Here is a 144179-nt window from a genome sequence, read left to right on the forward strand (position 1 = left end):
TCTGAAAATAAAAAGAAAACACACTTTTTTTGTATTTTTAGGATTGAAACAATACTTCAGCAAAGCATCAAATTTACTTTGATGAATTTATACTCATGTGTTCAAAAAAACAACAACAAAAAAACAAAGACAAGACTTGAGGATATGTTTTACAAAGACTTGGAATTACATGTTTCTCTGTTTTTGGGGTGACTTCAAATAAAAAATGATCCTAAAAATGCTCATCATTGGACACATGATTGCATGCATGAAAAATAAAATAATCAAATAGATAAAAACAAAACAAAGTAGGATGAAATGTTCAAACACATATCCCGGTTGGATACATTTTATGAATGGATGAAAAAGGAAACAAAATAGCAAATGACAGTTACCCTTAACTTTCCCCTTAACTCACAAATCAGAGTCTGACTTCAGTGCGTAGAGAAACGTCAAGATAAGGCAGCATGGCTGCATGTTTGACCCAGTGACAGCAGACACTGGAGACGGCTGACTTTAGAGACATGAGCAGGAAGTTACTGGCTCAGAGTTGGACTTTATTGAGGTGCACGCAGTGGGAAATCGTCCCTGTGATGCTGTGAGGGACTTTGGAACGGTCTCTGCTGACGACAGAGGACAGGAATGTCAGCCTTATCTCGGTCCTGTTGGACCGGGGGGCGGTGCGTGAGGACCATGAAGCAGGACCTGTGGTGGTACAGGTCTGGACAGCAGGACCATCGGGGGTACAGCTCAGGACAGCAGGACCCTCGGGGTCAGAGGTCGGGACAGCAGCAGGCCGGGTCTCGGAGGAGGGTTGTGATCACAGGGATCGGCCTGGTGTGTCCTCTGGGGACGGGGACCGCTCTGCCCTGGGAGCGCCTGGTCCAGGGCCAGAGCGGGATTGTGGCTCTGGACTCGGAGGAGTACCGGGGCGTCCCCTGCAGGGTGGCGGCTCTGGTGCCCCGGGGCCCCGAGGAGGGGCAGTTCGAGGAGGGCCGCTTCGCCTCCAGGGGGGAGATCAACAGCATGTCGGCCGCCACCGTGATGGCGCTGGCGGCGGCCGAGCTGGCCCTGCGGGACTCGGGATGGACGCCCCGGAGCCGGGAGGAGCAGCTGGGCACCGGGGTGGCGGTGGGCATGGGCATGGTGCCGCTGGACGAGATTGCGCGCACGTCCGGCGCCTTCAGGGAGGGCGGCTACAGGAAGGTCAGCCCCTTCTTCGTGCCCCGCATCCTGGTCAACATGGCCGCCGGGCACATCAGCATCAAGCACGGCCTCAGGGGCCCCAACCACGCCGTGTCCACCGCCTGCACCACGGGCGCGCACGCCATCGGGGACGCGGCCAGGTTCATCGCGCACGGGGACGCGGTCGCCATGGTGACGGGGGGGACGGAGTCCTGCGTGGGGCCGCTGTCCATCGCCGGCTTCGCCAGGGCGCGCGCGCTGGCCACGCGGTGGAACGACCGCCCGGCGCTGGCGTCCAGGCCCTTCCACCCCGACAGGGAGGGCTTCGTGATGGGGGAGGGCGCCGCCGTGCTGCTGCTGGAGGAGCGGGAGCACGCGCTGCGCCGGGGGGCGCGGCCCTACGCCGAGGTGCTGGGCTACGGCCTCTCCGGGGACGCCAGCCACATCACGGCGCCCGCCGAGGACGGCGACGGGGCGTTCAGGTGACGCCGCCGGCAGAAAACTGAAAACTCAAAACATTTGTTTTGTTTTTGTGTAACTTCTTTCAAAAGTAGAGAGATTAGCAGCTACTTAAAACAAAAAGTAACTAGTTACTTACAGAAGTTGACTTCAATAATGTTTCAAAATGTATCTGATTAGTTCTTCTTTAATTACTTAGTCACTTTTTTTCAATTTCCCATTGTCCTGATTGGTAAAGATGAGTTTTTATTGCATCCCACAGTGAAATTTAAAAAAACAAAAAAAGGTCTAATCTCAGGTTAAAAATGGCTAAAGAAGGTAAAAGAGCTCAGTCAGCTGGAGCCATGAGGAGATTACAAAAAAATACAAAAAAGGAAAAGTAAAAGGGAAACATTTTAAAAGTGGGAAAAGAAATATAAAGTAAATAAAAATAGAAAAAGAGAACACAGAGGAAAAACGACAAAAAGAATACAAAAGGGGGGAAAATGCAATATCACTAAAGGAAACGTCCTGCAGCAAAAAACCTGCTAAAGAGGCGACAGTAGCAGAGATGCAGAAAATAGAGCGGGAAAATCCATGAGGAAAAAAACTGTTTAAAAATATAATCAAAAGCATATGATTAAAACTGTACTTGTAACAATTAATGCAACCTGTTTGTTCGGTATATCAAGCATTGTTGTTCTTTTCTCTTAGATGTGTTTTCTTCATTTTTTCCTTTTCCATCAGGAAGTTTGGTTTTAACCGCTTGAATAATTATTCAGAATATTATAAGATTCAAAATGTAAACTCATTATACTTATCATGTTATTAAAGAGATTATTAAAACAGTCTGCCGTCACTCTGTTTAAAAAAAAAAAAAGTTAAAAAAAGAACTGACGGCTTCAGAATAAACTTCCGATGAGCAGATTTCAGCCTGGAGCTGCAGAGTCGGGCGATAATCACCTTTCACACTGCGCTGATAGAAAGGTGTTGACTTGTTGGTGCAGCTTTAAAAATAGTGACGCTGGGAGAGAAACTCTCATCGCAGGTAGCAGATTCACAATTTCACATATTTCACCTCTCAGTCCCGCCAGCGTCGATCTGAATGACGCTGTTTAGTAGAACCCCTGCTGACGGAGCCCCAGAACCCCACCTTCACGTGGCGTCAGCGCTCCACAGACTGGCTGGTTCTGTGTTCGTGACGCTGATATCGAGTCAGAGGACTCATCAAACCAACCGGTTCCACTACATGTTAGTGCTGGGACTCCATACGAGGAATTAAACTAAAATGGAAAAAAAAAATTCAAATCTAACCTGAGAAAAATTCCTTCATTTCAAACTGATCAAACTGTGGTTTAACCAAGAAACGCCTTTTGGATCAAAGGATCTAATGAACTTTCTGGTTTTTGATGGAGACCAAACATTACAATACTTACTGTACATCTAAATGATTATCTGCTGATCACGTTGAGCCAATTTTAACAGTTGATACTACGTCCACTGGTAGAAAAGCAATTCAATGATTTGTAATTAATTCAAATGCTCAAGAAAGATGTTTATGTCTATTTGTTCTTCCAAGTAACAGTGTTCTTTCTCTTGCCACGTGAGCTGATCAGTGTTTTGCATTAGTTTCATTTTCCTGACTATAAGCTGTTTTTTAATGTTTGGCTGGTCGTGTGACTAATATATCAAAATATACTGGTACATTACATCTGTGACCACTGGGTGTCACTGTATGACCACAGAAAGCTGCTACAGCATTGTGGGAAAACCTGTATGCCTGCTGGATTTGGCTGAGAGAAGGAGAAGCAGTTTGAAGTCAGATGTGCTGGAGGCGGGGTCATGACTCAGAATGAGAAACCAGGGAATCGAACTACAGCCTGAAGCTGCTTGTTTCACTCTGTCTCCGCAGGTGCATGTCTGCGGCCCTCAGAGACGCTGGCGTCTCCCCGGCGGACGTCTCGTACGTCAACGCTCACGCCACCTCCACGCCCCTGGGCGACGCGGCGGAGAACGCCGCCATCAAGAGGCTGTTCGGGCAGAGCGCCGACGGCCTGGCCGTCTCCTCCACCAAGGGAGCCACGGGGCATCTGCTGGGCGCCGCCGGCGCCCTGGAGGCAGCCTTCACCGCCCTGGCCTGCCACCACGGCATCCTGCCCCCGACCCTCAACCTGGACCGCACGGAGCCGGACTTCAACCTCAACTACGTCCCGTGCGCCGCCCAGCCGTGGAGGACGGAGGGCCGGCGGGTCGCCCTCACCAACTCCTTCGGCTTCGGGGGCACCAACGCTTCGCTGTGTCTCGGCAGCGTGTGAAAACCCTCAGACCTCTGGAACCGCCTCTGTGCAGGTCTAGAAAATCCTGTAAATAAATCTTCTGGTGTTAAAATGAATGAAGTGTCGACTGGATGCCTGTGTTTGTTTTCAGCAGTAGCATCAGTCAGTACTAGTAAATAATTGTGCAATGCTGACATAAAGGCAGTGTAGGAAAGTTGGTTTTAATGAGACTTTTTTGGGGGGGAAGAATTTCGAAAATGCATGTCTTTGGGAGTACCTGGAGAAAACCCAAGGAAGAACATCATGACCTTATTCAAATAATGGCCTAAGTCATATTTTCAAGTTTTTGGGAAAACACAAAAAACTTAACCAAATGCAGATAATATGATACTTATTAATCATTTCAAACATAAAGGCCTTGACAGTGGATGACTGTTGACATACGAAGTGTCAATTATGAAACATTAATGAGTAAAAAGTGACTTCGGCCATTTTTCGAATGTTCTCGCCTGACTTAGGGAACTTCAAACCTGGCCTTTCATTCAGTAGTACAAACTCCAAACTGAGCCAAATTAAACAGCTGTCAGATAACAGGGCCAGCTCTAGGCATAGGTGAACTAGGCGGCCGCCTAGGGCGCCACGTACGGTGCTCCCACAGGACGCTCGTGTCAGGCATGCGACCGGGCCAGCCCTAGGGTGCCTGAGAAGCCCGGGCCGGCCCTGTCAGATAAATTCAGCGCTGAGGAGACATGTCCCTCTCCTCACTTGTCCAGCTCTTCTTTGCTGGGGTTTTGTTCTTATCCCAGTTCTGTTCAGTTTATCTCTTGAATCTTCATTCTCGGTCATCTTCACTGGCCTAACTGTGTGGTAAATCGTCACTCGATGGGACCTTCTTTCAATTGTTCATTGAATGAAGGTCCTGGAACCCCCTGTCTTTGATTGGCAGAGCATGCTGGAACACTCTGATCCATGCCATTGGCTCTCGTGGCACCTGTACCCCCTGTGGCAGTGCATCCCACTCAGCTCTCAGAGGAGGATAGTCTATCCTGGACCTTGATATCAGGGCTAAATTGAAGAGCCTGCAAATCGTGTCCAGTTGGGTCTCCTGCTTTTTTTACCTGGTCTGATACTTGAGAGGTAAGATCCATTGAGTTCCATGATTTCGTCATGTTCGACCACCTTCACTTGGTGGGGTTTGAGTCTTGCAGTCTGAGGATGACTTACAAGAATCAAAAAAGACTTAGGCAAGAAGTGAAATGGTTGAAGTCACCCTCTTGACATAGACCATTGTCCTATAAGGCATAAAGTGCAATTAAGGCTTTAGGCGGTTTTACGAGACAGAGATGTCCGACATTATCAAGATGATAAAGGCCATAAACTTATTTTCATCAAAAAATGACTTAGTCCATTATTCTAACAGGGTAACGACATGCAGACCTAAAGTGACTTCAACCCACATGTTGCTGTGAGTTTACTGTGTTGCTCAGCTCAAAATCCGATAGAAAAACCAGGCCAACATGGATCTGTCCAGCTTTCTGTCTGCGTAGGAGTTTCTTGGCACACTTGGGACTCCTTTAGAGGGGCATTGTTTGAATCCCAAAACGTCTTGATGCCCGCCGTCTTCCACATCCCTGGATTCTGCCAGCAGGATGTCTCAGCATTCCATGAAGCTCCTATCGTCTCCAGTGAGGCATCTGTGGGATTTTTCTAGTCTTTGGTGCCGAAAGCCTTTCTTCCATGTTCTATAAATGTCTGACGTGGACTTTCCCTTGATGGATTGCGATGCCATCCCTTCTGAATCCAAAAGCACGATGAGGACCGAAGCCTGGATGATGAACGTCTTTCCAGATCCATTTTTAGAGATTAGATTACGTTTTATTCACTCTTCTGCATGTCACATCCAGCTAATGAATAAATCAATAATTCATCCGATCTGACTCTGATGTATTGGTTCTAACACTGTGGAGGGGGTGGGGGTAGGACAGGAAATCCCGGCGTTCTCTGAGTCTCTCTGATGCTCATCACCATCAGCTAAACTCAGACCTCTGCACTCATGTGGCGGATGGCTCCAATCTCCTGCTCAGACCAGCGTCAAGCTCGTCCTCAACCACTTCTTTTTTGGAGTGAGAACTGTTGAAGTGAGAACAGAGAGTACATAGAGCGATAAATCTGCTCTAATCAATTGTTTAAATCATATTTAGCAGACAGGCTCCACTTCATTAATGCTAATGATGCCTCTTCAGCTCAGACTACAGTTAAACATGGCGGCTCACGCCAGCCACCGTGCGCCTGTGGTCCGGTTCCGGCGCCGTTGCGGTGCCCATGTGGCGCTATAGAAGATTATGCAACGATCCTATTTTTTCAGCAGCCCTACTGGATCAAGTTAAACAGAAGAAAGTCGGGTGCCGGAAGGGTCAAAATAAGACGCATTTCAAAATAATATCTGTCATGTTTTTGATTTCACATTCTTTTTTAAAGGAGTCATATTATGCTATTTTTCACTCATGTCATATAGGTCACGGACGCCCAAAAACATAGTATATAAGTTTGTTTGCCCCAAATTCGTCCTATTTTCAGAGTTTGAGCGTTCTAAAAAGTGGCTCTGAGGAGCCTTCTTCAGAACAGCCTGTTTTTGACAGCCTATTTTCCGTGATGAACTTGAACGCATCTGGCCACGCCCACCTAGTAAATTCACTGTAGTTAAGAAAGCACCTTACAGGAAGTTACACCGGAAGTTTCAAAATAAAACACAATGCACGACCTCACGGACGTAAACTTTTTCCTATATGTTGTTATTCCGCCGCCTCGGGAGGAGAGAATCGGCTGAACAGGGTCCAGACAGCAGCAAACGCGGAAATTACTGTTTTTATATAGAATGAACCAAACAAAAGGAACTATTGGATAAAGAAAAGCTCTCATTTGAGATCAAAACATAAACCATGAACTCATCCTTGTTGGAAGTCTATAAATTACAGATTAATGTGTCTGGACGAGCAGAGTGACCTTGCAGAAGCGAAATGAGGTGTGTTTTTTATTTTCTGTTTATATCATGTGTTGTTGGTGTGATATCGAGAGCAGAGAGCCTCTCCGAGGAGCAGCCCTCTTCATCCGGACGGCGCTGCCGGTGTGTGTTGACTTTGCGCCCCCCGCGCAGTGCGCCTCCGCTGGGCTCCAGAGCTTCGCAGTGTCCCGGCGAGGAGAGGAGCAGCCTAGCGGGCGCGCGAGCCGTGCGTCTCCGCCGGCTTCGGGACCAGCTTCCGTGGAGCAGCTCCGGGCCGTTTACCCAATCCGCCCCAACTCGGCTCCTGGAAGTCAGACGCCCGGGCGCCGTCACAGCCGCGGCCGACTCAAAGAGCCTCTCTGCTGGGGAGAGGAGCTCCGCTACGTTCCCATCAAGCTAATTGTGGCTAAGTTCGCAAAAACTGTCAGCTCGTCAGCTGACCCACCTGAAGACGGTGGAGGAGCTGACTTTATGAAAACACTGGCGATGGATGAGAAAATACAGCCGAAATGAGCGACCTGTCCGGGGGCCGGCCAAAGGCTGGATTCTCTTCCGGGGGGGAGTGGCGTTCCTCTTCATGACGTCAGAAAGAGGAAGATTTCAGAACCGCGTGTTTGAGTGTATATTTTCTGAAAAGTGGAGTGCACAGTTGAAGGAGGTGACTGAATTTTTCACTTCTGGGGGATCATACAGAGGCTCTGGGAGGCAATATGACTGTAAAGACACCTTTTTAAAGTGAATTTTGCATAATATGACTCCTTTAAAATTCTTCTAGTAGAATACATAAAAAACATGACCCTCGGTGAGGCTACACACACAAGCCGGCCTGGGCGCACCGCGCCGGCCGCTGCTGGGTCTCTCCCCTTGCCAGGAGGACCCGGAGGTCTCCAAACCGGCCTGGGCGCACCGGACCGGCTTGGAGACCTCCGGAGACCCGCGGTGAGGAGAGACATCCAGGCAGAACACGGCGGGTTCCTGCGCGCACCGCTGCCCGTGCACGGTGCGGCCAGGCCGGCCTGGAGACCTCCGGAGACTCCGTGGAGCAAGGTCCAGGCCGTTTATCCACCTCGGCCCCGACTCGGACCAACTCGGCCCTGGAAGTCAGATGCCTGCGCGACGTGACAGCTGAGGCCCAGCTGGCGCGGGGCGGACGTAGACGCGGAGACGGCTCGGGCGCTGGAGCAGCGTGTTCAGGCGTCCCTTTCTCACCAGCATGGTTTGCGTGAGCAGGTTGTCCGCGGCAATGGCCTACCAGTGTAATATGTTTGAAGTAATTCCAGAGGCGTTTCGGGAGCGAAAGGATGTTTATTCCCAAGAGCAGGCATCCAGAAACGTGCATCAGCATCGGCAGCATAGATTATAAATAAAGGATCGGTAGTCAAAAACAGACAACACAATGCAGCTTCCGTAGCTCCGGCTTACTGCATAGACCTATAGATATAGATCTCTAGATATATGTATCTAGACAGGCGTGTTCCTCTCAACTACGCCAAGTAGTAAATTCAAACGGAACATACAGGACTGTCTCAGAAAATTAGAATATTGTGATAAAGTTCTTTATTTTCTGAAATTCAATTAAAAAAACAAAAATGTCATACATTCTGGATTCATTACAAACCAAATGAGATATTTCAAGCCTTTTATTATTTTAATATTGCTGATTATGGCTTACAGCTTAAGAAAACTCAAAAATCCTATCTCAAAATATTAGCTCAAATTATCAGCTCAATGCATGCATAGAAAGCCTCGCTGACACGAGATGTGTGTTTATGCCATTGGTTTCAACGGGACGCGGCGCACAGCCCGCTCAAGTCCGCGCAGAAAAATAGACTTGATTTCTATTTACAAATCGCTGTGCGGATTTGAACAGGCGACGCGCGTGCAGTGTGAAAGGACTGATCTGTTTGCATGCAGTTCTGACTTTTCCGCGCAGACACCATGCAAACCCTGACAGATCTGTGCCCGCACAGCCGCGTATGTGTGAGTGAGGCCTTAGTTATTGAGGCTTGCCTTCCATGAGCAGATGAAGAAAAGAGGACTCAAATCTCCTGGTTCAACAAAATTCACCACTTTACCATCCTCATTCAGGTATTGTTGATCAATTAATCTCTTGTCTGTACATAAAATAAATAGAAATAAGCCCATTTTGTTCTGGAAAGCCCAGCTGGGGCCTTTCTTTCCCTCCACACCGTCCTCTCTCCACTGTCATGTGACACGGAGTGCCAGGACGGGTGGAGATGCTGTGGCTGCACCCGGACGTTCCGTGCTTCCTAAAGAGCACAGTTCCTCGCATCATTCCACGCTCGCACCGCAGGGGTGTGCCGAGCGCGACTGTGGCCTCTTCCCCTCCAACATGGTCGCTCCACCTGCGGTCACCTGCCAACGCCAGACGTGGAGCATCTGGGCTGCCGGGAGTGCTGTGACTGCGGTCACACATCCCACAACTTCTAAAGAGCACGCTTCCTGACATCACGCTGCGCTCGCATGGCAGGGGCATGTCGAGCCTGGTGTTAGCCCCCCCCCCACTCCATGACGGACGGTCCACCTGAAATGGCCCCTCACAGTCACAAGTCCAGGGGCATCGAGGCTGTCGGGGCCACTGTGGTCGCGGCCACAGCGGCCCAGAGTTTCTAAAGAGCACAGTCCTTTGCACCACACCACGCTTGCATCGCTGGGGCGAGCTGAGTGCAGCTGTGGCCACTCCCTGTCCGTGGCGGCCCTCCCGGATGGGGGGTCATTATATCCTCACGCATCGCGCTCACGCCACGGAGGCATATCGTGCTGGATGCAGGTCCTCTCACCCCTGCTCCGGCGGCGTAGGTGAGCCTGGCCGCCAACGCTCGTGGGATACAGAAGAGGGGCACCGCTGGTGACGCGGCCTCTGTCCCTAAGCATCCCAGATTGGCCCCCACAGCAATGTATAATGCCCTCCTGCTCGTGCTGCCTGTCCGCCTCCTGGCGAGGAGTGCTGAGCGTCCCTCCCCTGCGCCTTTCTCCCGCCCTCCTCCGACAGGCTCGCAATAGAGTGGAGGAGGATTTGACAACGCCTGGACCATGATTGGCGGCATCCCTGCAGTGGAACAGCCTGGTGCTGTTTTCCCGGCACCCAAGGTTATCAGTGAAGTCGAGGGCCCGATGCGACTCGGGACCACGCCCCTTCCACCTGCTTCGACTGCCGCGAGACACCGGGGACCGGCCAGTTTCATGCATGGCACGAGATGCTGGATCCGCTCTAACCCTGGCTGTCCAGGACGTTGAGGTGCGGTTACGCCCAGCAATTTGCATGTCGCCCTCTTCCTTTCACTGGAATCCTCCGCACGTGGCTCACTTGCCCCTCGGAGGCGGCCACACTTATGGAGGAGGTGTCCTCACTCCTACACCGCGCAATGACGGAATTGAGCACGGAGGAGGCGCACTCGGGCTTCTACTCCCCTTATTTCCTGGTTCCCAAGAAAAAGGGAGGAGTAAGACCTATCCTGGACTTGCAGGTCCTCAACACTCACGCGACCACTAGGAGGTTCCGCATGCTGACGGTCAAACGCCTTCTGGAGAATGTCCACCCCGGGGGTTGGATGACGTCAATCAACCTCAGGGATGCCTATTTCCATATCCCCATCTTGATGAGGCACAGGAAGTTCCTCAGGTTTGCCATTGGAGACTGTTGTTTTCAGTACGACCACCTCCCTTTCGGCTACTCCCTCACGCTGCGCACCTTCTCCAAATTTGTCGAAGCTGCACTGGAGCCCCTCCATCATCGTGGTCTAAGGACTCTCACCTACATCGATGACTGGTTGGTGCTGGCGTCCTCTCGTCAGGAGGCCATGGAGCACACGGCCCAGGTTCTCCACTATGTCAAACGCCTTGGGTTTGTGGTAAATGAGGACAAGAGCGCGCTTCTTCCAGCTCAGCAGACGATGTACGAGGGGGTACCGGAAAGAAACCGGACTGTGTTTATAAAATTAAAATAAGAATGATTTCAGAGTTTTGGTTGTCCAATCTCGCTACAGCATGTTCTTGTGCAGATCTCTGCAAATTATCGTCTCACAAAGTTACACAGGGAAAGCACACACAGCGTAGGGCTGGGCGGTATGGCAAACATTTCATATCAAGGTTTTTTTAAATTCATACCGGTTTCACGGTATTTGACAGTATTTTTTTTCATGCAAGAGTGTTGTTACACACATTTTCTTCTAATAAGAAAATAATTACTGCAGTTGATAGGCTTTAAATAGCCCATTTGCCTGTCAGAAGGACTGTATCATGCTTTATTTTTCATGTCCAGATTGCGTGATTGTGACCGTTATCTCAACCCACCCCTTGCTTTTTTTCTCATATGCAGTCCCTTTAGAACACATCTTGAATTGATGTCTGACTGCTGCTGCAGATTGAGCTGTGGATGTGGAGAGTGTGGATCTTAGTTTATGACATTCCTGGTGCTCTAAAACGTGTTTTCGGCTAAGGTGGTGAAGCTAATTGCTAGTGTTAGCACTGCCGGCTACCACTTCTGCTCGACAGCATTTGCAAAAGATAGTTGTTTGATCCACGTCCGACCTTTTGAAGTCAAAAAACTTCCAAACCACAGATGTGGCTCCTCTCTTTGGTATTTGTTCCTCTGAGTAAACAGCATGTGCTTCACTTTGAAACACTTTACCACCGCCCACGTTCCGGACGTTGTTTGGGCTGTTCACCGGTATTGCGGTATATGAAAAATTCATATCATAACGAAAATAAAAACCGGTTAACCGTATCTGGGCCTGGAACTGGACACTGTGACCATGACGGCTCGTCTCTCCGAGGAGAGGCGGAGCTTGCTCCTGTCCCTCCTACGGACCCTGGTCACGTCACCCGTGATCCGGGTCCACCAGGCGAGGACCGTTCTGGGAATGATGGCTGCGGCCCACCCAATGGTACGTCTGGGTCTGCTTCATATGCACAGGCTCCAGTGATGGTTCAGTCGCCTCCGCCCATCTTCAGTGCTGGACAGGCACAGGAAGGTCTTGATTCTGCCACAGGCGCGCGAGGACCTCCTGTTCTGGCTGGACCCAGTTCTTCTCTGGCAAGGAGTCCCCATGGGCTGCGTCTTGCATCATGTTGAGGTGTCCACAGATGTGTCGCTCGCAGGTTGGGGAGGCACTCTAGGCCACTCCGCAGTGGGCGGTGTCTGGGAGTCCACGCCCACTCACATCAATGTGTTGGAAATAACTTCGGTGTAGCAGGTGTTACTTCATTTCCAGCCCAGGCTGCGGGGCAAACATGTGTTGGTCAGGTCAGACAACACCACGGTGGTGGCCTACCTGAACAGGCATGGGGGGGACGAGATCCCCTCCCCTGCACTGCAAGGCGGTGGAGATTCTGCTTGTCCTCTCTGAGAGCGCGACACCTGCCATGCGCACTCAATGTCGGTGTGGACAGAATGTCTCGGGGAGGCCCACTCCACTGCGAGTGGTGCCTGTGGCCCCGAGTGTAGCCTGGATCTGGTGTAGGTTTGGCCACCCCGTGGCCGACCTTTTCGCCAGTGCAGAGAACGCACAGTGCCCACTCTGGTTCTCGCTCAGGTCGTCAGAGGAACCCCCTCTAGGGGTAGACACCTTGGCTCATGGGTTCTGGCCTTTGGGCCTCCTGTTTGCCTTCCCTCCGACCTGCCTCTTAATCCCTTTGCTGCCCAGGGTGAGGTTGCAGGGCCTTGGTTCCCGGACCTGGTACAGCTGGCGGTCGGGGATCCCTGTCCGACCCCCCGACGAGCCCGATGCCCTACTTCAAGTGGGAGTCGCCCTGCGGTCCCGCCTCGTCTTGGACAGGAGACTCCTGGTGTGGATGCTGAGAGGGTGAGACTAGCCGGGCGAGATCTCCCCCTGGCCATGGTGTCCACTATTGTCGTGGATTTTTATTTAAAAAAAAAGTACCCTAGACCTGTTGCGATGAAAAAAAAACCCCACAAACATATTTTCTGGAAAAATCTTAAAATCTTCAGTTATATCCACTCTTGGTTCTTGAAGTCTTCAACAGTGGGTTTTCTTGGAAAAATCAGAGAGTCGGAGTCAGAATGCAAAATAGAGAGCTTTATTACTAAAACCCACGGCAACCAGCGTGACCGTCTGAAATCTGGCGCACGGACCGATTTCAGCGCCATCCTTTTATACTACTTTTGTTTGGGAGCCCACCGTATCTTCTTTTTTTTTTTTTTTTAATGTTTTTTTTATTGAGTTTTGCAGGGAAATACAATTTTACATGAACATTAGCAAAAAGGTTTACATGAGAAAAATCCTTGACAATAGAAAGGAGAAAAAAAAAATAATAATAAATAAATAAATAAATTATAATAATGATAAAAACAGTGATAAACAACATATTGAACTAATACACATTTATTGAAAATTAAATTAAATTAAATTAAATTAAAAAAAAAAGGAAAAGAAAGAAATGACAAAAAACACACATCAGTCTGTTTAAAGTTAAAGGTCTAATGCTACGTTCACACCGGACGCGTCGCAAGCGTCGTGAGCGTCGCTTTTCTATGCAAAGTCGATGGTGGACGAGCGTCGTGGAGCGGCGGGCGGCGGGGCGGCGCATCAGGAGCGTCATGAGCGTCGCTTTTCGAGCGTTTCGAGCGTCGACGCCCACGACGCTCGTCTCCGGCGTCAGGAGCGTCGTGAGCGTCGCTTTTTGAGAGTTGGGAAAACTGAACTTTCGACGCGCTGCCGCTGAGCGTCAACCAATCAGAGACGATCCCTCCGCTGCTACGTCACTACGTTTCACGTCGTTTACGTCAGGACCAGGAGTCCGGAAAAGAAAGACAACGATGGAGGACAAGTTGATTGTGGCTGTGTGCGCTCGTCCGGAGCTGTACGACACGTCGTCTTTCCACTACCGAGACAAGAATAGAAAGGATCTTGCTTGGGGGAGGATCAGCGAGGAGATCGGGGTCCCAAGTAAGTTATCTAAACTTTTCATCGCGCTGTATTGTGTGCTACATTCAGTCAGAACATTGTACAGCCGCTGCTATCTTTCCCGCTAAAACCAATGTTTATACAGAGGAACTGTGCAAAAATCGGTGGAAGAGCCTGAGGGACAAGTACACCAAGGAGTTCAGGAAGGAGCAAGAGAGGAGGAAGAAGAGTGGTTCAGAGGCAGGGTCAGCCAAGGAGTGGAAATACCGAGCTGTTTTATCCTTCCTCGACCCCCACATCGCCCCACGTGAGACGTCAGGCAACATGCTGTTGCCAAGGGTCGAGGAAGAGGAGGAAGCAGGGTATGACCACCCAGAAGAGCCACAGGAAGAAAGCAGGAGCAGGGATGTCAGGTGCTTTATGTCTGATTTTGTTGAAAAAAACACTCACACAAACATTTTATGATAGCTAAACAAAATACATTGATTTCTGTCTGATCAGTGTGCTACCTTGATATTTAGTAGCAGGAGTACAAGCAGTGGAAATAATATAAATAATATTTATTTTTTTGGAAAAATAGAACCAAAAACAGAAACGGTGCATTTATTTAATCATTTATTTTTTCATACAGAACTTGCTGACATAGGACCTGGGACAGAACCATCCTCTTCTAACCCAGAGTCACCTGTGCCTGCTGCTGCTTTTTCTTCTGCCTCTTCTGCGCAGGCTGGCCCTTCATCTGCTCCTACACCTTCAGGTGTGCAGGAATTTTTCGAAGGTTGAGAATGTAGGAATATTTTAAAAGCTTTGAAAAAGATCCACACAATCAAGTAGATTCCAAAAAATACTATAGATGTATATTTTTGGAGAGCTACGTGCTTGTGTCAAGAAAATATTTCTTTTGAAACTTTTATCATACTTTTGGGTCCAATAGTCATTCATTTGTGTGTGTCTTTGAATGATGAACTGTGAATCTAGGAATTTTACTGAATTTGTTCAGATGTGAAATAATCATGGTCAGTTTAAATAACAATTGTACTATGAATGCTCATTTACTTTGACATAATTTAACATAAAAGTTGTTTAGATATTGTTAAATTACACATATTCTTCTTTTAACACAGAATTTAGTTGTTGCTTATGTTATTTTCTTTGTAATAATTGGTTGAATTGTGGGTGAAACATATTTCAGCTGTCAGGATTCTCATTGTCCTGTGTTTCTTTAAAGGGCCACCTCGTAAGAGGCAAAGAAGAAGGCTCCAGGACCGCTCAGAGCCATCAGCGTTTGAGCGGGAGATGCTGGCAGAACTGAGGAAACCCTCCTCAGAAGATGAGCACTTCCTCCTCTCTCTGCTTCCTCTCCTGCAAAAAGTGCCGCCTCAATCAAAAGATTTTGTCAAATTTCAAATACACAAACTATTATATGAAAGCAGCACTTTTATGCTAAATTTGGAACAATTGGAGCCAACTCAGTAATTTGACCTGAATGAGGCGACACTTTTTGCAGGAGAGGAACCAGACTCCGGTGTGTCCCTCCTCTTCCACTGCACCTCCTCCAATTAAGATCCTTTCTATTCTTGTCTCTATATTTTATGTATATAGTTTTATGTTTTGTTAAATAAAAAAAAAATTATGCTCTCTGCAACTCCTGTTTTTGACTGTGACTTTAAGCACACCTTTATCATTTTATAATCCTGATTGATTGAAAATGTTGATTTCCCCAATTGTAGATATTTAGTTTCATATAATCTTAGAAGGAAAAAAACAGTTTTCTGTTGGAAATTTGTTTTATTTATTTCACCTTGTGTTGTTTAGACTGGTCTGAACGTGCACGTTGTGATGATACAGAAGTCTGGGGAAGGAGTAGAGTCTGGCAGCCATTACCTGCAAACAGGATGGAAAAAAAGCTCCAAAGAGTATTGAATATAGAAACATGTACACAAGAAAAACATTAATATACACATTTTATTAGTACATTGTTAAATGTAGCTGCTTAAATGTTATAATAGAAGGAGTGCTCTTTAGGTATTTGTGGGTGGCTCTGAAAAGAGCCGTTGTGGGTCAGTCCTGTGAGGACATGACTATTCTGCTGGCTGCCACGGTACTGCTCCCTCCTCACAGAAGTGGGCCATGAACACATCTCGAGTGTTGAGTGCGTCTCGGGTCGCATTGTTGGCCCCCATCCGCCGCACACCTGGAAGTGGCTCCTCTTGCTCCACCGCTCCTCTGAATGCAGGCGCTCGCCCATCTGCAGACATCCTCATGAAGTTGTGGAGAACACACGTCGCCTTCACACACTTCTCAACAACTTCAGGGTGGATTTCCAGCAGAGTGCGGAACATTCTCCACTGGGACGACCAAATCCCGAACGCATCCTCCACCACCAGCCGGGCCCGGGAGAGGCGGTAGTTAAAGATGCGCTGCTCCAGGGTTAGGCCACCACGTCCAGGAAAGGGGCGCATCAGGTAGGGGCGAAGAGGAAACACCTCGTCTGCCACAAATACATGAGGCTGGGATCCTCGGTGGTCAGCTCCGGGTAAGTGCTGGTTTGGAGGCAGATCCAGTGTACCTGCACGCAGAGCCTGGCCAAAGGCGGAGTTGGCAAAGATCCCTCCATCGCTGGTTCTGCCATAACCTCCAACATCTATCACCCTGAACCTGTATCTCGCATCTACAACTGCAAGCAGGACCAGGGAATGGTGCAACTTGTAGTTGAAATACAGGGAGCCAGAGTTGGGGGGTGCCTTCATTTGAATGTGCTTCCCATCCACAGCACCACAGCACAGAGGAAAGTTCCATCGCTCCTCAAACTCCTCCGCAATGGACCTCCACTCCTCTGCTCCAGGAACAGGCATAAACTCCTCCACCAGGCTCTCCCAGATGACTGTCACCACCTGTGGGATTATCTGGGAGACAGTTGAAATGCCCACCCTGAAGCTGCTGGCGATGGTCCTGTAGGAGTCCCCAGTGGCCAGAAACCTGCAAGCAATAATAAATTGCATATTTTTGACCACATAATCATATTACTTTACTCATAAAATGGAAAATATTTTTTTCTTGTCTATGGAATAAAATAAAACCTATTGCAAATGACATTTAACTAGCAGACATTGTGTTTTTTTACTGTAAATTTAGTAACATGCATAGCACGTGGGGAGCATAAAACATAAATAACTCCATCTGTAGATATTGTCACAAATAATTTAGTCCATACTGCGTGTCTGTCACCTGTCACTAGGTGTCATAGTTGTCACATTAGCTCTCTGTAATGACGCCTGTTCAGAACACGTTTAGTGCTGCTAATAAGTTTTGCATACATTACAGCAGGCTACATATGAACAAATCTACACCAGCTTAGCATATTTGCACTTTATATAAATAACGTTAAGTAAAAGAAAACGTAGGGATAGGCTGACCCTGTTGTCTCCCAAGTCTGTATGCTAATTTATCCAGCACTATATGTGCTTATAGTGATAAAAAGTGCATTTTGTAAGATAACATCATAATACAATGTCACTGACTAACCGGAGACAGATGGACAGGCGCTCTTCAGGAGGAATTGAGCGTCTGTAGTTGGTGTCCTGGAGAGTGATCCGAGCACCGATGCGGGCCAGCAGGTCGTCAAACTGGGCCCGGGAGAGACGAAAGTAGCCCTGGAAGCGACCCTCATCCTCCCGCAGCTCCTGGAGCAAATGGTGAAACTCCCCAAATTCAGAACGCCTCTGAATAATGGGATGAACCCAGAGACGACGCCCATGTGCCCGACGACGACGCTGTCTGGCTTTATTTAACAAATAAAGCCAAGCCACTCTCCTGATGCGATCCGCCATTGCTGGAAACAGAAATCACAGCCTCCCGCGCGCCAACAAACTGACTCGCGTCAAGAGCGTCGCAAGCGTCGTGAGCTTTGTGACCACCTGGTGTCAGCGTCGTGCTTGAACCGTCACAAGCGTCAGCTTCGAGGCGTCCCAAGCGTCGACGACGCCCGCGACGCGTCCGGTGTGAATGCAGCATTATACACGATTTTCTTGAAAAGACGAAGCCCCACGTCTGTTACTCACTTTTTGAACAACGCGCATGCTCCAGACCATCCGCCCGGCTCTCCTGCTTCTCCCAGGAAACGCGGAAGTGTACGAGCGCGATCTCCTCTTCTCCGGCGTGCACGGCTCTGTACAGTTTCTGCGATCCGCCTCGCTCATAAATAAAGCTTTTTTTCCGAAACAGTAACAGTTTCATTATGTCAGACTCGCCATCGGTAAGTACTAGCTCAGAAGCTCACCGGCTACATAAACACTCTGAATGCGCAAAAAGGAGAAGCTGATTGGGTGCAAGCACGTAGAACCGCCTTGCGAAAGCAGCTCGTCAGAATGATTGACAAACAGACCCACCAATTATTTAGGTGATCCACCCGGAAATCAAAATGTTGTATTACACCTTTAATTGTCATAAATGTAGCGACAGACATCCCAAATGAAAATAGCAATATATGACCTCATCACACAAATAGCGCATCTGCCTCTCTAAGCTGTTTGAGTCATATCAGTCAGGGGTGAGTGGAAGATCCTTCTTTACAAATTAAAAAAAAGGGCCCCATAATTTCCCAAATTTACTGGGGCACCCAGCTAAATAAAGTCTGATTTTCTCCAGTTTAAGAAAATATAGAGTATCCCTAATCCAGTGGGTGTAGGAGGGTGGTGCAGTAGATTTCCAATTAATTACAATCAATCTTCTGGCTAGCAGAGTCGCAAAAGCAAGTACATCTCTTTTAGATCTGAGGAGGGAGGCAGAGGCGACCCCAAATAGAGCAGTCAAAGCATTTGGCTTTATACTTTCCCCAATCACCTCTGACAGGGTGTTAAAAATTTTAGTCCAATAATCATGAAGAGAAGGACAATCCCAGAACATGTGTATTAAATTTGCAGGTGACTGCTGACACCGATCACAATCTGGAGTGACACCATCATAAATCTTAGCTAGACGAGCTTTGGTATAGTAGGTACGGTGTATGACTTTACATTGAACTAGACAGTCTTGCACAGATAGAAGATTTGTGTACTCGATTCAGGATCTCTGCCCAAACCTCCTCAGACAACACCATCCCCAGGTCCTCCTCCCAAAGTGATTTTATCAAACCTAGGGGCTCTGGAAGACCCTAGGTTTGATAGGGTCTTCCAGGTCAAATAAAAAGACTTATTTGATAATAGATACATGAAATAGAGCCTTTAATAGTAGAGATGGGTGTAAGAAAATTGTCCAAAGCTGAGTCAGGGGGTAAATTAGGAAAACAAGGAAATGTGTTATGAGCAAAGCTGCAGACTTGTAAGTATCTAAAAAAATGTTGATTTAGAAGTGAGAATTTATCTGAAAGTTGCTGAAAAGAGGCAAAAATATTGTTGATATATAGATCCTTAAAGCTGTGAATGCCAAAATGTGTCCACCTTAAAAAAACACTGTCTATGAGGGAGGGAGGAAAGGCATGATTAGCTGCTAGTGGTGCATAAATGGAAAGCCTCTGTAAACCAAAAAAGCGCCTAAATTGAACCCAGATCTTAAGTGTTGTCTTAACAATCACATTTTTGGTGTAAGGCAGAGTAGAGGAATTAATAGGAGAATGCACTAAGGCTTTTAGGGAGACTGGGTTTGCTGATCCTGCTTCCATGACCAGCCAGGTTGGGGGAGGATCAAAAGCCTCATATTGAAGCCAATATTTCAGAATTCTAATGTTGGCGGCCCAGTAATAGAACTTAAAATTAGGCAGGGCCAGTCCTCCCAGCGACTTCGGTCTTTGCAAATATTGTCTGCGAAGCCTAGGAACAGGGCCGGCGCAGGCTTCTCAGGCACCCTGGGCAAGCCCGACACGAGCGCCCCGTGGTAGTGTCGCGGAGAGTCGCGCCGCGAGAGTTGTTGAGCAGGGGGGGGCGGGCCACAGTCGGCAATAGTTGTCGAGGGGCGCAAGGCGGGGGGGGGGGGGGGGGGGGGGGCGCACAGTCGGCAATAGTTGTCAAGGGGCGCAAGCGAGCGAACCAAGCAGTGCGCTGCTCAAACGGCCGTCACAGCGGCGCATCCTGGGCGGTGCGCCTCACGGCCTCATCAAGCGCCCCCCTATGGCTCGGCGCCCTGGGCAAGTGCCCCGGATGCCCAGCCTAATCACCGGCCCTGCCTAGGAACTTTCTTGTTCCAGATGAATTCGGAAATCACACTATCGAGTTTACGGAAAAAAGACTGAGGGAGAAACAGTGGTATGCACTGAAACAAATATGAGAGTCTTGGAAGTGTATTCATTTTTACGGAGTTGACGTGAGCGATCAAAGATAGATTAAGGAGAGACCATCGTTCAAAATCTTTCTGGATTTGGGTCCAAAGAGGAGCAAAGTTAGCCTTATAGAGGTCTTCAAATTTGAGTGTAACATGGACACCAAGATAAACAAAACTATAGGAGGCAACTTTAAAGGGAAAATTTGTCAAGGGATACATTTGGGTAGCGGGATTAATGGGAAATAACTCACTCTTGTTTAAATTTAGTTTATATCCAGATATTTGACCAAATGAATGAAGTGTGGCCAGATCAGCAGGAACCGAAACAGGCAAATTAGAGACATATAAAAGAAGATCATCAGCATTCAGAGAAATTTTGTTCTGAGAGCCATTTCTAAAAATACCTGTAATGAGGGGGTTAGAACGAAGTGCTATCGAGAGAGGTTCAATGGCAATAGCAAATAGTAAAGGGCTCAGAGGGCAACCCTCTCTAGTAGAGCGATACAGACGGAAATATTCAGATTGAATATTATTTGTCCTGACTGAGGCTTGTGGGGCTGAATAAAGCAACTTAATCCAAGAAATAAAATTATTCTTAAACCCAAATTTATCTAACGCATAGAAGAGGTAATCCCATTCAATTCTATCAAATGCCTTTTCGGCGTCTAAAGAGATTATAGCTTCATGGGTGTTGGAAGAGGATGTATTATAAAGTATATTAAACAAACGTCTAATATTAGAGAATGCGTGTCTATTCCGAATGAATCCTGTTTGGTCTGCAGAGATGATAGAGGGGAGATAAGATTCTAGGCGTAGTGCTAATAATTTCGATAGTAGTTTAAAATCAACATTCAATAGACTTATTGGGCAATAAGAGGTGCAGGCTAATGGGTCTTTGCCTTTTTTTAGAAGGAGGGAAATGGAAGCTTGATTAAGAGTTTGAGGGAGGAGACCCAAATCAAGGGATTCATTGTACATTTCCAATAATAATGGGGCAAGCTTGTCCCAGAACTTTTTGAAAAATTCGGGAGGAAAGCCATCTGGCCCGGGACTTTTCCCATTTTGCAAAGATTTTACAGACCTATTAAGTACAGCAATAGAGATTGGCCTCTCCAAATCTTCCATAGCAGATTGAGCGAGCAAAGGGATATCCAAATTTTTAAAGAAATGATCAAAATCAGGAGTGGTGTCTTGATCAGAGGAATAAAGAGACATGTAAAAGTCTTTAAACACATTATTGATTTCCCTGGGTTCAGTGGTATTGTGGGTGTTCGTATGAATTTGTGGGATAAGGTGAGATGTTGATGCCTGACGTAATTTATGTGCCAGTAATTTGCTGGCTTTATCTCCATGTTCATAGAACTGAGACCTTGTTTGTAGAAGGAGTTCAGTAGTACGTTGTGTCATCAAAGCATCAAATTCATCCTGTAAACAGAGGCGCTCTTTATAGAGTTCGGGGATTTTGTACGTAGCATACAATCTGTGGGGTTCAGATATACGTTGTGTCAGTTTAGTTAATTTTTCTTTTCTAAGTTTCTTCTCATAACAAGTGTATGAGATTATCTCCCCTCTGATGTAGGCCTTCAGGGCCTCCCATAATACTGAGGCAGACACATCCGGTGTTTTATTAAGGCTCACAAAAAAATCAATTTGTTATGAAATAAAGCTAACAAAATCATCATTTAAAAGTAAGCGTGTATTAAGATGCCATAGCGGTAGTGCGGGATTAATGTTCTTGAAGCATATATTCATAGAGGTAGGGGCGTGGTCAGAAATAACAATAGCATCATAATTACAAAAAGACACTGATGGGAGCAGTCTGTTATCAACTAAAAAATAGTCAATACGGGTGAAGGTGTGATGAACATGGGAGAAAAATGAATACACTTTCATAGACGGATTAAAAAAGCGCCAAACATCAATGAGGGCAAGTTCCTCCATGAAAGACTGTATTACCTTAGCTGACTTAGATGGTGCACAAGGTCTGGGGGAGGAACGGTCCAATTGTGGGTCTAGCCAGCAATTAAAATCTCCACCTAATATTAAATGATGTGATGAAAAACCAGAGAGAGTTAGAAAAAGGCATTTAAAGAAAGCATCATCGTCATAATTGGGGGCATAAATATTAGCCAAGACTACCTGAGTGTTATTAATCTGACCCGCAACTATAACAAATCTGCCATATAGGCATATATAAGAGATAGTACTTGAATGCAGAAATATAACTGATTTATGGATCAAAATGGCTGCACCCCGAGATTTGCCTTGAAATGAAGAATGATAAATCTGACTGATCCATCCCCTCTTCAATTTAGAGTGGTCCGAAACCTTAAGGTGGGTTTCTTGCAAAAAAATGACATGGGCACTAAGATGATGTAAGTGGTGCATTATTTTACTTCATTTTATAGGATTATTTAGGCCTTTACAGTTAAAACTGGTGAATCTGATGGCACACCCACTGGATGATGTCACACTGGACGAGGTCATAGTTAGGCAACAAGAGGGTTATATAAAAGTGATGACCTGACGCAAAATTGAAAATAGAAGGTTGACTGATGTGAATAAAACAAGGCAAAAAGGAAAAGAAACAATAACAGAAGTATGAACACACATGCCCACATTTCCCCACCCACCCTACCCTCCCACCAAATAAACATAAGCCGAAGCATCCCCCCCAAACGGGATGCGCGCAAAATACCCCCTTAATGAACCAACAATCACACCTTCTAATGCTCAGAAGAGAGCTTGTACTAAACAGCTAAAAAAGTACAACTACCTAGGTGTTAAAATTGTGACTAACCATTGAAAATCTATGGGATTACACATTAACAAATGTATATAAAGCTAAACCAGATAGAAGCCAACTAATAAAACAGTAACTTGTACAGTATTATTGAACCTTAAAGAAAAAAGGAAAAGAGAGGAGAGGAAGAAAAAGAAACATTGTAGCATTTCACAGTCATTAGTGTCATATTAGGGAGACACAGAGGCTACAATTATGCCTGAGAGAATCTTGCAGTCATATATTCACCTTGACCCGTCAAGAGTGACAGGTGCTGCAAAGTACAGCCACAGTCACAACAGAACTATGGAGCTGATTGCATTAAAAAACAAACAAGACAGGGCAACCAGCAGGATTAAAGGCAAATGGTGTCCTCAAGGTTGGTAACCATAGTGGCTAAATGACAGGTAGGCAGATCTTCTAAGTGAGATCAGGGGAAACGCCCTTTTTAATGTTCTTCTCAATGAAATTCAAAGCCAGTGTTGGATCCTCAAACTTGTGTGTCTGCCCGCTGGGCAGAGTGATGCGTAAAGTTACATTCCCAGACAAAATGAAAATAGCTAAAGTAATACCACTGTTTAAAACCGGAGATCGAAATCAGTTCACAAACTACAGGCCTGTTTCATTACTCCCCCAATTCTCCAAAATACTGGAAAAACTATTTACAGACAGAATGGATAAATTCATTGAAAAGCACAACCTTATAACGGACAGTCAGTATGGTTTCAGAACGGGCCGATCAACATCTCTGGCACTAATGAAATTAATAGAGGATGTCACAGACTGTATGGACAATAAAAAAGTAGCAATAGGACTATTTGTGGATTTAAAGAAAGCATTTGATACTATAGATCATGATATATTAATAAATAAATTAGATAACTACGGTATTAGGGGAGTTGGGTTGAGTTGGCTTTCAAGTTACTTAAGAAACAGGCAACAGTTTGTACAGATGGGGAATCATAAATCAAAACCGATGAATATTACATGTGGGGTACCGCAGGGGTCAGTATTAGGACCAAAGTTATTTATATTGTATATTAATGACATATGTAGTGTATCTAAATTATTGAAATTTATTCTGTTTGCGGACGACACAAATATCTTTTGTTCCGGTGAGAATTTGCAGCAGATTTTGGAGACCATCACAACAGAAATGAATAAATTAAAACTATGGTTTGATAAAAACAAATTATCATTAAATCTATGTAAAACAAAGATCATGCTGTTTGGGAGACATAGAATGGATTGTAATGTAGAACTTATAATAGATGATAACAAAATAGAGAGAGTAAGTGAAATTAAATTTCTTGGCGTGATTCTGGACAACAAAATCTGCTGGAAACCTCATGTGAGCTACATACGAGCAAAACTGGCAAAATGCACATCAATACTGTGGAAAACTAAGCATATTCTGGACATTAAGTCACTGCACACCTTATATTGCGCACTTTTTTTTACCTTATCTGTCTTATTGTGTTGAGGTCTGGGGAAACAGCTACAGAACCACTCTACAGCCGATATGCACGATACAGAAAAGAGCAATAAGGATAATAAACAATGCAGGATACACAGACCACACAAACCCACTATTCATAAAATCACACTTGTTGAAATTCATGGATTTGGTCAAATTCAAAACAGCACAAGTAATGTATAAAGCAAGAAACAATCTACTGCCAAATAATATACAGAGTATGTTTGGAGAAAGGGAGGGTGGTTATAATCTAAGAGGAGACCTGAACTATAAAAAACCTAAGGTTCGAACTACTCTGAAAAGTATGTGCATGTCAAGCTGTGGGGTGGCTCTGTGGAACAATTTGGAGACAGAAACAAAACAAAGTAGCAACATAAATTTGTTTAAAAAAAGGTACAAAGAAATATTTCATAATAAGTATATGGAAGAGGAAGCCAGTAACTGTGGATGATTGGGGAAAAAAAAAAAAAAAAAAAAATTGTGTTTTGTGTTATGCATGTGGTGTAAAGTGATATATTGTTGTTATACTGTAGTTATGTTATTGTATAGTATATATTATGGGGATGACTCTGTGGTATGTGGGGGCATATTTTGTGTATTTATAGGGATATCTGCACGGTTTATGCATATTATATTTGGTCATATTATGTCATTATATTACAGGATGTTCTTTGAAGTATGACTTTAAAACTTAAAAAGGGGTAGGAATCTTTATAAAAAAGTCTTTACTTCCTCCTACTCCTTTTTTCGAACTATGTTGATGTTTTCTTTTGTTTTCTTTGATTTGGCTTGTTGTCTAGTCCGAGCATGTCTTGTAGGAGCTGGGCCGTGAATTCGGTGGGACGAGGACCCTCTGTTCCCTCAGGCAGGCCCACCAGGCGAACATTATTCCAACATGAACGACCTTCCAGGTCCTCGCATTTCTTTTCCAAAGAGTCAACAGTGGCGGATAACTTACTAACATCAGCACAGAGCTGGGTTAGCTCCGTGCTGTGAGCATTAGCCGAGCGCTCGAGGTCCGCGATGGATTCACCATATGAAGAAAGTCTGTTCTCAAAAGGCTCCAGAGCGGCCACGATCTCCCTTTTAACTGCAACTGAGATGGTGGATTCAAACTTACTGAGCATATCCGTGCGCAGTTCATCCATCATCTCCTTCATATTGCGCAACAGAGTGGCGTTGGAATCGGCGTCGGCGTCCGGCTGTTTGGGGGATTGCGGCTCAGGTGACAGCCGAGGCTTGCTGCGGCCTGCTTTAGTAGTTTCACCTTTGCCTCGGTTTGCCATCATCGACCGAAAAAAAGAGTTGAAAAGTACAGGTTGCAACGTTGGGGCTTCACACCGGCAAAAGGTACAAAAGTGTAATAAAAAAAAGTGTTAAAAAAGCCACATTCCAGCGGAGCTCGTGTGTAACGCGCCCTACATCCTCCTCGTTCCGCCCCGCCCCCCGCCCACCGTATCTTCTGTGTGACCACATGATACTTGCCAAACCTATGCACATGCTATATAACACTCCATGGTGACTGTGCACATCTAGGAGCACAGCTATGAACCTGTCAGTTCCCTGACTCCCTCCCCTACAAAGGTGCCTGTCTGTGACCCCTTCTCAGTCCTTATCAGGACCCTCCAATCCTCAACACACCATACAAACACTCAGTGGCTGTGACTGTATACATGAACACTCCATCCAGCTCTCACGAGCACCTAGCATTCTCCAACAATACATACATACACATTGCTTGGCGAGTGGGCCCCATGTGTGTAAGAGAGAAACAGAGAGGCGAAGTTACATGTAGCTTTTTTTTGCCTTTAGAAAAAACAGACAGTCCAGTTGCCAGGAGGCTGCCGTAAAAATGAAAAATGGCAGGCAGGAAAACATAAAAAGAATACCTTGTTTTTTCCACACCTATTTACACAAGCACACTATTTCTAACAGAGACACGCATAATATGAATAATACTAAATAACATAATATAATGAATACTAGATAAACAGACATGAATATAATTACATAACATGAATATAATTATACAACATTATCCAGAGTGCCAGGGCCCCCTCTACTGTCAAGGCCTACAGGTCTCGGTGGCGCCTCTTCACATCGCGGTGCTCAGCGAAGGGTTTGGACCCCAGCTCCTGCACCGTCGGTGGGGTTCTAGAGTTTCTGCAGGGTTTGCTGGATAGCGGTCGCTCTGCTTTCACCCTCGCGGTGTTTGCATCAGCCATCACGACAGGCCACGAAGGCTTCAGACGCTTCTCGGCACACAGCCAACCGCTGGTGAAGCTGTTTCTGCAAGGTGCATGTAGGTTGAGGCCTCCCCCTAGACATGTAGTTCCCCCGTGGGACCTCCACACCGTGTTGGATGCCCTGGCTGGGCCCCCCTTCGAACCTTTGGAGCAGGTGGACTTCCGTTTTCTCTCCTTCAAGGCTGCCCTCCTTTTGGCTCTGCCTTCTGCCAAAAGGGTCGGGGATCTCTGTGCCCTGTCGGTCCACTCCTCCTGTATGTCCTTCAGCCAGGATGGTGGACTGGTTCATCTCTGGCCTAACCTGGCCTTTCATCCCAAGGTTATCACTTCGGATTTTCAATTGAAAGTGATCCGGATCAGGGCACTTGGCACCTCGCCAGGTTTGTCGGTGGATGATCCGCGGCTGTGGCTGCTGTGTCCAGTCAGGGCTGGGCGGAATTCAGGTCACAGTGTGGGTCCTGCCTCCCTGCCGATGTGACTGTAGGGGTCCTGACCATTGTGTGCGTGCTCCGTTGATGGTGTGTCATGGTTTTTAATGGACACTTGTGCCGTCATGCGGCTCGGTGCAAGGATGCTTGACGTCAGTGTCTTGGAGGTTTTGGTGTGGTGGTACTGGGCTTACGGCCTGCCTGCTTCCTCTTCTGTGCCAATCTCATCAGAAGGTCCAGCTGGAGGTACATTTATCCCTACAGCCTCCGCCTTGGTAGGTTACCAATAGCGAAGCCCGTAGGTGGGCTAAGCACAACACGAAGTAGGAATTATAGTTACTCGACGTAACTACAGTTTGACAAGTGTGTGCATGCCCACCGACCTGCAAGGCCAGCTGGACTGCTTCCGTTTTTCTCCTGGGTTGATCCAAAGAAGGGAGCTTTACGGGCCGCTTGGATTATATCCTCTTGGAGCGGGGCGGGGCGTGTGCCAGCACCCGGGCATGATTGGCACGCCAACTTTTTTGATCTGTCTCAGTGTCTGGCTGGCGCCAATGGAAGGTACCAATAGTGAAGCCCATAGGTGGGCACGCACACACTCGTAGAACTGTAATTATGTCTAGTAGCTATAACTTTCATTTGGTGTCACACAAACAACATTTTAAAAAGAAACAAATCGCACAGTCAGTAAAGCAGCATTTCACTTTAGGACAGGTTTAATGTCTTTAAAAGAAACCTGTGTGTGTGTGCGTGTTGTCAGTACAGTTTCCTTGATTATGGGAAGTTCCTGTTACTTGAAATGTATAAATAAATGTTCTTAAAAGCTGTGTGTGTAAATTGTCGACTGTTGTTGTTGACTGGAGTCATTTCCAGCAAAAAGAATCAAACTTCCTGCGACTTGGTGACAGATGAAGATCCAAAAGACCAAAATAATCAGTTGACTGTTCAGGAAAATCCACAAATCTTAAGGATCAAATGTCAGAAAAGAATCATGAAAAAAGAAAGACTGATCAATCCAAAACATGTGAAAGCTCAGAATTTCCACTTCAAATCCCCCAAAAGTGTGAAAAGCTGCAGCTTTCTGTGGTCCATGAAGAAGAAAATCCAGTATGAGAAGCTTGAAAAATGAGTCCAACTATTAGAAAAGCATCAGTTGAGGAATCAGTGAGGGGACTGATGGCTGCAGCGGTCATGTTTTTCTCCACTAGCTCAGCTCCTTTCTGTCTCTCCGCACTCGTCTCACATCCTTTTGTCCATGTAGAAAGTCTCTGAGAAGACGGCCGACCATCTGTTGGTTTCAGTCTTCTTCCTGTAAGAAATCTCATCAACGTCTCAGCTCAGAAAATGTGGAGGCTCCTTTAGAAAACCACACAAGGAGATCTGATGGAGTCCTCTACTCAGGTTTCAACAACTCTACTGAGGTTCCACCACCATAAAGCCAAACTCCAGCATGTAGCGGCTGAGTGAAGGTGGTCTGGACTCTGTGGAGGAGAGCCATGGTTTTAGAGACACTGTAGAAAGACAGAATACCTGCTCTATGATCCAAGTACACTCCCACTCTGGAGGACTGAGGACCTGAGAGGGGAGTTCTGATGTTGCTGTGCCAAAAATTAAAACTCTTTGAGTCACAATACAAAGCCCAAGATTTGTAATTATGTCCAAAAACACATTCATTGTAGCTTCCCGCTCTGCTGATGTTCTTGTATGTGACTGCAACATAAACTCCTCCTCCTCTCCTCTCCACCTCCCAGTAACTACGTCCAGTCAGACTCTCTCTGCTCAGAACCTGAAAACATCCAGTGAATCTGTCTGGATGATCAGAATGAGGCTGAACTGCATTTGTATAGGTTACTTTTCGGTCTCCATCAGATAATTTCAGCATTCTGTATGCAGAGTTTGAATCCAGTGTGATCTGCTGTGAATATTCTAAGAAGTCTGCTCTGCTCTCTGGATGTAATTGTAGCAGTTGAAGTACTTCAAGCAGTTGTAGCTCCTCTTCAGTCTCTCCCAGGATGTCCTGTAGTTTGTCTCTGCTCTCTGACACAGCTGCTGCCACATCCTCAAAGTATCTGAGAGGAGCAGTCTGGATGCTGGAGGAGTGTGTGGGCTCACTGAGTGCTGACACTGAGGTGTAGCTGTGGAGAAACTGGGTGTGGTCCTCTGTGTGTGCCAGCTGCTCCAGCTGGACGTCTTTCCTCTTCAGCTCAGCGATCTCCTGCTGCAGCTTCTCCTCAAGCTCTTTGAGTCCACCCACTGCAGTTTGCTGCTGGGATCTGAGCTGCTCCTTCACCTCAAGGCTTCTTTTCTGGAGGAGACGGATCATCTGGGTGAAGCTCTCCTCGCTGTGCTCCACTGCTTCATCAGCAGAAACACTGATGGCCTCCATCTGATGCTGAAGCAGCTTCATGTCTTTCTCTCGCTCCTGGATTCTCAACTGGATGTTTAGTCGACTCCCCTCCAGCTCCTTCTGCTTCTGCCTCCTTTCTGCTGCAGCTGGGACTGTTTCATGGCCTCTGTGTTGCTCCATGGTGCAGAGGTAACAGATACACTGCTGATCAGTGCGACAGAAAATCTTCTTCACCTCATCATGAAGAGAGCAAACCGTCTCCTGGAGTTTCTTGGAGGGCTTCACCAGCTGGTGTTTCTTCAATGGAGCTGCTTCGTAGTGACCTTGGAGGTGTTCCTCACAGTAAGAGGCCACACAGACCAGACAGGACTTGACGGCTTTCCGCTTCCTCCCAGAGCAAACATCACAGGCCACATCTTCAGGTCCAGCAGAGCAGAGATCAGCTGCAGCAGCTTGGAGTCCAGTCTTCTTCAGATCCTCCACTAACTCTGCTAACACAACACTTTTCTTCAGGTCAGGCCTCCTCCTGGACTTGTCCCCACACAGAGGACAGCTGTAGATTCCCTTGTTTTGCTCTTCATCCCAGTGTCTTTTAATACAGTTGCTGCAGTAGCTGTGTCCACAGGGAACCGTCACCGGATCCTTCAGGGGATCCAGACAGATGGAACAAGAGAACTTTAGTGGATCCAGCTGAGCTCCTCCCTGAGCCATTTTCTCCTCTCATCAACAGCCAGTGTTTGAAGAGTTTCTCTTACTGCTCATCAGGTTTGAAGCCCAACCCTCCTCTGGTTTCCCGCTCCTGTGAACGCTGGTCTGCCCTGGTTCTGCTGGTGAGCTGCTGCCCCCTGCAGCTCAGAGACGTCAGTGATCCCTCAGCTGTGAGATCTGTGAAAGAGGAGGAGACAGTGACTCAGTGTGGGAGAGAAGAGAGAGGATGTCACAGCTTGATTTCATTCAGGAAATCCAGCAGCTTCACTTCACCTTCCAGCTGTCGTTCAGCTGGAATGTCAAGCAAAGGAAAGCAAGGAAAAAGTCACTTTTAACATTAAGAAACCTTTGCAGAACCAGGCTCAGAGGTGGTGGCTTTCTGCCGGTTGGGGTGAGGGGACAGAAAGCCAGTTCTTAAGGCCTCTACATACTTCACAAGAACAAGAACAAAGTTCGGCAGGATGACGTCATCAAGCTGCCGAAGAAAGTCCGGCTGCCTACTGACATTTCATCCTCCAGCTGAAGTGAGAACTCAAAGTCGCCGGTTTGGTTATGTGTGTGCAAAGGACCAATTGAAGTATTTTGAACCTCCTGTTCTCATAACGCAGTGCGTCTGTCATGTCCTCCACCTCAGCCGCCACATAGGGGCAGTATTGCCCTGTCTCTCCTACTCTCCCCCTCCCTTTCTGTTTTCCTCAGGTGGGCGTGTCTCGGTTTGTGTGAGCTGAAGCAGCTGGTTCAGTTCAATCAGCTGATGAGCTTCACCTGTGGCAGAGTGGCCTGCTCACCTACACCTGTTCTCCTCCCTATTTAACCTGGCTGGTGATGTCACTCGACGCCGGACGGACTGTGTGTTCTCCACAGTTAGTCGCTGTCCCTGGAACTCGTCCAGTGCCTGCTTGCTGTGTTTGCTTGCTTCTGATTCCTCTCTCCCTGTTTCCAGTCTGAAGCTGTCCCTGTGCTGCCTGCTGCAGTCAGCCTGCATCCACCTGGAGAAACTACACGGGAGCTCAGCTCAAAGCCTGCCTCAACCAGTTCTCCAGCCTGCTTCCGTGATCCGCCTTGACCGCCCCCACTCTGCTTGTCACCTTCTGGAAACCTCCCTCTTGATCGCTGCTCTGCTTGGAACTCTGGGAAGGTCTTCTTCTTTTTGGACTACTGGTGGAGTGAAACACCAGCCTTCAAGAACTTGTGTGAATAAATGCCATCCTAACCCGCAATCTGCCTGTGCTTGCTTTTCCTCGCTTTTACAATGCATTCTTGTAGTATGACTCCTTCAAAAGTACGATACCGTTCCGTGGAAGAGCATGGATGGATGCTTGTAAACAAATAAAAGATGCATGTCATGGCCCACTAAATATTAGATGTCTTATGGCTGTGCAGACCATGTCTATATTGCGTCTGTCGGTCAAAGATAAATTCTGGACTAATAAGTGATGTGCAAATTATGTTCTCTTTTTGGGCGTCTAATTATGACCCCATTTGGGCATCAATATGCAGTTAAAAATTTGAACCGTGGACTGTGTGACTTTTATAGACGTCATGGGCACGTCTAACGTTATATATAAATGTCAAATTTCGGTATATAATTTTAATTCATGACAAATATCAGCATATTATAATCCAGCGTTTCCAGAAGGGCAACAAAGTTCCATTTGGCACAGATCCCACTGGCAACCCCTCCACGGATTTGCTCTTCCGGCAGGTGAATGCAGGTTTGAGTGTGACGTCACTCCTCTCTCCCTAGTGCGTATGCTGCTCCCCCTTATATAATATCACTGCACCGGATGCAAATGTCCAGAGATTCGCTTCCCATATTTTCCCCAGTCCCAATTCGTGACCACAGACCATCTCACCACTCAAACATTTATTCACCCCTGCTGGGTGAAACACGTAGAGACCTACCCTCAGGCTCAGGCAACTGGCTGCCATCCCAGAGTCAGATCCCAGCAACCACCCAGGCAGACGTTCACACACTGGTACAGAAGGGGGCAGAGGAAGACTCCAGGCCGGGACCCCCAGTGGCCACGAGACCCAGGCCCCAGGGGACCAAGACCCCGCTGGGCACCAGAACCCCAGAGCAGGCAAAGCAGAGTACCCAAGAGCCCAAGAGCTGCTCCCACCGACTCAGGCAGAGGGCTATGACCATACTTTCTGCTTTCTGCGCTGGCTCTTGGAGGAGGCGGACGCTTTTCCTATCGCTCCTGCTTCTTTTCTCTCCTTCCTTATTGTCTCTGCTCACAGCACTCTGTCTCGTCTTTTTTGACTAGAGCAGGGGTGGGGAATCCTGGTCCTGGAGGGCCGCAGACCTGCATGTTTTCCATGTCTCCCTGCTTCAACACACCTGAATCTAATCAAGATTCATGGCCAAGTCCAGCAGAAAGCCTGATAACGAGCCTCATTGCAATCAGCTGTGTTGAAGCAGGGAGACATGGAAAACATGCAGGTCTGCGGCCATCCAGGACCAGGATTCCCCACCCCTGGACTAGAGCAACCACTTGACCTTATTTTCTTCGAAGAATCAAACATCTCAACCATGGAATTGATCAGCTGGTCTCTCAACGCAATTGATACAATTTTCTCTCAAAGAAGTGCAGAAGCAGGGGAACCTGTCTGCCCTGATGGAACTCGGCATGCTGGGTATGTGATGGAGTCCCGTGGTCAATGGAGATCCGTCCTATGTCTAGCTCCCCTGTCTGTAGAGGATGCAGAAGATGTTTAAATTTTCGGATTTATGATGATCGGTCTGCTGCTGATTGGCCTGGGCTGTGGTCTCATCCTCTGGAAGACTAAGAAGACCGCCACCACAAAAGACGTCCAAGGGTGGACGGTCTTTTCAAATCAACGGGCAAAAGCTGAGGCTGACTGACTTTGCGAACTCTTTCGAAAGATGGACAATGTTGCTGGGATTTTGGACGAACTGAGACGCAAGATGGATTTCATCTCGAGAGGGTTAAACTCAGCTGCTGTCTGAGACGGTTGAGAACCAGCGATAAACGGGAAGGTCACAACGGCTCCTTCCGACCCAAACAAGATACCAAGAAACCTTCGGACTGAATCTGGCGCCCCTTGGAATTCAAACAATCTCCCAGAAGAGGATAAAGACACGAGGTCGCTCCCTATCTCCCACAACCGATCCCCTGAAATCACCCTCCCCTCTGTGGACTGCTTCCTTGGAGGACATCCCCATGACAATGGAGGTCACCAGCTGGAGCGCAGAAAGGACGGGCCAACCACACACACATACATGGACTGACGAACTGATAGAGCACACACTCGCACACACCCCCCTCCCTTACTCTCAACGTCTCCTCCCCCCTCTCTTCTGCTGACGACTTGTGGTGATGGCGTGTAGCGCCAGTGAAAGCAGCAACCACTGATCCGTAAGTCTGATAGCAATTTGTCTCATGTGTTTTTGCTATGTTTTTTGCAGGCTGGCTTTTTTTTGGTTTCTCACTTGTTATCACAGCTCCCTTTTGGAACCGCGATCTTAATTGATGTATCTTTTTTTTTACCACCACCCCTCCCCTCCCTCCCCCAATTTCTGCCTGAGTTCCTTCACCTCTGTTTCTTTTTCAAGACGGAGCGCTGTTACTGGCTGCCTGGGCGTCTTTAAAACCCTTGTAATTTCGTTGTAACTTGTAACTTCGGTAACTTGTTGCAATGACAATAAAGATAATTCTGATACCCAGGAGAACCGGCCCCCCACAGGCCGCTACTTGCCCCAGGCCAGCATCCTTCCCTGTGTTCCAGCCACATTGTCACAACCCTCCGAAACCCTCACAACAAAAACAACAACCACAGCCTGATCGTAAACTGTTATTACCCAGGATATCAGGTTATTGATCTAAAGTTGTCAGCTGCCTCGGAGTAAAAAATTAAGCTTACATTTTCTCCTTTGGGTCCAGAAACTCCTTCGTCATCAGGAGGCCCGATGTCTCCCTGTGGAGGAGGAACGATTTTTTATTTTTTTGGAAACTGAAAATGAAAAGTCTGCAGGTTCTTTTTTCTTTACACTAAATATATAAAGATATGGGGTGAAGCCATCTTGGATACAAATGTTATCAGAAAGTTCACAAATGATTTCATGGGATGTTTTGATCCAATGAGCAGACATGCAGTCATGACGAATATCTTTTATGTGGTTACAAACATCATATAGTATATTATCTGTACCTCAACTGCCAGAATGGTTTCTATCATGGCATCTGTAGTGGCTTTTATCCACATAAGAGACTTGGCTATAGCTCCAGGTCCGTGGAGAGACTCTGGCCCAAGTGGAGGAGTTTAAGTATCTTAGGGTTTTGTTCATGAGTGGGGGACGGATGGAGGTGAGATTGACAGGCGGATCGGTGCAGCGTCTGCAGTAATGCGGTCATTGTATCAGTCTGTCATGATGAAGAAGGAGCTGAGCCGAAAGGCAAAGCTCTTGATTTACCGGACAATCTATGTTTTAAACATTTTTAACCAAAAAAAAAAAACAAAAAACTTAACCCCATTTCTTCAACCTATTTAAGGAGTCAATAAACCAGAACATCACTGATACCAACCAACTGATCTACACCATGGAATCAGTAATCCTGGAGATGCTTGCCTACAAGATGAACAGCATGAGTAGCCAGAAGTCAGAGCCTCCATGGAAAAAAAGGCTTGAGGCAAAGATCAAGGCAACACGGAAAGAAGTTAGCCTCCTGACTAGAGTTGAATGATTTTGGAAAATAATCTAATTATGATTTTTTTTCTTCAATACTGTGATTGCGATTCAATTTATGATTATTTTTCCTAGGTCCTCTTCTCATGTAAATTTTAATAAACACAACCAATAAATCATTCTGTTTCATCATAAACAGTATCAGATTTATTTAATGTGCAAACTGCAACAAAAAAGAATACAAAACTTTGGCTTGACCCATTCAACATGGCAAAATTCTTTACCTGTAATGAAACGTGGTATGTAAACGTGGACTGCACTTCTTCAACAATGTCTTAACATAACAGTGTATAAAAAAATGAGATGTATGGAAGATATGGAACAATTAAAATCGCTGATCCAGTCAGTAACATCACCCATACACCATACGTTCTGTCCCCCATGATGTTCTGCCAACGCCTGAACCCCCCTTAGCCAGATCATCACCAAGAGTGGATACAGGTACCGATTCCGCAGTGGAGCAATCGTCAGCCACCTCTTCTACATGGACGACATCAAGCTGTATGCCAAGAGTGAGCAGGACATGGACTCCCTGATTGACCTCAGCAGCACTGACATGGGGATGTCACTTTGACTAGATAAGTGTGGGCAGATGGCAGAGGTGTGAACTCCAGTCACATGACTTGGACTCGAGTCTGACTCGAATCACGAATTTGATGACTTTCTACTCTACTTGAACATTTTTTAAAAGATTTGAAACTTGACTTGGACTTGATCACCAAAGACTCGAGACTTCAACTGGACTTGAGTCCTTTGACTCGAAATGAACTGCTGCTTTCACCCAAACACAGATTTAAAAAAAGTATGTTAACGACCACTCTGCAACTCTCTCTCTCTCTCTCTCTCTCTCTCTCTCTCGCTCTCTCTCTCTGTATATGTGATGTGCACGTGCACAGACAATATGATTGAATGTACTGCAAGTCTGCAATAATGTGGTTTACTTTTTTTTTTTTCCCTTGTCCTGTTCAGCAGCTGAGGTGTGCAATATTGTATGATTGTAGCCTTTTACTGTCCGAAGAGATTGTAATGTTAGCAGCAGGACGAGACTGAATCTCCTCCTGCTGCTGCCTTTATTTAAAGCTGGCGTCCGGACAGGACCGGAACGGAAAGCGAGAGAAAGAAAGAGAGAAAGATAATGAGAGGAAGAACGGGGGGGGGGGGGGGGGGGGGGGGGGGGGGGGTTACAACCTATGTACAAATTCACAACAAATGCAAAACAGTGTTGTCGATGCACCACACGCAGCCAAGAACAATCCCAAACCAAAATCTAGACAACACCAAAACAGAGCCAACAACCAACACAAAAACTGACACAACCATACATATATATAATTCTTTTTTCTTTTTTTCCCCCCAGACGAACCATAGTAGTGAACAGACTAGTAACTAGTACTACAGATCACCATTAGTCTCACCACCACAAGAAGACAAGGTAACCGAGTATGTGAAGAGTGATTAAAGATCAGCGTGATCATGCAAATATGATGGGAATAGTGATGGTGATAGTGATCATGCATATATGACCTCTGACCCCTGAGAAGGCCAGAAGCAGGCCAGAGAGGCCCTCAGAGCCCAGACAGCCGGCGGTCATCCCAGAGCCCGGATCCAAGCCGCCCCCCCAGGCAGACGCCCACGCTCCATCCCAGAGCCCGGATCCAAGCCACCCCCCCAGGCAGACGCCCACGCTCCGGTTCAGAAACGGGGCAGAGGAAAGCCCCGGCCGGGGACCCCGGCGGTCCCGGGGCCCGGGCCCCGCGGAGCCACGACCGGCAGGAGCCGATCCATCCCGGGCGCCGGACGCCTGGGGCGGGCAGAGCCGAGAGCCCAAGGCCCAAGAGCCCAGGAGCCGACCCCCCCCACACAGGCAGAGGGCCATGACCTTCCCGGGAGAACCGGCCCACACGGGCGGCTACCCACCCCAAGCCAGTACACCCCCCAGCGCTCCGGCCACGTCCCCCGAGATCCAGGGCATCAGCCCCCCCGTCCACCCCCCGACCCACCCCTCCCACCCTGTCCTCTCCCACCTCACTCCCCCCCACCCCAACCCAACACTTACACCCACTCACTCACACTGACACACACACACGCATGCACACACACACACACACACACACACACACACACACACACACACACACACACACACACACACACACACACACACACACACACACAAAGTCAACCCTACCCCAAACACACTCACATTCCCACGTCATCCAACCGTCATGTCCTGTGGGAGACACCCCCGGAAGGCAATGGAACACCAAACCCCACATCCAGGACCCCCCGCCTCCCACATAATGTGGTTTACGAAGTACAGCACGTACTTTACATTGAGCGACCCGGGCTACTCCGTGGCTGTATACCTGGTGGGCACGAGGAGTGATGGCAGGACGAGACGCGGCACCTCTACGCCGATAAGTCCGGTTCCGAGCTCACATTTCGGGGTCAGGCCGAGCCGAGGAACCCCGCGCTGTGCCACCCTGCTGCCCTGGATACAGTCGTGTCCTCGGAGAGAGTCGCCAGCAGACGAGGTGAGACAGAGGAAACAGAGGCTGCTGCTGGAGATGTTGCACGGGAGAGTTCTATGAGCATTAATTCTGGGGAAAAAAGAAGTTAATTACGTTGTAGAATGACCATAAAAGCACCAGCAATCTTTATTTAGAATTAACTTGCTGGTTTATTCTCATTCAAGAGCGATTTTAATATGTCTAATATGTAAATTATTTATGACTTTATTCTGCTCAATCTCAGTCTCTCACCACAATGCAATATTCCGAGATGACGGCCCGCGGCAAGCATTTGACTCTTTAGAAGACAATTTATTTAACAGGGGCCTCAGAAGAAAGATATCATGAAAAGACTGGATGGATTGAAGCATTGCAGATGGATTGCAACAGTGCAGAATTTTTAAAAGCTGTAGCATCAAAGTTAATTAAGAAAGAGAAAAAGTCTTTGGATCTGTTTACTTCCAGTACTTTCATCCCTTGTCCAGTCAGAACACTTCAGCCTCCAGCATGAAAGCGGATTTGTCTTTCCCAAGTAAACACCAAGCTATAAAAATTTAATTTGGATTTATTTAATTTGCAATGAAGTAATTCCAAATTAAAAACGTCCATGTAATTGTGGCCACCAACACACATCGTGCTCTATTCTGCAGTACAGTTCGTTGTTTTTCCCTCCCCTTGTGGGCACTGGATACCATAGGACAACATATAGTGAACTTGCCTGTACAGCCGGTGCCCTCCCGACTCCCATCGTGCACCCTATTCATTGAATGCTCTGGGTGGTTCTCCACACGCCCCACAGCAGAGATCCCCCATGGTTGAGAAGTATCATTAAAGGTGCATTAAGGAGTTTTTCAATTTTAAAAATACTTATTTTCCACCATAAATATGTTACACATTTTTAATGATGTGTACAATGTGCCCTGACATATTCATTACAAGTACCTCTAACAGCGCTAAATTGTCACTTGAAAGTTGCAGTGCCGGTCCGGCACCAGAATTTTTTTGGGGAGAATTTGAAAGGAATGACGTAATGCACGCTCCGGCTGGTTAGGTTTCGTTTTGTCCGCCATTACTCCATCAGATACTTAGTGAGCAACACCTGAGCAGGATCTTCCAGAAAGTAAGCATAGACTTGCTTCTAGCACTGCCACAGCTCCAGCACAGACTCCACCAGGTAAAAGAAACTTAAATTTTATTCGAGCACTACTAAAAGAGCGAGGAAGGAGTTCCCCTGTTCCGTGCTCTGAAGCCACAGGCACAAGTTTTTCACTAAGCTGCATTATGTCCAAGGCCTGCAGGGGGCGCTGTTTCGCATAAAACGTGCAAACTCCTTAAGGCACCTTTAAGTTTGACATTTACCTTAAAGCTCGTGTTCGGAGTTTCCGTTCGTTTCCAACGTATGTATCATTTTTCAACAGAGCTTAAATGTGTTAGTCTGGTTCGATACTACAATATAATATTAGCATGAAGCAATATAAAAATTTATTTATGAGCCCCGCCTTCGTCTCATAGACCCCCGTGTTATCCGAAAAAGTGCCGGTCAGCGTCAGCCAATAGATTTCGAGCTTCCGCATTCTCGTGCTGTCAATCAACCTGTGCACGCAGCGTCGCAGCCAGAGAGCACTCACACTCGCCCAGGCAGAGGTAAGTCAGCTACGCAGCAGCCGCCGTGCTCACCTCAGATATATCCATGGTCTGCTGAACATCCACCGTAAACAGCTAAACATGTAGGATGCTGTAGGACTCGGAGGCTCTCATTTTCACCCGACAGATAATTCGCGTGCACAATCAAAGGGGCGTGGCTTAGTCGCTCATGAAAGCAGAGGGAGGGCGGAACCTGAGACGTTGGATTAAAAAAAACCTCTCTCTTTCAAAACTCCAGACAGAAGCTTTAAAGGAATACTCTGAAGATTTTGGACCCACGCCCTATCCCTATCATTGACAAAGTTAGACAAGCTCATAAATACTTTTTTGTGTGTCTCTGCGTCCAGTGGCTGGTTCCTGGCTGTTAGCATCATAGTTAGCTTAGCTCAATTGCTGGAAGTCAATAGGAGACAGAGCCAGACTGATGAAAGTGGACAAAATACTCCTTCCAGTGGTCCAGGGGATGGCGTATTAGCATGTGAAGTAAATCCGAATGATTATAAAACATTTTAAAGGACGTGTTTTCTCTTCAACCCTTTAAAATAACGTTTTAATACACACAGACCTGCGCATGCGCAGTGCTCCACAGAAGGATATACCGGCGCACAGCAGTAGCAGCCGGAAGGAGCAGAAGTATATAAAAGTGTGCTCGGTGAGTTTTGAAAACCAGTTCTGGCTAATACTAGGGAAAAGGCATGGGTCTAAAATATTCGGAGTATTCCATTAAATAACAGAAAACACACAACCGTGTTCATGTACTTGTTTTGTTTCACTCTCTTAAACACACACAGACACACAATGAATTTGTTTTAGTGAATAAATATTTTAAAAGCATAGCTAAACTGTGTAAATTCAATGTAACATTACTTTGTTGTTAAAATGACTCGAAAAGACTCGAAACTGAAAGTGTGGAACTTGCGATTTGACTTGAGACTTGTCAGTCTCCACTTGGGACTTGATTCGGGACTTGAGGGTGAAGACTTGAGACTTAGGGTGCTTTCACATCTACTAGTCCGCTAGAGTGGTTCGGTTCGGACATAAATGTCGCAGCTGTCAACTAGTTCAGTTCGCATTCACACCACTTGTCTTTGCAGACGAACTATCCTCTATGACCCTCCAGCCCCTTGGTGGCGCTGTTCACACAATAGTGTGTTTTGGGTGACGGAAGTGAAGTGATTGGCCAGCATGTGTTGCTATGGAAGCTTCTGCCAACCATAAAGCCTTCTCCACAACAGAGTGTGCAGGATTGAGGCCGGTCAACGTTCACACCAGCAGCGAACCGCACTAGAGTCCGCTTGGAAACGCACCGAGACCGCCTTCTGGAGGAGGTCTCGGTACGGTTCTTTGTCCTGGACCAAAACTTACTGGTCCGCTTTCACACCAGCGCAAACGAACCGAACCTGCAGGTGTTGCGGACTCTAGACTGCTTCAAGCGGACCAAATGCTGTAGGTGTGAAAGCACCTTTACTTGTGACTTGCAAATCAGTGACTTGGTCCCACCTCTGGTGTATGCTATCAAGGAGAGGGAAGATGATCACTACTGAAGGGGTTGAACTACCTGAAGGCACCACTGGTGCGTGAATGTGAGTGTGAATGGGTAGATGTGTTAAAGCAGTGTAAAGCGCTTTGGAGTCTGCTAATGCAAAGGAAGAGCACTATATAAGTGCAGACCAGTTACCATTTACCAACATAGGAGATGTGGAGGACAGCAACAAATACCTGGGGATACCACCGGCAAATGGCAACCACAATGAAGAAGCCTGTAGGTCAGCCACAGCTAAATCCCTTCAGAGGGTGAGACAGGTCCTGAACAGTCAGCTGAATGGCAAAAATAAAATCCAGGCTATTAACATGTCTGCCCTACGAGTAATCAGGCACCCAGATGGTATCATATCCTGAACACTGGAAGAGATAAAAGTTACCTATATCAAGACAAGGAAGCTCCTCACAATGCACGGAGGGTTCCACCTAAGTCCAGAGTCCTGAGGCTGGACACGAAGTGCAGTGAGGGAGGCCGAGGACCGGTGAGTGTCAAAACCACCATCCAGGAATGAACAATGTTGTCCTGAGGTGTGTGGACTGCCCATTTCCTTATAGTTGCACTTGTTGCAATGACAAAAAGCTTATCAAGCTGTCAATCAATCAGTTGGAGTGGTAACTTTAGTTTTCTACTCACATTAGTTGAAATCCTGAGCAGACGTCCAATCTCTCTTTCCCGTCTGCCTCACCTCTGTAGAAGTGAAACTAGTTTGTCTGCTTTTCACCTGAGTCACCATGAGGCTCCACCCACTGTTGATCTGAAGGGAGGGGTGGAGGAAATGTAAAGAGAGAGTGTTCAGGGCGTGAACACACACTTTGTTGAACTGCTATAGTCCAGGACTGCAGCAGGCTTTGCAGCACAATGAGAAAAACAGAAGAATTTCGCACCCAAGTTCTCCTGTATGAGCATCAGGTATAAAGTGAAAGGAGCAAGGTCTTCCCTTATAGATGGCAGAGTGTGTTTGTTGTAAAACCTGTAAAGATTCCTCCTTTTCCTGTAAAGTTCCTTCACTCCTGGATGTTCTGCTCACACAAAAACTCAGGCTAAAATGCTATCATGTCAGCACGACTCTCTATGAGGAGTGAAATTAATCTGCACACATTTATTCAGTGACAGAGTTTCTGTAACTCTCTGTAAATAAATGGTTTACTTCTCAGTCAGTCAATCCAGTGATGGAGGGAATTCTGTGGAGATGGAGCACCATGCCTGTCGAGTTCAAAGACACTTCAAACGTTAAACAATCCAAATAGTGAACACTCAGAGACGAGATTTGGGTTTTGGCTGCATCTGCAGATGGGAGAGTACAATGTTCGCTCACAGCGTGAGCGACTCACAGACTGTCTCCGTCCCCCTTCTGATTGTCTTCAGCTTTTATTGAGTTGGGAGAGCAAGCATAGCGTGGGCGTATCTGCCCACAGACATTTCCTAATATGGTAACAGTAGAAACAAACATTCAGCAACACCTGAGAGTCTGAGCTGTCGGGCTCATATCCTCTTGAACTTAGGCTCACATCTGTTCGCACCTCAAGGGTGGGTTCCGCTTCTTCTGATAAGGCAGACTTACTTCTGCGAATAGATGTCTAGACAACATTTTCCGAGAACTGAGTATGGCGAGACTTTCCACGCGCTGTGCAAACTTTCTGCACAGTTACAAAACATTAACTCACACAAGCACTTTGCACAAGCATTGAAGCAATTATCTTACAATGCCGTAGTCAAACAGTGACATCTCGTGGCCACAGGGGGTGTGTACAAAGCAACACCTGAATAAAGTTACGTATCCACAAAAGTGTATTTGTTCTATGCAGTGGCGGGCCGTCAGGGCCTGCAAAGCCTTCTCTGCTGGCCTAAAAAGTATCTGAATTACAGACTGATGTAAATTATATTTTGTCCATAAATAATTAATAAATGATTCCAAACGGTATGTTCCAGTTCCTTTCATAGTTTTCCCGTGGTCGCGCTGCTTCCAGACATGTTTTTTTCATATTAAATCATTTAACCAATCAGATTTCAGGCATCATCTGTTGCTAGGGTCAAAGAAATCTGCCCGAGGCCTTCGCTATCCGTTCCTGATGGCGCAGTGAAGTAAAGTGAAGCGTCAAACAGACAGTTGTTTCAACCAATCAGACAGCTGCTTCAACCAATCAGACAGTTGCTTCAACCAATCAGATTTCGAGTTGGCGACTCAGCGCCTTCTAGCTTCTAACAACAGCAGATCCAGGCCCTCTGATTTACATTCACCAAGAGATACAGTAGGGGGCGCTATGCACCTAAGTTGTTGGTCGCCTACCTCAATTATTCCAAAGAAGAAGAAGAAGAAGACCTGAAGAGAAATAAAACTTAAGCCAGAAATCCCACAGGGCAGCTGGACTTTCAGCCCTGGCTTTATGGAACTGAAACGCACGGATAATCTATATGACAGAGCAGTTGAACTCTTTTTGAGGAAGGAAAGGAGGATGGATTTTGTTTTCAAATAATCGGGATTTTGGTGAGTAAAATGTTCCTCTTTTCCTAAATAATATTGCTGTTTTATTAAGTTGTTGATGCTCATTGTATGTGCACAGATGTAGTAGGAGACTTGTGCACTTCAGCGAAGGCATTTATTCTGGCTGCACAAGTATCTATCTGCTGTGCAACAACTCTTTATGTGCATATCTGCATAATAAGATTTTTTTTTGTAGACAAAATAGTTATTGAGAGGTGGATTGGTTCAGGCGGATCTGTTCTGAAGGCCTTAATGTGAAATGCACGGTCCGCCACTGGTTCTATGTATGTTTGTGTTCATTGGGATTAATGTCTGCTATGGATACGACACAGATCCGATTTTTTCAAATGCGACCCAGGCCACTTGGATATGTGGTCCTAAATCCGATACATATCTGATCTTTTGCCATGCGACTTCAGTCTGAACGGCCAGGTCGCATTTATCCGACCTACACGTCACGATACGGGGTGCCGAAGACGTGTGTCTTACCGTGAGTGTTAAAAAAAGTTCCACTTAGTTAATGTTAATGATGATTCTTCAGCTCGGATCAAAGTTAAATATGGAGTTCCACAGGGTTCTGTTTTAGGACCAATACTCTTCACATTCTCCATGCTTCCTGTAGGAACATCATCAGGGAACACTCCATTAACTTCCACTGTTATGCAGATGATACACAGATCTACTTATCCATGACACTGTTCAGTTTGTCAAATTAGAAGTTTGTCTTAATGACATAAAAACCTGGATGAGTCAAGAGGAAGCTGCCGGTATTTCAGAGCGGTGCTTGCTTAAATCAGTTCTAATCATCCTGAAACTAAACACCATGAATGTTGAACTGTAGGAGCTGACTACCAGAGCCGTTGGCCATCTGCAGCTGAGCTGTGCAGAGATCAAACTGCTGAAATTGGTCAGGTGATGGCGAGCCAGAAGGCGCGAGAGCCTGAAGACTAGTAGGGCAATTTTCAGTGCAGCTGCCCTTTGTTCTGCCCCACAACTCATTCGCAGGCCAGTGAGGCCACTTCTTAAAGAATACATCCCCTTCCCAAACTTGGACTTCCCTCTGGATACTTACGAGTGGGACCTGAAAACTTGTTGCTTCTTCCACCCGACACACGGATTTCTATTCATGTGATTACTGGCAGACAACGATGCGCTTCATTGTCTGAACTAGACATGGACATATAGGTTTTTATCCATTTGAACATTCATTTGTTTTCTAAAACTATCAATTTATTGGTTGTGTAGCAGCATAGAGGTGTCTGCTGTATGTGCTGTATGCAGGCCAGTGCTGATTGGCTGCTGATGAGGTGGCCCAGTATAAAAGCAGCTCCTCCCTCCAATCTTCCTTTGTAGTAGATGGGGGGGCTTTATTAAGGTTTTCACAGACGGGTCAAGGGACCCAGAAAGTGGGAAAGTAGGTTGTGGAATATACATTCCCCATATCCACATCTGTCAAAGCAAGAGATTGTCTGATGGAGTCTCTATTTTGTCAGCAGAGCTGATAGCGCTACTGTGGGCCCTGTGGTGGGTTGAGGAGGGGGGATTTCGCAAGGTGGTCCTGTGTTCAGATTCTCTTTCATCTCTGATGGCACTAAGGGGGGCTGAGGGAGGACATGCCAGAATGGAGATAGTTGGGGAAATTCTAATGGTGGTGTCCAACCTGGAGAGAAGGGGATGTAGTGTTGGGTTTATGTGGGTGCCATCACATGTAGGGATTGAAGGAAACGAGGTGGCAGACAGGGCAGCAAAATACAGCTTAGGGAAGAAGGAGGTGGATATTAGAGTCCCTTTAGGGAAAATGGAGTGCCGAAGCTTTATTAATAAGAGAATCCATCGCCAGTGGCAGCAGGAGTGGGAGGGAGACAGCAGAGGAAGGAAGCTTTTTCAGATTCAGCCATTAGTGCATCCTACAAAGAGAGTGTATATGAAGAGGGCAGAGGACGTCAAATTAACAAGGCTTAGGCTCGGGCACTGTGGGTTAGCCAGTGGGTTGATGCTAATAGGGAAACATCCGGATGGGAAATGTACTCTCTGTGAGTGCTTAGAGACTGTGAGCCATGTCTTAATGGTATGTCCAGCATACACAGACCAGAGGAGAATATTATTTATAAATCTGGAAAAATTGGGTCTGAAAGCATTTTCTCTTTTTACAATACTGGGTGAGGGATTGAGGGACAGGGAAATTGCACGGGCAGTAGTTCTTTTTCTTATGTTAACGGGTCTGTATAATAGGATATAGATCCCAGAAGGTGAAGATGTAATTTGCGGGATTCACTGGGGGTGGCAGCAATGCACCAATGTTGTGCACAGTCTGCCGGAAAGGAAGAAGAAGAAGAAGAAGAAGAAGAATCTTCCTTTGTGCCCCTGCTGACTGGGTCAGAGGTCGCTGACTGACAGGTATGGCAGAACACTGCTTCAGTTGACGTCTCTCTCATCATGCTAAGGCACGGGCGTTTGCTTGCAGGGTGCTGCTTGTGTGCTGCTCTGTGCTGCTTCAGGTGTGGTTTCAGGCACTCCTGCATTGTTTGGCTGAGGTGTTTTCTCTCTCTCTCTCTCTCTCTCTCTCTCTCTCTCTCTCTCTCTCTCTCTCTCTGCAGTGGCTAATGCTAGCGTGGTCGCAGGTGAGGTGCTGGTGGCTGGAGCCCTCGCTCCCTCCCTTAGTGTTTGTGTGTGTTCTCACTGCTGTGAAAGGTATGCTCCCCTCACATGTAGCACCATATTCGCTTGCCACATCATTAGCAATTACAGCAATAATCATCCCTCCTTTGATCCAGGTGCTCCTGTAATCTGTTCCTGAGGTCATTGCTGCCTTGTCTCCAGTGTGCTTTGTCTCTAAGCCTGCTAGTCTGGAGCCACTCATCCCAAGCTCCTCTGTATCACGGCAGCAGCCGTGTGACTACAGTGGGCCAGCGGCTCCTCTGTCTACTGGGTGGAACTAACCTCCAGGTTTGAGAGTGTGGCTGGCACGTTCTTAGTTTGGGGGGTTGTTCCCCCCCTCCCCAAGTATGAATTAATGAGTGAACGTGTGAGTGTGTGTGTGCGTGTGAAGGTGCTTTTTTTATTGTATCATTAGTGTGTTTTTCTATTTCTTTGTTAATTTGGTTTATTGTTTCACTTGTCAACTCGTAAGTGTTTTATTTTCCTTCCCCCTTCAGCGGCTGGAGGTCAGTGGTGGCGTGCTGGTGCCCGGAAGGTGGCATTTTTCGTTGTTTGCCGTGTGCGGTGGTGGTTTGCTTCACTGGGTGTGGTTTGATTTGCTTTACTTTTGTTTAATGAATCGCTCCCCTCCGCATTAGCTTAGGCCCATCCACTAGGCCTCAGCCGAGAGTAAATTCACCCCATTGTTGAACATTGTTTTAATACAGGTATCACGCTGGGCTGCTAGTTGGGGAATGATGTTTAACTCTTCTAAAACAATAACTGTGTTCATCTCAAAGTGTTGCCCACAGCTAAGGCCAAAGGGCATTTCCTTCATGAATGCCTTTATACCTTTCTCTAAATCCTGCACATACCTAGGAGTGGTCCTGTCTGATGATCTGAAGTTTAGGGAGCATATACGTCATATTTGTGTAAGAGTTAATAAGGAACTTTTTGTCTTGAAAGCCCTAAGTCAATATATTCCTCGCGAAGTCCACCTTCTAACAAGGTTATACAAGGCCATTATTCTGCCTCATCTTGAGTATGGTTCTATTGTGTTTGCTGGAATTGGCCAGGTTCTATCTGAAACTTTAGAGCACCTTCAGCGCAGAACTATTAGACTTATTCTTCACATTCCTGTTCGGGAATCTGTCTCAGAAGAAGCCTGTAACGTTCTTTCACTGGACAAGTTGAGATTTAGACGGAACTTTGGTGGCTTGTCTTGCCTACAAACTGTTAACTAAGAATGCTCCACGGGCCATGTTGAACTTTGCTCCTGTTCTGCGACAGAATACTTATGATCTCAGGAGACATTATAATGAACTTGATTGTCAATTCTGTCATACTGGTGTCAGTTCTGAGCTTTACCGAAGGTCTCCATTTTCTCTCTGTGTTGCAATATTGAACATTTTGCCAACAAACTGTGTTGTGCACCATGCTACCTTGGGTGCTTTTAAGATGTACTTGTCAAAGTTTCGTGACAATGTCCAATTTTGTTCATTTCCTCTGTAGTCAATATAAAGACTAGGCCAACGGCTACATGCCACGGCCAATATCAATAAAAACTGTCTACAACAACAACAACAACAACAACTAAAAAGTCAGAACACCAAAACCCTGGATAAAGAGGTTCTCTTAGCCGGACCACAGCTGTGACTGAGGGATCACAAAGAGAACTTCAATCATGGCTGATCCATTGTTCTAATGAGACAACCTGGACTAAATGGGTGTGAACAGTTTCTAATGGCATGTTTCCTCCTCCCCTACGCTACTCGACTCTACCCCGCTTCTGGGCGTTTCCATCAGCCTGCTTTAACGCAACTCGCGTAGGATTTCCGGCTCTGCTCTGGCCACGGGTCTTGTCAGGCTGAGTCGGGCTGGAAATGTTTATTTTTTTTATTTATTTGATGGGGACAGTGCACATTAATAAACGTCTGCATTGCCAGACAATAACGGGCGTAAATTTACCGGATTATAGCCACAAGGCTAATTTACATCCTTAGTCCCTAGGCAGATACAAGAAGAAAAGAACACAATTAGTACAAAGGAAAACATGTTAAAAATAGTCAGTGGTTACAAGACTGGTTTGCTTTAAGCCACACTTTAAGCTGAGCTCTGAACAGAGGAAGAGTGCAGCATTCTCTGACAGGGAATGTGACATCAAATATACTGGTCGCTGATGGGTCAAAATCACTGACCAATCAGCAACCAGCTATGGCTCCGGCAAAACCCAAAACACCGCCTTGTTTAAAGCACTGATATGGAGGAGAAAAAGAAGAGCAACGGACGGTAAATTAACAAAATAATAGCAATAAAAACTACTTCAGCAATACAGTAACTCCATGGTTTGTTGGGGAGATTCAGATGCTCATTTGTTTGGTGGGGGATGAAAAGATCCAGCCGGAGTTTGGTACTGACCGAAGTTTTTCAAGGCCTTCCCGAGTCGGTGGTGGACCATGGATCCCACCGGACCTCAACCCAATGTCGAAAAAAAACTGAACCAAGGACCAGAACTCAAAGAGTGGAGCTGAAAAGACATGGAGATGGTTCCAACAAATGGATGCAATCTACGGCCACCGACCCGTAAACACTGGAAGAGACGGTGACCACGACTCGGCTACGGGGCTGCTGGAGGCACCGATGGAGGAAAATGGTGAGATTTTGGCAGACAGAGTTTGTTATAAGGTAGAAAAATGTTATCTGGGTTGAGAGTTTGTGTAGGAATTTATTTAGACGCTGCTACTCACAGGAGTTTGCAGTCATTGTCCTTGGAGTAACGTAATCACACTCAGAATGCCAGCAGTAAACGCTGCTGAGAGCAAATGTAACGCCTATTTCATAAAACTACTGGACAAAGTTTCAGCTTCTCAGGCATTTTTAATTCAAGCAAATGCACAAAGATCCTGTATCTGATTCCTTTCCTTCACGTAGTGTACAGCCCATTCCCAATAGGGCTGATACACTTTGAGTTCCTTTGAGGTGGAGCAGGAGAATTGTCTTGGATGCGTGTCCACACAGCGAGTCAATCAAATCAAATACCACACTTTCTCCGTTTCAGTGCGGCGACTCATTTATTTTCTTCTGATGCATATACAAATCCACCGTTCTCAGGTCAAGCAGAAGCAGGAAAGCTCAACAATACAGTTCCACTTCCCACGACCCCACACGCGGCTCAGACACGGTAGAAAGACTGTTCACTGTCCCTCTCTGCACACCTGCCCCTGATCACCTGTGTGATCAATTTATACTTTCCCCATACTGCTCCCCCTGGTGGTTAATGAAAAAAATATATAAATTGGCTCCTACACGTAGTGAAATGAAATGTGTTTTTCCCTTCAGTATTATGTAATAAAGGACTTGAGATGGTCAATATTACAGCTCTTGAATCAACTGTAAACTCACATTTTTTGTACATTTTTTTGACAGCAATGTTCTATTAAAGGGGCTGTATCATGCTTTTTTTAGCTGGTCCAAACCCTAGAAATGGCATTAACATGGTAATAGTTTATTTTTGGCGCTAAGGAAAAGTCATTTTGTGTGAAATAAAATATTTTCTGGGGCTAATTCTGAAACCCGGAAGAGAAAACGCTCCGTTTCACTGAAAATCCCGCCTCTCCCCCTGTGGACTTTGACTGACAGCGTACTTCAACCAATCAGAGCTTCAAAACAAATATGCTGGCTAGCTTTAGCTCTTCAGCTCTAGCTTCTTCACACGCAAAAACGTCTTTTCCTGTGAGAAACTCACCAAGTGCAGACCCTTCAGACCCTTCAGACCCTCCAGACTCTTGCTCTTGCTTGACTGTTGCTTTCAGACAATGGTCAAAGTTTATCCTCGAAATCGGAGTTACAAAAAGCAGCAACGCTGATTGCCGAGGGCCTGCGGGAGGGGGGGGCTCAGGGGAGCCATCTGCACAGTGTGACGTGAACGTGGGAAAACAGAGCGTTTTCACGGTGTGGGAGGGGCTGCCTCTCTGAGCAGCACAAACACCAGGAAAGCTCAAACACACAGGCACAAAGGAAAAAAACGCTTTGGGGTGTTTTAGGTGAGAACATAACTATATAACAAGGTTAAAACATACAAAAAGTGAATTTTGCATGATACAGCCCCTTTAAAGTTATCATACATATTTTAAAAACCCCTCATAAGGAAGTTGTATTTTCTAAATGTAGAGAACATGTTAGTGCCACGGTGCAGGTGACCCAAGCGCAGGCAGCACCGGTGGAGTTGAAACTTATTTATTTCCAGGAAATGCAGGAACTCAGGAACTCAGAAAATCAGGAACACAGGACCGAATGGAGCTGATGCAGGGCATGGACACACAACAGAAAACACGGACAGACCCACAAGGAACCGACAAGACAAGTGAGGGGAGAAGAGCTTAAGTAGGGGGAGACACAGGTGCCACACATTAAGGCGGTCACGAGGCAGGCAGGAGAACAAGAGGAGCAGACATAAACAGGTGAGGCAGGACAAACAAAGGACAAAACGGGCCCTGAGCAACTCCAAATGGCCACAGGGACACACGGCGTAACAGTTAGGGCTGCGTTTGAACCACAATGAATAGTTGTTTTTTTTTTGTGTGTGTGTATTCTGTTTCATTTAGGGGGGAACAAACACTGATATCAAGACAAACGCCATCCATCCATCCATCTTCCACCGCTTATCCGGTACCGGGTTGCGGGGGCAGCAGTCCAAGTAGGGATGCCCAGACTTCCCTGTCCCCAGACACTTCCTCCAGTTCTTCCGGGAGGATCCCAAGGTTTTCCCAGGCCAGCCGAGAGACATAGTCTCTCCAGCGTGTCCTCAGTCTTCCCTGGGGTCTCCTCCCGGTGGGACAGGCCCGCAACACCTCCCCAGGAGGCATCCTAAACAGAAGCTGAGCCTCCTCAGCTGGCCCCTCTCGATGTGGAGGGATAGCGGCTCTACTCCGAGCTCCTCCCTGGTGACTGAGCTCCTCACCCTGTCTCTAAGGGAGCCCAGCCCCCCTACGGAGGAAGCTCATTTCAGTCGCTTGTATCCGGGATTTTGTCCTTCCGGTCATGACCCAAAGCTCATGACCATAGATGAGGGTGGGAACGGAGACTGACCAGTAGTAGTTGTAGATAGATAGATAGATAGATTGATAAAACTTTATTAATCTCCCAAGGGAGAAATTCAGGTGTCCAGCAGCACACAAATCATTCACATGCAAATAATAAATAACAACAGTTCAATAAATACAAGTGCTCGGATTGTACTTAGTTTGGCTCAGGCACATCTGTTATACAGCCTGACTGCTGAGGGGATGAACGACCTCTTGAAGCCTCAGTTCTGCAGCGCAGTGACAGGAGCCTGTTACTTCGCTCACTTTTTTGAGCTGCAACTGTGTCGTGCAGTGGATGTTTGGAGTTCCTCAAGATACTCTGCATTAGAGCCCCCATCCTCCTCTCCAAGACTGCTCCAACAGAGTCCACCTTCCTCCCCATCACAGACACACACCTCCTAATCAGTCTGTCCAGCCGATTGCTGTCTCTTTTTGTCATACTGCCGCCCCAACAGACAACCCCAAAGAAAACAGCACTTGCAACAACAGACTGGTAGAAAATGTACAGCATGTCACCACACACGTCAAAGGATTTAAGTCTCCTCAGGAAAAACAGCCTGCTCTGTCCTTTCTTATACAGGGCCCGAGCTGCTCTGACCAGTCCAGTTTGTGGTCAAGGTGCACACCCAAGTATTTATAGGTGTGAACAACCTCAATACTCTCTCCGTCGATGATGACAGGTTGATGAGAGGGCTTCCTGCCAAAGTCAATGATCATCTCCTTCGTCTTAGTGGTGTTTAGAATGAGACCATTGTCCCTGCTCCAGGTGGTGAATCCCGCGGTGAGCTCCCTGTACTCCTTTTCATCCCTACCCTTCACACATGCCACAATTGCAGTGTCATCTGAATACTTCTGCACACGACACGCAGCAGATCTGTGAGCAAAGTCAGCAGTGTACAGTGTGAAGAGAAAGGGGGATAGTACAGTCCCCTGCGGTGCACCAGTGTTGCTCATCAGGGTCCCAGATACACCCCCCCCCGAGCCGGACGTATTGTGACCTCAGAGTCAGGTAGTTGTGGATCCAGCGAACAAAGAGAGGATCCACTCCCATCCTCTCAAGCTTCCCCTTCAGTAGCTGAGGCTGGATGGTGTCAAACGCGCTTGTAAAGTCGAAAAACATCAACCTCACATAGCCTCCAGCTCCCTCCAGAAAGGAGAGCGCCCGATGGACCATAAACAAGACCGCATCGTCCACTCCCATGCTGTCCTGATAGGCGAACTGAAGGGGGTCCAGCCCCCCCTCCACTTGAGGTTTGAGCAGCCGGAGCAGCAGCCTCTCAAAAGTCTTCATTATCACGGATGTTAGGGCCACTGGTCTGTAGTCCTCCATCCCTGCAGGCCTGGCCCCCCTGGGCCCTGGGACGAGGCATGAGGTCTTCCACAACGCAGGGACACGTCCAGTCTGAAGACTCCGATTGAAGATGGTTTGGAGAGGCACAGCCAGCTCTGACGCACACTCCTTCAGCAGCCGTGGTGATATCCCATCAGGCCCTGCAGCTTTCCGTCCATGGAGCCTCCTCAGCTCCACACGCACCTCCTCCACAGTGAAGGCCGGCGCGTCAGCAGAGGTGGAGCAGCCGCTGGGTGGAGGAGAGGAGCAGGTCACAGCAGCAGAGGTGGAGCAGCCGCTGGATGGTGAGGAGGAGCAGGTCACAGCCGCAGAGGTGGAGCAGCCGCTGGATGGTGAGGAGGAGCAGGTCACAGCAGCAGAGGTGGAGTGGCCGCCGGGTGGACATCCGTTAGTGTGTGTGTTTGTACAGAGTCAAACCGGTTGTAAAAACGGTTGAACTCGTCCGCCATGTCCACATCACCAGGGGTTACACATCCCTCCTCCTTGAAACCAGTAATGGTTCTCCTGCCCTTCCAGACCTCTCGGGAGCTCTTATCCTGCAGCTTCCTCTCCAGTCCTGCTTTGTACTCCCTCCTGGCCCGTCTCATGGCCCTCCTCAGGTTATGTTGAGCAGTCCTCATTCTCTGCCGGTCACCAGACTTAAAAGCCTCCTTTTTACAGTTCAGCAGATGTTTTGTGTCGCTTCTGATCCACGGCTTGTTGTTTGGGAAGCAGCGCACAGTTGTCAGGGGCACTACTACATCCGTGCAGAAATGTATGTAGTCTGTGACACAGACCAGACTCTCATTGATGTCATTGTCCAAGTCTGAACCCACAAGCAGACATGGACAATGACATCGATGAGAGTGTGGTCTGTGTCATGACCATAAATGAGGGTGGGAACGGAGACTGACCAGTAGTAGTTGTAGTACTAGTTTACTACTAGTACTAGTAGTACTAGTTTTATTTGAGCAGTTTCTTATGTACAAACAGGATACATTGTAATCAGAACAAGAGAATGTGCTCAAAAGGAGTAGGCTGAAGCAAAATGCTTGTTTGCGCCCACCCCCATATGATCTTATATCCGGTTTCTCAAGACAAGACCATATCAGTTAATATAGGCAATACTATGTATACATAATATGCATACAAACATGAAGCACTGGGATTGCAAAAATTTCAATAAATATAAAGATATACTTACATATGACATACATAGTAAATAGATGAGAGTCAGTGTGGAACTCATACCAAATACAAGTAATGCATGCAAGTGTAGCACCCATACCTGTGCCCATACACACCTCGGTGTGCATGTGCACGTTTATGAATGTATGTCAGTGTCCAGTATTGATCAGTAATCGATTACTAAGCAATTGATGACTGCAATCAAATTACTTTTTAAGTAATTAAATAATATAACGGCTCAATAATAACTAAAATAGGTTTTCCCAGTGCATGAGCACGGCAGAGCCGAACCAACCTGGTGATGGATATGTTGTATGAAAAAAAGTTGCTGCTTTTTCCGCCTTTAAGAAATTAGTAATCAGTAATCGATTACTTTCAACACAAAGCAATTTCAGAAGTAACGAGACCACCCCTTGAAGGAGCAATTAATAATCAGTAGCTAGATCACCCCTCGGGAGCAATCTGACCAACACTGTCAGTGTCTAATGTAAGTGCAGCACCCATACCCGCGCCCATACACACACCAGTGTGCATGTGCACGTTTATGAACGTATGTCAGTGTATATCAGTATATATCATCCATACATCAATTTGAAAACAGAACCAAAACATGGTACACAAATATCCAAGCATATTCAGTAACTTATTAGGCTAGTGTTTGCTATTGTCGATATGTGCTTACTACATTACTAAGGTTCAAGTTACCAGTACATTAGTCATTAATACATCCTTGACAAATCAGACAGTTCACAAGTTCTCAATTTGTGCATAATTTTCTAACATTTTTTGCTTGAGCCATTATTTAAATTTGTATATAGAAGTACTATACCAGATATCCAGATCTAACACATTCCTTTGATTAACCCCTGACCATGTAATGAACATTTGTTTAAAAGTGAAATGTACATGTTGTTTTTTAAAATGTTTATTCCCTCTAAGATTGTATTTGACTTCTTTATTCTTAAACAATTGTTGAATATTGTTTGGAAGCATATTGTTATGTGCTTTGTACAGTACTTGAAGGGTATAAAAGTTGAAAAGATCGACAAATTTTAGAGTTTTTGATTTCAGAAAGAGTACATTAGTGTGGTCCCTAAACCCTGCGTTATGGACCATGCGTATGGCTCTTTTCTGAAGTACGATCAGACTATGCAAGTTAGTTTTATAGGTGTTGCCCCAGACCTCAAGACAATGCGTGATATGCGGCATTACAAGAGAAGAGTACAGTTCTTCACCACAATGGACCGATACAACGACCGCATCACTGCAGCCGCTGCACCGATCCGCCTGTCAAGCTCACGCTCCATCCGTCCCCCACTGTGAGCAAGACCCCAAGATACTTAGACTCCTCCACCTGGGCTAGGGTCTCTCCACCGACCAGGAGCGGGCAAGGACCGGTCAAGGACCATGGCCTCGGATTTGGAGGTGCTGATCCTCATTCCTGTTGATTCACACTCGGCTGCGAACCGCCCCAGTGCATGATGGTCCAGGTTCGATGGAGTCAACAGGACAACATCATCTGCAAAACACAAAGATCAAATCCTGTTGTCCCCAAACTGGACCCCGTCCGGCCCCTGGCTGCACCTAGAAATTCTGTCCAGAAAGATTATGAACAGAACCGGTGACAAAGGGCAGCCCTGCCGGAGTCCAACATGCACCGGGAACAGGTCCGACTTACTGCCGGCAAAGTAGACCAGACTCCTACTCCGGTCATACAGAGAACGGACGGCCCTTAACAAGGGGCCCCGGACTCCGTATTCCCAGAGCACCCCCCACAAGACACCATGAGGGACGCAGTCTTACGCCTTCTCCAAGTCCACAAAATACACATGAACTGGTCGGCCGAACTCCCACGAGCCCTCGAGCCCCTATGGAGGGTATAGAGCTGGTCCAGTGTTCCACGACCAGGACGAAAACCGCATTGTTCCTCCTGAATCTGAGGTTCGACTATTGCCACCGAGGAGCTTACCAACCACCTCGGGGACTTCAGCTTGGGTGATGGACGAGTCCACCTCCGAGTCCTCGGCCTCTGCTTCCTCCACAGAAGACGTGGTGACGGGATTGAGGAGGTCCTCGAAGTATTCCTTCGGTCAGCAGCTCCGCCTCCACTGTAAACAGTGTTAGTGGAGACCTGCTTTCCCCTCCTGAGGCGCCGGACAGTTTTCCAGAATTTCTTCGTTGCTGAGTTAAAATTGTGAGTGTAAATTGTGAGGAGACTTTATTTCAGTAAATCTTACTGGTCATCTTTTTCCAGTGCACATATTTTTAAACAAATCCAGTTATGAAAATAAACAAAAAAAAAAAAAGAGAAGACAGTAGATCAAAGAAATAATAGCCCAAACAAAGATGAGCTGCAATCAAGTCTGATGGTAGAGACATATCCAGTTTTTTTCTTTTTTTCCAGTTCTCTCGAAATTCCTCCTTTTGTATTCGAGTTATTCTTTACATCACAAAGATACAATATGGATCCATTCTCCAGCCGTTTCTTGGTTCTGGACTTGCTCCAGAACTCCAGTAATATTCTCAGCTAATATTTCACTTTGTTCCTCCACTCCAGTTCCTCTAGATCAACAGAACAAAGTAACAAAGTTCTGCTAGTTGAAAACACAGATGTCAGTCAGAATGAGGCGACAGCAGGGAAACTAAAATACAGGAAAATGATTCAAATCTCTGTTTCCACAGCATCTCCATCACTCTGATTTCAATAGGATTTATTTTGATGTGGAGTGCAGAGATGCACAGAAGGAACATGCAAACCTCAGCCAGAATGATCCCTAAACCTGGAATCCACTCATGGTGAGGTGAGAGTACTAACCACTACACCATGTATTTAGATTTCACCAAATAAAATCATGGATCGTCACCTCTTGGTCTGGATTTTTGCAGCTGCCCTGAGTGTGTGAGATGACTTCGAGCTGTAGTAAAATCTTCTTTTGGATGAGGTGATCATGGAGCCACATATGAGGAAGTCAGTGTAGAGAGAGAACACTTCTCTCTACGGGTTGTTGGTTCCACCAGAATGGCAGCAAAAAGAGTGGGAGGAGACGGAGACCAGTCTGAGAACAAGACGTTACACACATACACCACTTCCTCATTCTGCCACCAAACAGAGGAATCGACACTCACACCCACCAGCATACACGCCTGTGTGTGTGTGTGTGTGTTGTGTTTCAGTAGACTGGAGTCATTTCCAGCTAAAAGAATCAAACTTCCTGCCACTTGGTGACAGATGAAGATCCAAAAAGCCAAAACAATCAGTTCACTGTTCAAGAAAATCCACAAATCTTCACTCTGAAGGATCAAATGTCAGAAAAGAATCATGAAAACAGAAAGACTGATCAATCCAAACATGTGAAAGCTCCTAATTTCCACTTCAAATCCCCCAAAGTGTGAAAAGCTGCAGCTTCCTGTGGTCCATGAAGAAGAACTTCCTGTTTGAGAAGCTTGAAAAATGAGTCCAACTATTAGAAAAGCATCAGTTGAGGAATCAGTGAGGGGACTGATGGCTGCAGTGGCCATGTTTTTCTCCACTAACTCAGCTCCTTTCTGTCTCTCCACACTCGTCTCACATCCTTTTGTCCACGTAGAAAGTCTCTGAGAAGACGACCGACCATCTGTTGGTTTCAATCTTCTTCCTCTCAGAAATCTCATCAACTCATCAACGTCTCAGCTCAGAAAATGTGGAGGCTCCTTTAGAAAACCACACAAGGAGATCTGATGGAGTCCTCTACTCAGGTTTCAACAACTCTGCTGAGTTTCCAGAATCACCATAAACCCAAACTCCAGCGTGTAGCGGCTGAGTGAAGGAGGTCTGGACTCTGTGGAGGAGAGTCATGGTTTCAGAGACGCTGTAGAAAGACAGAATACCTGCTCTGTGATCCAGGTACACTCCCACTCTGGAGGACCGAGGACCTGAGACGGGAATGTGGATGTTGTTGTGCCAAAAAATAAACTTGTCAGCGTCACAATCTAAAGACCAACATTTGTCATTAAGTCCAAATCCACAATCCTCTCCCCCCTCTGCTCTGCTGATGTTCTTGTATGTGACTGCTACACCAACTACTCTTCCTCTCCTCTCCACCTCCCAGTAACTATGTCCAGTCAGACTCTCTCTGCTCAGAGCCTGAAAATATTCACTGAATTTGTCTGGATGATCAGAATGAGGCTGAACTTCCTCTGTTAAAGTTAGTTTCTGTCTCCATCAGATAATTTCAGCTTTCTGTGTGCAGAGTTTGGATCCAGAGTGATCTGCTGTGAATACTGTAAGAAGTCTGCTCTGCTCTCTGGCTGTGGTTGTAGCAGTAGCTTCTCCTCTTCAGTCTCTCTCAGGATGTCCTGCAGTTTCTGTCTGCTCTCTGACACAGCTGCTGCCACATCCTCAGCAGAGACATTGATGGCCTCCATCTGCTGCTGAAGCAGCTTCACGTCTTCCTCTCGCTCCTGGATTCTCTGCTGGATGTTTCGTCGACTCCCCTCCAGCTCCTTCTGCTTCTGGCTCCTTTCTGCTGCAGCTGGGACTGTTTCATGGCTTCTGTGTTGGTCCATGGTGCAGAGGTAACAGATACACTGCTGATCAGTGCGACAGAAAATCCTCACCTCATGGTGAAGAGAGCAGATCTTCTCCTGGAGCTTCTTGGAGGGCTCCACCAGCTGGCGTTTCTTCAATTGAAGTATTTCCTACAGACCTTGGAGGTGTTCCTCACAGTAAGAGGCCACTCGGTGAGCTGCTGCCCCCTGCAGCTCAGAGACGTCAGTGATCTCTCAGCTGAGATCTGTGAAAGAGGAAGAGGCAGTGACTCAGTGTGGAGAGAAGGGAGAGGACGTCACAGCTTGATTTCTTTCAGGAAATCCAGCAGCTTCACTTCACCTTCCAGCTGTCGTTCAGCTGGAATGTGAAGGGAGGTGTTGGGGTGTGCTTTAGCTCAGGTTCGGGCCAGAGGGACTGGTTGCAGAGAGGAATGTGGGGAGGGATGACTATGTTCACCTGTACAGGATTATTGACTGTCCCCCCAAAGGGCCAATAGAGGCATAGAAGCAGCCACTCTGGCAGAGAGAGGGGGGGCATGGACTGCAGCGACACCGTACAGTATCTGGCAGGTGTCAGAGAAGTTGCAGGACTTTGAAGCTGGAGGTCGGAGAGGACCTCCAGTAGCTGTTTTGTTTTTGGTGTCACCTGGAGGTAGGTCTGAAAGGACTCCCAAGGTAGTTTTTTTTTTTTTTTTTTAATTTCTTTTTGGGTTTTGTTTTGGTGTTTTTCTTTAAAGGTGCATTAAGGAGTTTTTCAACTTTAAAAATACTTATTTTCCACCATAAAAATGTTACAAATATTCAATAATGTGTGCAATGTGCCCTGACATATTAATTGTAAGTACCTCTAACGGCGCTAAATTGTCACTTGTCACTGGCACCAGAATTTTTTGGGGGAGAATTTGAGATGATGTGACGTAATGCGCGCTCCAGCTGGCCTGATTTCCTTAGGTTTCGTTTTGTCCGCCATTAATCCACCAGATGCTTAGCGACCAGTATGAGGATGGATCTTCCAGAAAGTAAGAACAGACCGGCATTTAGCACTGCCACAGCTCCAGCAGAGACCCCACCAGGCAAAAGAAACTTAAATTTTACTCAAGTGCTACTTAAAGAGCGAGGAAGGAGTTCCCCTCTTTCGGGCACGTACATGGACACAAGCCACAGGCAAGAGAGTTTCACTAAGCTGCAGTTATGTCCAAGGCCTGCAGGGGCCGCTATTTCGCACGAAACGTGCAAACTCCTTAAAGCTAGGGTTGGCGATTTGAATGAGATACATTTTTTTAAATACTGGTTAAAATGATCTTTATGACCTGATGGGAAACAATTCATAGCGTGTTCTTAAAGTAGTTTGGAAAATATCCGCTATCTACAGCAGGAGTAAAACGGGAAAAACAGCAACCAATCGTCTTGACGGGACACCTTTTTTTAAACCAATCAAATCCCTTCGCCGTTCGACCTGCCCCCTGCGCGTACATGTCAATGGCGTGCACTGACCCTGATTCAGTGCGCGTAGAAGGACGGAGCGTTGTTGCAGAATGGCGGAGAAGAATGTTTGGGGCTTTACTTACCGGTGAGTGCGCCATACTTGGCATAGTGCAAATAAAGAAAAAAGAAGAAACGAAGCGCTGAGGACAGGTTACGCCAGGAACGCACTGGACGCGGAAGTGCTGCGCGCACCGCGCGCACCACGCGCGCGGAACGTCTCTGCGTCTCCGCTCCCAACGGAGCTCCTCCAATGGGGTGGGAGCTGGGCGGAGCCTTGGGGAGATGCTACATTCGTGCTACATGCTAGTTTTCCAAGATCGCCAACCCTAGCTTTAATGCACCTTTAAATAAAAGGACCTGCAGCAGAGCCAGAGTGGGGGCAAGGGGGTGGTTTCCCCAGGGCCCACAAGGTCATAGGACCCCATTTCATGTGATGTGTTCACATTTACTCTTAAATAAATTATTATAATAAAATGTGCAGTGTGTGCGAGAAGGTATACGCATTTTATTGTGGGCTCCAATTTGCCAATTCTTACATTACGACTGTCCATGAATGCATCAGAGCTGTAAGCCAGCACTGATTGGCTGGGCGGCATGAACGAGTTATTTCTTGTGCACTTGATCTGAACTCTTTGGAGGAAAGTTAAACAGTATGCTAAACACTATGCTAGCTGCTAGCGGTACTACCCAAAGCCTAACATCGGAGCCATTGGTGAGTCAGTGAAACCTTCAGAAATATTATCTTTATCAGAATGCTGTGGTCTTAAACACTGGCTATTTGAATGTGCCTTGTGTTGCTCTCAACTATAAGAGACCGCCGAGTCTATTTTTTTTTCTAATATATGTACATGAATTCCAAAAGATATAGATAGCTGTGTCTATATCTATCTGAATAGATTGTGTAATTTTAGACCAGCTGTGTTCATTTTATATTTAAGCTGTATCAAAGATGGTACAGATTTAGCCAGTAAGTTTTTAATCTGAGTTTTCAGCACCATGGACAGCGGATGCTCTGAGATGACACCTGTCAGGCTGCATTTGGTGTGTGTGTGTGCGTGCGTATGTGTATTTGTTCTTCAGAACAAGTTTGTGAACTGGTTTGTGACTTTATTCTGCTTTCTGAGGCATACAGGTTTTGCTTGGCTAAATAAACTGAGCATTAGTGTGTTGTTTGATGGTAGGATGAGGGATTGTTTGAATGGTAAAATTACTATCATAAGGGCCCGTCGAGAATGCTCTGCCCCCTCTGTACTGAGACCCACGCTCCGCCTCTGAAAAGGACTCAAACCCAGCATGGGCTGTGTCAAATCCATGCTGCTGCATCTACAGATGAAGTTTTCAACTTCTGCTCTTCAACTCACTCACTCTTTCTTTGGTCCGTCTCCAACTAATAATCCCATCTGTGGACTTCCTATTTGAATCCACAGAGATGTGAAAACTCAGCTGTTAGCTAATGCTAGCTACTGTGGACACAGAGGAAGCAGTAAGTCAGTAAAGTAGCTGCTGTGTTTCTTGCAATGTCCCTCAGTGTGTCCTGTCGTCATCAAGCTCCCTCAGCTGTTTGATTGGAGTGTTCGCATTAGTTTCTACTCACAGCAGTAGAAATCCTGAGCAGACGTCCAGCCTCTCTTTCCCGTCTGCTTCACTTCTGGAGAAGTCACACTCATTTATCTGCTCTCCACCTGTTGAGTCACCATGTGGCTCCACCCACTGCTGCTCTGAAGGGAGGGGTGGAGGAAATGTAGAGAGAGAGTTCAGGGTGTGAACACACACTCTGTGTTGAAGTGAAGAGTTGACTGGAGTTCAGTGAAGAGTGGATCTGACTCTGAAACACACATCAATCCATATCCATCAGTCCTGATGAATCCAGTCTTCTCCACTGGGTTTCTCCCTCTTCTTCCAGGCCTCCAGTAATATTATCTGATAATATTTAACTTTGTGTGAGAGAAGACTTTGACCTGCAGTAAAATCTCCTTTTATTGACCAACTCAGATCACCTGATCAGATTTTCTGCTTGACTCGATTTCAGACACATGCTCAGAACAATTTTGCACTGGCCAGTGTAGGTGACCTGACTGTGACTGTGTGAATGTACATGTCTTATTTGCACATGTGCAAATTTGTCTCTCTGATCTGTCATTCAAACGTCTTTGGAGCATCAGAGATGGCAACGTGGATATTCTCATTTTTAAGAAAGGAGAAAAACAATGTCCATGTCTTTTCATTTCTTTTCATTTCCCAAATCATGGTTGTTGCACTATTGTTTTCTAATCGCAGTCTGTTGAGACACTTGTAATCCAGTGTTAAGAACATGGAAAATCAAAAAGATGAATATTGATTAAAAACCTTATTTCTCAATAAGGACGAATAGTGATTAAAAACAGTTTTTTAAAAATATGTTCATTAAAAAATTAAAAACTCTAAAAAAAGTAACAAATAAGAAAATAACTAAGAAAAACATTTTGATTCCTGATGTGTTTAACAGGCAATCACCATTTATTGTCATTACCACTCTCAGCCACTGGGGGCGGGGTTCTCTCCAGTCTGCCTGCACGCAGCTTCTGCTGGACAGAGCCAGACAGCAGACTGGGAGAGATCCTCACCACCAGAAGCAGAGAGCTAACGTGGCAGCAGCAGCCTTATTGTGGAATATACTTGGAGATTTGGTAAGCCAAACCAACTCAGAAGTGGCTCAGACATCGATATATATAAGCCTACTGACTGTTAAATTTAAAGATATTGAGCCAAAGGCTGTGAACCCACGTGAGCTCAGAGCAGCAGTGCTACACCTGCTAATCAGCATGGTGAGTAATTACCTTGGCTGTGTTCGATACTTACCTACTACTCATACTAACTTATTGAGTATGCAGTGCGTTTACACTGGCAGTATGCGATTTTGAGTATACGAGAAGTTCCCGGATGTATACTGCATTCGCCAGAAATGTTGAGTAGACATCGTGTGTTCACTACTCATACTGAAATTACCCAAGATGCAACGCGACGGACAGCGGTTGCGCCAGACAGAGCTTGCGCCGCCTGGCGGCCGGCGGGTGTGGTCGGGGGGCTGGTCCCGCGATCTGGGTGAGAAACTCTGCGCTCGCTGGCAGGCCCGCCGCTGGGGTGCCGCGCCGCACCGGGGGGCCCGGGGGTCCGCCGCCGGACCTCCAGAACCGACTCGGTGCGACGCCCGGGGCGGGCCCGCTCCGTAGGACAGCTGGGTGAGACCGCGCGTCTCGGTCCCGCTGCCGAGCGGGTCGGCGGGGAGCCGGTCGGAGTGGCGGGGGCGGCCGGCGGCGTGATCAGCGGTCGCCCGCCGCCAAAGCCCGACCGGGCCCGGAGGCTGGGCCGCTGGGTCAGGAGAACCGACTGCCGCGGCCACAGCGCCGGGCGTGGGGCCCCCCGTGGCGGGTCCGGGGTTCCTGTGTGCTCTGCTTCTCTCCTCCTTCTCTTCTTCTCTGACTCCTCCTGCTGGAGCCGCTCACTGTGGCTGGCTCACATTTCGCCGAATTCGTCCGAACAAAATCATAAACGGCTGGTATTCGGACAAATAAACGACACAGTCAGCCTCTAAACGACCACTTTGTCGCCTAATTTAAAAATAAATCTCGAAGTTGTACATTTGAAGAGTTTGGAGCTAAAGTGAAATCAGCTTTAGCGGGTCGATTTCGGCTCGGGGAGGAGTGCAATGCATTGTGGGTTATTATGTAGTATGCTGTAGTGTAAACGCTTTGCATACTGTCTGATGGACTGAGTATGCAGGATGCAGGATGGATAGTGTGAGTATGGAAGGATGTAGTAGGCAGTATGCAGTTTCGAACACAGCCCTTGTGTGTTGTGGCTAGTTAGCATGCTAACGTTCCGCTAGCTTAAATGCTAACTCCGCTAGCTACTGTAAGAGCATTTTTACAACAAAAAGAGCTTCTTTTCACACTGAAGGGGGTTAGCTATGGTTTCATGACCCACAACAGTGATTGTCATCCCAAGGTTTATGTTATATCCTGGCTGCAGAGTGGTAAAAGTTTATCTTTTGTATGAGTTGTATGTGTGTATTGCTGTTGGCAATGTTATCTTCTGTTAGCTCCATGTGAAGCACTGCTGTTCAAACCATTGTAGATCAATTATTGTAACTAAGTGCCTTCACATGTACTGTAATCTTTATTTTGTGTAATTCTGGATACTTGTGAACCTAGTGTCTATTTAATATGCACTAAAAAGCGAGTTGGGTAAAATTAAATATATTTTTACTGTACAGGAATAAGAAATTGGATCCATTTCAAATATTTCACTTATTTTAAAACTGTTTGAGAGCTATAGTAATTACAGCCAAAAAGTAAGCTGTTGTTCTTGTGACCTATCCAACAGGTCAGGTTTTTTTGGATTTGTGTAATCCATTGGATTGCAGATTTGTGAATTCCAGAAGAGAATCGATTCTCTGCACTAGATGGTGAGCCAAACCCCAGAAAGATCCTGGTAGACACACTGGACATTGGGCAAGCACTTGAGGGACTGAAAGACAAAGACACTAAAAGGCCAACAAGACTGATTCATTTTGGTTTATTCATTTATTGGTGTTTTCTTTTATTTTTATTGCGCGCTTTGTATTTTGTAAATATACATTTTTGCATTCAAATTATCTTGCTACTAAACATTCCTCACTTGCACTCCTGTGTGTGTGTCCATGCTTTTACTCAGCCTAGGCTCCCAGCCGAATTTAGAGCTTCTGATCTGGCCTAACAGTCCCTTCATATTTTCATTTTTCTGAGGCAGCTGAATTGCTCAACCTAAACACACAAGGGTACATTTGTGCTACACACTGATTCTTAATAAAATCTTCCACATGTTCTACCTCTTTAGGACGTTACCCCAATAAATGAGAGCTGACAGGAAAAGAAGCTCTGCATGAGGGAGAAGGCAGAGGTAGGTGACGTGTGAGGTGGAAAGTGATGCACTTCCTGTCAGACGGCAGATGCAAACTAAACTTGTTCAAAGTTTCATTCATTCACTTAACTATCATTTTTGCTAACCCGGTTCTAAAAGCCTTGGAAAGTAGAGGAATTAGAGTGTTTTAGGTAGATCCTGGAGCACAGTGAAGAGGATTCGGCCAGCCTGACAGACTACATAGATCAGAGGTCGGCAACTTGATTTGGCGTTGGGCCAATTTTTGTCTGGGCACATGAAAGGCAGGCCGGGCACACATAATCAAAGATAATGTTTTTATTTGAATCTAAACAACTATCCAATCTTCAACATTAAAACAATGTTGTCAGAAAAAAGTATCTTGTCACTGACTGCTGCTAATAACTCCACGGCTTCACCCTGCAGAGTCAAAAAAAAAACCCAACAAAAATCAAAAAACAATCAGCTGAATTATGAAATGCCTGACAACAGCAGCCTGGAGTTACTGTGGCTGCTGTCTTCCGTCACAAACTTGTTAAACCGTCTTTTAAGACAATGATGTGTGAAATGTGGACAACGGTAACCGCTAAATTCCACTGCGTACATTTGTGCTGCGCTCCGCTCCGCTGCGCTCCGCTCCGCTGCGCTCCGGACCGCTGCGCTCAGCTCCGCTCCGTTTGTTCAAAACCCACCGCTCCGCTATGCTCCGCTGCGTCTCTGTTCCGCCCGGCTGGGGAAGCAGAGCAGCGCAGAGCTATTTAGCATCGACCTCCAAAAGCTGAGCAGTCTGGGCCACACTGGTGTCTTTCTCTGTACATCCTGGTAGAAAGGATGACTGGGGTCAGATAAAATGTTATGATTCTCCACTTCCAAAATCAGCGTCTCTTCATCCTGGTTGTTGTGCTTCAACACGCTGAATTTCGTGCAACAGGATGTTGACATTCGGGCCTTTCAGAATAAAATGCATACATGGTCCTGAATATGTATTTTGTAGAAAACACGAAATCTATGGACAACAGCCTGCAAATGGGCCGTATATGCAGCTGTGTAAACATTCAGAAACGTTCGACTATAGCTTGATTACAGGCAGAAGAGAAGTTTGTCATATAAAACTTGATAGTGTGTTTTGATTTTAGTTTGCCTGCTTTTTAAAGTGTACATTCTAATCAGTATGGGATGTCTGGTCGTGATATATCTGAAAATTAATGTGAGGACAAATAAAGCATCTCTAAACAGTTTAAAGTTTTTAATAAAGACAAAATGATTTTATTTTGTATAAAGCCGGAGGTTGTTGGAGTTCTCTTTCCTGTTTGGTGCATCTGAACTGTGGACATTTATGCGTCCGGAGACCTGGACGGACCGGACCGGAGAGAGAAACAGACCTGGGCTCTAGGTTGGACTGACGGAGCGGGGTGGAGGCTGTGGAATCAGCTACAGTCATTAAAATAGTAATGTATTTGCTGCGGCGGTCGGACCGGACCGGAGCTGAGCGCAGATGGAGCGGACCAGAGGATGTGGAATTTAGGGGTAAGCCTCAGCCTCTGATTGGGCTTCCCCCTCTTTCCCTCCATTTTAGGGTGTGAGTGAGATTTAAAGCATTTAATAAAAAAGGTTATTTTTTTTAACGGAACCACGTCTCCTGCTGCCTTTAGTCTTGGACCTGGGCGCCGTAAGGGGCACCTTCATGATATATACATTTCCCTGGGTGTGACTCCCAGGGTGGCGTTGTCAGGCCCCTTGGTGTATAGTTCAACTTCACAATAATCAGCCCGATACACCAATACACAATCTCTCTCCCCGTTGCCACAATAAAAAAAAAAAAAAAAGTGTCTAATCATTACACACATTAAAATGAACAATCTTGTACTTAGTCATTGCAGGAAAGTGTAACGACACCAAAATTGCAATAGTAGTACAACTAGAAATTGGCACTCAGAGAGGCAGACCTCCGCCACAGCTCAAATCAGTCACCAACAACCATAAGAACACCAGATATAATCACACAACATTGTGATCGGGGTGTGAGCGGAGCGCTGCGGTGTGCGGTGCCTCTGTCTGTCGCCCTCTCTCCCTGTGTGTGTGTGTGTGTGTGTGTGTGTGTGTGTGTGTGTGTGTGTGTGTGTGTGTGTGTGTGTGTGTGTGTTTATCTGAAAAGGAAAACCTAAAAGCAAGATAATTACCTCCGCCAGGAGGTTATGTAATCATGTCGGTTTGTTGGTTGGTTGGTTGGTTTGTTGGTTGGTTTGTTAGCAAGATCCCAGAAAAAGTAATTGACGGATTGCAATGAAACTTTGTGGAAAGGTGGGTCTTGGGCTCACTTAGAATTGATTAAATTTTGGTGAAGATCCGGATCACTGTCTGAATCCAGGAATTTTTTAAAGGATTCTTTATCATTGACAGACAGGGAGTCTTTCACATGGTTGGGCAGGCCCGCCGACAGGGGGGACAAACGCCTGGTTCACAGGACGCACCGCTTCCGACGTGGAAGTGAGAAGTGCCGCGCACCGACTGTCAGATTGGCGCCCCTGTTAACCTGACGGTTCATACAGGAGGCGCGGGGGGACTCGCCGCCCGCGTAGCGGCTCGCGCCGTGGACCGCGGCGCTCCGCTCCACTCCTCTCTATTTTCTCCAATTTTCAAATTGAATCCGGTCAATTTGAAAATTGACCGGATTCTCTTGTATTTTCCGTTCCCGACTTCCTGTCTGGTACGAGCTGCTCTGTCCAGTTTTACAACTGGCGGTGCATGGCGCGCAGCTCGCGGAGAAAATAGAGAGGAGCAGAGCGGCCGCGGTCCACGACGCGAGCCGCTACGGACACGGCGCTGTCCCACGCCTCCTGTATAAACCGTCAGATAGGTTAACGGGGCGCCGATCTGACAGTCGGTGCGCGGCGCTTCCCACTTCCACGTCGGAGGCGGCGCGTCCTGTGAACCAGGCGTTTGTCCACCCTGTCAGCGGGCCTGCCCAACCATGTGAAAGACTCCCTGTCTGTCAATGATAAAGAATCCTTTAAAAAATTCCTGGATCCAGACAGTGATCCGGATCTTCACCAAAATTTAATGGATTCTAAGTTAGCCCAAGACCCACCTTTCCACAAAGTTTCATTGCAATCCGTCCATGACTTTTTCTGGGATCTTGCTAACAAACCAACAAACCAACCAACCAACAAACCAACAAACCGACATGATTACATAACCTCCTGGCAGAGGTAAAAATATGTAGCCCTAAGGGCCGGGGCGGCTCTGTGTTGCCAGATTGGGTGGGTTTCCACCCAACTGGGCTTTTTTCAAACACATTTGGCTGGAAAAAGTTACGCTGATAACATTTGTGCTTGTTTTTCACAATATGGAACGGGTTTTTAGAAACTGTTTACACCCACTCCCAAATCTCCCCCATGAGCTACTCAGCATGAGCCTGAGCGATCACATGATAATGCCATGACCCTCTCTTCTCTGCCTCTGATTGGCTATAATTCACTGCAATCACTGATTTGATTGGTTAATTTCTGTGTTCTGTGTGAGCACGTGTATATGCATGCGCACGTGTGCAGAGAGAGCGAGAGAACGATTATTCTGAGTCAGGTCACACATTGTTTAATTATCATTTTAATTACTTCAAGTTGGGTTTAGGTGTTTGGTTGCTCATGGGTCATGGCAGTGTAACCGAGGGAAAATTAAGAACAGCTCAGAGATGGAAACTGAGGCGGTTATGTAGAGAGATAAAAATACATACTTTATAACTCAGTGGACACAGAAAAGGACAAAATTCACCACCTAATCAATGAATACGGTGGGAGAAAAACACAACTTGGTTAAAACATGCCCAACCAAAGCAGCCCCCCTCAGTCTGTTGCTGATCCTTGGCTGGTGTTTCACACAAAAACCAAAGAACCAACAAAAAGCAAAATGAAATCAACAAACAACCCAACCAACTAACGCACCCAAATCTGACAACTTTATCCACCTACGCCTGTTTTGCACTGACTGAAGGGCTTTGCAATTTCGTTGTACTTGTTGCAATGACAAATAAAGTTCTATTCTATTCTATATTTTAGTCCCTCATACCAGGTACTTTCATGGTCCCAACTGGCCCCCTGCTCGGCTGATGTTCCAAGCGGGGCTGAGAATGTGACGAGGGCAGATGCTGTCCACGGATTGGTCAAACAGTGACGTCAGTATCAGAGCCATGAGAGCGACTGCGGTCAGACTCACGCCCGCCGTTTTTAAAACGCTGCAACAGCAATGTGGTAGTACGCTCAAAAACCAACCCGGTGGAGGAGTGAGGGGGAGAGGATTCAGCAGGAGCTACACACCATACTGTACCGGGACAGTGTACTGGGAAGCCTGGTGGAGCTGGTTTAGCCTCCAGTGGAGCTGGTTTAATCGTCTACGGCTGCAGACAGGCGAGCAGCGGGAGGCAGCGTGCCGTGGACTGGAACACGGTTGTGTTGGGCTGGTGAGTGTTTGAGACTTCAAAGATTTTTTAATGTTTCTGGAGCAGCTGGTTGTAAGATCACAAAGAGCAAACAAAGATCATTCTTGAGTAGCGCCGTGGTGTCCTGTGTGTGCCGGCAGAGCTAGCTGATTAGCCAGTGATGCTAACTCCCTTCTCCGTTGGTATTTTGCTTGTTGCTGGATCCTTCCTGCTGGTCTCCAGCATCACTGCTGCCCTGCTGAGGAAGGAGATGAGCCAGAATGCTTCCTTCTACCAAGCACTCCTTGGTGTGGTGGAGCAGATGAGTGCCTAGCGTGTGAGACAGCCATTCAGTTTATGACCGGGTTAAAGGTCGCTGTGGAGCAGACATGTCCAGACAGGTAGGCCAATATTTCCATTTTTATCGAAGGTTTTGGAGAGGGTTGTAGCCTGTCAGTTACATGCAGAGGTGGGAGATTGGAGCCTGATCAAGTCATCTCCATGCCATGTTTTTGCAATCACCATGTACCACAGACAAGCTGAGGAGCAGGGCTGATTAGATTCACCTGGTGTGATACATGGTCAGAGCAAAAACATGGCATGGAGATGACTTCATCAGGCTCCAATCTCCCACCTCTGGTTACATGACCACTTACAGTCAAATTCCCTGTTCGAAAAATTCCAATCTGGCTTCCGCTCAGCTCACAGTACAGAGACAGCCCTGGTCAGAGTCACCAGTGACCTCCTGATGGCATCTGACCAGGGCTCTCCCTCACTCCTCATTCTACTTGACTGAACAGCTGCCTTTGATACCGTTGACCACAAAATTCTTCTCCATCGTCTGCAATATAACATTGGTTTGTCCGGCACTGTAGCCGAGTGTGTGGCCCTGGGGGATGCCAGATCAAAGCCCCATTCTGTCACCTGTGGGGTTCCTCAGGGCTCTGTCCTTGGTCCTTCACTTTTTAACATCTATATGCTCCCCCTAGGCCACATCATCGGCAAGCATGGGGTTTCCTTCCATTGCTATGCCGATGATACTCAGCTCTACCTGTGCACCGGCCCCTCCCCCACACCAGTTCCTCCATCAGCTCTGGCAGCCTGCCTGGAGGAGACAGAGGCGTGGGTAAGACTGAGGCCATTCTCATTGGAACCCCCCCACCAGCTCAAATCCTCTCAAACTGACAACATTTCACCCTCTGGTTACACCACTCCTCTTTCTTCCTCTGTCAGGAATCTGGGAGTCATTTTTGACCCACATTTGTCATTTGAACAGCACATCCAAAATCTCTAAAATATCACTTTTTCCTTTAAAAAATATTTCAAAACTCCGCCCCAGTCTTTCCTCTTCAGCTGCTGAAAATCTGGTCCATGCCTTTGTCTCCTCTAGGCTGGATTACTGTAACGCTCTCCTCGTTGGGATCCCGACAAAGAGCCTTCAAAAGCTCCAGCGCATCCAGAACACTGCTGCCAGGATCCTGACGAGGACCCCGAAACATGAACACATCACACCTGTTCTCCGCGACCTCCACTGGCTTCCGGTCCTCCAGCGCATCCACTACGAAGTCTGTCTGCTAACATATCAATGTATCCATGGTCACACCCCGGACTATCTCACAGCACTCTGGACTCCAGACTCCACTTCCAGACACCTCCGGTCCACAGAAATAAACACCCTCTCAGTCCCACGAACTAAACTCCGGACAATGGGAGACCGAGCCTTCCAGGCAGCTGCTCCGAAACTATGGAACAATCTTCCGCCACATCTCAGAGCCCCACAAACCTTGGACTCTTTTAAGAAAGGGCTAAAGACTTTCCTGTTTCCATTTTAATCTTTTGTTGTGTTGTTTTTAATCCATTGATAGTTCTTAACATTTTTGTCTCTGTTGCACTTTGAGATATCCGTATGTAAAGTGCATTATAAATTAAATTAAAGGTAACAGGTGTCCTCTCCATTTTCCTCTTGTCCCGACACTGAGAGGCATTCTATTGTTGTCGGTTAGTAGCTGAAATGTTCATTAAACATGACGAACTACTGATGGTGCACCAGAGTCAGAGAACTTACCTCTACAACTGAAGATAAACTGGTCGTAAAAGAACTTGTATCCCTGATCCAGTCTGGATGTTTTCACTGTGGAGAGTTCATTCACCAGTCCAACCACCACATCGTCTTGTTGAACTTTGGGGAGGTTATGGAGGAATGTTGTCCAGTAATAACTATCAACCATTGTGCAATTCATTAATTGGAAGTGACAGAACACTGCTTATCCAGTTCTAGATGGGTACTTCCGGCTTTCAAATATGACATGACAGAGGTCTATTGTCATTATATAAACAAAGCCAAATTGAATTGAAATTCTAAATTTCAAATAACAGGAACCCTGTTATTTTATTAAAAGCATCAGTTGAGGAATCAGTGAGGGGACTGATGGCTGCAGCGGCCATGTTTTTCTCCACTAGCTCAGCTCCTTTCTGTCTCTCCACACTCGTCTCACATCCTTTTGTCCACGTAGAAAGTCTCTGAGAAGACGGCCGACCATCTGTTGGTTTCAATCTTCTTCCTGTCAGAAATCTCATCAACGTCTCAGCTCAGAAAATGTGGAGGCTCCTTCAGAAAACCACACAAGGAGATCTGATGGAGTCCTCTACTCAGGTTTCAGGAACTCTGCCGAGGCTTCAGTACCACTAAAAAGTCCAACCCCGGCGTGTAGCGGCTGAGTGAAGGAGGTCTGGACTCTGTGGAGGAGAGTCATGGTTTCAGAGACGCTGTAGAAAGACAGAATACCTGCTCTGTGATCCAGGTACACTCCCACTCTGGAGGACTCAGGATCTGAGATGGGAGTTATGATGTTGTTGTGCCAAAAATTAAAACTGTTGAAGTCACAACTGACAACCCAGGATTTTTCAGTATATCCAAATCCACATTCCTTTCCCCTCCGTGCTCTGCTGATGTTCTTGTATGTGACTCCGACATAAATTCTTCCTCTCCTCTCCACCTCCCAATAACTACGTCCAGTCAGACTCTCTCTGCTCAGAGCCTGAAAATATTCACTGAATCTGTCTGGATGATCAGAATAAGGCTGATCTTTCTCTGTAAAAGTTACTTTTGTCTCTCCATCAGATAATTTCAGCCATTTGTTCACAGAGTTTGGATCCAGAGTGATCTGCTGTGAATACTGTAAGAAGTCTGCTCTGCTCTCTGGCTGTGGTTGTAGCAGTAGCAGCTCCTCTTCAGTCTCTCTCAGGATGTCCTGGAGTTTGTCTCTGCTCTCTGACACAGCTGCTGCCACATCCTCAGCAGAGACAGTGATGGCCTCCATCTGCTGCTGAAGCAGCTTCTCGTCTTTCTCCTGGATTCTCTGCTGATGTTTAGTCGACTCCCCTCCACAGAAAATCTTCTTCTTCCTGGTGACCTTGGAGGTGTTGGTCACAGTAAGAGGCCACTCGGTGAGCTGCTGCCCCCTGCAGCTCAGAGACGTCAGTGATCCCTCAGCTGAGATCTGTGAAAGAGGAAGAGGCAGTGACTCAGTGTGGAGAGAAGGGAGAGGACGTCACAGCTTGACTTCATTCAGGAAATCCAGCAGCTTCACTTCACCGTCCAGCCGTCGTTCAGCTGGAATGTGAAGGGAGGTGTTGGGGTGTGCTTTAGCTCAGGTCCAGGGCAGAGGGACTGGTTGCAGAGAGGGATGTGGGGAGGGATGACTATGTTCACCTGTACAGGATTATTGACTGTCCCCCCCTCCCCCTCCAACCTCCAGGGTCAATCGAGGGATAAAAGTAGCCACTCTGGCAGAGAGGGGGGGGCATGGACTGCAGCGACACCGTGCAGTAACCGACAGGTGTCAGAGACTTTGAAGCTGGAGGTCACCTGAAAGAGGCCTTTCAGCAGCTGCTTTGTCTTTGGTGTCTGGAAAGACTCCCAAGGTCGTGAGTTCTTCGCCTCATAAACCAGCCCCGCCCACTCCAAATTGACATTTGGATTTTGGAGCTGGGGAGGGTCTGGGGACAAGCAAACAGAAAGAGGATGTGACAGAGCAGTGTGACGGACGAGCCAATCAGTGTTGCCGCTTTTTGTTTTAAAAATTTTTCTGTGAATTCCGGCGGCTAAACTGGAAGTGACGCCATCACTGCGCGTAGCGGAGATTACATAGATAAACTTTAACCATCTTCTGAAATCCGCAATAAGTAAAGTTATAGCCAAAACACCAAGTATTACAACAATCAAGCAGGAGCAAGAGTCTGCGCCTGGCGAGTTTCTCACAGGAAAAGACGTTTTCACGTGTCGCTGCATGTCAAGAAGCTACAGCTAAAGAGCTAATGCTAACCCTTAGAGAAGCTAATGCATTTTGATGACGTATTTGTTTTGAAGCGCTGATTGGCTGAAGTGCGCTGTCAGTCGGAGGAGTAACCGACGCCCCCTGCAGGAAGCTTGTATTGGGTTGTACCCAGACCCACCCCAGTTCCACAGTCCAAATGTGGATGTGGAGTGGGCGGGGCTGGTTGACCAGGCTAGTGACTTCTTGTGTTTTTCTTTAAAGGAGAACTATGCAACTTTTGCTCTCGCGCTCCCCCTACTGGTGGAGCTGGTGTGAAAGGTCACCGTCGTAACCGTTCTCCGCATAACCCCCCTCCCCCACCCCCACGTGCAGAGAGCGTCCCGTAAGTAAGTATGCCGTTCGAAATGACTAAGGAATTGCACTAAATGGGCCAATTTGCCAAAATGTTGAAGTATCCCTTTAAGGACGGAGTTTTGCTCTTTACCTAATAATAATTGACCACAAATACTCTTCTGTGCATTAAATAACAATTTCATTTGTAATTTTTCCTCATAATATTTATTTATTATTTATTTTTGATTCAGAAGTGTTCACATTCTGTTCACACCTCTACCAGAAAGTTATACGAGGGGGTACCGCAAAGTTCCCGGACTGTGTTTATAAAATTAGAACAAGAATGATTTCAGATTTCCGTTTGTTAAATCTCGTTAGAGCATGATCTTGTGCAGATCTCTGCAAAGTATCGTCTCACAAAGTTACACAGGGAAAGCACAAACAGCGCTAACGTCAACACAGACCGCTTCTTCGGAAAAGCACAAAATGGCGGAACACATCACTAAACGCGATCAGCGGCAAGCATCAGATTTTTTATTTTTTTTGCTGGGAAAAACAGCGTCAGCACTCACCACGGTCCAGGAGGCGTATAAAGAAGGTGCCCTGGGGAGAACGCAGGTTTTCGAGTGGTATGGGGCTTTAAAAGGGGCGAAATGTCCATTGAAGACCAGCCCCGCTCCGGACGAGCTGCATCCTCACGCACACAGGAAAAGATCCGCGAGGATCTTTTTTCTGGAAGCTGAACACAGCGAGTCTGTGCCGCCTGGCAGTCTGTTCACCAGGACCACTACATCCAGGTCCTGAGGGGCTCCGAGAAGCAGTGAGGCAGAAGCATCCTGAGCTCTGGCGGGATGGCGAGTGGTGGCTGCACCACGACAACGCGCCGGCGCACCGGGCCCTGCGCGGAATGCAGTTCCTGGAGAAAAACGGGATGATCCTGCTGCCTCATCCGCCCTATTCGCCGGACTTAGCCCCCTGTGACTTTTTTCTCTTCCAAAGAATGAAGAAAGAGCTGAAGGGGCGGAGATCGGAGGTCGTCGAGGAGGTTAAACAAAAATCGAAGGACGCACTGAACGATATCATTACGCACGAGTTTTCAAACGCCTTTTAAAGCTGGAAAACACAGAAGCAACGGTGTATTCAAACCAGCGGGGATTACTTTAAAGGCGACAGCTTTGAAAAATTGTTACAATTAAACACATTAAAAGTTATAACCAATGTCCGTTTTTTTTCCGGTCCTCCCTCGTACGTAGAATTTGACGGCCCCTTCTCCTTCCTGAAGCTACTTCCTGTTTGGGAGGAGCTTATGGAGTAATAATAATAATAATAATGCATTGGTTTTATATAGCGGCTTCTGGACACTCAAAGACGCTTTACATTGCATTATTCATTCTCTCCATACTGGGTGGTGGTAAACTGCTGCTGTAGCCACAGCTGCCCTGGGGCAGACTGACACCATCGGCCCCTCCCACCACCAACCATTCACTCTCACACTACTTTCATACTTAGGCAAGGTGGGTGAAGTGTCTTGCCCAAGGACACGACGACAGTTTTACCCCTGCGGAAGCAGGGATCGAACCGCCAACCTTCCAGTTATAAGACAACCCGCTCTACCATCTGAGCTACTGTCGCCCCACACCAGATAATTCCAATAATTCCACCAGATTCGGATTTGAAAGTTTCCAGAGGCCTCACAGTTCAAGTGTCAGGTCTGTATCTGCTGTAGAGGTCAAATGAGAGCAAAAGAGCAACAGAGGTCAAAGGTCACAGCAGGCTTCATGTCTCAGCGAGGCCTCAGATGGTAAATTAACCTTTTCGAGCTCCTCTCAAGCACTACTCTTCTTCATTATTCTTCTACACAAGTACATACACTTGTTACATTAAAGGTGCCTTAAGGAGTTTGCACGTTTTATGCGAAACAGCGCCCCCTGCAGGCCCTGGGCATAATGCAGCTTAGTGAAACACTCGTGCCTGTGGCTTGCGTGCACGGAAGAGGGGAACTCCTTCCTCGCTCTTTTAGTAGCGCTCCAGTAAGATTTAAGTGTCTTCTACCTGGTGGAGTCTGTGTGGAGCTGTGGCAGTGCTAGAAGCCAGTCTGTTCTGACTTCCTGGAAGATCCTGCTCAGCTGTTGCTCACTAAGCATCTGGCGGAGTAATGGCGGACAAAATGAAACCTAACCAGCCGGAGCGCGCATTACGTCATTCTTTTCAAATTCTCCCCAAAAAAACTCTGGAGCCGGACCGGCACTGTGACTTTCAAGTGACAATTTAGCGCTGTTAGAGGTTCTGGTAATGAATCTGTCAGGGCACATTGTACACAGCATTAAACATGTGTAACATGTTTATGGTGGAAAATAAGTATTTTTAAGGTTGTAAAACTCCTTAATGCACCTTTATTTCTCCATAATATTCAGAAAAACAAAACATTTGAAAAAGCATGATCTTAATTTTGTGATTTAGTACATAAATGCAGACAGACTGACAGATTGATTGGTTATTGATTGGTTTACAACACAAGAGGAATAAAATTCTTCCAGCAGTATGAATACACTTCTGAATCGAAAACAATAAATAAATATTAGGAAAAATAAAAAAGATGAGGTTGTTACTTAAGGCAAAGAGGATTTTTTGTGGGAATTATTATTAGTTAAAGGGCAAAACTCCATTCCTTAAGAAAAAAAAATGCAGTCCGTGACACACATCTACTTCCTTTCCGGGTCAGAGGTCAGAGTTCTTAGCAACCGTGACTGGTTGGTAAGGACACAGCAGAGTGGCAGCTCTGCAGAGAACGCTGTTAGAAGGCACGTAGGAACGAAAACAGTGCAGATCACATCCATAAACCGAGTGGAAACTTTGAAGATAAAGAGTATATCTGTCCGTAGAGAATGTATTGTGTAAATTACAATACAGAGATTTCTCCATCCTATAGATTTGTTTTTTGGTTTGTTTTTGTGGTTCATATTGTGGCTTCTGATCTATGTCAAGCTTCAGCTTCTGCTCTTCAACTCACTCACTCTTCCTTTGGTCAATCTCACACTAATAATCCCATCAGTGGACTTCCTGTTTGAATCCACAGTGAAAACTCAGCTGTTAGCTAATGCTAGCTACTGTGGACACAGAGGAAGCAGTAAGTCAGTAAAGTAGCTGCTGTGTTTCTTGTAATGTCCCTCAGTGTGTCCTGTCCTCATCAAGCTCCCTCAGCTGTTTGATTGGAGTGTTAGCATCAGTTTCTACTCACAGCAGGAGAAATCCTGAGCAGACGTCCAGCCTCTCTTTCCCGTCTGCTTCACTTCTGGAGAAGTCACACTCATTCATCTGCTCTCCACCTGCTGAGTCACCATGTGGCTCCACCCACTGCTGCTCTGAAGGGAGGGGTGGAGGAAATGTAGAGAGAGAGTTCAGGGTGTGAACACACACTCTGTGTTGAACTGATGAGATCACCTGGGCCCAGTATTTCAAACACATTGGATTAAACCCAGATCTGATATTGGGTATTTCAAACAGCATTTAATCTTGATCATTTAAATCCAGATTTGGAAATCCAATCCTGCCTTTAATCCAGATTTGAGCCTGTTGGGTATTTCAAAACTTCAGTCCCAAATCTGGATCAGTTTTATCCTAAAAAACAGCATTAAATTAATTCCACCTCAGGGTCGGATCAGAGTGTGATCCATGGATCAGTTCCACATAGACTCATCCATAGAGAGCTTTTATTTGCATTTCTCGCAATCATTACTATAAAAAGATATTTTTAATAAATTAAACCTCTTCATGTAGCTACAGTTTTTTTTTGTTGAACAGAAAAAAAATCAAAATTTCACAATGGTCAGAAAAGTGATTCAAAGAGCAAACATTTCCTCCACCCAAAATTGTAACAACTAAACTTTTCCATTTGCTTTTCCAGCAATTGTATTTTTAACTTGATGTGTTCTTGCTGAAGCTTGGTCCGTTTTATTTGTTCCTTAGCAAGTAGAGTTTGCTGGTGTGCTCGCTCAGTTTCCATCTCGAGATCTTCCTCCACCTTCACCACATCTGCCCGATGAAGCAGCGGGAGGAGCGGTCAGAGGTGCTGTGGTGGATTTGTATTTTTCCTAGAAGTTCCAGGAATATTTTTGTTTTCCCTTTGTTTCTGTTCAGGAAAGCTGCTGGATATCTCACATTTGTCTAATGTTTTTATTTTCTCACACTAGTCTGTGACGTCCTTTTATAAAATGCATCTTAAAATATGGAGGTCAGTGACAAGGTGTAAACACAGAACTGAAGTGAACATTGACTCCAAGCAAGAGAAAATATTCTGAATGACTGTTTAATACTTTTGCTTTTGGTACATTAATTCATGAAAGATCTCTGTAGCCTTGAGATCTACACAGCACACACTCTGTCTCCCGTCTGTGACCCTGAGGGCGGCTGATCCGAGGGGCGGGATGGATTTGAAAATCTCAATCCGAGAGGATCAGGATTATTCTGATCCAATCTAGCAAAGTTTTGAAATACCGAGATAGGAGATCCTGATCCATGGATCAGGAAAGTGGGATCTGGAAATCTGGATCAATTTAATCTGGATTTAATTTTTTGAAATACTGGGCCCTGAGGTCTGGACGGACGTTCTTATCTCCATAGATAAGAAACTTTCCAGCCTTGATGCCCGTTTGAGCCTGTTGGAAATCCTCTACAGGGAATTCCAGGCCAGGTGAGTCGCTGGAATTCAGTCTGCAGCAGGTCGAGTCGCTCGCGTCGGAGAACGCCAGCTTCAGAGAGTCGGTGAAGACCCTCACGGAGGGGACGACCTGACTGTCAGACGAAAACAAGGTTAAAGAAACGGCGATCGATCTCCAGGCCAGGAGCATGAGCGACAACTTAGGCCCTGTCCACACGGAGCCAAGCTCAGACAAATCCGCACAAATATTTGTACTAAGTCACCCGTCGTCCACAGGGAGCCGGCGTCTCAGGGCTCTGAAAACGACAAAGTTTGAAGCCGGGTCCCAGAGTGGAAAAATCTGAAGACGCGCCTGAGACGTCTCCGGTGTTACTCCTTTGCTGCACATATTTATTGAGAGGATTGCGTCATCGCCCCGCTTCTACAACAGGACGCATGCACGGAAGTCCGACAGAACCACAACAACAACGGCGCTTCAAAATGTCTTTTAAATATCTGTGCAAAATAGTAATTGTTCCTCGTCGTCCGTCCACACCAAACTTTCCTTAACTTTCGCTCCGGAGGTCGCCGTCTTTGCATTTGTTTGCAATACAACGTGAATACAACGCGTTTTTATATGCATGCGCACTACCCAACTATTACTGCACTGCAGCGCCACCAGTGGGCGTGGTTATGTATTACAGCGTTTACATGCGTCTTCATTTCACTAATGTGGACGCTTTTATTTTTCTTTGCTGACTCCGTCTTTATGCAATTCGTTTTGGCTCCGTGTGGACAGGGCCTTAGTGTTCTCTGGAATCCCAGAACATATGGCGGAGGAGGACCCCGAGGCGACGGTGAAAAGTTTCATCAGAACGCAGCTGAAGCTGCCGGAGGAAGCGGTGAAAAACATCTCCTTCCACAGGATCCTGGGAGGGGGAAGACCTGGCAAGACCAGACCCAGACCCATCGTGGCCAAGTTTGTCAGCTTCAAACAGAAGGAGCAGGTTAAAGCCAGGGCCGGCAGCTGAAGGGAACCAGCTTCAGCGTGACGATCAATTTCCTAAATAGATCCTGGATCGGTGGAGACAAAGTTCTGTTCCCGATCAGAAAAAAGTCCATCTCTGAGGGCCCCTGCGCCGTCATTGCAGTGGATAAATTATCAATGGCCAGCTGTTCCCAGACCCAAACATCACTCCGTGGCTCCACTGATCTCAAGCGCTGAACTCTCAGTGTCCCGTAACGACCGGTGCAGGGTGGTGCAGCTTCAGATCAGTGCTGCAGACAACGCCACCTGGGGAACTTCGCCCCAGGACATACGTAGTTAAGGGGAACGTTATCAAAGAAAACCTGGGGTCACACAGATCCGTTCTCACATGTACAAAGAGTGCCAGAGATGCAATATCCAAAAAATGTATATAAATAATTTTATTACAACAAAAAAAAAAAAAAGGGTTTACCATGGATAAGGGAAAACAAAGTAAAATCCAAATTCACTACAATCACAGGTGAACTCAGCCTATACAAAGAAACCAGGGTGGGGGCCTACCAGGCAGCCAGCAAGCACAAATACACACTCAGGGGGGGTCTACACACTTCTGTACATGGCACCACAAACCAAGGACACCCAGAGTGCACGTCACTGCAGCCGAAGGATCACCACCACCCAGGGGTCTGGCTGGACTGGAGACCCACAGCTCCAGTTTCAAAAACAGGAAAAAAACAAATCAAATATACAAAACCCTCAATAGAATAGAAAAGAAAAGAAACAAAAATGAGGGGAAAAAGAAAAAGACAACAATAACAGAGGTTTTACACAATACTCGCGTGTCTTTCCGTGTAGAGAAGCTAACGCAGTTTGAGGACGTATTTGTTTTGAAGCGCTGGTTGGCTGAAGTGCGCTGTCAGTCAAAGGAGTAACCGACCCCCCCCTGCACCCCCAGACCCCCCTAGCTCCACAGTCCACATGTGGAGTGGGCGGGGCTGCTTTACGAGGCTAGTGGCCCCGTCCAGCAGCTTGCGGTGTGATTCCCTGCCACAGCCCCTCCGGGCCCGGGACCCCTCCAGGACGCCACGCTCCACAGCGTTTGGATTCTGCTGTTTCCTCACCATCACTGACTTCCAGGCTATGAAGCTGACGGTCGTAGTTGGTTTTCAAGGATGTTAAAAACGTGGAGTCAAATCCAATTTTAATATACTACCGAACGTGAGCATGAAGTCTGCCCACTAGAGGTCACTGTATGACCACAGAAACCTGCTACAGTGTCACAGAAAAGCCTCCATTCCTGCTGTATTTGACTAGCGGAGCAGGATAAATGTGTCCATAATGAAAAATCTACAGTAGAATAGATTAAATATGCATCAGAAAGTTTTTTTTCAATACATGTCTGCATGTTAGTTACAACAGAGACCGCTAGCTGGATCGAATTTCAGTGTCTGCACACAGCATGCCATCTGTGTGAGCATGAGGGGAAACCTTCCTCTGTACAACCGGCTGAAACAATGAGAGACACTTTTAAAGAGCTTCAACAGGGTGCTGCTCTCAGTCTGCATCCACAGGTCGTGTCAATATAGCAAAACGGTGCCCTCTAGTGGTCATGCCGGAAAACTACATCATTTTCAACATGGGCCCATATATCCACACAAAACTTCTCTGCATTGATTTGCCTGATCCTTGCTTTATTTTTATGATGCTTCAGCCTCTTTTTGCCACAAAACAACCTGAATAAAGACGAGCTGTTTCTTAATCCTGGTAGATAAACTCTGTATGTTCTTGTCCAGCAGCGGTCAGAGATGTTTTTTTACACTGATGCTCGCTCTGGAAGCCTCAAAGCTCTTTCATTCATAAAGATAATCCACACAGCTGTCTGGAAACGGAAATTCAGCCAATCAGACAGAATTCCCAGAATCTGCCTCCAGCCGGTTTGGACTGCTCACTGCTTCTGGCAGAAGACTTCACGTCAATCAATCAATCAATCAATTTATTTTTGTATAGCCCAGTATCACAACAACAGTTGCCTCAGAGGGCTTCAAGATGTTACATTTGTCGGTAAAAGTAAAAACAGTGAATAAGCATAATGGTAATATGTCAATATTTACAGTAACGAGACAGAACGAAGCAACCACCGCCTTCGACCCTCACATCCGGCAAGAAAAAACTCCAAAAACCCAGTGGGAAAAGAAGAAATCTTGGGGAGAACCACAGTATGGAGGGATCCCTCTCCCAGGGACGGACAGCTTTGGCAACAGCTAGCATGAGACAATAAGAAGTAAAGCCTAGGACTATGTTGAGGACAGTTCGTTGGACGGTCCAGCCCAAGAACCACGGATCCCAGCAGTAGAACCGAAGCCAGTCCACGGGCAGGACCGACAGGGGTGTCCTCCCGGTCCGGACGGAGCTTGTTCGTAGGCCTTCGTAATAGTGGAGTCAGCAACTGAAACTGGAGAAGACTCCCCCTCGAAGGGGGGGACAGCAGGTGAAAAGCAATGAACGGACTAAAGGGAATAACATTCAGACATTAGAGGATAGGGCTCAGTGCACCGTACTTCCCACAGCATTCTAGCTCCTGGGGCAGCTTTGTGGATACTTAACTGTTTAAACTAGTATTTAGTTAGTATAGTTTAGTTTAGTTTAATTTAGTTTGGTTTAGTTTAATTTTGTTTAGTGTAATTTGGTTTGGTTTAGTTTAATTTAATTTAGTTTAGTTTAGTTTAGTTTAGTTTGGTTTAGTTTGGTTTAGTTTGGTTTACTGTAGTTTGGTTTACTGTAGTTTGGTTTGGTTTACTTTAGTTTGGTTTGTTTTAGTTTAGTTTAGTTTAGTTTAGTTTGGTTTACTGTAGTTTGGTTTGGTTTGTTTTAGTTTAGTTTAGTTTAGTTTAGTTTGGTTTACTTTAGTTTGGTTTAGTTTGTTTTAGTTTAGTTTAGTTTAGTTTAGTTTAGAATCCCTAGCTGACCTGATCATAGGCTGCATCGAAGAGAAACGTCTTGAGCCTAACCTTAAATGTGGAGACTGTGTCTGCCTCTTTGACACCACTTGGAAGCTGGTTCCATAAAAATGGTGCCTGATAGCTAAAGGCTCTTCCACCTAGTGTCCATTTAGAGACTCTAGGAGTCACCAGTAACCCTGCATTTTGAGAGCGAAGTGCTCTGATTGGTTGATAAGGCGTTAAAGCATCTTGGAGATAGGTTGGAGCCATCCCATTTAGGATTTTGTAAGTGAGGAGAAGGATTTTAAATCTAACTCTAAACTCGACTGGAAGCCAGTGAAGAGATTTTAGAACGGGAGTAATGTGTTCACGTCTTCTAGTTCCAGTTAATAATCTGGCGGCTGCATTTTGAACCAACTGAAAGTTTTTTAATACACTTTTTGGGCAGGCTGCGAGAAGGGAGTTGCAGTAGTCCAATCTCGCAGAAACAAATGCATGGATGAGTTTTTCTGCATCGCTTCTAGGTAGAATGTTTCTTATTTTAGCTATGTTGCGCAAGTGGAAATATGCTGTTTTACAAGCCAGGTTGATGTGTGCTTTAAATGAGATATCCTGATCAAATAAGACCCCGAGGTTCCTCACAGTAGAGGAGGAGGATACACTGACGTTATCTAAGGTAATAATCTGTTTGGATAGACACTCTCTCAGTTTATGGGGGCCTAGTATAATGACCTCTGTTTTGCCAGGATTCAGACGGAGATAGTTCGTAGTCATCCAGGTTTTAATTTCTCTGATACAGTCACTGAGTCTGTCTATTTGATTAGTTTGATCAGGTTTCATAGATAAATACAGTTGTGTGTCATCTGCATAGCAATGAAAATTGATATCGTGACTTCTAATTATGTTCCCTAAAGGAAGCATATATAACAGAAATAAAATTGGCCCGAGCACGGACCCTTGAGGAACCCCATAACTGACCTGGGAGCACGGTGAGGACTGTTGGTTAACGTGAACAAATTGGTACCTATTAGATAAATAGGATTTGAACCAGCAGAGGGCTTTTCCTCTGATGCCAACCTCACATTCTAACCTCTGCAGGAGAATATTGTGGTCGATTGTATCAAAAGCTGCACTGAGGTCTAAGAGAACCAGGACTGAGACTAGACCTGCGTCAGCCGCCAATAGCAAGTCATTAGTGACTTTAACTAACGCAGTCTCAGTGCTGTGATAAGCTCTATATCCTGACTGAAATTTCTCAAATAAACTATTGTCCTGTAGGTGGCGGTAAAGCTGTTTAACCACAACTTTTTCCAGGACTTTTGAAATAAAAGGCAGATTTGATATCGGTCTGTAGTTAGCTAGAATATCAGGATCGAGATTAGGTTTTTTCAGCAGTGGTTTGATTACTGCGAATTTAAATGACTGTGGCACATAGCCATTTTCTAGAGAGGTATTTATTATAGTTATGATCGTATTTAAGATAACTGGAAGGATATCTTTGAAAAGCTTAGTTGGAATTGGATCTAGGAGACAGGTTGAGGTTTTAGAAGACATTACAATTGAAGTAATCTCAGCCCCATTTACTAATGAGAAACTATCTAGTATTTCAGGTATTTCAGGTGGAGGCAGTGGCTGGATTCCCTGAGCTTGATCTGAGGAAAGCGCTTCACTGATTTTACCTCTAATGGTTATGATTTTATCATTAAAGAATTTAAGAAAGTCATGGCAGTTTAAAGATTCTGGGATTACTGGTTCCACTACAGTATGACTGGTTGTCAGTCTGGCTACAGTGTTGAATAGAAACCGAGGGTTATTTTTGTTTATTTCTATTAAACGAGAGTAATATAATGTCTTGGCTTTAAAAAGAATTTGTTTATAGCTTAGCAAGCTACATTTCCAGGCCTTCAGAGATTGTTCTGATTTAGATTTACGCCACAGTCTTTCTAATTGCCGAGTTTTTTGTTTGAGAACACGGGTTTCAGAATTAAACCATGGAGCAACGCGCCTGGGTCGATTGGTTTTCAGCTGCAACGGGGCCACTACGTCAAGGGCAGATTTTAGTGAGTGCATAGCACTGTCAACAAACTGATCACTATTATCACCACTGGTCAATAAGCTCATTTCTGTGAATTCACAAGATAATGCAGCAAATGCAGGCTGGATCAATTCTTTGTACCGAGCCACAGATTTTTCAGATAATGTCCGTATCAGCTGAATTTTATCTTTTTGAGCACAGTAGTCTTCAATCAAAACCTGAAAAGTAATTAAAAAATGGTCTGAGAGTATGGGGTTCTGAGGGAGAACATTTAGGTCACTGACTTCTATCCCATATGTTAAGACCAGATCCAGGGTGTGCTTGTGACTATGAGTGGATTCATCAACATTTTGAGTGAAACCGATACTATCTAATACTGCAATAAACGCATTACTCAAACTATCACCAGAATCATCCACATGGATGTTAAAGTCACCTATTATAAGGATCTTGTTATGAGTCAATACTATATTGCTTAAAAACTCTGAGAACTCAGTTAAAAAGTCAGAGTAAGGACCAGGAGGTCGATACACAATAATTAATAGCACAGCTTTTTGATTCTTCCAATTTGGACAAGTAAGCGTTAGTATTAAGCTTTCAAAAGAGTTGAATTTAACATTAGTTTTGGGTTTAAGAAGAAGACTGGAGTGGGAAATCACTGCCACACCTCCACCTCGACCTGTTGATCTAGCTGTTTGGAAATTAACATAGGTTGGAGGGGTACATTCATTGAGCCTCACATAATCATCTTGCTGGAGCCAAGTTTCTGTCAGAGCAAGGAGATCAATGTTATTGTCACCAATAAGGTCATTAACTAACAGAGATTTAGTGGAGATTGCTCTAATGTTTAGTAGACCACATTTTATGTATTTCCTACTGGAAAAGTTATTTTGTCTTGTACAGATGTTAAGCTTTTTACCCATTGACTGTTTTTTAATGCTTTGAGCACTTTGGACAGACTCAGTCTCTGTTAGCCTAGGTAAACCTCCATGCTTGACTTGTAAAAATCCGGGAGCAGGATTAGTGACGAGATCAACAAGATCAACAGAGGAGTGTTCTACACGACTGCTCTGCGCCCGGGGCTCATAGCTGGATTGTCAATTTAGAGTTCGAAGCCGATCAGCCATATTGTGAGCTAAAAGGGCTGCACCATCCAAAGTTGGGTGGATGCCGTCCCTGCGGATGAGCCCAGGCTTTCCCCAGAAGGTGCGCCAGTTGTTTAGAAAAATAACTCCGTTTTCCTCACTCCATCTAGACAACCAGCGATTGAATGATGAAAGTCGGCTATACATTTCATCATTGACCAAATTGGGCAGGGGACCAGAGAATATTACGGCATCAGTAACTCCAGGTTCTGCTTCCCTTCGCTGAGAATTGATTTTCAGATTTCCTGGTTGGCTTGTGAAGCTCACCGGAGTTTGAGCGGACACGCCGACCCGTCACGAGCCTTCGGTCGTCTCGGGAAGCTTCCGGTTTGACCGAACTCCGGGGGAAAGACAGTGAGTAGTGTTGATGAAGACTGCTGAGCTGTTTGCTCTGCTTCAGGCTGAGTTCAGCTTCAACGCCGGGATTACTGCTTTGTTCCATTCAGGCAGTGATCTAAGAGGTTTTACTCTGTATGAATGAATAATATGGCTTCAACCACATCTGATCAAAAGGTGAAGTTCTAACGAGACATCCTGTTCAATCAGCTCTGCCTGGCAGGGAAACATCTTTTTCCTTTGAATGACTTCAGAAGCTTCACACTATTGCTGAATATTGCCCATTAAAAATAATAACCAGCATTTTAAATGGGTTTGAGCAGTGAGTCGAACATTAACGCAGCATATAAATCTGCAATGTTCACATGTTCTGAGAAATCAGTCTTCAAATGAGAGGGATAAAAGCCACAAAAGCAAATAAACCAAATGTCAAATACTCAGATTTCCAGCATTAATTGATATGAGTGAAATAAAATAAAATAAAAAGGATAGAACATAGATAGCAATCTTGAGTTCTCCAGTTTGCTTCAGTTTGTGCAGCTGTGTTTGTCTCAATTCAATGATTCAAAATGAGAAATAACATGACCATGACCCTCCGTAACTAAATGATAAAGACCCACCAATTCAATGAGACCAAGTTAAATTATAACTGGAACGGGCAAGGCTGCTGTTATTCTGAAGTAAACTCAACGGATATTCCCCATGTTAACTCAAGAAACAACAAAGCACATCAAAAAGTAAAAGTCCAGAGTGAGATCTGAAGACACCTTTTATCCCATAAACCACCTCTCCAGACAGTGAGAACCAGACCAGGACTCAGACTCCTGGAGAAAGGTTCTGTCTTTATCACCTCATGCAGCGCTCCTCCATCGACGTCAACACTAGCTGGTGAGTTCAGTTAAGCTGGGCTCAGGTATCACCAGCAGTCACATTGAGAGCAAACTAAAGAGGAGGAGGCTGTCTGAGGAGACGATGTGCGCTCTGGATTTCTGGATTTCTGGCATTTGAGGTAAGCATCAACATGCAGCCATGAGAGAGTTAAACTGATTTTCAGGAGAAAATCCAGAGTTTCTTTTGAAAAACAGAACCAAACCAAACCCTCCTCCATGTGGACAGACAGAAACAGACCCTTCTGGGAGGAAGTTACAGACCCTTAAAGCGATACTTCAACATTTTGGCAAATTGGCCCATTTAGCGCAATTCCTTTGTCATTTCGAACAGCATACTTAGTTTTTTTTGTGAGGGCGAGCTGTTGTTTATTCAGAGGTGAGTCGGGGAAGGTTTTCGGGACGGACACAATGGAGGTGAACGGTATTTTTGTTCCCCCTCGTCAAACTCATCAAATATACAATCCAACAACCCCAAAACACTTTAGTGGACACGTTATAGTCCGCACATTCACTACGCTGTGAAATATTAACGCAAAATTACCAGATTGAGTTGTTTATGCGAAGATTGCTGGACATATATTATATATTACTTACTAAACATGGCGTCTGGGCGTAGTGATTTCAGAAGAAAAAGTAGTTCCCAGTATTTGCTTCAGTGTCGTAACACTACAATATTATTTGTTGGTGTTCCACAGCGTAGTGAATGTGTGGATTATAACGTGTCCACCAAAGTGTTTTGGGGTTGTTGGATTGTGTATTTGATGAGTTTGACAAGGGGGAACAAAAATACCATCCACTTCCATTGTGTCCGTCCCAAAAACCTTCCCCGACTCACCTCTGAATAAACAACAGCTCGCCCTCACAAAAACAGTAAGTATGCTGTTCGAAATGACTAAGGAATTGCGCTAAATGGGCCAATTTGTCAAAATGTTGAAGTATCCCTTTAATGGGAGGAAGTTACAGACCCCTCATGGGATAAAGTTACAGACCCTTCTGGGAGGAAGTTACAGACCTGGTTGGACATGACTTGATTTCGTCACTCAGACGGTTCTCACTCTCACTTCACAGAATGAAACACAGACCCGTCTTCTGGTTTTATGGCGTTAAGCTAGAAGATGTTCAAAAAAAAAAAAAAAAAAACAACAAATCCCAAAGCAGTTTGGTGTTTTTCAGCATGAACAGTGACTCGCTGTGTGCCGCCGCCCTGTTGGGAGGACATTCCATGTAACCACGTCCGCTCAGGTCCAGGTCACACTGACGATGAGTCTCTCGATGATCTGAATCATGGGTGTCTGGACATATATTATAATCTTCGATGGACAGCTGGGTGTTCAGAGGAGGAAACGGTTTGGGTGCAAACACACAACAGAGAAAACTCCGTTGGACGATGCTCCACCTTTAACTCACACTGTGTCATCATGACGTTGAGATAGGTGTCTTTTAAAGCTTGGAAGTGCACGTCTGTGTTTGGAAGGATGCTCGGCATGCCATGACTTACACATGAACCAGGGTGAAGGCCGAACCCGATCCGCCTCCGGGGACGCTGTCCGGGGTTATTTCTGGCACGCAGGTCATTTATTCCTCTGCTAACAAGAGGCGAGAACACAACAGGTGGACCGGAGACCAACATTCAAACACACAACTCTGATCAGATGCAGTCGAAGAGTTAACTCAACAGACTGGGTTTAAAAAGCTGAAACCATCATGGGAGTAAAGTTGCCTTCTGACCTCTGAGAGGACTCTCCAGACAAAGCCACAGCTCGTCAGTGTGTCAGATGTAATTAATGTTGGCGCGTTGGAGGCAGCTGCAGCTGTCAGCTCAGGACACGTCCAGGTTATTAGAGCACACATCAGGGGAAACCGGCTGCCGGAGCCTGTCAGTCCAGAGGATCGGACTGTGGTCCACTCGCTAAACTAGAGCATTCTGGGAGCCACTGAGCCCAATTCATCCATTTATGAGCTGGTCCCAGGTCAGTGTGAGCAGGGAGGCATTTCATCTTCAAGAGCTGCATCAAAAACTTCTCTGTTATTGGGATCAAATGGTTTTTCTCATTGAAGGAAAATTTTAAACATACAAACAAAACCAGGCAGAACCAAAGCAGAAATATGCAGATATTATAAGAATAGATATGCTGTCTGTGACTGGATGGTTGGATAGTAGATCCCCAGGTCGAGTGAAATGAGTGTTAAATATGGAAAAAACCTCCATCTGTCTGTTATCTGCTGTGTTTTTAGGTTTTCTCGACAGGATGAAGGGTGTAGGAGTGCTGCTGATGTGAAGTGTGGCATACCAGAGTGTTTCAGATACTCTGCATCGCATTGCAGCGTTTTGTTCTTTACATGGATTTAGGTAATCAGGACAAATGCTTTCACACACTGTAATTCACAGTGTACGTTAAAGCATTAGCATAAAGTCCTCCCAGTGTCTGCAATCCTTACAGAAAAGTTTAGAACTCTTAAAAAAAGAACTGGTGCAGTGAGCCTGCCAGGCCACGAGGTGGCGCTGTTGGTGGTTTCTGTCATGAAACTGCACACACATCATAAAAAGCGTCAACAACGGAGAGTACCCGACATTCATGGACTCATGAGGCATGAGATGATAAAAGAACCACGACTCTGGAAAACAGCCTGGGGGGCCGCCATGTTTGTTTCGGAGCACTTACCACGGCGGTGGTGCACGTGCACGGCTGCCGCGCCCTCATGGCCCCTCGGGGCGGAGTCGGAATGTCAAAAACAAGTTCCATCCTGGGACCAGTTTCCAAAAAGCTGAATTTTCAGTGACAGTGAGCAACATGAGTCTGGTCATTTCACTGGTTGTTATTTTGTGCTGCTGAGGCCTGAGTTGGACTCTTCTGCACAAATAAAAGCTTTTAGTAGAACATATCATTGCCCTGACTGAGAACATCTGTCTAACACATGCAGATGTGGGTCTTTGGACGGCAGTAGTCAGTGAGAGCCCACCTGGACTGATTCCTCGCAGTCAGGTCACGATGACAGAGGAACGTGCTTCATTTCCCTGAACTTCTCAGGTGAAATCATGAGTGTGAGTCGACTCGTTCCAGCTCTTTGTTCTCCAACCTCTGACGACCGAACGGCGTCATCCTGCATACAAAGCAGGCACACACACCGTTTGTGAGCTTGGTGTGAGATCCTCTGCAGCTTTCCAGCAATTATAACCATCTACACTGTGAGTGGAAGTGTTAAGACCGGCTTCTAAATATAGTGGTATTGCCCCCCCCCCCCCCCCCCCCCCCCCCCCCACAGGTCTGTGTGTTGTGAATCGGAGCCAGTTGATGGGAGTGTATTTCATTTCAGCAAAGTGTTAATTAACTGCAAATGACAGAGACGGTGTTCCTCCATGGCAGAGTTAGAGTGGGGTTGAGAGGGGAGCGAGCCCCCCTCCCCCCTCCCTCCCCTCGCCGGCCGGCCTGCCACCAGCCGATCGGATCGGAGGCTGAAATGCTTGGATAATCATGTCCTCTTCATATTTAATTGCTCCGTGGAAGAAAGGCCATTTTTAGCCCCTCGAACAGGAAGCGCAATCTGGATGAAGCGCCTGTAAGGACACTATATGCTGCTCTCCTCCTCTCCTCCAGGCTTTTATTTTCCAATTCTAGAAGGACTAATCACCAGTGAAGGGACTGAAAAGTTATTTATCACTATGAATAATTAAACTTCCTGGTTTCCATCATAGTATTATCATTTAAGGTGTGATCATTTCAGTGATACTGAGCTCAAATGTTTAAAACACACATTTATCAAATATTCCCCTCCTCACCTCGTGGTAACAAAGTAAAGCTCTCCAGAGACTTTTCCTAATGCTAGAAAGATTCCTACATAATGCTAGAAAGAAGGAATCCTTTAAAGTTTTCTGCTCAGATCTGATTTAGTGAAAATGTGATTATCACCTGATAAAATTGACTCAGAATCCACTTCATATTCAAAGTGAACTGTTGAGCTGTGGATTCTCGGTGCTAATGTTTGTGTTCAGATGGTGTTTAGTGAATTACTGTTCATCTTCTGCTCTTTATTAATGCGGCTCAACTCAATATTGATTTACTGTCGGGATTAAAAGGAACTCTTGTTGAAGTGTTGCAGTGCAGATCCTTTCAGAAAAAGCTTGATGTGTTATAAGAAGAGGGCTGAACGGTGTGCTGTCAGAAATGATCTTTAAGTCATCCTTTCTGTTACTAATGGAAACAAATATCTGAAAGAATACTTTACATGAGGCATAAATACAGTATCTACATGTTCATACCAGGGACACTTGATGGAAAGAGGTCTTATTCTCTATTAACATCCCTTTAACATCGAGTTCTGTTTAGATTCAGTATTCCTGCCAAACCAATTCTTTATTTCTCACATTTCTGCAGTTATTATTCTTGGTAGCTCCGTAATTCCCCACCGGAGCAGAAACAGTGGAATCATCTGCAAATGGAACCAATTTCAAAGTGTGAGAAACTTTGTCGATATGATTCATGTCAGGGATGAAGAGTTTGGGGCCCAGTATTGATCCCTGAGGGACGCCACCAGCAATGCCCAAGCATGAAAAAGTCAAGTTTCCCATCTTCACAAACTGCCTCCTGCTGTCCCCTAAAGAACTTTCCACTTGAACATTACATACAGTAAAACCCTGACTTGAAAAAAGGATAGGTGCTAGAGGTTTGGATGAATGAACCACAGTAACAAAGACATGGGAAACTGTAGAACACCCCCAGCGCCACATTCACTTCTTCTTCTGTTCTTCCATGAAGTGAAGGTTTGGATATTTCTGTGAATAAACTGAATCTCTTCATGTGGACACATGTACGCTAAAACTGTTACAGTTATACCTCAAAATCCAGCTGTGATTTCCCTGCACAGCTGATTGAGGTGAATTGTTTGGAACTCATGTTACCTGAGGATGTGATCCAGAAGATTTCCACCACCATGCTTCACCAAATAACAGAATGTCTTCTATTTAGGAGAGCAAAAAATGGAAAATTTAAGGAGAATCTACTATTCTCATGTACATTTCAAGTGTATCAATGATAAATAACTCAACGTGGATCAAAGCAGGTCAGTGTGATCAACAGTTCCCTCAAGAAATGAGAGAATAAGTTCAAAATTGAAGGTCTAATATGGAAGATAATCACGTGCTTGTTAATTCCTCGATGACAAAAGATTTCCTTTGGTCTCGAGCGTTGCACATCATTCATAGACAGAGTTGGGTATGTAACGACAAGTAACGAGCGTTACAAGTAGTTAAATTACTTTTGATGGGAACGAGTAGTGTAACGGCACTCCTTGTAGATTGGTAGTTAAACTAGCGTTACAAATGAAACACTACGATCGTTACTTTTACAATGACTGCAAATAGAGCAACCAAAATATTATTATTTAAGCGGAGTTCTTTTTATTACCACCAGTAGATGAACGGTGGCCATACGAGCAACTACTCGCTATCTCTTCCGGGTCAGGGCTGATGGAACCGTCAAAGTGAAATTGGTTGCCTTATATAAATTTGTGCCCGACTGACAACACTGCACTCCCTCCTACTGTAAATGTCCCTTTTAAATGGATACTCCGAAGATCAGGGACCCACGCCCTTTCCCTATCATTGACAAAGTTAGACAAGCTCATAATCCCTGTGTCTCTGGTTCCCAGCTGTTAGCATCACAGTAGCTTAGCTCGAAGCTTAGCTGGAAGTCAATCAGAGCCGGACTACGCAGATGGACAAAATCCTCCTTCCAGTGGTCCAGGGGACGGCGTATTAGCATGTGAAGTAAATCCGAATGGTTATAAAACATTTTAAAAGACGTGTTTTCTTTTCAATCCGTTAAAAAAAAACAAAGTTTTGATACACACAGACCTGCGCATGGCAGCGCTCCACGGAGGATATAAGGGAGCACAGCTCCGCGGAGCGCTATGCAGTAACGAGTAGTGTAACTTCGTTACTGTTTCCATGGAGTAATTAAGTAGTGTAAGGCACTACTTTTTTCAAAAGTAACTAGCAACGGGTAACTCTTTACTTTTTCGAGTAACGGACCCCAACTCTGTTCATAGATTTTTAATGACTTCAAATGACTGGAGGATATTTTTAAATTCATTCCAGTCTCAGTGAAATCCATGGCCTTCGTTTAGAGGGAGCTCTTCAGATGGTGGTGTGTTGACAGCAGAGCCTAAAGGTCAGAGGTTTAAATAGCAGAGGATGAGTCCTTCTGGTCCTGGTACTGGCCTCTGGTCCTTCTGGTCCTGGTCCACCGGGGTCTGGCTTTGCCCCCTGGTGCCCGTTGTTCTCCTTCAGGTCTCTGGTGGCCGGTTGAGCATGCGGGGCCTGGGCTGGCTGTTGAGGCTGCCTCGCCACGCCTACCAGGACGTTTCAGATGATCCAGAGACCAGACGTCTCCTTCTTTTGGTCATAAAATCAAGTCCGGGAGGATTTTTTTCTAAAGTTCCCTAAACTGTCCAGATCTTGCACCACATGTTCCACACCCTAGCATTGGTTTGTGGAACCAGAACAGTCTCAGACGATCTGCGTTCCGTCAGAAGGCTTGGCTCGTCATCCCGGACCGGTGGATTCATGAGTCAGAGACGACAGGCTGTTTGTAGCCCCAGCGAGCGTTAATATACATTTAATAAAGCATTTTCTACGAACTGATTTCCAAATGAGGACACGCTGCAGCTGAGCAAATCCCTCCATCTGTCAGCCCGGAGTGTTCCCTCTGCCGAGAGCCGGCGCCGCGCCGGAGCAGCTGACCGTTCCCTCGGAGCGCCAGACGGATGAACCGTCACTTTACGCTCAAGTTACAAAAACGGGAAAAGGCGAGGGGCCAGCAGACCCTCCAGATCCACTACAGGAAGTATTCCTGAATAATGGATGAGCTGCTCATTAGCCCTCTGCGAGGATAAGACGAGGTTTAATTCTTGGACATGACAACCAGGGGGAAGCAGACGTCTGTTAATACTTTGTGGGATTACTTGTACCCAGAGTTACTGAGTGAATTACTGAAAACATGTGAGTCACATGGTGACGTCCGCTCAGGGAGCTCTGCTTCCCGCCAGGTGAACGGCGGTTATAACGAGCTTCCTCAGCGTTTAGTACTCGGCTCATCAGGGCGCCCCACCACCAGGAGCTAATCACCGTCCAGTTCCTCCCAACGCCAGCGGAAACGGCGTGAGGAGGACCGGATAACGAGTCCTGTGGTGCTAATGAAGCTTTTAGAAACACGCTCTCCGTAATGAACGAGAGGCTTCCTCTTCCAGTCGGAGAGTTTGGACTGTGAAGGCGCCTTTTACCGGCGACAGACAGGTAATGACCGTGTTTACCCGCCGATCGCGCGGCGCCGCCGTCTGATGCCGCGCCGCAATTAAAAACAGCTCATTAACGTGGCGGCGTGTCGGAGCGACGCAGGGGAACAAGGAAGGCGTCAGACACGGAGCCCGCAATCAGCCGAGACGCTCAGCCGTCTCAATATTTAGACTTCAGTCTCAAAACGCCTCTCAAATCCAGAATCTTTTCTTTTTCAACACATGGCCTCTCAGTGCTGTGGAGACAGTCTCCGCTCTAGGCACTCAGCTTTGACTCCATTCTTAGCATTTCGAGCTCCTTCTGGACTTTCTGACTGTATCAGGGACGTTTTCAGTGTTTTGAACATTAATCAATACATTTGGACAATACTCTCAGCTTCACATTCCAGCTTTAACACCCTCTTGTCTTTTTTAACCACTCTTCAATCGGTCCAGTATTTACTGTGACAGTGACTTTATCCTGGCTGCTTCAGCCACATCAGGATTATTCAATCTTTTATTTGATCTTCACTCTCAATATTTTGACATCATTCTCATTGTTATGTCTAATTTCCTGACATTTCATCCACATACACACATTAATCTCTTCATTTGGATGAATTACTTTACATTTTGACGGCTGACTGACTCTAAACACTGAGTCCAGTCGGTCTTTCTGGATGTTTTCTGAGGACCTCGCGTTTCCTCCTGTACTCCAGGTAGAAATTTGTCGTGACTGATCCGTCCAGGACTGACTCCAGCCTCCAGCCACGCCGAGCTCGATGGAGCAGTCGAGAAAAGGGACTGGACTGATATCTGGACTGTATCGGCAGCATCTGTAGCAGCTGTGACTGCTGTTGCTCCAAGCAGCTTCTCAGCTGTTAACTTGTTGGTTTGGTCATTTTCCGTCGTTTTTCCTAGATTTTGGTGCTCTTTAACTCTACCCGTTGCCAGCGGGTAAGGAAGAACAAGCACTTAATTAATGAAGTGAAATATAGTCAGATACCCGCTCACAGTGTTCTGCCTTTTGGGCCGTGTGACTTGCTGAAAGGCCAGGACAAATTCATGAGCGAATACCATCAATAAAACGTAGGTCACAGTCTCCGGTCGGCGCCAGGAACAAAGCAGTGAATAACTGTACATCTGCTTCAGCGCTGCCCAATCGATGGACATAGATTCTTTTCTCTCACACCAGGCCGGCTGGAGGGGCCCTGCTGCTGCTGGGCCCAGAATAACCTTCCTCAGAGCGCTCCTCCGCCTGGACCCTGGTCAGTCTGCACCAGGTTAGTTTATACTGTTGTACTTTACGTTTTATACCTGAATGAACCACTTATGGGAAAAGTGACCGCATTCAGCAAACTCTTCATTTCTGGGGATTATGAATGAATAACTGTCATCACTGTGACTCGTGGAGGCCTCAGACACAATGAGTTGTGATTTTTTAACTACCATCCATCCATCATCCATCCATTCATACATCATTCATACAGTACATTCATCCATCATATCATCATCCATCCATCCATCCATCCATCCATCCATATATCCATACATCAATACATCATCCATTCATCCATATCATCATCTAGCCATTCATCCATAATCTATCATCCATCCATTGATCATCCATCCATCCATTGATCATCCATCCATCCATCCATCCATCCATCCATTTCTTTCTGAACTTGATCAATAGAGGTGGCAGAATTGTCCTTTTATGGAAAACACGTCCATGCTCTTTGGCTGGTTAATTCGGTTTTAGAGTGGAATTGAATAATCCCTTCTTCATACATATCTTAAGTTCACTTCAAAATATTCCCGGTTAATGGTCTTTCTGTTGTCTTATCACGATGATGTACATATTCCGAGATGGCTGCCCAAAGCAAGTGTAGTATTATTTACATAAAATAAGCCTTAGAAGAAATGGATATAATGAAATGAATGGATGGACAGAAGCATAAAAATGTATATAAAAAAATAATCAAGAAACAAAAGAAAGAAGAGAAGAAGCAGAAAGTGGAATTTATTTACTTCTGGTTGATGTAAATATGTCACTTCAGGCTCCTGTCCACTCAGAACGCTTTTCAACCTCAAGGTCTGGAGTGGAACTAACTAAAGGCAAATAAACGTCTTTTCCATTTAAATCTTAAGTTGGAATTTCTATTTCCATGTAACCATGAAGGACAATACGATAATCCTGAATTATTTAATCAGAATTAAGAATCATCCTGTAACTGTGGCCTATGTTCATTTTTAAAATGTAGTTTCATTACAAAAGTAAAAATCAGCGCCCCCTCGTGGCCTGGCATGGTAACTACATTGTTTTCGTGTTTCTGCAGCTGGAAACACAAAACTTTTCTGAAACGTGAAACTGTGATCTTCTGGTGGCCAGTTTGAGCCGCGGGCCTTATGTTGCTTTTCTTTGACCCCCCCCCCCGGTGCTGAAGCGTCTCTGTCCCGCGCCCCTCCACGGAGGACCGGCGGCCGCAGCGGCTCTGAGCTGAAAGGAGGGACCGGAGCTCGTGCTCGTGCTCGTGCTCGCGTCACGGTGCCTTCACGCGGAGGACGACCCCTCCCCGTCTCCTCCTCATTCACTCCCGTGAGCAGGGTGGTGTCACTCGGAGAGGTGCACTCCGGGGAGGCGCACCGCCGGCGGAGGTGCAGCGGACAGCGGCTCGTCCAGCAGCGGGCAGCCGGCCCGGGCGCTCCGGTGAGCGGGGAACTCCTCCGGCGGGGAGCCGCGCGGAGCGGAGCGGCTGCATGCAGGTGAGGAGACTCCGGCCGCCTGTTGCTCCCCGGGTCTGTCTGCCGGCTGTCAGCCGGGCTGTCGCTCCTCTCGCCGCGGTGTTTGCACCGATCAGCTGCGTCCAGTTCGCTGCAAACACCGGTTTTATTTTATTGCATTTTTCTTATTTTTTTAAAGCTCATTTTCCAGCCAGACAGCGCGAAGCTTTGATTCCGTGTTCAGGTAGGCTGATGCGTGATGTTTTCACAGGGAACGTCGTGCCAGCCGCCATTTTAAAAAATAGAGTTTCACATTTTCTCGGTTATTGTAAAAATACAACAGCGTGAAACATAAAACATCGAGCGGATTTTCAATTCGGACCACCCGGTGGTGAATTCGGCATACAAATGAGAAAGTAAAAAGTCCTAATTTTCTTTAAATGTTTAACTTTATTCGCGCTCCAGCCGCAATTACGTGCGTTATTTTCCCAGCAGAGCGCGCCTCCGAGGGCGGCAGCAAACACCGCGAGCCATTCATAAAAGTTTCAATATTAATGAAACGCCTGCAGATATTTGTGTGTGGCCTACGCCGAATTATTAATCATCAGCATTACAGTCGTGAGGGGTTTAATAATTTACAGTCAATTGGGTTGGTGTCTGCTTCTGAATGCGGGAATGAAAAACGGTCGGATTTTTAAAAGGGCTTCTGCGTGACGTTCTTCCCTTTTTCGCCGCCGCCACAGTTCAGATAGCGCAGGGTTTGGGTGGACTGCCTCTGTTTTAGTTCTTATATCATCTGCCTTTGTTTGCACACGCGTGTCTGTCACATGATAGCGGGAGCCTCGCGTGCATCACGTGCATGCGGCAGTTAAATAGTTGCGAGTGTCGGGGGTGCTCCTCGGATCCCCCCCCCAGACTGCAGGTGCATTCCGGCTCCACGCCTTCTCCTCCCTCCATAACATGCGTGCACCGCGGGGGGGGGGGCTCTGTCTCATCTGGCGCAGCTCGTGATGACTGATTAATTAAAGGTATTGTCATTTCACGGCCGTGTCGCGTGCATCCAGAGGAAACGCCCCATTCTGATGGAGTATGACTAGAACACTCACACTGTGAACACTGTGATCAAACAGCTGTTTTTTTCCATCTCCCACTGAATCAGTGTCACCTGGAGCCACAGAACATGTTGAATTAACCCTTAAAGCACAGATTGGAAAGTCTTTTCAGGGTTTAGAGCCATTTGTATGATGTTTTTGTGAAATTTTCCAGTTTTAAATTGGATTTCTTTGGACGTTTGAGCTGTTCTTAGTGGTTTTGATCATTGCTTGCCATTTTGATTAACTTAATTTAGCCATTTCCAGTAGTTTTATCAGCTTTAGTCACTGCAGCTGTGAGCCTTAGATGGTTTTTATCTTATTAACCATCTTAAGTTGGTTATTCAGTTTTACATATTTTATTTGTTCTTCACAAGTCTAGTTATGTTCTGTTTAGCCTTTTATAGTGGATTTTACATTTTTAAAACTAAATTTGGCCTCCTTTTAAGTCATTTTTATTTTGAAGTGAGTTTCAGCAATATTCCCTTCTATGTGCCAGTTATGGAGAATGACCTGCCCCCCCCCCCCCCCCCCCCCCTTTTAATTTTCTTTTATTTAAAAAGATTTATTTTGGTTATTTTGTTCCTGGCAATTTAGCCTTTTTTTTAACCATTTATTGTGGAGTCAAATTAAATTTTTTAAATTTCTTTTTTTTTTTAAACAATCAAATCAATTTTAACGATTTAAAAAAAAAAACAAATTTCAGGTGATTTAGCAGTTTTACCTTTAAATGTAAAATAACAAATATTTATTCACCAAAAGTGTGTGACTGCTTCAAGGTGCACTACAGCATGTTAAATAATCATATTGTTAAATGGAAAATGACATTGATGGTAAGGATCAGCCAGCAGTTTTCTTTTTACTGCTATCTACAACTATGACTAGATAGGAAAATCCCACTTTAAAACTGAATTTCACATTACATTATCATCACTTATATCACAACACTTAGAAGAAATGATGCCTTTAATGCCTGTTATTTAAGTTTTATTCCTAAAAACTGACTTTGATTTCTATCTAATTGCATGACAGTGCTTTAAAATCTAAATTCATTAATAAGGTTATATCAAACTGCTCGAAATCCTGATGATGAAAGACTGACTGATGGCAAAATTATTACAATAATATATTTCTCATCTGTTTTCCCCAAAACTCTGGTAGTCGCCTCGCATTAGTTTCTTAGAACCGTCTAAATATTCCCACTTTCTTAGTGGGAAATTCTGAGTTTCAGTGCTACTTTTCCAACTTCCAGATACTTAAATACGCCATGGGAGCAAAAAATAACCAATAATACTATAATTTAAAAAAATAACAAACCACTCCTGGAACCTGTGAGGTGTTCAGGAGAAACTTGGAAGTGGGAAAATACATCCAAACAGCATCAAACTGGGAAATTCCCACTGGGTTACTGGGTTCAAAGACCCCAAGTGAGCTACTTTTTAGATGCTTTCAGGTGCTTGAACAAAAATTGGCCCGAGGTCAGCAACTGTCCGACCCCAGTAATAGAGGGTTGTATCGTCGGCATACTGCTTCACACTGCTGTAGTCTGGCGGTGCTGTCGTTTACACCCTGGACTCTCTGAAGGTTTTTTTTTCCTGAATGGCAGCCGTTGAGCCTGGAGGAGAGAACAGCCTGCACGAGTTCTTCAGCACAGGACGGCTCTGTGAGCTGCGTGGAAATCCCAGGATATCCCCAAAGCGTGACTAACGCTGACTGTAAAGCAGAACCACACCCCGCGTCGCCTGGTTCTGGTCACTTCGCATTCACCTGGTGATTTCTCTTGGTCGTAACGCATGTGGATGCTACTAGCTGGGAAATGGAACTGGGAATTCCTGACTGGTACCGTTCTGAGTTCCATGTTCCAGAAAACTGTCGGGACCTGTCGGTCCTGCCCGTGGACTGGCTTCGGTTCTACTGCTGGGATCCGTGGTTCTTGTGCTGGACCGTCCAACGGACTGTCCTCAACATTGTCCTAGGCTTTACTTCTTATTGTCTCATGCTAGCTGTTGCCAAAGCTGTCCGTCCCTGGGAGAGGGATCCCTCCATACTGTGGTTCTCCCCAAGATTTCTTCTTTTCCCACTGGGTTTTTGGAGATTTTTCTTGCCGGATGTGAGGGTCTAAGGCGGTGGTTGCTTCGTTTTGTCTCATTACTGTGAATATTGACATATTATCATTATGCTTATTCACTGTTTTTACTTTTACCGACCAATGTAACATCTTGAAGCCCTCTGAGGCAACTGTTGGTGTGATACTGGGCTATACAAAAATAAATTGATTGATTGATTGATTGAAAGCCCTTCGGACCCCTTCCGGCCCTCTGGAAACCTGGTCTATGTGGAGCAGCTTCGAGTCCGTCAGTGAAGCGTTCAGCGTTGGACCTGACCCAAACCGTCCTCCAGGAGGTTCCAGTCAGAACCACAGCTGCTCAGCTCATCTGGAGGCCTTCCGTGCAGGTTGACTGGCGAGCAGAGGAAACGCTGAATTCAGCGGGACGGTCTGGCTCTGTCGTCTGGCTCTGTGTTTCCAGAGCGCACGCTTTGCAGTTTGCTGTTGGCCATATGTTGCCACCTACAGGCTTGGCAGCTCAGATCTGAGACTGTTGGACTGAACGGAGTGTTTCAGTTCACTCTCTTTCTGCTCAGACACTCGGAGGCAACAGTGTGTAGTTAAAAAAAAAAAAGAAAGACGTACAGCGTTGGTTATTTAGCTGAAAGAGCTCAGATCGTTCTGGCTCTTCAGATCCTGTCAAGATTGATCTGAAATAAAAGCCTTAAATCTTGAGTGATTTTGACAGATCTTGACTGAGTTCTGGTGAACTGGAGCTGGATCAGTGGCAGCGAGGGGCTGTTAGCGGTCTGCGTTGGCTCAGATGAATGAATTCTAGTCGGTTGTTTTCATCCAGACCTCCACCTGACGGATGCTTAAATGTCACTTTTTCAACAACTATCGCCCATGCAGTGAATTATTTTGGCCTTTCTTGCTGTTCTACATGTAACTCACCCTCCTTCTGTCAGTTATTCACATTGCATCCCGAATAGCATTAGATAGCCAATATTTCAAAATAAAAGCATGGCAAAGTCACTGTCAGTGTTAAAGGAACTATTTTCCTGTCATCACAGTACAGTTAATGTGTGCTCCTGTCATTAGACTGATGACAACCGGGTTTACATGATATTCCTGTTTCTCGTTAGTCATTTCGTGTCTGACCGGAGAGGATGTGCGACGGCGTTGGGCGACTCGAGGCGCCGCCGCCTCCTGCTTCTGAGTGTGACGCTCCCGGGTTTTCACTTCTGTTGGTAGTTTCAGCTGGTTCCTTGTGTTTGCCAGTCTTTGTTGTTGAGAGAATCTTCAGCGGTTACACGCTCAACACTTTGAATTTGCCATTTTCAAACTAAACACCCAGCAAACTCAGTAAGAGCTGAAATCTGAAGCAATGCAGTGAAGCCTTATGGCCTTCCAGACTGGAGGGCCGGTCCTTCAGGTGACGGTGAAGCTCCTGTCCGGTCAGACGGTCGCCATCGCCGACACATCAGCAGACTGATGGGCTGATTAGCGGCGCCTCCCTCTCAGGGAGCCCCGGCGTCCTGATTGCCGGTGATTGGGACGCGGGTGGTGTCGGACCGATGAACGCAGCACTTTTCTCTGCGGCGTTGATTTCCAGCCCGGACGACGGTTCCTGCTGTTGGACATTTGAGACCAGCGCAGTCGCAGTTCTGTCCTGTTTAATGGCGCCGCTGGATTAATTTGCTGCTTCTGGCTGAAACTCCACTCTGAATGTTATTCCAGTCATTCAGCATAAATGGAAGAAGCAGGACGTCTAAAGAGGAAAACATGTAGTTAATCCTGAAGGGAGGCAGAAGTTGTACTTTGAGTCGATGCCGTAATGTTTCTTCCTGAAAACACGTTGAAGAGGCTGAAGAACCTGAACGATTACAAAACACATAGCGACACACGGTTTGGTGGAATGAGGAGTTAAAACCTGATTGACGGATCCCAATAACCCCTTTTTAATCCTCAGTCGAACATGAAGAACACCTCTGATATTCAGAGTGAGGATCAGACCTGTGACGGGCTTCTTTCCTCTTTCTGTTCTACGTTGTGGCGCAGATTCCATTTATGTTGCGAATCTTGGATGCTGCCGATTTTTGTAATTTTTCGTTCTCTTTAACACCAAAACCAAAATATTGAAGCGTTAAAAAAATGACTGTTTTTTTGTTTTGATGATTTTGATTGATTTTGAACGGTTTAAAACAAAGTTGAGACTCGGACCAAATGGATTCTCTGACTCTACGACTGACAGCTGGAATGGAACAGACTTTGAAAGTATTTCCTGGAGAAACGGCCGGTTTGTCTCTGTTGAATCTTATCAATAGCGCTCTGAGTACTGTCTCTGACAGCACCGCCAAGGCCGTTGAATCACGCCGCAGACGGACGTTCTGAACACACATCCATGCTTTCAGCCGTTTCTGTGGTGTGAAGAATTAAAAAACCTCTGTATGCTTCAGACATGGGAGTGACTGGGAGACAAGGACAATAACACATGAGCCGATCTACATGTAAGTCCCATTTAAAACAAAGTACTGGTGAAGGATTCATCTGGCTGTGAATCCCATGAAAAAGAAATGACTGAAAAAAGACGAAGCCCCTCGAAAGGAGGAACTCAGTTTGTCAGAAGTTTTGTAAAAACTCAATGAAACATCAATATTTGTAAATACGCTCTCATGCTTTGCACTGAATTGAATTAGCATAATAAGCTAAAAATACTCCCAACTCCTATTTCTTTACTGGCTCGGCCCAATTATGATCAAACAAACGTAGTTCTGGTCTCAGAACTGTAGGTTCGCCTCCCGGTCCGATGAAAACAGAGAAAGACTTGGATAAATCGCTGGAAGTGGTTCATTAGTGGAACGGGCGTCACTGCTTCAAACAACAGACAGAAGAAAGACCTGCAGTCTGCTGAAGAGCACCTCGACACTCCGTAATGCTGCTGAGCCTGTTTCATGGATTCAGATTCATTTCTTTGGGTGGAAAACACAGCATGGAAGGACGTGAGACTGGCTCTGAGCTGCAGGGTGGAGGCAGCATCATTACGGGAGGGGCTGCTCTGCTGGCCTGAGGTCCGGACAGCTGTGGGAAAATGAAATGTCGGGCTAGATGAGGGGATTTGGGGTGTGACGGAGGGGGCGTGACTGGAGGCGTGACTGGTCTCAGGGAGTTCTGTCCGGTCAGCTCCACCTGACAAAATATCCTGATTTCTTAGCAGAGCGTTTTAATCAGGAATCAAATGAACAGAAAGAGTTTCCTTTTTGACCTTCATGGATTTCCTTTCAAAATAAAGCGCCATGTAGACCAATATAATACAATGTCTACGCCAAATAGTTTGCAAATGCATTTTCTTTTTTTAATGTTCTGACAGCTCTATATTCATTAATCGCGACTCCGACAGCGTTGATACCAACGGAAGTATCGGAATCGGACCAAGCTCAAAAACATGGGAGGTGGGGTCGGTATCGGGGCCGCCGGGTGCGAGCGGGACGGCCCTGGTCTCAGAAGGGGGCCTGTTTGGATGAGGTGCAGCCTGGTCCTGGTCCCTGCCTCATTAATTTAGGTCACACTCGAACGTCTTCAGTCGATTGAAGTCGCCCATTCAGCTGCTGCCAGAAACCTCTGAGACTGTATGTAGAGTTTCACACCTCCCTCCACAAAGTCTGGATCGTCCCTCCAAACACACCTCCTGCTGTGCGACTGTGTTTTCACATCCGCTTATATCTTTCCAAGTTATTTTCTGAATCACTTTTCTTCTGCGTTGAATGAGACTTTTAATTATTTCTCCCGCAGCCTGTCGGCTAACGGCCGCCCGTGATGGACTGCTGCGTGGTAAACGGAGAACCGCGGGAGGTTTCGTAACCCCGGCCAAGACTCCTTCAAGTACCGAGTTAAAAAAGAGAAAAAAAAAACAGGCAGTGAGGGGGCGTCGAACCAGCAACTCACACCTGACGGAGGAGAGATGTTCGGATCCACACGCTGGAATTCTGACCTAGAAACTCTGTGTAGGAACTGACTCTTCCCACCTTTGTGAAACTTTAGATTCCGCTACAGATTATCTCGTTTTTCAGGTGTCCTCTGTCCAGTGGTTCCTCTTGGTCCAGAGCCTGTTTCTGTCCCTTTTTTTTATCGATTTAGTGCAGTTGAGTGTTTATGATGTGTTGTTTATTTTGCACATGCTAGTTTTAACATGACTTTCTAGAGAGGTTGAGATTCAGGCTGCTTTTATGAAGAGATGTTTTTTGTCCAGCGGTCATCTCTGTATTGTTTATTTCTGTCAGTTACTGGCTCTGGTAATACAGCAGTGCTCTCAAAATGTGGAGCTGAGGCAACATGACAGGAGGAGTTATTGATGATTGGCTGTATCTGTTGCAGGCTGAAAAGAAGCTCTTATAGCGTAAAATCTAGCCTCTCATGCCATTAAGCCATGTTTAACTTATTAGGTATAAAATAAGCTTTTAGAGAATTTATAATGGCCTCAAATAAAGTTCTGAGTGTTCATTTGAATGTACTTGTGATATCAGGCTCCAAACATACACTTGTTGGACAAAAAAACGTCAAGTCATTGTGGTAACTGTGTATCTATACAGCTCTGGTTTTAAATTGTGTGCTCAGATCTGGCAACCCTGGAGGGTTTCTAATGTTTACGGTGGATTTATGGAGCTGGCTCGTAGGAATACTAGGTTGGTTGCATGTGTCGTTATGGCTAATGTAGCTCCTGCTAGCTGTGAAACACTAGGGAACACTGGGGGGGTTTTCACAGTCTCCTGAATTTATACGGTTTATCAGTAAAGCAGAGAGCCAACTCCAGTGGGAGGGGCTATCTCCAGTGGGAGGGGCTATTTCCCCTCATGACATCATAAAGGGGAAATCTCTGAAGTTTGAGCAGACGCTCAGTGAGAAGTGGCAGATGAGACTTCCTTCACTTCATACTCAGCCTGTGGAAACTCAGACTACTGTTGGAAAACCTGAGAAAGTGATTTTTTTTTCGCTTAATATGGGACCTTTAGAGGCGCTGGGGATCAACTGTAGTTCTTGAAGGTTACAAAGGTTACAGATGAGTCCAGTCTGTAAATTGGGCCGGATCTCTGGAGCCAGCTCAGGCTGCAGGTATTTTAATGTCTGATTTGAAATGCGGAGTGACGGGCCGTGGAGAGCAGGGGTTGTGAAGGTCGCATTCTCCTCACGCTGTTCTGGGACGGAGCTCTCTCCTTTGCCGTCCCACAGCTGGTCGCTCTCGGCTTCTGTTTACGCCCGCCGGGTTGAGGTCGGGTTTCTGTGGAGGAAAGTCCACAGCAGTCAGAGCTCCGTGGTCCCTTCTGCTCTTTAAGCAGCTCCTCAAAGCTTTGAGAAGTCATTATCCAGCTGCAGTGTCATCTCAGCGAGTTTCTGGATATCCGTGGAGTCCTTTCTGTCTTTTCCTCGAAGCTCATTAATGGCTCACTTATTGCAGCTGGCAAGCAGCTTAAACTTCTTCTTATGGAAAAAAACATCTGCGCTTCGCTTAAACTCTTAAAGTTTTCTCTAACTTTTCAAAGCGTTTCAGTTTCTGGCTCAACGGGTCCTTCAAAAGCCTTTTGTGGTGAGAGTATAAAGTTGATGGTATTTATTTTAAATTACAGTTTAAAACGCCAAATTACAGTAAAGATCCAGAACGGATGTGCTGCGGAAAATAACGTCACGCACAGGAGCTACAGGCATAGACATACGGCCATAGATATGGCTACTAGCTTCAGCCTGCATTGAAATAAAGGGCTGTATTCCCACTGGATGCATTTCAGTTGTAGCTTGATGCTTTGCAGCTGCAACAGAATCACCAGTCAACGGAAGACGGTGGACTAGTGAAACCACGGACAACCGGATGTTGGTCCACAAAAATAAAAATCCCCCCTTGCACTCCGGAACCTATATGCATCTGGTAGGGGTGGGGGGCCGAACCTCTGATGCGGAGCTCCGGGTTCGGTGGAAATTCAACCTTGAATTACGATGGGGGCTAATGCTAGTAGCCATATACAGTAAATATCTACGGCTATATATCTACGCAACAAGTGATCGGGAGGGTGAATCGAAGTTCACAGCGGTCTAATCCCAGCTCGCGTTCCTTACTATGAGAAATGGCAGCCAAGAAACGGTAGCTGAACATAGGAGAAGGAATATTTTCTCTGTTGAAGATGTACTGAAAAGCCGTCCCTGCCTGAGATGCTGGGACACTTCACAGTGTTGGATCAGAAGAGCCGTTTCAACGCAATGCGCCAAACCGTGACCAGGAATTCCTGCGAGGTGCTGAGAAGTCAAACTGGCAGACCGGATCAGCTGTTTGAGAGATTCAGCAATGAAGGCGAGGTGTGGCTGAAATGTTGGAAACGATGGCGTCAGACGTCCGAACCGTCGCGCTGTGGAACTCAGAGCATCAGACGTCGACTGAAACGCGTCTATGAGAGAGACGGATTGGTTCTGAAGCCACATGTGGATGACCTCTGCAGAACCACAGTCGAGGTTCCTCCTGTTGGTCCTGGACTGCTCGGCTGCCCCACATGGATTCAGTAAACTTTAATCACGTCTGCTTTTGAGTATAAAGAAATCCAATGTGCTGACCTGATACCATGCAAACATTTTAATACTGACGTCTTTACTGAACAAAGCCATTAAGCAATTAAGCAGTCATGCGCATGATGGATGGAGGAAGTGGACCATTACGCTAATGGATTTTAAAAGAGCTCATTGAAGTGGTGAGTTACCAGACCTGATGGCCAATCAATAAAAACCCATTTGAACCCGGCTGAAAGCCACGTCCTCCTCTGAAACACACAAACTTTTTCAGTTTGTTGTTTATCTGTCGATTACAAGAAGATCCTCCAAACATGGCCTGAACGCCTCCCGTCAATAATACGCCGTTTAAATATAATCGTTTCGTATTTGAACCGATGAATGCGGGCCACTCTGCACCCTGGTTTTCTTCTGTTTAAGTGGTCGTTCAACCAAATTGATTCCAAATGTACACCACAGAACTCAGTGAGACCTAAATGAAGCTGATTGGTATAGATCAATAGGTAATCATCTGAACCGCTGGATTTTTGAGTCCATCAGTCATAAAACTAAAACTAAAACTAAAACATTACTACTGGAACGATCAGGAATGTTTGATATTCCGCCGCTGGTACTGCATCCATATCGACCAACATTGATCATTTTTGAACATGTCGGTATCGTTCCGATCAGGGAAACTGGTCTGATGTGAACAGATGGTATTTGTTTCGGTCTCCTTCCCGTTATGTGTGAGAGTTGATTAGTGTAGGATAGAGTTGACCAAGAACAAGTTCTAGTTCAGTCATTGTTCTGATAAGTTGGATTTATGCACTTCAGAGACGTGAGTGGACGTGACCTGTATTGGTTTGAACTTTATTTTTTTTGCGGGCCTCAAAATATTGTTTCAGTGTTTAAACTGTACTGGATAAGTTGTTAAATTTCCATTGACTCCAGTGTTATCAATAAGTTTGATTAGTGAGAATGTCGTCAGGACATGTTTTGATATTTCTGATTTCACAGATCTGAACTGAAATTGATTGAAGTTATAAAACCTTGTCAAGGTATTTTGATTTGTGATTTATGATGAAAAAAATTTTAAAGTTCAACTGAACTTTTACAAAGTTTTAAACTTGACCTAAAACTAGCACGGTTATTTAAAGGACCTATATCATGCAAAATCCAATTTTTTAAGGTTTTCAGCATGCCACAAAGTTGATTTCCCTTTCAAACCACCCCCAAAATGTTATTTGCCTTCGTTCACGCATGTCTGAGTAATCTCTTCCAGTCTGCTGCTCTCTACAGCAGCCCCTCCCTTCGGGTAGAAAACAGCTTGTTTGAAACTCTTCAAACCTAAGTACGTCACAAAAGTTGAACTCCTCCCACCACTCTTCTCCGCAGACGTGCACTCTCCTCTGACCAGCAGCAGCTGATTCGCATTTTCCACTGAGGAGTACCACAATATTAATGTCGGATATTGGTTTTGGTCACAATTTCATTTGAACCTATGGAAGCTTCGATCTATAGAAACGATCTGTTGCTGATTGATGGAAGTCAGGCCTAGTTTTGGAGGGATGAACATGCTGCCAGTACCAAAATAAGAGCGCCATCCTTCCTGTGAAGCACTGTGGAGACGGCATCGCCATACATTTCTTAATGGGAGTAAATCCAAGGCTTCGTGTACCTGGGAGAACATCTGGTCCACATGAATTCAGAGAGTGTAACACATTTTAATGCACATGAGCACTTTTTTTTGTACATTTGGAAACCTAATTGCAGAAAAACAAATTTTGACTTGACTTTTGCAGAATGTGGATTAAAACAAGTCTTTTAAATGAACACATGGTGCATATTTGTTTTTTTTTATTTTTGTTGGCTTGTGGCAGATCCGTAACCTTTTGGCCTGTTTATGAGAACAGTTGACTGGACATGGCTTCATTTTTAGGTTTTTGTTTCAGAAAAGTTGTTTCTCCTGTTTCCATGGAGATGGAGTCTCTCTTTCTCTCTCTCGCTTCCTCCAAACGGAAATCGATCGCTGTTCATTCAGTGGATCGCTGATCTATGATCGTCTTGCCATCGGGGAGAAAAAAAAACTCCTCACAGAATTCATGGTGACGGGAGGTTCACCTGATATCGTGCGGCCTGAGTCTTTGTGTGTAAAATAGCCTCGTCTATCCGGCGATATAGGCAACGTGAATATTTTACCAGAGTCTTCATTATTTAGGGGAAACTCAGGAGAAAGTGGCTCGTGTTCTCTAAAAACCAAGTACAATGACTTTGTAGTTGTGTGTTGCTGTTTTGTATGTAGTTACTGCAGTTATGTAATTGTAAATGTAGTTTTTGTCTGGAGTCAGGCCAGCTGACACCTGGGTACCAGATTCAGTACCTTTACAGGAACCGAGGGAATCCCGTCAGTACTGCTAAGTACCGGTTCATGTAAAATCAAAGGGTGTTTCGGTACCTGAACGCATCCTTGTGACTGTGAGGGAGAGGACCAGGAGGGGATTTTCCATGCCGGACCTGAATGCAGCATTGTCCACAAGAGCGCAGTGGTGTCGGTAGCTAGCATGTCAGCAAAGCAGCAGGACTAGAAAGTGCTCAAAAGTACGGCTTCACTTTTCAAAATACGATGCAGATTACGCTCACTGTGGCGGGAGAACTTCTAATCTGAAACAGCCTCAGTTCTATGGGTACAACTCCTGCATTCAGCACCGTTAGCATGCTAGCAATTACATTTTGTTACCACACAAGCGCATAAAAGTACCGAACATTGGTACCGCTTAGCACCGGTACTGGGAATTGGTGCCGTTTAGTTCCAGGACCGACTCCCAGGTGCCGGGAACTGGAACCGCATCGACTCAGATGTGAACGGTTCCCATCGATGGGCCCGGGTTCATAGCCGTGGGGTGTTCAGACCGCCGATCCGGTATCGTGGACATCCCTGCTTGTTTTGGCGCCGTCACTATTCGGTCCTTGTTAAACTCGCCTAAATCCTGACACTTCGTCCACTCTGAGGACGGAACGTCGACCTGCCGTCTCAGGCTCCGCCCGCTGACGACGAGACCGGGCGCCGGTGGCTCCAGCGTCTCGGCTGATCGCTGTGTTTGAATTGCGCTCTAATGTCGTCCTGCTCTTTTGTTGGGCTGTGCCTGCGGCGGTGAGGTTATTTGTGAGGCTGCTTTAATGAAGCGTGGTAATGAGTACCTGAGCGAAGCCGCCGGCCTCCTTTCAGCTTTGTGTCGGTGTCGTGATTCAGGACGAACCCGTTCAGAGCGGCAGCTGCATAAACAGCTTGGCGTGAGTACCGGAGCAAAACGGATGATCCCTCAGTCCTCCTCTTCCTCATCGACTGCTGTTGGATATTCCTGCGAGCCCGCGGAGAGACGGGAGACGCCTCTAAAGCGCCGCCGCTCGCTCACAGCCCGTCAGTTTCCTGGCGTGCGGTGGAGAGAGGCATTGTGGGGGATTCACGCTGCGCAGCGCCTCGAGCTGTTTGCTCGTACAGGGAGGAAACCGCCGCTCTTTGTTTGGCGTTCAACGGGTTTTTAATGAAATCAAACCATCTAGATGATGTTTCGCTTTCTCTGCACATCAGTATGTTTTATTCTCCCTTTAAGAGAACAGGAACTGCCAAATCCCCGGCAGCACGGCGGGCACTCGGTAGTCCAGATGGCGTGAAGGCCTCTGGAATGGGGACAGTGCTACAGGTGTGGACCGACTCATTCTGATCGGCCTGCGTCTGACAGGGTGTCGAATCGGTGCGTCATGAAGTGGGTTCATACGGTGCGGTTCTGGACGGGAACAGGTTCTGGACGGGAGCCTCATCCAGGACCGCTTCAGCTCTGAGGAAGAGCATTAGAGCCACTGCTAAGAATGAGTTTTTCCCTCAGAATTCTGACTTTAAAGTGAACCGCTGAACGATCGGAATGGACTCAGACATCGTCTTATAGTCCGACGGTTTAAGCTGATAGCCATGGAACGAGATTCCTACTGGAACCCGTACGTCTCACATTAAAGTTCAGAGATGAGTCAAAATTCAGAGGAAAAAAGAGAAGTAAAACTTCTCAGATTAAAAGTGTGGATTCTCTGAATAAAGTCTGAGCTCTCAGAAGTTACAGGTCTGAGATTTTAAGTAGAATTCTGAGGCTAAAGTCAGAATTATTGGTCAGTTTAACTTCAGAACCGTTTGTTTTTCACTGTGGCCTGAATCCTCGTCCAGAGAGCTCGATGTGGCACAAATAGGGAAAGAAAAACAGCATGAAAACTAACGTCAGCCCCAGTTTGTATGTGTAAAAAAATAAAAGCACAGTATGTAAATATTCATGTTTAACTGGTATGTATCTGTATCTGCAGCAAGCAGAACGTTTTGTGGTAATGTTTGAGGCTTGGAGCTCTCGGTATGAAGCCATCTCAGATCAAATCAGACTCCGTCACATGTGGACGGGAGAAACGCTGGACCGTCCTTCTCTCCTGCTCCAGACTGTCATTATTTAGACATCTATAAAGTGAAGCGTCCTCACAGGGAGGATTAAGCTCTTTAAAACATGAAGCTTGAGTTCGGTTTCTCAGACGCACCCGTTATTATCTGTGACACATTCTTTTGTTACATTTCATATTTGACAGTGAACAAAATGACTGCTCGTGGTTTCAACATGCAGTTTGGTTGCAGCTTTGACGCCTTCCAGTCTTATTGTTAAAAACGGTACGTTTTGACAGGATGGCACAACTCCACGTCAAAAAAACAGCGAGAAGCAGTGAAGCCTGAAGAGAAAAACCTTTCATCTAGTCCTGCAGACGGCAGGTTCTCCAAGCCTCTGCTGGAAGGAGTGTTATTAAATATATACCATCCTACTGCAGCAGGACGGATTGTTTTTCATTTTAAATCAAACTAAGAGGAAAGAATCCTGCAAACGACAGGAAACGGTAAACTGAACTTCAGCAACTAATAAGATTTTGGCAGAAGTGGCTCCAGCAGAGTGGGCGCAGGCTGTGAGCTCGCTGCTCATGTGGGCAGGATGCAGTATCTGAACAGAAACCAAATGAAGAGAGGGAGTCGGATTCACCCCGGGTCGGGCTCGAAGGAACGAGTCCATGCAGCGTTCTGCTGTGGCCGAACTGCGTCTCGGCGCTAAATCCGACCACACCTTCTGCGTACAGATCCCTGGAAAGGCTTGTATTGATCGGCGATTGAGATGATAAATAGGCTTTTTTTTTCCAGTTCTTGGTAAATTCTGCAACCTGTGGCAGGAAGTTCCCTCAAGCCCTGATTTACTCGGGCTCAGCTGTGATCTGTGGCTCCTGCAGACGGTGTGTCTTCGAGCAGCTGGTATTAATGGTGACAGATAATGTGATTAAGGGCCAGATTGTCCAGTTACAGCTCTACTAAATTAAACAGTGACACTAGAAAAGCTTTTAGTTGCAAAAGAGGGTCTTTAGTCCCTGAGTGTCAGGTTCAAAAAGGGTGCCACCTACAGTCACGGGCAATTCTTCTTCTCCTTCTTTTTAAATTGCTCTCATGACACAAATAGTGTTTTTAGCAAATAGACATTGGTAGATATCTCTTTTTGTGCCTGTTGAAATCTCTCCTGGTGTTTCGGATTTGTCAGTCCTGATTTAATGATCATCTTAAATTTCAGAAACTTGCCTGAGTTTCTCTCTGGAGGTGACCCAGTGTTTCCCCTGGAGCTGCCGTCAGGCCCCGTGGTACCTGGCGAACGCAGACCAGACGCGTGGGATGGTTTATTGGCTCAGCTGGATGGTGAGTCAGGCGGCACAGCAGGCAGTCTGCGACTCGTATTATATTTGCTCTCAGAGTTTTGTTAACCCAGACACCAGAGACGCTGGAGAGCAGCCACCAGTGTGAGCCGTGAAATGCTGAACTGTTTCAGTTCTGTTAAATCACTGGGCTCAATCTGACCTTTAACCTGAGCCTGGAGGGGTCTGACCCCAGATGAGCATTTCAGAGGTTCTCATTGAAGGCCCTCCGGGGTGGTCGTCTGTGAAGAAGCATCCCTGCAGGAGACTCTGTCATAAATCATTCACACAATCCTTAAACTTCACTTTTTTTTTATTACAATGGAGTTACTATACCTACAAAAATGATCCCTTCATGGTTCTAGTGTATTATTGCAAAAAAGAAAAAAAATAATAAAAAAAAGAAAGGAAGCTCAATCAGAACAAAAATATCAGATAAACAACAGATTGTAAACTAACTATGAGGTGCATGGTTCATCTGAGGGTTGTATTCGGCGGTTCTGGATCCCAGTCAGGTGTTCTGTGTGGAGCTGTTCGCTTTGACTGGGTTATCAGTCGGCCGGGGCCCGGGGTCACCCGGAGGACGGGGGTTGGCAGCTGGAGGGAGAACTTCACTCCAGTTCAAGCGAAAGGTGTCCTGTTCCCTGATGTGTTGTCAGTGTTTCAGTTCTGGAGTCTGGCTCCTCAGTGCTGCAGTGGTGGTTTGTTTGTTGTTAAGACTGCCCGGCGCGATGCTGGGCTTTCAGCCTCCTCGCCTCCTTCAGGCCGTGTTCACACCAAAGCTATTTGGCTGGACCTAACGGATGTAGCGGCCCGTGGGGGAGCCAGGAGCCACAGTGTGAACACATTTTTCACGTTGGGTCGACCTACTTGTGGGTGGAGCCGGGGCCGCTTCGAGGAGGAGGTCCGAGGTCGACCCGGCTCGATCTAGACGCGGTGAGAACACGGTCGCTCCCCGGGTCCAGCCAGCTTTCCTCGTTTGCCACACTTTTGTCCGTGTGAGGCTTCCGTACCGCACGACGCGTAGCTCCATTGTGGAGTTGTGGGGACGCGGTTTCCTGTTATTCTGAGCGGCACGTGGAGCGTGGCGGAGAGCAGCCGTGGGCAGACCTGGAGTTCCAGCCAAACAAGCGTTTTTCTGGACATCTGGGCTGAAAGTTTAATCGGGGCACAACTGTCAACGAAACACAAAAACAGCTTTTCCAGTGAGTGAGCACGTGACCGTTACGTCAACGTGACGCCGTGACGGCGTGACGCCCCCCACCGCGTCATTTGAGTCATCGCGCATCCCGCTCCGCACTTTTGGTTCGACGGTGAGAACACGATTCAGTTATTTAGGAGGAGGCTGATTTACACATTCACACTTCCAGAAAGGGGTCCTGGCTCCACCCAGGTCGCTGTGAACACGCCTCCAGTCTCACCTCTCGAGCTGTCTCGTGACGTCGCACCTGAAATCTGTATTAACTGGCTTCTCAAAACAACGGGAGGAACATCGTTCAACCACATGTACGCACAGGTGCTTGACGAACACACCGTTTAGGCATCAAATAAATCATATATTCCAATATATTAGGAACCCACAGGCCGATGAGCGCTGCAATTTCTTTTTTTTTGTGAACGATGGTAGTTTAACTGATACAATGGGTAACCTGATTACTGTAGTTTGGGCACATCAGAAGCATGTGGCTGATGGTTGAACTACGTGATTCAGCCAGGATAGATGGAATCTTGGGGTTTCTGACGACCCCGTAAGGTCAAAACCGTTGACTGCCTAAATGTGTTTCACTGAAACTTGTCAGCACATTTTATTAGCATGTAAAGAAGCATTCCAGTGACCGAGTTGGTGTGAGAACATCTCAAATTCTGACTTCTAAGTTGTCTAATTAAAAAAAAGAAAACATTCTTCGTTGATCACTTTGGACAAATTACTGGGGATGCACGATATTGGATTTTTGCCGATATCCGATATGCCGATATATCAAAACCCCTTTTGGCCGATACTGATACCGATAATCACAAGGTTTTTTTTTTTTTCCATTGTAAAGAAAGCCAAGTCTCCCCTGTACTGGAATTTACATGTTACTCTTATTGTGGCAGTCTTATTTGTTTAAGAAACACACATAAAACAAGACAAAAAAATTTTTGATTTTACCATAAATATGAAATGTATTATTTTTTCAAACTCAAGACATTCAGTGTTGAAATACAGAAAAATAATTTCTCTAGATCACATGAACTTCAAATGTACAATGCATATTTAAACATGACCAAGTTGCCTTTGACTGTAGAGCTGCTGTAACAACCTGGTGACAGACTCAGAGCTCTGCAGTGCAAATAAATGAAGTGCTGCATTTTATCTAAGGAGCTTTTTCAGATGGAAAACAATAATAATCCTAACTGAACAGCCGACTTGCAGGGTGCTTCCCTGAAATAATACTAACAAAGTGCTTTAAGAAAAAACAAGCAGTGCAAAAATTTTATCTAGCTATCAGACCTAAAATGCCAGTCCACTTCAGTGTAAGGAATGGACAAAACCATTTCAATTAAAGATGTTTTTTTTTTTTTTGGCGCACTATGGATGTCACCACACGTGCCCAATTACTACGTCACCTTATCGGCTGTGAATATCGGCAGAAATTTTCATATCTGGCGATACCGATAAACGTGTTTTTATCGCTGATATTGCCGATACCGATATTGTGCCGATAGTATCGCGCATCCCTACAAATTACCTGTCCATAACCTGTTCTGAGCTGATCACAGCTACATGTACCTGGAGCAGAGGGCCGACACAGTGGAGAATCGATCAAGAGAAGCTCACTTCTCTGGCTTCTTTGGTGCCATTTCATTTTCATTTTTCATTTCATTTATTCGTTCATTTCGGGCAATTGCTGTACAATAATGCACAAGGCAAAGGAAACATATTAACAAAAACGATAAACAATGTAAAAAATAACTGAATAACAGAAGATTTCATTATGCCTGAAAGGGAGTGGGAAGAAGAAAGCTTATTTAATCCCACCCCCAATTATCCTTAAAGCTGCTGTAGGCAGGATTTTGCTAGTCAATGCTAATTTTTCTGTGTTTTCTTTGGATTAAATGTTAGAGTATCCATTGATAATCCTTTAGGAGTGTAGCATAACTGCACTACCGTGAGGGCGCAGCGTTTCCATTTGTCTCTGTTCTGAGCTGAAAAGGAATCTCGACAGCTCCAGGTATCTTTGACCAATCAGAAGAGCCCATGAGGCTCTAACCGTGATTGGTCGAGGGGCGTTCGTCGCACGTTCTTGTGGGAGGGGCTTAACTTGCGTAAGGGCGTGATGTCAGAGAAAACAGGACAGGATTGGCTGTGCTGGGTTTCAAATCGCCATCTTAGATGGGTCAAATCGCCATCTTGCTTAGGTAACCCTAAGCAAGATGGCGGAGATGCGGAATCCTGCCTACAGCACCTTTAATATAATATAATCAGAAAAAATTCTCACTTCCGTAGTTGTATGTACACACGGAAACTAATAATTCATTGATTTGGATCTACATAACAAAAAATTTGAAACCAGGTGGCGTTACCATTGGTAACCGATAACATATACAGACTTGAATACAAGTATGCCAACAGTGGTAATGAGCAGTAAACCAGGAATGGTAAAGAAACAACAAAACACACTCAGTAATGTTAATGTGAATTCAAGACCCATATTCTATATACTGCGACCAAACTGTACGTTTATATTGGAGTTTGAATCTATGAACATTTTGGCATTGCTTGTGTTGAGTGTCCAGGTTGTTCCACAACTTAACCCCACATACCGATACACAAAAATGTTTACCCATTGCCCCAGAAGGTCGAGCTCCAGTGAAAAGCTGGTGGTAGGGTGGAATCAGTGAAGTGTCTTTATATTCAGAGGATTCAACCAGCAGTGCATCTCTGTTCACGTTGTCTTCGTCCAGATGGAGAAATCTCAAAGCAATTGAATCGGATCAAGTGGATTTGGACAGGGACGCCTTGGTTTGGACGCCAAGTGGCTCCATCAGTTCAGGCTTTTCAGTCAAACTAACCTCTACTAGGTCACGTCTTCCAGGACACATGGCCAAGTCCAGCTGACGTGATTCAGTTTTCTGGCAGATGACACGTACTGTTGAGTTCCACCTGGTCATTTGGAATGTCCATAGCTTTCCTTTAACCCTTGATGTTGTGTTTGATGTCATTCCAGGTCGCCACGCAGCATGATCACGCCCGTTCAGGCTCCGTCACCTCCAGTGGGCAGATCGCGAGGCCCGGTTCCCACCATGCGATGCGTGTAGCGGCCCGTCGGCGGAGTTGCGGCCCCAGGCGGGATGCTGTGGACGGCCAGTCGGAATGACTCTGCTGGACTTGTGGCTGTCGCGCTCCATCCCCATGTGCCTGCTGCTGCAGAGCCTTGTCCTCATGGCCCTGTGCTTCCCCTCGGCCAGCATGTGTCCGAAGGGCTGCATCTGCCTCCGCGACCCCCACCTGCACGGCCTCAACGTCTCCTGCAGTCAGTCCCGCCTCAAAGAGATCCCCCCCAGCCTGCCGGTGGACACGGTCCTGCTGCGGCTGGACCACAACCAGATCGGCGCCGTGCCGGACCTGGCCTTCCACGGACTGCGGCTCCTGAGGGAGCTCAACCTGTCCTACAACGCGGTGGAAACTTTAGGGGAAGGCGCCTTCAGCGGCATCGAAGGGACCCTGCAGGTGCTGGATCTGTCCCACAACCGCATCACCAGCGTGCACCGGGACGCCTTCGCCCGGCTGAAGGCCCGCGTCATCGTGGACGACAACCCCTGGCACTGCGACTGCGCCCTGCAGCAGGCCATCGGCGGCATGGCGCACAACCACGAGGCCGCCACGCGCGTCCTGTGCCGGAGCTCGGAGCTGCTGGACCAGGAGGGGCGGCCCTTCCTGGCCGTGGACACCGACCTCTGTAACCTGACCAAAAGGACCACAGACTACGCCATGCTGGTCACCATGTTCGGCTGGTTCGCGATGGTCATTTCCTACGTGGTGTATTACGTGCGCCAGAACCAGGAGGACGCGCGGCGCCACCTGGAGTACCTCAAGTCCCTCCCCAGCAAGCCCAAGAAGCCCGACGAGGCCGACGACATAAGCACAGTGGTCTGACGGTCCCGAGCCGACGGGACCCTTCTCGTGTTTACTGTCTCAAACTTTGGGTGTTGTGAGCATCAGAGTCTTTGTATTTTGAACATTTTCTGTCCAATGTGGTAGCAGGGTTTGTTCACGACTCACCAGATAAGAGAGGAGAAAACAAGGCCACTTCGACATTCTTTTTTATGAGAAAGTACTGAAGCAGTTTTGAAAATTTTGATCTCAGGTTTAATTATTATCTTATTATTGGATTTTTTTAGATGAAAATTTGGAATATTTGAAAGAGAAATTATATTACAGCTATTTTTAAGAATTAATCTATTTCCCAAAGCTCTTATTTTAGAATCTCAAATCTCACAAAGAGGAATATATAGTGTACTCAAATTTGTAAACAGTTAAATCAAATGATTTGCGTTTTACATGACCCGATATAATCCAAATTTAAAGCCCAGAATCTACATTTACTACTGACGTTTTTTAATCTGTGGCATGCTAACAGAGATTATGTAATCCACACAGGGTGTCGTACTGCACATATCTCACATTAATTAATCACACGTCTGCTTGTCTTTTTGGCGGTGAGCTGCCCTGTACGGACTCTGGTCCGTTTTGGATAAATCATTTGTTTTTTAAGCATATTTGATTTTTTTTTTTTTCATCTAGTTGCCGTTAACTGTTGTGTAAATGATGCAGATTTTTCGAAATTCTTATTTTCTTGATTGCAAATGTAGCGTCCTCACTGGAGATCAGAATCCGCCCGTCACATTTCTCTTCCACCCGATCGTCTCTCCAGGCTACGCGTTAGCCCGGCTGATGGAGGGCCAGAGTAACTATATATAGCTCAGCACCGTTCAGAAAACAAAGAGACGTGTAGATTGGGAATGCTCAGTGGGATTTCTCTGTTGACTTTAGATCGTTGTAGATGTCAGTCTTTGTTGAAACGGTGATAAATGGTTGAATCAAGTCAAAAAAAAAACAGTTTTAGGATTTCTGAATCCTCTTTGCTGTCAAAAAAAAAAAAAGAACAGAAAAAGCCAACATAAGGCTCGACACAAACTGAATGACAAGTCAACACTTTTAATTTGAAAAAGTCCAAACCTGAATGTGGAGAGCGGTTGACGGTTGTCCCAGAGGAGCCTGAGGAAGCTGGAGACGTCTGGACTTCATCAGCGTCTGTCCTGCCGCTGCGACGCCGTGTGGACCGAGGACGGTCAGTCCTCTTGACGCCTTTTCAAAACTGCCCCCAAGGTGTTTCTACTGACAATTCAAGGTTTATGTATCTGAAAGTAAATCTCACTAAAAACCAACACTTTGAGTTGAGAAGGAAGCGGATCACTGCGGTTATTAGATCTGACGTAAACCTGAGAAACTGCCCACAGCTTTCTGCAGCACCTCTTCAGATTCACCGTCGTATCTTAATCAGACATCAGAGCTCATTTCTTAAAGAGAGATCGTCTCCTACAGATCGTTCTAGTCTGCTTTAATGGAAGGAATCGGGGGGACACTGTCTCTGAGTTTTATTGATGCTCATTTTACTGGAATGGCCCTTTACTGGGGACTGAACGTTTCGGTTGAGGTTCATCGTGAAACGGTGGATTGTGCAGTCAGAGGTTTGAACTTTCGGCCTCCAGATTCTGCCGGAACAAGTCATGACCAAAACAATCATTGCTAATTGACGCTGTGTCCTTCTGGTGTAGGAGGCCAGAAGTGCTTCTATTCCAAAATAAGACAGAAGTGGTGAGAACGTGAGCTTTGAGATGTTGGTTCACAGGCTGTCTGTCCAGAGGGTCCAGATGGTTTAGTCTGCTCGTCTCAGATCGTTCAGAAGGCAGAAGCTGGATGGATGGACGGGTTCCGTACCTGCTTATTGGATTCATTTGGCGTGTTCCATGGAAATGATCCTCCTGTAGATGACTGACGTTAGTTACAGTTGTTCTGTGCTTTGGGATGAGGTGAAAGACGAAGCTGCCGCTCAGGCTCAGGGTTGTGAAATTCTGGGAATTTTCCATGGGAACAAACAGGAATTGAATGGGAATAAACAAATCCCGTCGGTACTACCGAGTACCAATTCTGGTAAAATCAAACGGTGCCGTGTTTCGGTACCTGAACACATCCGTGCGACTGTGAGGGAGTGGAGGAGTAGAGGATTTTCCGAGCTGGACTTGAACACAGCATTGCCTAATGTCAGTAGTCGAGCGCCAGTCAACAGAGCAGCGTTACTGATAGAAATCACTGCTATGCTTTTTTCAAAATAAGATGCAGATTACACTTGCTGCGGTGGGAGAACTTCCAATCTGAGGAAGCTCCTGGTTAAGAACGAGATTTTTGCTGAAGGCTGAGGAGCGAAAAGCCTCAGATCTACGGCTGCAACTCCTGCATTCAGGACACGCTAACATCTGTTACCGTGTTAGCATCCATTAACAACTCATCGGCAGCAACAAATGAACATTTATTGCCACATAAACACAAAAATAATGAAAACTCGTACCGTTGAGTCCCGGTACTGAATCCTGGGTACTGTGTGTTGAGACCGTGTTGGCTGAAATGTGAACAGTACCCATCACTAATCCATGGAAATGTTAGCAGTCCTGAACGTTCCTCTGCTGCATCGCTGTGCAGATGTGGTAAATTCTACATTGATGCAGCGACGGAATATAATCGATTTCTTAAAGCGGCTGTATCATGCTCTTTTAGCTAGTCCAAACCCTAGAAATGACATTAACATGGTAATAGTTTATTTTTGGCACTAAGGAAAAATAATTTTGTGCGAAATAAAAGATTTTCTGGGGCTAATTCTGAAACCCAGAAGAGAAAACGCTCCGTTTCACTGAAATCCCGCCTCTCCCCCTGTGGACTTTGACTGACAGCGAACTTCAACCAATCAGAGCTTCAAAACAAATACGCTAGCTCTCTTTAGCTCTAGCTTCTCTAAGGGTTAGCTTTAGCTCTTTAGCTCTAGCTTCTCCACACACAAAGACACGCGAAAACGTCTTTTCCTGTTAGAAACTCACCAAGCGCAGACCCTTCAGACCCTTCAGACCCTTCAGACTCTTGCTCTTGCTTGATTGTTGCTTTCAGACGATGGTTAAAGTTTATTTCCGTAATCGGAGTTACATAAAGCAGCAACGCTGATTGCCGAGGGCCTGCGGCAGGGGGGGGGGCTCAGGGGAGCCATCTTCACAGTGTGACGTGAACGTGGGAAACAGAGCGTTTTCACGGTGGGAGGGGCTGCCTCTCTGAGCAGCACAAACGCCAGCAAAGCTCAAACACGCAGGCATGAAGGAAAAAAACCCTTTGGGGTGTTTTTGGTGAGAACATAACTATATAACAAGATTAAAACATACAAAAAGTGAGTTTTGCATGATACAGCCCCTTTAATGACTACTTCCACCAGTCGTCAGCTTGGATTCTCATCAAGATTCACCAGAAACGTTCTGCTGCTTTGCAGCCTTGCTCATGGGTCACGTGTTTTTCAGTGGTGGCTCTCAGACCAGTCATACTGCAGCTCCTCCAAACTCCGTTTCTGGCTTTGATGGGAACTGGTTATTGGGGATAAAATGTGTTTTTCAGTCCCATGGAGAAGCCCTGGGTTGGTTTGTTCTCTAGAGATCTGAGACGGGGGTCTGGAACCTGCAGCTCTGGAGCTTCGTCTGGATCTCCGGCCGTTCTGTCGCGGCTCCTTGAAGCTTTCACCTAATTATACTCGATTATAGTCATTTTCTAAATGACTTAACTCTTGAATAGGAATAAAAAAAGACCAAACTGAAATAGCAAAAATAGCTCAAACCGTAAGAAATGGGAAAGAGTGCTAAAATGAAAATGTAATCAATTTCTAAAAAAAAAAAAACGGAAAAAACAAGCAAAACTTTTTAATGAAGATAAAATGATTAAAATGTCCCTCCTGTGGCCATTAAACTCTACAACCGCTCCCTGTAAATGATGCTTGCTGTGTTTTCTCCATTCCATCCTTTCTGTGCTGGTATTTACCTCTGTTAAGCCCGTGCACATCAATATTTAGAACAGTTTATTTCTTTCTGTTCATTCTGTGATGAACAGTGCTTACAGGGATTTCCTTCTGGGAATGAAATCGTCCCTAAAAGAAAGGTCAAAGCGCTACAGTCAGGTCCAACAATGTTCACCATCTTAACCCGTCATCTAAGCGTCCAGTGTTTCTACCTTTCCTTCCGGTTCGACTGGTTTCGGTGTGGGATCGCCCGGCAGGTTGCAGACCTCCTGATCGAAGAGCTTCAGATTCAGAAACGAACCCGCCGCCTCTTTCAGCACTTTGGAAAGTTGCAGTATGAGTTCAATAGAAACTGTGTGAGATGTCAGATCAGCGGTTTGCATGTTCAGCGGAGGCTGGGTGGAGGGCCGTGTCTCTGAGATTTCCTGACCTGTACCAGGTGTTTAGCTGTGTGTCCGGTCGCCGCCGTTTGCCTCGGTTTCGACCCCCTTCCCCGTTCATACCGCTCGTCAACCGACGCCATCCATACGAGGATCATCAGGAGCAAGCTGCTGCCCGCGCATGCCTCATTTCCCTTTAATAACGCGGCGTGCGCGCTAACTCCCCGCTCGCTTAACAGCAGGACCAGAGAAAACCAGCGACTGCCAGATGGAAAGACAAGACTGATATGTAAAGGCACAGGAAATTACATTTCCACTCGGGAAAAGAAAAGAAAAACCTTCCTCAAATAAAAATCCTTCCACATCAATGACCACGTGGGATTGTGGTGACCTTGTGGCGACCTTGTGAAATTGTCCTTGAGTTTGTGTTTCGTTATGTAAGAGAATTTGTAGGACATGAAGAGAACACTCGGATCCCCTGTAAATAGGAGCGTTGGTGTTTTGTGACATACTTGAAATCCCTTTAATCGGTCGTTCTTGAACGTGCCCCCCCCCCCACCCCCCCCCCTCCCAGCCTTGTGTTGTAGAAGAAGAACCTGGTTCTCCTCATGGCCGGATCAGGATCGTCCGTAAACCGCATGTTCCACGTAACGAAGCACAGTGTAGCCAAGGACCCGAGAGTATTTCTAAGTGCCTGAATACTTCTCCCTCCATTCTATTTTCTTAAATCTCGTCTCATTTCTGCTCTTTATCTCGTCTTGGTTCCAAACACTCCTAGTTTAGGATCGTCACTGTTCAGTGATTGTCAAATTAGTTTTTTTTTTTTTGCAAGTTAGAAATAAAAAAAGCGAATTGATGGAACTCGACCACGTTGATGTAAAGAGCTGTTGAAGTGAGTGTCGGTGTTCTGACACTTCCACACATCGGTGTTGCACAGCACCACTGGACTGACTCGTGGTTGTGTTGTAATGGCATGACGTACAGAAAATAAAGAAGTCTGCATTGGTATTCTCTCGGTCTGTTCATTCAAAGGCACGCTGGAAGTGACCGGCGCGCGGGAAGGTGTTTTAAGTCGAGGGGGCTGGCAGCTGAATGAACGAAGGAGTGACGTCGTATTTTTTCCCTGCTGTACAGCGCATCGGCGTCGCTACTGGCTGGAAGCCATATGATGCACACAAACATTGAGAAGTTCTAACAAATTCACATTTTGTTACATTTTTCTCTATTAGGAGGTTGGCAGCAATTCACCATATGACAAGAACAGAAGAGAACAAAAACACTCGCAGCAGTAAATCACTGCCGTGTTAAGCGCTGTCCTTGGTGCTGAATATGCAAAAAAACAGTCAGGTGGGTCTATACTCCAGAACTCACTACCGCTGACATGAAAAGTAGTAAGTATAGATTAAAAAAAACAAAAACAGATAAACACAAGTCTCACAAACCAACAGCAAGCAAAAAAAAAATCCGATATTCTCCTCTGCTTGCTGTCTGCCATCATTGTGTCAACGATGTAAGGTGCTACAGCTTGCAAACACCACAAGGGGGGGCTGCAGCACCCCGCTTCCTGCGGCAGTGGAAAGTGATACTCTGAACAGTAAAATCTGGTGAAAGCTAAGTTTTATGCATGCAGGGTATGATGGGTAAAATCACAGCGATTGAAGCTTTGTTGAGCTTTAAAACTTCAAATTGGACTTGAGAGTCACACACTGACTGACAACAAACTGTTGACATTTGTGGTGTCTCCACATCGCCATGTTAAAGCGATACGGCAAATTGGCCCATTTAGCACAATTCCTTAGTCATTTTGAACAGCAGACTTACTGTTTTTGTGAGGGCGAGCTGTTGTTTATTCACAGGTGAGCCGGGGAAGGTTTTCGGGACGAACACAATGGAAGTGGATGGTATTTTTGTTCCCCCTCGTCAAACTCATCAAATACACAATCCAACATCGCCAAAACACTTTGGTGGACACGTTATAATCCACACATTCACTACGCTGTGGAACACCAACAAATAATATTGTAGTGTTACGACACTGAAGCAGATACTGGGAACTACTTTTTCTTTCTATGCCCAGACGCCATGTTTAGTAAGTAGTTCCGTCTGAACAATCTTCGCATAAACAACTCAATCTGGTAATTTTGCATTAATATTTCACAGCGTAGTGAATGTGTGGATTATAACATGTCCACCAAAGTGTTTTGGGGTTGCTGGATTGTGTATTTGATGAGTTTGACGAGGGGGAACAAAAATACCATCCACTTCCATTGTGTCCGTCCCGAAAACCTTCCCCGACTCACCTCTGAATACAAAATAACCCTAACCCTAACCCTCACAAAAAAAGTAAGTATGCTGTTCGAAATGACTAAGGAATTGCGCTAAATGGGCCAATTTGCCAAAATGTTGAAGTATCCCTTTAAAATATTTAATTTTACTGTACATTCCAGACTCCAGGGGGAAAAAAAAAAAAAAAAAAAAAAACATTCAAAATTCCATCCATCCATCCATCCATTTTCTACCGCTTATCCGGGGCCGGGTCGCGGGGGCAGCAGTCTCAGCAGGGATGCCCAGACTTCCCTGTCCCCAGACACTTCCTCCAGCTCCTCTGGGAGGATCCCGAGGCGTTCCCAGGCCAGCCGAGAGACATAGTCTCTCCAGCGTGTCCTGGGTCTTCCCCGGGGTCTCCTCCCAGTGGGACATGCCCGGAACACCTCCCTAGGGAGGCGTCCAGGAGGCATCCTAAACAGATGTCCGAGCCACCTCAGCTGGTTCCTCTCGATGTGGAGGAGTAGCGGCTCTACTCCGAGCTCCTCCCTGGTGACTGAGCTCCTCACCCTATCTCTAAGGGAGCGCCCAGCCACCCTACGGAGGAAGCTCATTTCGGCCGCTTGTATCCGGGATCTTGTCCTTTCGGTCATGACCCAAAGCTCATGACCATAGGTGAGGGTGGGAACGTAGATTGACCGGTAAATCGAGAGCTTCGCCTTTCGGCTCAGCTCCTTCTTCACCACGACGGACCGATACAACGACCGCATCACTGCAGCCGCTGCACCGATCCGCCTGTCAATCTCACGCTCCATCCGTCCCCCACTCGTGAACAAGACCCCAAGATACTTGAACTCCTCCACTTGGGCTAGGGTCTCTCCACCAACCTGGAGGGGGCAAGCCACCTTCCTCCGGTCGAGGACCATGGCCTCGGATTTGGAGGTGCTAATCCTCATCCCTGCCGCTTCACACTCGGCTGCGAACCGCCCCAGTGCATGCTGTAGGTCCGGGTTCGATGAAGCCAACAGGACAACATCATCTGCAAAAAGCAGAGATGAAATCCTGTGGTTCCCGAACCGGAACCCCTCCGGCCCCTGGCTGCACCTAGAAATTCTGTCCATGGGCTCACCACCCACCGAGGGAACCGTAGGGGCCGGGTGCAGTGTGGATTGGGTGGCAGCCGATGGCAGGGTGCCCGGCGACCCGATCCCCGGACACAGAGACTGGCTCTAGGGACATGGAATGTCACCTCGTTGGCGGGGAAGGAGCCCGAGCTTGTGAGGGAGGTTGAGAGGTACCGGCTAGATATAGTCGGGCTCACCTCCACACATAGCCTGGGCTCTGGAACCCAACCTCTCGAGAAGGGCTGGACTCTCCACTTCTCTGGCGTTGCCCGCAGTGAGAGGCGGCGGGCTGGTGTGGGTTTGCTTGTAGCCCCACAGCTCAGCCGCCATGTGTTGGAGTTCACCCCAGTGAACGAGAGGGTTGCATCCCTGCGCCTTCGGGTCGGGGATAGGTGCCTCACTGTTGTCTCGGCTTACGGGCCGAACAGCAGTGCAGAGTACCCGGCCTTCTTGGAGTCCCTGGGAGGGGTGCTGGACAGTGCTCCGACTGGGGACTCCATTGTTCTACTGGGGGACTTCAACGCCCACGTGGGCAGCGACAGTGAGACCTGGAAGGGGGTGATTGGATCGCACGGCCTCCCCGATCTGAACCCGAGTGGTGTTCTGTTATTGGACTTCTGTGCTAGTCACAGTTTGTCCATAACGAACACCATGTTCGAGCACAGGGGTGTCCATAAGTGCACTTGGCACCAGGACACCCTAGGTCGGAGGTCGATGATCGACTTTGTTGTCGTGTCATCTGACCTCCGGCCGCGTGTTTTGGACACTCGGGTGAAGAGAGGGGCAGAGCTGTCGACCGATCACCACCTGGTGGTGAGTTGGATTCGCTGGCGGAGGAGGAAACCGGACAGACTTGGCAGACCCAAACGTGTTGTGAGGGTCTGCTGGGAACGTCTGGCGGAACCCTCTGTCAGCATGGCTTTCAACTCCCACCTCCGGGAGAGCTTCTCTCATGTCCCGAGGGAGGCTGGGGACATCGAGTCCGAGTGGACCATGTTCTCCACCTCCATTGTCGAAGCAGCTGCTCGGAGCTGTGGTCGTAAGGTCTCCGGTGCCTGTCGTGGCGGCAACCCCCGAACCCGGTGGTGGACACCGGAAGTAAGGGCTGCCGTCAAGCTGAAGAAGGAGTCCTATCGAGCCTTGCTGGCTCATGGGACTCCCGAAGCAGCTGACGGGTACCGGCAGGCCAAGCGAACTGCAGCCCGAGCAGTTGTGGAGGCAAAAACTCGGGTCTGGGAGGAGTTCGGGGAGGCCATGGAGGAGGACTATCGGTCGGCCTCGAAGAAATTCTGGCAAACCGTCCGGCGCCTCAGGAGGGGAAAGCAGGTCTCCGCCAACACTGTTTACAGTGGAGGTGGGGAGCTGCTGACCTCAACTGGGGATATTGTTGGACGGTGGAAGGAATACTTCGAGGACCTCCTCAATCCCGTCGCCACGTCTTCCGTGGAGGAAGCAGAGGCTGAGGTCTCAGAGGTGGACTCGTCCATCACCCAAGCTGAAGTCACTGAGGTGGTTGGCAAGCTCCTCGGTGGCAAGGCACCGGGGGTGGACGAGATTCGGCCTGAGTACCTTAAGTCTCTGGATGTGCAGGGACTGTCTTGGTTGACACGTCTCTGCAACATCGCGTGGCTGTCGGGGACAGTGCCTCTGGATTGGCAGACCGGGGTGGTGGTCCCCCTGTTTAAAAAGGGGGACCGGAGGGTGTGCTCCAACTATAGGGGGATTACACTCCTCAGCCTCCCCGGGAAAGTCTATTCCAGGGTACTGGAGAGGAGGATCCGACCGATAGTCGAACCTCGGATCCAGGAGGAACAATGCGGTTTTCGTCCTGGCCGTGGAACAGTGGACCAGCTCTATACCCTCCATAGGGTGCTCGAGGGTTCGTGGGAGTTTGCCCAACCAGTCCACATGTGTTTTGTGGATTTGGAGAAGGCATTCGACCGTGTCCCTCGTGGTGTCTTGTGGGGGGTGCTCCGGGAATACGGAGTCCGGGGCCCCTTGTTAAGGGCCGTCCGGTCTTTGTATGACCGGAGTAGGAGTCTGGTCCGCATTGCCGGCAGTAAGTCGGACCTGTTCCCGGTGCATGTTGGACTCCGGCAGGGCTGCCCTTTGTCACCGGTTCTGTTCATAATCTTCATGGACATGGACATTCAAAATTGCTCTGTGTAAATTGTGACCACAAGATGTCACTGTATGACTCAATGCTGACAACCATGAAGAAGGTTATTGGTGGACTGAAACAAACAGCTGCTGGACCTGTTCCATCAACACTGAATGATTTTTTTTCTCTTCGTTGTTTTAGCAATACAACCCAGTTTTTATGCATCGTCCACAAACCACGGTGGTATTTTTAGATGATGGTGACCAGAGGGAAATCAATATCGGCCGTTAACGTCAGACCAGGCTCACTGAAATGACCGATAAGTTCAGCGACAGATCGCACTTCCCTCACAGCACGTCGGCAGTCTTGTGTCTCACATATGATTCACATCATATGCAGCAAATGTTCATCAAGTAAAATCTGCTGAAATGTATGAAAATGTATGTAGTTTTATGGCATTTTTCTTTCAATCTTTTTTTAAGAGTTTAAAAAAATATAATTCTGTTTTCAATACATAAACTAGTGAAACAGTACATTTAGTGATTATCAAGATGACAGCAGGATCACAAAAGAAGTTTCATTTAATGCAACAAATTTTTGTCTGAGAAACAAAAGATTAAAAGTAAAGAGACCAAATAAAGACAGAAGCCTTTCCCTGTGAGGCTGCCATACCATTTCAAATTTGATTGTTCTCCGTTTAACCATAGTTTTTTATTAGTGTAAAAAGTAAGAACAAATAAACCAGATTACTGTCATCTTTGACCATTTTGACCTATTTATTCTGTTTTATTGTCCTCATCCATGTAACCCGCCTGTGTTCGTGCTGCCTGGCCGGAGCTCCTCCTCCAGCTGTCTCTGCTGATGGCCGGGTGGGTAAACGGATCGATTCCCGTCCTGCTGATGGCCGGGTGGGTAAACGGATCGATTCCCGTCCTGCTGATGGCCGGGTGGGTAAACGGATCGATTCCCGTCCTGCTGATGGCCGGGTGGGTAAACGGATCGATTCCCGTCCCGTGGGCTCTGTTGATGCTGCCGCTGTCCGTGGTGCTGATCCTGCTCACGCCGCCGTCTCCTCCGGATCCAGCAGATCCAGGCTGAGCTGTTCTCTCTCCCCTGACTGGGAACCGGGGAATTCAACATGTCAAACTAGGAATTTACCAACTGGGATCGTGGAATGTTCCGGAAAGCTTCCAGACATCCCTCAACTCTACAGCCTTTCTGGATTCATTTTTCTTAAATATCTTCAAAAAACATTTTTATGCCGTTGAAGTTCCAAATAGGCCACCACTCTTCTCATGAGTGTTGAACTGATGTCTATTGATCTGTTCTGTCGATGTTATTGAATTGTTCCAGTGTATTTCCAAGAACTTCCCCACTTCCCAGTTTCTCAGAACAGTGAACGACTCAGAGTGCATTCATGGACACCTGGGAAATAACAAACGGACATCTGAGCTGAAAAGTGAACGTGGTACGACTGGATCTGAGCGTCTGAAGGAGAAATTAAATTAAATTAAAGCAATGGATCATCCAAACCACGTCTGAATGCGACACATGCAGTCCGCTCCTGGGGTTCCTTTCTTCTTCTGGTGTGTTTTCAGAGCGCGAAGCCACGGTGTTCCTCCTGGGCCTGAATCCTCGCTCAGAAGCGTTGCTCACGCTGCAGCAGATGGGGTAACTTGGAGCTGTGGTTATCACACATGAACAAAGAAAACACACACACACACACACACACTCACGCCGCGCAGCCCTTCCATCTGCTCTCCTGTCTGTTCATATGGAGTTTCTGCCGCTCTTGGAGGAGCCTGATAAACGGAGAACGGGCTCGGCAGCTCCCGCCTGCAGGGAGAATTCCGTCACCTCGGCCCTGAACAGGATCTGAACTTCCCACAGTCCGAAGGATGTGTGTGACCAGCTATGTGCTTCTTTTTTTAAAGAAGTTCCTCCAGACGGAGCGTCTGAAGCAAGCGGGCTGCCGATGGCGTCTCCAGGTTCTCTGATGGTTATGAAACTCGTGGACCCTCAGATGGAGATTCATGATGACAACCGGGATTTTTTTCTTTTCTTTCATGTGGAACTCTCAGGAGCATCAAAGAGTCGGAGGGAAGTGTGCGCCCGACACAGCCGCTCTGACAAACGTCTTCCTGTACGCAGCAGAGGAGCTGAAACGGAGGACGAATTCTCTCCGAAAACTCCACCAACCAGCCACGACGTTGGAATCCGGCAGCAGAGAGGCTGCTGGTGGAGCGACACGTTCGGCAGCAGGGCAAAAACAGTGATTTCAGAATGAACGTCAGATTCAGATACACGTCTTTTTCAGAAGTCTGGAAGATATCTCATTAAGACAGATGGACACACGTCCAGTGAAGACATCTGTTAAAATGAAAACTCGATGTGGAAGCTGATCTTGGAGCGGGACAACAGAGAATCGCCTCAACTAGACGCACGATCCCAGAAGCTCGTTTGTTTCAAGTTTAAACTATAGTTCAGTGAACGGTTGATTACTTTTAACCTGTTTCTTTACCTGATTTTAACAGTTTTCTTCCTCTTTTTAAGCTTTTTGTTGACAGTTTGGAAATTTTAGCTTAAACCATTTTACCTGTTTTAAAGCAATTTTCCATGCTTTTTTGCAACCATATTTAATATTCTTGCTCTAATTAGAAATTCTAGACATTCCACAGTTTTTTTTCAAGCCATTCTGTCATTTCTTGGTAGACTGGCTATTTTTTAAAATTTGACTTGTACCTTCTTTTGAATCCCCTTTGAGCCACGAGCAGTAAGTCATTCTGAATACGTTAGGATAAATAAAACAGGATAAGATAGGTTTGATGTTTATCCTTGGTTCATGTCGTGAAGGCTTCATGGAGCCGCTACAGAGGGACTATAGAGCCGCAGGTTTCAGACCCTTGGTCAACAGGACAGCCTTTCTTTAAAGTGTCTGTGTCTTGATCGGTGCCAGTGTGGATCAATGCTGGACATTTGATCCGGACCAGATCAGCATCGATGATCAGGATCAGACTGATTCTGACTGAGGGAGAATCTCTCGATTGTACATCAGGAAGACAAAGATGTGCGATTTGTTTTCACTCCTTTCTTGGTAGGAGACACTGCTCACTGGTTGATTCACAGAGTTCAGACGTGACCCGGAACGTGCAGATCCACGTCAGAAGAGGGTCAAAATGAGCCGAGTGAGTTACTGAGGTGATCCGGAAAAGAGAGCAGCCGATGAGATACTACCAGCTTTTCACCGGGTGGACAGGATCAGTCCCCAACCAGCATTTGGCCACAAGTGTCTATTTTTGGAGAAGCAGAAAATGTTGTCACTCTCATGAAGATTTGAAGCCAGCAGTGTTGGTGGCTCCCACCCCGCCTACAGCTCCCCCAACAGGCCCTGCATGGGATGTGCTCATATTTAGAAGGCCTCCCACATGACAGCTCTGACAGGCTGTGCAGAAGAAGCAGCTCTGAGACAACGCAACGGTGGAGAGAGAGAAAAGCCAAAGAGCTGGACTTGAAAATAAAGTTTCAATCTGAGACACCGGGAAGATGACCCCGCTGTGAGAGCTTTAAGCTGAATGATATCACATAACCCTCATGGTGGCGCTGTGGTTAGTGCTCTCACCTCGCAGCGAGAGGCCTTTCTGAGTTTGCATGTTCTCCCTGTGGATATAAACATGCAGTGAGTGAAAATGTAGATCAATATTTGTTCTTTTTATGTGTGAAATTCTGTAGCTTTGCACAGTGCACGGACACAGCTGATCAAAGTTCAGCCGGCCTCTCGTCGTATCTACTGAACATGTCGATATCTCCAGATTGTGTAGCTTTGAATTGCAGTTTAGTCTGGAGCTCACGTGATCCACTCATGACATTGAAAACTTGCTCTTCAGTCCAGCCGGAGCCTCTGCAGCCTCCTAATGGAGAGCAGGGCACTGAGACGGGACACTCTGCCGGAATCCTCCTGGGATCCGCTGCAGAAGGTGAGATTCTCACTTTTAGCTCGGGTCGATTCCTCGGTTCCTGAGAAGAGAGGGTCAGGCTGGGTCAGGTCAGGAGAGGGAGCGGTGAAGCAGCTGATAAACAGGCTCTAGATGATGGAGAACCGGGACTCACTGAAGCCTCCAGAGAGCTTTAGAGACGAGACGGTGATCATTTTGAGCTGGAGATCAGGATGTTTCCGACTGGTCGCCCAAACTGCTGAACCTCCAGCGCCACAAGTATCAGTTCAGGTAGTCCGAGGTGTTGCTCTGCCGCCGCCAGCTGTAACGCCAGCGCTGTCGAACAGCCGCCTCCACACGGCAGGGATCCAGGAAATGTAGGAAACTAGTGTCGTTTATCAGGACTTTCTACAATTCTACAATTCTACAATTTCATTTAGCAGACGCTTTTGTCCAAAGCGACGTACAACACAAGCAAGAATATAGACATAAGAAAGAAAGAAACCATTAGTAAATGCTTCAATTGCTTCAAGTGCGATTGGTCGAGGGAGTTGCCATCAAGTTGCAGAAGAGGAGCCACTACCCCCCCCCCCCTTTATTTTTTTATTTATTTATTTATTTTTTTGGTGTGTGTCAACTTAGTCAGTGTTACATAAGTGCTGGGTTTTAGAACACCTGATCTATTCTTCCCCGAACATGGGGTCGGATTAAGACCCTAGGTGTTCTCTGAACAATTGAGTCTTCAATTGTCTCTTGAAAGTAGAAATAGACTCGGCGGAACGCACCGAGTTAGGTAGTTCGTTCCACCATTTGGGAACAACAGAGGAGAAGAGTCTGGCTGGAGGTTCAGAGCCGAGCTGGGCTGGAAGCTCCAGGCGTCTCTCACATGCAGAGCGAAGAGGGCGTGAAGGAGAGTAGACCTGGATCAGGGAATCCAGGTAGGCCGGAGCCGTTCTTGTAAGCGTTTTGTAAGCCAGGAGGAGAGATTTGAATTTGATCCTGGCTGCAACTGGAAGCCAATGAAGGGAGATGAACAGAGGAGTGACATGAGCTCTTTTGGGCTGGTTGAAGACCAGACCTGCTGCATTCTGGATCCTCTGTAGAGGTTTGACTGTACATGCAGGGAGACCCACCAGAAGAGAGTTGCAGTAGTCAATGCGTGATATCACTAGAGCCTGAACCAGAAGCTGTGTGGCCTGTTGGGTCAGGAAGGGTCTGATCTTCCTAATGTTGTAGAGGGCATAACGACAAGACCGAGAAACTGAGGCCACGTGAACCTTAAAGGTCAGCTGGTGATCAATCATGACCCCCAGGTTTCTGGCTGAGTTAGTGGGCACAAGTAGGCTCGAGTGAAGTTGGACACTGATCTGAGGCTGGACAGATGGACAAGCTGGACAGACCATGAGTTCAGTCTTAGACAGATTTACCTGAAGGTGGCGTTCCTTCATCCAGGTGGAGATATCAGCCAGACATGCTGATATTTGAGCTGAGACTGTGGTGTCGTCAGGTGGAAAAGAGAGGAAGAGCTGAGTGTCATCGGCATAACAGTGGTAGGAGAAGCCATGGGAGTGAATCACTGCACCAAGTGAAGTGGTGTACAGAGAGAAGAGTAAGGGGCCAAGCACCGACCCCTGAGGGACCCCTGTTGATAGGCCATGTGACCTTGATACCTCCCCTCACCATGACACTCTGAAAGATCTGCCTGTGAGGTAGGACTTGAACCACAACAGGACGGAACCTGAGATGCCAAGGTCAGAGAGTGAGGAGAGGAGGATTTGATGGTTCACGGTGTCAAAGGCAGCAGACAAGTCCAGCAGCAGGAGGACTGACCAGCAGCTCTTGCCAGCCGCAGAGATTCTGTGACTGAAAGGAGTGCAGTCTCGGTGGAGTGGTCGCATCTGAAGCCTTTCATCTGAAAACATGAAATCAAGTTAGAAAAGAGCTGACTTGTAATCACACTGCCAGCCACAGCTAGCTAGCGGGGTTGACTTTCAAGACGACATATTGTGATTTTTCTGAGTTTAACAGCTATACAGTCATTAGCTGTGGACCACTGACCTCTTAATGTTTGTTTGACTTCCGAACTGTTGTCCTCTCAGACCTGGAAGCTGTGTCTGACTGCGAGATGAAGTTAAAGCTTGGATCATACCTGATGTTCGCTTCTTTACTAAGAAAGTCTACAGAAAGCACGCTGCAAAACGTCGGCTCTGATCAGCAGCAGCAGTGAGACATCTCCATCGTCCAGACCCCCAGCAGAACTTCCTCCTGCAGCTCCTCTTCCATGTAGCTTTGTGTTACGGGTACCGGGCTGCGGCTCCCGTGGGCAGTTATATGTTGCTGAAATGATAAAGTAGAAGTGATGACATGGGAGCCGAGGCTTCTCCTTCTCCGGATCATGCAGTTATCTTTATTAAACACATCATGCTATTTACTGTTCATTCACATTGTCCATTTTCAAAGGTAACCAGCAAATCACTGTTTCTTTTTATCTCTGAAGACATATTCACAAGTTCACAAAACACGTGTTTCTTACACCAGGTCTTTTGCAAAATATAAACAAATCTGTCACATCTTTCAAAGTCATTCATCCAAAATCCACATCACATAATGTCATGGCAACACATGCACTTGATATGCATCTCACTAAATACTGTAAAGTATATTCATGGACTTTTGCAAAACTGAATCATGTAAATAGACACAACTTTCAGACTTTTTAACCAGATCATCTTTACAATAACATGAATTTACTTCTTTTTAATGAACATTTTACTATTTAACCTCTTTTTAACAGTTCCTTTAGATACACACCAATTAAACTTAATGAAATCATGTCATGGAGCCAGTCAAATCATAAAAAAGACTCTTTTCCCAACAGAAATGAATCGTGCTGCCCGTACAAAGAAATATAAAGATATCTTTTAACTGTATCTGCGTGCCACACCGCCATCTTGGTCACTTCTGACTGCCATGTGGTCTCAAAACACAAAATTAAGAGCTTTACTGATCATGAGTCAATTGCATTTTGCCAAAACCAAACTCAAAACATTTGCGAGTTTTCTGGACACTTTCATTGGTTTATGGGCATGTTTCATACCTGAAATTATAAAGTAGAAGTGATGACACGGGAGCCGTGGCTTCTCCTTCTCCGGATCATGTAGTTATGAGAGTGAACCGGAGGGTGAGGTGACAGATACCACAGGCTCACAGTGCCTCCTACTGGTTGGAGTGCTGCGACTACATTTCGATTTCACAGATCATACCTTTTATAAGTCTTCTTCACAAAATATTACAAAAACATCAAAGGGCAAAACTCAAATAAACACAAAAATATATTCACACAAGTGGGCACACACTGGTGGGCATCACATTTGCTGTTATTTCTGTTGCTTCTACATCTTCGGAGTTTTTCAGATCACGTTTGATCACGTCAGGTTTTCAGCTTGGGGGACGAGATTCTCGGTCGGCGGTGAGACAGTCGGCATGTGTGTGTTGTGCTGCGGTGAGAATCTCAGAGCAGACCGCCGCCATCAAAACGGATCAACACCAGATTTTTCATCTTTATGTGTGTGGACTAGAAGAGATAAACAATCGCTTGAACCTGCTTAAGCCACTTTAGCAGACGATCCATCTCTTCGCTTGCTGCCAGGTCCGAACCATCTCCAGCAGTCTGACAGGACCGTCTCCAGGTTCTGTAGCTCTGTGGTTGGTTGTCAAACTGAAGTAAACCTGAGACATTCCAAGGCACCTCACAAAGTCGTTAGTAGTTAGGAAAAGGTAGATATGGCCTGGGAGGAGGATGGTCACCTTTCAGGGTTGAAATGTTGCATGTAACTTTCACTTTCCGACTTGAACCTTACTTTGTCTGTCTGGAGTCTGCTCTGACGAGCCAGGGTTTCCCTGTGCTCTGCGTCGGTTAGGAAGCCGTGGTTTCACTGTGCTGCCCTCGTTATGCGAGCCATGAATAACTTGACAGTCACGTCAGCACTTTCCAAGCATCAGGACTCTGAAGGCCATCGTGCTCTCGTCCACGGGTTTAATGACGCACAAGGAAAGGTGAAACCACAATGCTACTCCAGACTGAATTGGCCCACGCTGATCAGTCAACACTCTGCCACTTGGTTTGATTGGAATGTTGTTTTCCTTCATGTCTGAATTCAAACTTGACTTTCTTTAGAAAGCAGTTTTCACTTTTGATCTGTTGAATAAAACTTCATCCTTCGATGTTGAGGTATTCAGGAATTTGCAGCCTTTTTGATGGAAAGAGTCATTTTCTGCTAAATGTAGCAAAGTGAATATCACAGTATTCCCAACATGTTTCACTCAGTCATTGTATTTTCAGTGACTCTGAATGCCGTTAACAAGAAAACCAACTTCACTTTAATTCTCTGCCCATCATAAAGAGGAAACGCTGACTAAATATTCCGTGACGTGTTTCTGTTTTACTGTTTCCCCTGGAGCGAAGGTCTGAGCAGCCTGAGAGAGGGAGGACGGCGGCCGGCGGCCGGCGGCCGGCGGCCGGCGGCCTTCCTCCTGCGGCTGCGTCTCAGAAAACGTTGTGGACTGAAAGCAGCGGTTCTGCTGGCAGAGGAGGAGCCCACTTTCCTGCTCCCTCCTAATGAGCTGCTGCTGCTGCTGGGATGACAGGCAGCTCCTCCACCAGCTCCACTCATTATACAAGCCCAGGCGTGCACGTGCAGCTCGTGCACGAGCCCTCTCCCACAGCTACAAAGGTACAAGCAGATCCGGAGCTGGAAATGGACGGCGAGGGAAACCACCGCGCTTCGGCCTGAGGACAAATGTTTGCTGCTGCGCCGAGACAAACACTGCTGACGGGAATCCAGAGAAAAGCTTCTGTTTGTTTCCACATTTCGAGGCTGAATAATGGAGCAGAAACAGTAAACACAGCGTGTGCTCGCACTGAGCTGATTAATCAGGAACATGATGCCGGTCACATCAGACCTGTTCCCTGTTCAAATTATTTCATTTCTTTAATTTGAAACTAGGCTCATCAAAAGACCGTTTGGCTTCCAGATGGATTTTTTTTTATTGTGCCTCCACTTCGGCTCGATGCTGCTGCTGCATCTCCTCCGTCACTCTGGAGGCTTCACACACATTTCCAGTTGTTAGATTAAAAAAACACAGTGATGAAGTCAGTGTTTTGCTATTTCAGTGCATCTAATTCATGAACTCTCCCAGCGGCATGGCGTGACCCACACTGACACCTGGTGGAGAAACTGTGTCATAACAACCACTGTGTGAGAACATTCACTTTTATCATGTGTGGAGATATAAAGACAGATTAAACATCTGCAGCAGTGTGCGTCACATTCAGGAAACAGCTGCCAAAGATACAATAAAATACATTTTCGTGAAAAGAACAAACTGACCCAGAACAAAAACTGACCTATTTTAAAACTTTATTTCTTGATGTATAGTGTATTCAATTACACTGCACAAATGACTTTTTTATTTCATTACATAAAGTATCTGCTGTGTTTTGTCACATCAACTTAATTTGTTCAGGCAGGTCTCATACTATTATGTTATAAAGCTTCTGCATACTCTGTGTTTCCATCCTACATAAGATTAAGTTATATTATTAGGAATGCAGCCTTACCAACTACCAAATTAACTAACAAAAGTTTCAAAATAAATAAAGCCGGGAGAAGAACATTTCTTTTTACAAGAAAAAAAAAAACTGTATTAAACATCTTCAACATGAAAATTCAGTTGTGGGTTTTTTTCCCGAAATACTTGTTAATCCAGTTTTTAGTTCAATGAAACATCTCTATGAAGACACATCACATATTAGGAAGGAAGAAGGGTCTGACCTTAAAACAGCTTCGTTCTGAAAACAAAATGTCAATAAACATGACATGAAAACTGCACGGCAATAATCAGAACAGTAACCCCTTTCCATTACAAACACAACACTGGCTATTGAAGAGTGTCGGGTACAAATAAAAAGTAAAAGCAGCGCAACAGCTCACTGATACGTCCTGTTCTATTTATTTTTTGTTTGTTTTTGTTTAGAACTTGGGCTTTCTTGAACAGTGAGTTGCTGTCGAGCTCCATCACAACTTGGAGCACTTCAAATGTATACTTCAGTTCAGTGGGGTAGTTCAAGTTCAAAGCATACATTAAGCCAAACAACACTGCAGCACCAAATGCAACATCTTCCAGATGCAGTACTGTCTGGCCCTCAAGGACAATCCAGATGTCGTCTGGTGGACTGGTGCCATCTCCTGGTTTGACAGTGTATATTCCTACTGTGGTGTCAACGGATGCTTGGAATGCTTCATCATCAGCCTGCAGAGTGCACAGTCACACAAGGCACCAAATTAAATCAAATAAAGAACAAAAATAAATGACAAAGTATTATGCAGTGCTGGCTGATTTGATAAGAATAATTATTCAATTTTAGTGAGAAAACCTTTTTTTGTGATGTGCTAATTTGTTACCTGTCTGTAAGGCCCCTGTCCCCGCCTCTTCCCGTCGGATAATCACCTCTTCAACGGCAGGGGAATTTGCTGCTGCTTTCATAGACATGGAGCTTCCTGTTTCTGATAATATTAATCCGGATAGCCTGTTGTCTTCTTTCTACTCCACTTGCACCAGCATCTTGGATTTCATAGCTCCCTTCAAGTGTAGGTCCTCCAGACCAAGAGCTGACCCTTGGTTGAATGACTCTACACGTGCCCTGAGACAGCGCTGCCATCAGGCCGAACGACGATGGAAAAAGGACAAACTCCACGTATCACTGGAGATGCTGAGGGATAGTCTCACCCAGTACCAGAGGGCAGTGACAGAGGCAAAGTCCCAATTCCTGTCTAATATTATTTCTGCAAGTGCTCACTGTCCTCGAGTGTTGTTCAGTACCATCAGCTCTGTGGTGAGCCCTCATATATCATCTCTAAGAGACGCCACTGTTTCTACCTGCGAGGACTTTCTGCACTTCTTCATGGACAAAGTGAAGTCTGTGAGAGCCCTGTGCAGCAGTGGCAACTGTCCAGACCAGTCTGATTTGACGAGCTCATACCCAGCAGTGTTCAATCAGTTTGAGCCTGCCTCACTTCCGTCCCTCACAGACATTGTAAACGGTATGAGGACTACCAACTGCTCTTTAGACATCTTTCCAACCAAACTGCTGAAGGAGGTTTTTAACACTGCGGGGCCCTCCCTCCTGATCTTAATCAATACTTCTCTCAACTCTGGATGTGTCCCTGATGCTTTTAAGCATGCTGTTGTCAGACCTCTGCTAAAAAAGCCTCAGCTTGATTCTGGTATCTTATCTAATTTTAGACCAGTATCTAATCTGTCTTTTATTTCAAAGGTTCTTGAGAAAGTTGTTTTCACACAGCTCCATGTGTTCCTAGATCATAACTCTATTCTCGAGAAATTTCAGTCTGGTTTTAGGTCAAGACACAGCACAGAGTCTGCCCTGTTGAAGGTTCACAACGATATCGCCCTTGCTGTTGATGCTAAATGTCCTGTTGTTCTGGTACTACTAGATCTAACAGCAGCATTTGACACTATTGATCACAGTATTCTTTTGTCGCGCCTAGAGATGGTCGGCATTCATGGTACTGTGTTGAAATGGTTTAAATCCTACTTATCAAACAGAAGTTTCTCTGTTAGGATTGGCAGTTTGTCCTCTTCTGTTGCCCCGTTAACATGTGGAGTGCCTCAGGGCTCCATTTTGGGTCCTATTTTGTTTTCTGTCTACATGCTGCCTTTGGGATCAATAATTGCCAATCACAAATTATCATTTCACTGTTATGCAGATGACCTGCAAATCTATTTGCCTGTGTCATCACATAGGAGTGATGCTGTCAAAGAAGTAATGGGCTGCATATCTGACATTAAACAGTGGTTATGTCAGAATTTCCTTCATCTTAATGAAGCAAAAACAGACTGCATCTTATTTGGCGACTCCTTGCCTGGAGACTTTGGTGTGATATCTGATCATTTTAAACCTACTGTAAGAAATCTTGGTGTTCTTCTTGACAGTGATTTTAGATTTGACAAACAGATTGACAGTGTGGTCCGAGCGAGTTTTTATCAGTTGCGCCTCCGAGCCAAGGTGAAGCCATTTTTAAACCGCTCTGATCTTGAAAAGACAATCCATGCTTTTATCAGCTCAAGAATAGACTATTGTAATGCTCTTTACATCGGAGTGTCCCAGTCTCGTCTGAATCGCCTCCAACTGGTGCAAAACGCTGTAGCTTGCTTCCTAACAAACACGCCTCGCCGTGAGCACATTACCCCGGTTCTTCTATCACTGCATTGGCTTCCAGTTTCTTTCAGAGTTGATTTTAAACTCTTACTTTTTGTTTTTAAAGCACTTAATGGCCTTGCTCCCCCATAGCTTACAGAGCTTCTCAAAGTTCGCAGTTCAAACAGGGCTTTGAGGTCATCAAACCAGCTCTTGCTGGAAGTCCCTAGAGCCCGATATAAACATTGGGGAGATCGGGCGTTTGCTGTTGCTGGGCCCAGACTCTGGAACAAACTGCCCCCCGACATGCGAACCATCACTGACCTGGGCCTTTTCAAATCCAGGCTTAAGACTCATCTATTCAGGCTGGCATTTAACTCTCAGTAGCACAGTGGCACCTTGGTTTAATTGTATTTTATCTGTCTTTATTTCCATAGCTCCTTTTAATTGATCATGGACAAAATTTCAATTTGTACCATCCGTTTTATTTGTTTTAGCTGTTATGATTTTATTGCTTTTATCTCACTGTAAAGCACTTTGGTCACTTTTTGTGTGTAAAGGGCTATACAAATAAAATTTGATTGATTGACTGATTGATTGTTATCACTGCATTATGCTGTTAAAACTAATTCAATACAACAGGTATATGTTTCAAATTCAAAACCATGTACCTTAGGTTTTTCAGAGGAAAGAATACTTGAATTTCTTAACTGGAACTTATTATGAAATAATTTATGGTCTGCACCTTAACTACAGGTCACCAGAGCTCGTACCTCGTTGACAAGACTTTTACACAAATGATATGAGACAAGAGTGACAACCCAAATAGTTGGGAATTGTGGATTTAATCTCTTATTATTTGCTGTATTTCATAAACTCTTCTTAGTACAATTTAAAGGTGCTGTAGGCAGGATTTTGCTAGTCAATGCTAATTTTTCTGTGTTTTCTTTGGATTAAATGTTAGAGTATCCATTGATAATCCTTTAGGAGTGTAGTATAATTGCACTACCACGAGGGCACAGTGTTTCCATCTGTCTCTGTTCTGAGCTGAAAAGGAATCTCCACAGCTCCAGGTATCTTTGACCAATCAGAAGAGTCCCTGAGGCTCTAACCGTGATTGGTCGAGGGGCGTTCGTCACACGTTCTTCTGGGAGGGGCTTAACTTGCGTAAGGACGTGATGTCAGAGAAAACAGGACAGGATTGGCTGTGCTGGGTTTCAAATCACCATCTTGCTTAGGTAACCCTAAACAAGATGGTGGAGATGCAGAATCCTGCCTACAGCACCTTTAAATAAGAAAATTAGTCATTGCTGAACTACAAGTTGAATAAAAAAGTATTCTTTCTTAAATGCTGGTAAGTGTAATGGGCCAAAAATGCTGGTTCATTTTTGTTATAATAAATAAATAAATAAATAAATTGTAGGAGCCATTTATCATTTCTTTACTTTAACCACCAGGGGGATCAAGATTGGGGGGGGGGTGTCTCTGCATTTTTATGCTCCTCCTTTAGTCCATTTACTTACACTGGCCTGCTGAAAATTGCCTCAGTATATTTGCCTTCAACTTCTACTTTCAACTGAGTTGTACTTACATCATCAGCAAGCGTTTGAGCAGCTCACTGGTCTCGGCCACTCTGTCTATGACTGCATCATTGTCCAACAGCGTCAGTGTCTCCTTTTCTGTAGACATTAGCATGAATGCCTCAAGATGCTCTTGTGTCAGGGTGGTCCTCAGTCTGTTCTTGACAAACTTCAGTGTCAAGTGTTCACAGGCCACTTGACTGAAAGACAGTGTCAGCAGGAACTTGTAGGCTTGTCCAATGACATGATATGCATCAGTCAACAGGTTGTATTTGGAGAGTATGTGATAAACACAAATTGCACAATTTTTACAGGAGGTGCAACTGGTCTTTGTGAGCTCCACGTTTTCCCCCTTTTCTGTCTCCTCTGCTGTCCAGGCAGTGTATGGCTCCAAATGGGGCAACGTAAGTCTCTCCCACTGGCTGGCAAGACTACAGAGCTCAGCCTTCAGCCTTCCAGGCGTGGCTCTCTCATCAAATCTAAGGAGGCACTTGCTGAGCTGTTGCAGTGATTCAGGTGGAACACCCTTCTCTCGTAGCGTATTAAAGTTTCTTGGGTCAAGGCATGCAAAATCATCATACAGAGCTTCATTTGCTGAAAAGCGAGTCTGAATGCTCTCAGTGACTGTGTCCAAAATAATGTTGTGCACCTTGACCCTGTAGTGATCCTCTGCACTCCACTCATGCTGTTCCTCTGCTACCTCACCAGGCATGGTCTTCTTCTTTCTGGTCTTTATTTCAGGTAGAGCCACCTGAACCACCTCTGTGGATCCACTGTCCTCCAGCTTCTTGTTTGCCCATTCAGCAAATACATTTGCAGCTTTAGTGACACCATCCATGTCCCTGGTGCATGTTTTTAGGCTGTCTAAGGCCCTCATTACAAGTCGATGAGCAGTGTTTAGGTCCATGTTGCTTGTCTGAAGGTATCTGGAGAGTGAGGAGGTGATCTCAAAGATCCTCAAGAATATTTGTGCTGTAAGCACAGTTTCATACTTCAGTAGGGACTCAATGTAGCCCCGAGCTCTTGCTCTGACATGTGTTTTTATTGACATATCTTCCACAATCCTTTTTAATGTTAAGATCAAGTCAACAAACAATGAAGTGTCCGGGTTACCAAAACAGCCAAATATCTTGTTAAGGGCTTGGTCCTTGGCCCACCACCTGGTCTCCCCAATGGGGGACACTGTCTGTGTCGTCTGTCATCACTGACTTTCTCCCACATAGTCATACGCTTGTGTGAGTCCTTGGTAAATACAGCAACGTCATTCACAATGGAGAAGAGGGAAGCACTTTCAATCACAACATCCGTGGTGTCTCCTAGAACAAGATTAAGCACATGTGCATAGCACCAGATGTGTACTTGATTAGGGGACTCTGATGACAGTAAAGTGGAGAATCCCTTGTATTGGCCTTGCATATTTGCAGCGCCATCTGTCGAGTTACCAACACAGTTCCGGATATCAATATCAACCTTTGCCAGAGTTTCCTTGAGCAGTTGAACAAAATACTCTCCTGTTGATGACTCACATGAAACGACACAGATGAGCTTCTCATGGATTGTATCAGTCACATACCTGAGGACAACAGCACGCTGATCTTCGGCGGTAGCATCTTGTGTCGTATCAATCTGCACAGAAAACATTCCTGCCTCCCTTACTTCCCTTGAAATGTTCTCTTTGATCAAGTGGCTAATGATGCCAATTATTTTGTTGACAGATGTGTTAGAGAACAGTGTAACAAAGGATCCTCTTCCTTTAGCTCCAGTTTCCTTTAGGCTCTTGCTTTTCTTTATACATTCACTAACATGTTCTTGGAGAGAAACATCAAATTTGCTCAACAGCAGGATCATTTCCAAGAAGTTTCCATGGTCAAGAGCCATGTTTTCCCAAGTGTATGCAGCCTCAAAATTAGTGCCTCTGTAGCTAAGACCACACTTTCCAATTACCTTTATCACGTCTATGACACGCCTCATGACTTGACGCTTTTTCTTGACCTGTTCACGATGAAGTGACATTTGTTTTCCTCCAAGTAGACTAGATATGTCTGCTTGGTTGGCTCTCATAAAATAAGCTTCAGCACTATCTCGATGCACTTGGTTTCTTTCATGCTCTTCTATTCGTTGATGTACATGTTTCCATGCTTTCATTCCACCTTTAACAAATGCACTGTCAGTTGTAGATGGTTTTGCATATGCCAAACACACTGTACAGAATAGTGAGTTGTCTTTCTTGACACCATCTTTGGTTTGATAGATACTCATCCCTTTTCTGGGGGGTTGTTGAGGATGGTAAGAAAAAAACAGATCTAAATCTTGGGAGGCTGGGCGTGCATAAAAATCAAAACCCTCATCTTCATCTGGCTGTATCCCTGGCTCAGTTTTCCCTGTGCTGGATTTTGCCTTTCCTGTGCATCTTGTACTTCTAAATCTGCATGAACAGAACATCAGTAATAACAAAGTTAAGCAATAGCTCATTAACATTGGAAAGAAAACAGATATCTATCATAACTGCAGGAGTGGATAGGCTAGAACTCCTATTGTTTCTGACTGAAGTTGGAACTGACATCTTATTCTATGCAGAATCCTATTGCCAACCCAGTCCTGCTCACTGCACATGTAGCTACCTGGCACTGTTTTTCTTGTGGTTCCTGCTCCACTTTCCTCCATCTCCTCCTTCTGCTCATCCTCTTCCGTTGTCTTCTCCTGTCCCTCCTCATCTGTCTCTTCCTCCTCCTCACTCCTATCACTGACACTGGCCTTGTCAGCTAATAATAATGATAACAGCAACAATGATAACGTTACATCACTTTCGAAATGAACTCAGTGTTACCACACAAATACAATATAAAATCAAAATAAGAAAAGCACCACACACAGAGACACACACGCACAGATGTACACACACTGTAAATTAATTAATCACTTTAACGTATTTTTCTATGGCTGGTAAAAATGGCTATTTATTACTATAGAAACAGAACTGGAAAACAGGATGTATAGTCTATATTTAAATAGTAGCCTATCTTTTTAACTTTAAACAGACTCTCTCCTGAAATATGTTTTCTTTTGCAATAAAGAAATGCCAGCTTTTCTGGTCAACCAATATCAATTTTATTTTGAACTGATGAGGCAGATTAGTGATTTCTGCTCGTATAATGTTACACTGCTGATGATAGGCTCACCTATGTGCCTGAACACATCCAAAAACACACAAACACACTATAAGTCATGGATGATAGGGCCATACCGGCAGTTCTCACTAACCTGACATGCTGCTGCTGCTGCTGCTGCTGCTTGGTCTTGTGTCACAGGTCTGGCTTACTGTTGCCTCGTTGCCCTCAGCCCCTCCGCAACGGAAAAGGTCCGTCAATTTGGCACATTTGGCTGCATCCTGCACTAATTTTTTTTCCTTTTTAGCCCTCAACTTTTCTGCTCCACCCATCTCTTTTTCTGCCTTCTTTCTTTTAGACATGTCTGCTGCTGCTCCTCTTTCTTTTTCTTTCTTTCTTTCTTTCTTTCTTTCTTTCTTTCTTGTATTATGTTTTAACAGGAAAACAGGTTCTTCCTTTTTCACAAAACATTTTTCACAAAAACCGGAAATCACTGGGAAACTTGTTTCCGCGCTGAGCGATACCGAGTGGTGCCGAGTGGTGCCGAGCCCTGCCGAGACGGAGTGCTGCAGAGCGTGGCGTCGCAGAGGGCACACGGAACACGGAGCGTCCCCCCCCTCCTACACTGTGCCCTCGGCGGCCGCTTAGTTCGCCTAGAGACGGCGAGAGCCGGCCCTGCTGCTAGGGCAGCCTGCTGCGGTCTACCACAGCTGCGTTTGGGTAAAAAAAAAAAAACAACATCAGGCCACCGGCCCGGAATATACCGGCCGTTCGGGAAACTTCCCGAACCTCCCGATGGCCAGCCCGCCCCTGGCCAGAGGGACAACATAAAGTCTGTTTACCGTGTTCGTTTGGCGGGTGTGGGATCGTGTTCGTGGGGTGTGTGGAAATGGAACATGTGAAAGCTCTCCGGCTTCAAATTTCACCTGTGAATGTT

At 46.1% G+C, this 144179-nt stretch overlaps 4 protein-coding genes across 9 annotated transcripts; 2 read left to right on the plus strand and 2 right to left on the minus strand.

Moving 5' to 3' along the window:
* The first annotated feature begins 415 nt into the window (after positions 1-415).
* oxsm (3-oxoacyl-ACP synthase, mitochondrial) lies at positions 416-4270 on the plus strand. The gene is made up of 2 exons (XM_030121148.1): positions 416-1646; positions 3515-4270. Exons 1-2 carry the CDS (start codon positions 622-624, stop codon positions 3915-3917), a joined length of 1428 nt encoding a protein of 475 aa, XP_029977008.1. The 5' UTR covers positions 416-621; the 3' UTR covers positions 3918-4270.
* Positions 4271-15654: 11384 nt separating this feature from the next.
* LOC115380898 (protein ANTAGONIST OF LIKE HETEROCHROMATIN PROTEIN 1-like) lies at positions 15655-17657 on the minus strand. The gene is made up of 2 exons (XM_030082184.1): positions 17292-17657; positions 15655-16745 (listed from the first exon to the last, which is right to left on the minus strand). The coding sequence occupies exons 1-2, from the start codon at positions 17594-17596 to the stop codon at positions 15848-15850; spliced, it is 1203 nt and encodes a 400-aa protein (XP_029938044.1). The 5' UTR covers positions 17597-17657; the 3' UTR covers positions 15655-15847.
* An 8079-nt stretch (positions 17658-25736) lies between these two features.
* Positions 25737-76339, minus strand: LOC115408986 (tripartite motif-containing protein 16-like). Of its 5 annotated transcripts, XM_030119938.1 has the most exons (5): positions 40797-40819; positions 40594-40692; positions 37087-37320; positions 33898-33951; positions 25737-30186 (listed from the first exon to the last, which is right to left on the minus strand). In XM_030119938.1, the coding sequence occupies exon 5, from the start codon at positions 30010-30012 to the stop codon at positions 28348-28350; it is 1665 nt and encodes a 554-aa protein (XP_029975798.1). In that variant the 5' UTR covers positions 30013-30186; positions 33898-33951; positions 37087-37320; positions 40594-40692; positions 40797-40819; the 3' UTR covers positions 25737-28347. The 5 variants fall into 5 exon arrangements, with proteins under 5 accessions (XP_029975798.1, XP_029975797.1, XP_029975796.1 ...); XM_030119937.1 differs by lacking the exons at positions 40594-40692; positions 40797-40819 and adding an exon at positions 41051-41097; XM_030119936.1 differs by lacking the exons at positions 33898-33951; positions 37087-37320; positions 40594-40692; positions 40797-40819 and adding exons at positions 60745-60868; positions 70526-71471.
* Positions 76340-95940: 19601 nt separating this feature from the next.
* lrrc3b (leucine rich repeat containing 3B) lies at positions 95941-117205 on the plus strand. 2 transcript variants are annotated; one of them, XM_030119962.1, is made up of 3 exons: positions 95943-96074; positions 111329-111450; positions 115658-117205. In XM_030119962.1, exon 3 carries the CDS (start codon positions 115804-115806, stop codon positions 116584-116586), a length of 783 nt encoding a protein of 260 aa, XP_029975822.1. In that variant the 5' UTR covers positions 95943-96074; positions 111329-111450; positions 115658-115803; the 3' UTR covers positions 116587-117205. The 2 variants fall into 2 exon arrangements, with proteins under 2 accessions (XP_029975820.1, XP_029975822.1); XM_030119960.1 differs by lacking the exon at positions 111329-111450 and having other exon boundaries at positions 95941-96074.
* Positions 117206-144179: the final 26974 nt, after the last annotated feature.

The sequence above is a fragment of the Salarias fasciatus genome, chromosome 22 (genome assembly GCF_902148845.1).
Source record: "Salarias fasciatus chromosome 22, fSalaFa1.1, whole genome shotgun sequence".
Classification (NCBI taxonomy): domain Eukaryota; kingdom Metazoa; phylum Chordata; class Actinopteri; order Blenniiformes; family Blenniidae; genus Salarias; species Salarias fasciatus.

Excerpts from the sequence above, each read along its gene's own strand:
- oxsm (XM_030121148.1), top strand. The coding sequence starts at position 622 with ATGTCAGCCTTATCTCGGTCCTGTTGGACCGGGGGGCGGTGCGTGAGG. Across the intron at positions 1,647-3,514 it reads GACGGCGACGGGGCGTTCAG|GTGCATGTCTGCGGCCCTCA; the intron begins GTGACGCCGCCG and ends CTGTCTCCGCAG.
- LOC115380898 (XM_030082184.1), bottom strand. The coding sequence starts at position 17,596 with ATGGCGGATCGCATCAGGAGAGTGGCTTGGCTTTATTTGTTAAATAAA. Across the intron at positions 16,746-17,291 it reads CGCCTGTCCATCTGTCTCCG|GTTTCTGGCCACTGGGGACT; the intron begins GTTAGTCAGTGA and ends TATTGCTTGCAG.
- LOC115408986 (XM_030119941.1), bottom strand. The coding sequence starts at position 30,012 with ATGGCTCAGGGAGGAGCTCAGCTGGATCCACTAAAGTTCTCTTGTTCC.
- lrrc3b (XM_030119960.1), top strand. The coding sequence starts at position 115,804 with ATGACTCTGCTGGACTTGTGGCTGTCGCGCTCCATCCCCATGTGCCTG.